General features: G+C 55.1%; 5 protein-coding genes and 1 long non-coding RNA gene across 32 annotated transcripts; all 6 read left to right on the top strand.

The window, feature by feature from the left end:
* Window positions 1–6,166: 6,166 nt before the first annotated feature.
* On the top strand, window positions 6,167–56,046 carry IKZF4 (IKAROS family zinc finger 4). 24 transcript variants are annotated; one of them, XM_030554763.1, is made up of 12 exons: window positions 9,630–9,673; window positions 10,393–10,437; window positions 12,089–12,178; window positions 17,150–17,273; window positions 22,326–22,370; window positions 28,310–28,453; window positions 30,339–30,443; window positions 36,219–36,479; window positions 36,694–36,861; window positions 47,438–47,587; window positions 49,659–49,790; window positions 50,430–56,046. In XM_030554763.1, the coding sequence occupies exons 6-12, from the start codon at window positions 28,360–28,362 to the stop codon at window positions 51,149–51,151; spliced, it is 1,632 nt and encodes a 543-aa protein (XP_030410623.1). In that variant the 5' UTR covers window positions 9,630–9,673; window positions 10,393–10,437; window positions 12,089–12,178; window positions 17,150–17,273; window positions 22,326–22,370; window positions 28,310–28,359; the 3' UTR covers window positions 51,152–56,046. The 24 variants fall into 24 exon arrangements, with proteins under 24 accessions (XP_030410628.1, XP_030410618.1, XP_030410611.1 ...); XM_030554758.1 differs by lacking the exons at window positions 12,089–12,178; window positions 17,150–17,273 and adding an exon at window positions 6,168–6,544 and having other exon boundaries at window positions 9,526–9,673; window positions 30,343–30,443; XM_030554751.1 differs by lacking the exons at window positions 12,089–12,178; window positions 17,150–17,273 and adding an exon at window positions 6,168–6,544 and having other exon boundaries at window positions 8,782–9,673; window positions 30,343–30,443.
* A 5,602-nt stretch (window positions 56,047–61,648) lies between these two features.
* RPS26 (ribosomal protein S26) lies at window positions 61,649–64,447 on the top strand. The gene is made up of 4 exons (XM_030554841.1): window positions 61,649–61,748; window positions 62,423–62,600; window positions 63,599–63,729; window positions 64,351–64,447. Exons 1-4 carry the CDS (start codon window positions 61,746–61,748, stop codon window positions 64,384–64,386), a joined length of 348 nt encoding a protein of 115 aa, XP_030410701.1. The 5' UTR covers window positions 61,649–61,745; the 3' UTR covers window positions 64,387–64,447.
* Window positions 64,448–67,662: 3,215 nt separating this feature from the next.
* Window positions 67,663–105,770, top strand: ERBB3 (erb-b2 receptor tyrosine kinase 3). The gene is made up of 28 exons (XM_030554727.1): window positions 67,663–67,758; window positions 81,866–82,017; window positions 84,193–84,379; window positions 86,903–87,028; window positions 88,265–88,330; window positions 88,717–88,835; window positions 89,500–89,641; window positions 90,126–90,239; window positions 90,619–90,739; window positions 91,570–91,643; window positions 91,866–91,956; window positions 92,551–92,750; window positions 93,411–93,543; window positions 93,637–93,727; window positions 93,927–94,081; window positions 94,676–94,729; window positions 95,269–95,410; window positions 95,882–96,001; window positions 96,210–96,308; window positions 96,694–96,879; window positions 97,556–97,711; window positions 98,059–98,134; window positions 98,321–98,467; window positions 98,984–99,081; window positions 99,881–100,030; window positions 100,372–100,440; window positions 100,773–101,040; window positions 101,461–105,770. The coding sequence occupies exons 1-28, from the start codon at window positions 67,677–67,679 to the stop codon at window positions 102,009–102,011; spliced, it is 3,969 nt and encodes a 1,322-aa protein (XP_030410587.1). The 5' UTR covers window positions 67,663–67,676; the 3' UTR covers window positions 102,012–105,770.
* A 774-nt stretch (window positions 105,771–106,544) lies between these two features.
* On the top strand, window positions 106,545–122,996 carry PA2G4 (proliferation-associated 2G4). Its single transcript, XM_030554801.1, has 13 exons — window positions 106,545–106,682; window positions 109,458–109,586; window positions 110,811–110,916; window positions 111,146–111,215; window positions 112,493–112,585; window positions 114,179–114,242; window positions 116,455–116,533; window positions 117,672–117,750; window positions 118,008–118,141; window positions 118,856–118,950; window positions 119,432–119,559; window positions 120,236–120,289; window positions 121,129–122,996. The coding sequence occupies exons 1-13, from the start codon at window positions 106,595–106,597 to the stop codon at window positions 121,192–121,194; spliced, it is 1,185 nt and encodes a 394-aa protein (XP_030410661.1). The 5' UTR covers window positions 106,545–106,594; the 3' UTR covers window positions 121,195–122,996.
* Window positions 122,997–126,708: 3,712 nt separating this feature from the next.
* On the top strand, window positions 126,709–129,308 carry LOC115647912. The gene is made up of 3 exons (XR_003999409.1): window positions 126,709–126,821; window positions 127,167–127,189; window positions 129,010–129,308. It is a non-coding gene; the product is annotated as an uncharacterized LOC115647912 (long non-coding RNA).
* A 1,390-nt stretch (window positions 129,309–130,698) lies between these two features.
* On the top strand, window positions 130,699–136,729 carry ZC3H10 (zinc finger CCCH-type containing 10). Of its 4 annotated transcripts, XM_030554803.1 has the most exons (3): window positions 130,715–130,763; window positions 133,252–133,329; window positions 133,937–136,729. In XM_030554803.1, exon 3 carries the CDS (start codon window positions 133,982–133,984, stop codon window positions 135,164–135,166), a length of 1,185 nt encoding a protein of 394 aa, XP_030410663.1. In that variant the 5' UTR covers window positions 130,715–130,763; window positions 133,252–133,329; window positions 133,937–133,981; the 3' UTR covers window positions 135,167–136,729. The 4 variants fall into 4 exon arrangements, with proteins under 4 accessions (XP_030410662.1, XP_030410663.1, XP_030410666.1 ...); XM_030554802.1 differs by lacking the exon at window positions 133,252–133,329 and having other exon boundaries at window positions 130,699–130,763; XM_030554806.1 differs by lacking the exons at window positions 130,715–130,763; window positions 133,252–133,329 and adding an exon at window positions 131,165–131,607.
* The last annotated feature ends 342 nt before the right edge of the window (window positions 136,730–137,071 follow it).

Below are 137,071 nucleotides of genomic sequence, written 5' to 3'. Positions count from 1 at the left end.
ATAACCGGGTCAAACAAGAACTGGATAAGTTCATGGAGGATGGGTTCATCAATGGCTATCGGGGATGCAACCCCAGGCTGTGGGTGTCCCTCGGCCTCTGACTGTCAGAAGCTGGGACTGGACGACAGGGGATGGATCACACACTAAGTGCCCTGTTCTGTTCATTCCCTGAGTCACCTGGCACTGGCCACAATTGGAAGACAGGAGACTGGGCTAGATGGACCATTGATGTGATCTAGTATGGCCGTTCTCATGTACACCTCCCAAGATGCACCATGGTCACCCCCTGCTTGAGTCGCGTGGTGCATCATGGGAGGTGTAGTCCATCTGGGGAGCTTGTCCCATAGAGGAGAATGGGGTACAAGGCACCCAGACTACCCCTCCCTTGGGGCACTGCAGCAGCTGAGGTGGGACATGGCTCAGTGGCGAAACGCGATGGCTTAGTGTTTCCAGGTTGAGATGTTTCAGAACTTTCCGTTCCACAATTTATTTATTTTTTATATATATATTTCAGCTTTTTGGTCTGATTCGGGATACAAACAACTTGTCAAAATCACAGAATTTGCATGGGCTCAGGTCTAATCAAAGCAGAAAGTGGGGATTCCCCCCCACCCCCTGGCCATCCCCAGAACCAGTTCTTCAGCTGTTGGTGCCGCTTGTCTCCCCAGTGCCCTCACTCCTGGCTCCCTTGCCCTGGCATGAGGCTGCAATGTCTTGCCAGCCTCCGGGGAACGTAGCCATCTTTAAATCCGGCTCCCTGGGAGATCGGACTTGCATGCTGGGCCCCTCAGCTTTCTCCACCTAAGTGCAGGTTTTGCAGCCAACTTTGCCAAGTGCAGGCTTGGCCGGCAACAGGCCAGAAAACTCCCAGCTCCCTCTAGCCTCCTCCCAGCCTTTCCAGCCCTGGCTAACCAACACAGGCAGACGCACGGCTATGCAGCCAGCCCCAGGCCATTCCCCTCGATTGGGGCTGGTGAAGTGCTTCTCACTCAGCCCTGTCACAGTCCTGCTGGGCACAGCTCTGCCTGGCGCCTGCCCCTGCCACGTTTTGCTCCCTGCGACGGTGTAAGGGCTTGTGAATTTGGGGCTGGGGGAATGAGACCCCAGGGGCTCTCTGTGGTGGGGTGCAGGGACGCCGCCTCGCGGATTACAGGATCCACGGGGACGGGAGCTTTGAAGGCTGGTTGTCATGTAGCATGAGAGCTGCAGGTGGTTTGGGCAGAGGGCTCCTTCCCCCCGGCATAGCTGAAGGAAGCTGCTGGTGCAGGAGAAGTTTAGGCTCTTCCCTCTCCTCCTGGAAGCCCGGGGAGCCCGTCACCCAGAGTCTGTCTCTAACTCACTGCTGATCTCTGAGCCGTGCCCAGACAACGCTGTGTTGGGCACGTTTCTCGGTGCGGGTTGAACCGGCTGCGTCCAGCCCCGCAGGCCTGGCTGTTACATATTGAGCAGCCGGCGCACGTGCATTTTAATAAACCTCCCTGGCTAGTGGGCTGAAGCCGCGGAGGGTCCGAGGAGCATCAGTCTGTGCACCTTGTATGATCCCCGTCAATATCGGACCCTGGGGCAGAACGGAGCTGGCACCGGTGCAGGCAGGGAAGGCAGAACAGAGCGCTGCCCGCTCTCCCCACTCCCTGCCTGCGCGCAGGGCCGGCTTTAGACCAATTCCCCCGAATCTGGCCCTGCGCCAAAGAGGGCCCCGCTCCCAGTGGCAGGGCCGCCAGAGGGGTAAGTGTCCGAGAATTCCGTCCCTGGCGAGAGGCTCCTTTTTAATTTTGAGTCACCCAGCGGCGCTCCGGGTCTTTGGCAGCACTTCAGCGGCGGGTCTTTCAGTGCCGTCGAAGACCCAGATTGAAACTGTTCAAATCGGGCCCCGCACTTGCTAAAGCCTGCCCTGCCTGCGCAGGGAGTCAGGTGGCTGTTCAGATTCCGGATTTCACATGTTTCCACGGCTGGGAAGGTCCAACCAGCGCGGCTAGTGGGCAGCCGATGCAGAGCAAGTCCAGGGCCCCGAGTCCCAGTGGGGGCGGGGTGGGAATACACAGCACTAGCTTGGCCCCCACAGGGGGAATAAGGGCACCATCGGGCCTGTGATGGGAAGAGATGGGCCCGTGTTGGCATGTAGCGGCCCTTGGGGAGGGCTGCGAACACAGGGCCGCTTGCAGACCCATTGTGTTGAAAGGCACCATCTCCCAGTGCTATGGGAAGGAAGGAATGGACCGAGTGATACTGCACCCTGGAGTGGGCGCTTCTGGGGGCTGCCGAGAAGCTCTGACACCCCCCTCCGCCCCTTTGGCTAACCCACCAAACCAGCCCTAAGCCGAGTGGGAAGGAGCCCCCCTGGGGTGTGCTCTAGGCTCGCCAGGAGCCCGCAGATGTGGGGTCAGGGTGGGCCAAAGGCGTGGTTGTGGGTTGGTTCCAGAACCTCACCCCTCCAGGATACGTCCACCTACCTGCTCTGGCCTGGTGCCCACCCACCCAGGAAGGGGAAGGACATAAGAACGGCCGTACCGGGTCAGACCAAAGGTCATCTAGCCCAGTATCTGTCTACCGACAGTGGCCAATGCCAGGTGCCCCAGAGGGAGTGAAGCTAACAGGCAATGATCAAGTGATCTCTCTTCTGCCATCCATCTCCATCCTCTGATGAACAGAGGCTAGGGGCACCATTCTTTACCCTTCCTGGCTAATAGCCATTGATGGACTTAGCCACCATGAATTTATCCAGTTCCCTTTTAAAACTGTTATAGTCCCATTGTTAATAGGACACAAGGGCACGCTTGGTGGATCTGGTTTAGAAGGGGTGAGGGGTAGCAGAAGCCCGAGTGCAGGGAGAGGGAGGGAGCGTGGCATTCCCATGCCCAGGGGCTTGTCCTCTCACAGGCAGAGCAGAGCGCCTTGGCTTGGGGCAGGATGGGGGCGAGGGGCTGACGGCTCAGTGGGACCCAGTGTGTGGGGGTCTGTGTGTCAGGCCGTGCCACCAGCTGGCATTGCCCGGGTTTGACTGACTGTGGGGGAATTCTCCCCTCAAGAGAGAGCATGTGATAGAGACTCTGGGAGGCAGCAGGGCCTAGTGGAGAGAGCCTGCCCCCGTGTTTATGCAGCACCTGGCACAGCGAGGTCCAGTCACACTCGAGGCATCTAGATTCCCCTATAACGCGAGTGGCAGGTGTAGTGGATCTGAGCCAACCTCCCTTGGAGTCAGCGGAACTACGTCCACAGGCTTTAGATCAGGCCCTTAAACGACCACCCTAGAAACTGGGCTGTTCGGCCTGGCCCTGAGCCAGTGACAGTGATTCGTGGCTAATGGATTAATTGGTATGTGGTGCGTGAGAGGGGGTTCACAAGACATTGAAATCAAAGGGCGGAGAGTGGGAGCTAGACCGGAGACCACTGCCTATTTGAATAATCAGGGGAGGCCGGGAGCCGTGGAAAGCTGCTCTGCAGCGGGAAGATGTGCCACCACTGCATCCTTTCCATGGGCCTGTTAATAAAAAAATGTTACCTTCCTTATCTAGCAGTTTTCAGCTGCTAGCGCTTTCTAGCCTCTCCACCCGCCATAGAAATGCAGCCACTGCTGGGGTGGAACGTGGCAGCTGTAGAACAGCCCGTGACAAGGCTGCAATGATTCCAGGTGGGGAAATGAAGAGGAACATCATACACCATTGAAACGACGAAAGGAAACAGACTATAATGATCCGGGCCAGGGCACTGAGGTGAATACAGACTGTGTCATGGGGTCTTTGTCATCTATCTCTGGTGCACCGATTTTGACCCAGATCTTCAAAGTGCCTCATTCCCATTGACATCAGCCAGCACTGCCCATCTGCCCTCATTGGATTGCAATGGGAATTAGGTGCCTGCCTGCCTGAGGATCCAGCCCTCAGTGAGCGCCAAGGGAAGACTGCCACCTACCCAGCCACCAACGCGCTTCAAGTGATGAAGGGCCCCAGGCTGCTTAGGGAGAAATGCAGATGAGCCTGGCTACCAAGGAATCAAGCCTGATCCCCGGGGTAACCGACAGAGCATCATTCACCCAGAACGCAGCCATCCCTGTGTAAACAGCAGGGGCCTTACAATAACATGATGTAGCCAAGAGAGGATCCCCTCACTTCATGGCACATACGGAAAAACTCCAGCTTTCCTGCAGCTTTCCTGCAGTGAGCCAACAAAGGTTTGAAGTCTGGATCAAAGGGAAATTTGAACGAGAGAGCAAACCGGGAAAGGAGACCAGCTTCGCCGCGGTTTGCTCTCTCGTTCCCGGAGCCACCCTGCAAACCGCAGGGAAGGAGAACCGCTTGCTCGGCGGTTCGGGGAACGAGAGAGCAAACCGGGAAAGGAGACCAGCTTCGCCGCGGTTTGCTCTCTCGTTCCCGGAGCCACCCTGCAAACCGCAGGGAAGGAGACCTGCTTGCTCGGGGTTCCGGGAACGAGAGAGCAAACCACGGCGAAGCTGGTCTCCTTCCCCGGCTTGCTCTCTCGTTCCCGGAACCCCGAGCAAGCAGGTCTCCTTCCCTGCGGTTTGCAGGGTGGCTCCGGGAACGCGAGAGCAAACCGCGGCGAAGCTGGTCTCCTTCCCCAGTTTGCTCTCACGTTCCCGGAACTCCCCTTGAAGCCGCCCAACAGCGCTGCAGTGTGGCCACATCTAACACCACTTGCAGCGCTGGTTGCTGTAAGTGTGGCCACTCTGCAGCGCTGGCCCTATACAGCTGTACTAATACAGCTGTAACAACCAGCGCTGCAAAATTTTAGATGTAGACACGGCTCTGAGGCTCTGCACCATTTGCATATTGGCTACAATGATTTAATTAGCTACTTTGGTCAAAAATTCCCAACTCTAAAGAGATTGGAATTAGCATCTGCAGGGAATTGATTGCGTCTTTCAGACAGTGCCTCAGGCTTCAAAGGGAATTTCAGATTGGGACTGACCAGAGAAGCAGAGAGAGGAAGCGGCACAGGGGTAGTTGTGGTTTGAGCTTCGGTCAGAGTAACTCTGTTCCGATGATGATTATTACGTATAACTTGTAGTACAGTAAAAGCCCCCGTCGTGGCCCTCCATATGTGAGGTGCTGTACACACACACACGACAAAAGACCTGATGGTCTATGCAGCGTAAGCAGGTCTAGCTCCCAACTGAAGCCTGAAATTGCACCAGCTTGTGTCAGGAGTGAATCTGGCCCATCATCCATATTTCTTGTCTCTATTTTCTGTAATGAAATGAATTCTGCTAAGTGCAGGTTAGTAATAACCCTACCCTCAGGATTGGATTTATGCAGCCAAATGATGAAAAGTGGCCACTGGTTTTGGGAACCCAACATGAGACTCCCCCCTCGGGCCTGATTTTCAGAGGTGCTGAGTGTCCACAGCTCCTGCTGACTTCAGGCAGCGTGGCTCTTTCAAAGGGTCAAAATAAAACCGACTGTGGTCCCCATCCTGCAGTGAACCCTGTGTGAAAGCAGAGCTCCTTGCTGGATTGGCAAGTCCTCCAGTTGGGTTGGGTCCTGCACTAAAGACAAGCAGCACCAAGGCCTAGGACAGGGGTGGAGCCCAGGGAGGCTGCGTGTTAACAGACAGGGATGCACCCACCCCACGTTCATTAGTAAGGAATGAGCTTAATCATCAGTCTGCTGGTGATTAAGGTGTAATTCCTTCATGCAAATGAAGCGGCTGGGAGATCGGGATGCCCTAATGAGTCATTCATGTTCCGTCATCCCCAGGCTATGCTGATTGGAGAACTGTTCGCCCTGCTCTGTAAGCGACGGGATCGATCCTGGGTCTGGGACTCGGGTGCGCTGATGCCGTTGAACACGTTACTGGGTAATCGCGGCTATTCCTGCCAAGCTGCTGCCCTGTGCTTCGCCGAGGGTTAGGGCGGAGTGATTATCAGCTGATTATCGATTATTGATCAGACGATTAGCGATCGATTTGATCAGCCGTCGCTTTGCAGATACTTTGGTAACCAAAATAAACACAGAAAGTTCGCGGAGGGGGAGGTAACTCCGGCCCGATCGGTGCCAATGGCGCGGATCGATCATTACTCATCGATTAGCCCCGCCCCGCCCCGCCCCAGCTGTAGCCCGCGGGGCCCGCCCTGCCCATCGATGCTCTCGACGCTGCGCTGCTCCCCCAATCGATGCTCTCGGCTGCTCCTGCGGCAACCTGGCTATCGATGCGCTTCGCCGCTGGCCGGGGCTGCCCCCAGGCTCGATGCTCTCGGCACTCGCCCGCTCCCCTGGCTCCCCTCGGAACGAGGCTCCGCGCCTGGCTCGCTCGATTCGTTCGGCGCTCGGCTGCTGCCAACGCCCCCCCCCCTCCCCCCGAACGATGCTCTCGGTTGCTCCCTGCCCGCTCGATGCGCTCGGCGCGCGGTTGCCCCCGCCTGTCTCCTGGCAGTGGGACCGGAAGTGGCTCGGGGAGGGGAGGGGGGCCCGGTCCCTCCTCAGGTGAAGCCGCTGCCGATGGAGCCGCCGCTGCGGAGCCGCTGAGCCCCCCAGTCCCCACCCCCCAGCGGCCGGGCCGGGGGGCCCCTCCCCGCAGCCCCTCCCCTCCGGTGAGAAGGGGGCGGGGCAGCTTGGCGGGGCCGGGGGAGGGGATAGAGAGGGGATGGGGGGGTGTCTGTGGGTTGGGGGCAGGGGCGGCTGCCCAGCAGGGGGGGGGATAAGGGAGGCGGGGGGGTACAGAGGCATCTCTGGGGGGGTGGCTGGGAGGAGAAGGCGGGGGGAGGGGATGGGGGGGTGTCTGTGAGAGGGGGTGGGTTGGGGGCAGGGGCGGCTGCCCAGCAGTGGGGGGGGTAAGGGAGGCGGGGGGGTACAGAGGCATGGGGGGGGTGGCTGGGAGGAGAAGGCCGGGGGGAGGAGATACAGGGGGTGTACCTGTGAGAGGGGGTGGGTTGGGGGCAGAGGCGGCTGCCCAGCAGTGGGGGGGATAAGGGAGGCAGGGGGGGTACAGAGGCATCTCTGGGGGGGGGTGGCTGGGAGGAGAAGGCCGGGGGGAGGGGATAGAGGAGGTGTCTGTAAGAGGGGGCAGGGGCGGCTGCCCAGCAGTGAGGAGGGGAATAAAGGAGGTGGGGGGGAGACCGGGGTAATGGGGTGCAGCTGGCTGAGGCTGGAGGGCTGATAGGGGACCTATTGGGAGTGGGGGGAGAACTGGGGAGTGTTTCCCTGTTGCTCAGCAGTCCCAGACTTCCTTTATGAAGCCCCTTTTCTTCATGCTGTACGGGGTGGGGCGCTGGTGTGAGAGGGGACAGACTGGGGCCATACCTGGGTCCTCCTATTTTCCCTTCTTGGTTCCTCTCCATATGCTGCCCTGCAGGCTTGGTAGCGTTGGGGAACTGGAGTGGGGGCAGGTACACACTTCCCTCCCCTCCACAGCCACCTGACTAAAGAATCCACAATAAATCCTCGCCTCCTAGGGTTTTCCGTGTAGTTACTTTTGGAAAAGAGAAAAGAAGCACTCACTGACACCGCCCCCGCCCCCCCCTTCTAGCCCGTTACCCTTCTCCCTTTACTTTGTCTGCTCCTAGCTCTCAAATGGTGCTGTAGTTTGTCATGGTATTCCTCTATAAGAAAACGTAAACTTAACCTGACTGTTTCGTTGGCACTCGGTGGTACCAGACACCCTGTGGGGGTGTGGGAGGAGTGAAGGGTTTCACGTTTTTAGAAATGCAACTAAAGTTTCTTATTTCTAGTCCTTCAGGGACAGTGAATCTTATTGGATTTCCATAAAATTGCTTTGCTTCTCTGCTTCAGTCCAGTGTCTTGTAGGGTGACTTGTCTGATCATCTTACATTCTTGGAGGAATTTCTTTTTGGTTGCCTTTCTGTAGCCCGGCAGATGCAGCTGTGTGCACGTTGTATTACTTACAGCTGGTGTGATGGTGCACATGCACATGGTGGCGGAGTTAAAGTTAAGGCTGCTGTTGGATAATACTTAGCACTTTTCATCTGAGAAGCATAAAACTGTCAGGTTGGTGTCTGGCTTAGATGATTTCCTTGCTCAGCTTTATCTCTGCACTAACAGTTCCATTTGATGGGGTATTTGGAAGATTTACTCATAATCTTGAACGTCTTTACCTGCGTCAGACCCCTCTGAAGGGGGGAAGTGTTGCGATCCTCATTTTACAGATGGGGAGCAGAGCCACAAGAGGCTAAGTGACTTGAGCAAGGTCATTCGAGAAGTCAGTGGTGGAGCAGGGAATTGAACACCCATGTCCCAGGCTCGCACCTGTGATTGTTTTATTTGTATTACCATAGTGCATAGGAGTCCTAGTCATGGACCAGGCACTGTTGTGCTTGGCGCTATACAGATCTAGCCAGTGGACCATCCTTCTTTATCACCTGATGTTTGGTACCGCAGGAGGAGGATGTATTGTGCAGAGTGCCATCTGCTGGATGGTACCCGACCACTGATGTATGTTGTTCGCCTCATAACTGAAACCGACTTAGTTTAGATTTTGCTTGGATCTTCCTTCCCACATGAGGAGTGTTGCCTCGCTACAGCACACAAAAACCCTCCACAAAAGCATTCCTCCGTGGGACAAGGCATTGTCCACAGGTGCCATTGAGAAATTTGGGGGCTCGGTATGACATGTTCACTAGGGCCCCACCCACTCCCATTTCACTTTATGCAGCGGTGACAGATGTTTTGGGGAGCAACCGTGAGCTCAGGCCCCAGTACAATTGCCCCTCATCAGCCCTGGTTGTCCATGTGCAGTTCCACAGAGGTTAGGCTTGGGTTCTCCAGCAGTTGCAGAGGAGGGCTGGATTAATTCTTTTCTATCCACATGCAGTACCTCAGCATAGGTAGGGGCCGTGGAGACTTAAGGAGGAAGGATCCAAATTTCCTAGCATGGCAGGGGGAAGGCGCATGAAGACTCTCAGCAGCAGCAGCCTTGCGGTGAGATGTTCTTGGACCACAAGCTGTTATGGGCAGCTTGAGGATAAGCGTAGCTGCCTCGGCTATGGACTCCTCTGTCTGGTTCTATGGCTCCTGGTGCTGAATCTGAACTCAAGTGAGCTTACCAGGCTCAGAAGTGGCCTGTCCTGGGACCTGCACGGTAGCAGAAATAATATTTCTTATCTGTGGTTCAGCTGCCCCCCCCCCCCCGAGGGAAGGATGGTCTTGTGACCAAAGCACAGAGCAGGAGTCCCATGCTATGTTCCTAGCCCTGCCACTGACTCAGTGTGTGCCCTTTGGCAAGTCATATAATGTCCCTGTGCCTCAGTTTCCCTATTAGTAAGTTTGGGGTAATATCTTGAGGAAGGCTAAGAAAATGTAACGCTTTAATCATAATATTTGTAAAGTGTCTCCAGGTCCTCAGATAAGCGGTGCTGTGTTAGTGCAGGAAGCAGTCCATTCCTCGTGCACTGAGGCTGCTCCCCTGAAACAGTAAGTTTGGCATACAGAAGAGCCAAAGACAGTGTTATCTAGACAAAGCTTTGGGGTGTGTTCGGACTAGCAGTCAAGGTGTGTTCTTACTACATGTTCAAGTCCTAACGACAAGGCAGTATGTAGTTTTCATGTGTGTTAGCAGGTTGAGGTACATGCTTGGAAACTTCCCTGGGATTTCACCTCGTGAGCTAGTGCATGGTACGATCACTCTCCTTTTTGCTTGATGAAGACCAGGGCACGGTCATTGCTGAGTTGTTGATCAAGGCTGCAGAGGTATCAGGAGGAGCAGGGTAAGTTTTGTTCTTCACTTAGAACTTATCTTGTGCATGTAGCGAGAGACCCAGCGCAGACGGGATAATGAGTTAGTCATGCCCCTCAGCTTGCAAAGGCTGACCTGGGAGACCTACTGAAAGTGTCACTCTTTAGAGTGGGAGGCAGTTTGACCTAGCAATTAACTTGATTCCCCAAAAGCTTTAATTCCTTTGGGGAATTTATACAGCAGCAGCTTGTACGCTGGTAACGGCTTATAGGATCGCAGATATCGGGTTTTGGTCTCCCATCCTATGAGATGGAGATGGGGTTACCTGAGGTCACCAAAGAAGGAAGAAGTAGAAAATGCTAATGGGGGTGGGGAGAGCGCGTGAGGATTATTTCTTCTGCTTGCAGTGGATCAGTTCAGCTGAAAGCTTGTGTGCGTCTGGCATCGGTACAGTTAATGTTAGTCAAGTACGTTGTGTTTCTATACTGCCTCATGTTGGATCTCAAAATATTGGTGTTCAAAAGTGCAGTACGCCTTGATTTGTAAAGGTCGCTGTCACTCGAGGGCGGTGGGTGGGAGTGGGACTGATGTTCCATTTGTCTGTGAATCCGTCTAGGCAAATGCTGAGGAGGTCGGGTTTTCCTTCATTCCCTTAGAAAGAAAAGAAGCTTCTTGCATTTCATGCTACCTCTTATAGTTTTCAGCATAACAGCCCATGATTATGGTTATTATTTATTCAAATTATGGTAGTGCCCAGAGAACTCAACAAGGATCCAGATGCTGTACAAAAACACGGTAAGAGACGGTCCTTCTTTTTATGCTTTCAGTTCAAACTTTGTTTTAAAAGTGTTTTTAATCTTAGTGGTTAAGAGCAGTAGTTGAACTTACTGTTTTATTACGCTTCCGTCAATGGCCTTTAAATAAAAAGTAGATTGCTGCATGGGAAATTTACACACAGGCCTCCTGTTAGCATTATTAGAAAGTTGCATCTCTGGGAGACTCTTTCCAATGATATAATCCTAAAAAAAAAAAAAAAGCACCTTTACTTCAGTCAAGTATAGTTCTTGTAACAGTTCATATTTTACATAAAGTCTTTCGGTTGGACCTAATTTTGGGTGTTGCCTGGAGGAAATGGATTTAGATCTCTAAAGTGGTTTATCATGTCCCTGGCAACCTCACACCCTGATTTTCAAGCATTATCTTTATAGAAAGGACAGAATTTTTACTTATATTTAGGCAGCCTTTGGAATAGGGGACTCTGGCATGGAAGTTATTTAAGAGCTGCTTGGTGTTAAGTGTGCTTATCCACTGATGTTCTTAGAGGGAAAAATATCCAACCTATCCTTATAACTTAGGATGCTGCTAAGTATAATAAAATGGTGGTGATGATGAGTTCACCAGAGCAGTAAAGGGGACCTGTTTATTAGGATAAGTCCCTACTGCAAAAGGATCTCACTAACCTGGGTGACTGGCCAATGAAATTCAATGCTAAGTGCAAAGTAATGCACTAGGGGGGTTGTGTGTGTGTGTGTAATTCCAACTATTCATACAAAATGATGGAATCTCAACTAGCTGTTACGCTCAGGGATGGCTCCAGGTGCCAGCATGCCAAGTGCGTGCTTGGGGCAGCAAGCCGCGGGGGGCGCTCTGCTGGTGCTGCGAGGGCAGCAGGCAGGCTGCCTGCCGTGCTTGGGGTGGCAAAATGCCTAGAGCTGCGTCTGATTATGCTCACAAAAGAGATCTTCGAGTCATCGTTGGTAGTTCCCTGAAAACATCTGGACTGTGGCTGCACATTGAGCAAAGAGCTTCCAATGTTGGGAACCACTAGGAACGGGATAGCTAATAAGACAGAAAATATCATAATGTCACTATTATAAATCCATGGTATGGCCACACCTGGAATACTGTGTGCAATTCTGGTTGCTTCATCTCAAAAAGATACATTAGAATTGGAAAAGGGGCAGAGAAGGGTATTGACAATGATTAAGGGTATAGGACAGCTTCCATCTGAGGAAAGATTAAAAAGGCTGGGGCTGTTTCTCTTAGAAAAGAGATGGCTAAAGGGAGGTATGACCAAGGTCTATAAAATCACAAATGCCATAGAAAAAGTGAATAAGGAAGTGTTATTTACCCCTTCACATCACATAAGGATGAGGGGTCACCTGATGAAATGAATAGGCAGCAGGTTTAAAACAAACAGAAGGAAGTTCTGCTTCACACATGCACAACCAAAGTGTGGAACTCATTGCCATAGGGTGTTGTGAGGGCCAAAAGTGTAAGTGGGTTAAAAAAAAAATTAGATAAGTTCCTGGAGGACAGGGCCGTCAATGGCTATTAGCCAAGAGAGCCAGGGACACATCCCCATGCTCCAGATATCCTTAAACCACTGACTACTAGAAGCTGGGACTGGAGGAGGGAGTGGATCACTCCCTCAAACTTCTGGCAGTGGCCACTTTTGGAAGACGAGACTCGGCTAGATGGACCATTGGTCTGACCCAGAATGGCCATTCTTACATAGTCATCTTCTCTTGAGTGGGTGAGTTAGATTTATTTCTATATCACGTTTCTTTCTCTCATTCCTAAAGCAGAAACTTGAACTGGCTGCAGCCTAACACTTTAATATTACATTAAATTTGCCCAGTAACACCTCATGCTTCAGAATAAGTACCCAAGAAAATTGGTGGTCCTTTCCCTCAGAAACAATGCCCAGGTAGACACTGCCTTTCGGTCTAGTGTTACACTGAATTTATTTTTCCAGTTACACTTCAGGTTGTTTTAATTCTTTAATGCTTTGTAATAGATCAGTAAACTCAACTGCAATGGGTAATGTTAACGGACAAAGACAACATCGTGATGCGCTAGCTCGCGGTTTTGATTTTGTCTGTTTACTTGCTAATTTGTCACAATAGCTCAGCTGCAAAGCGTGTTCTCCAGTTCTGCTCTGCCAGATAACTGCAGCTCGCCGCAGCAGTGCATGAGTACGCCATTTCGAGTTCTGAAAGCAGCTTCCTTGGCATTTAAAGCATTGGCAGTTTGATTAAAAACAACCTTTTTTAAAAAAAATTCTTTGCGCTGAACTTATTTTTGAAATGCTTCCAATGACCCAAATGTCAAAAAAAGCTGGTTCATCCGATGAAAGTCTGTCTGTAGCAAAGGTGGAAAAAAGTCCTCATGTTGGAAAATAAACTGCTGGTGATGGAAACAATGGGTTAGAAAAAGAAAATAACAGGGGCGTTTATGGCTCTTATTAATTCTTACCTTAGCAGAGATGCTAATTATGGCTGCGTCTGTCCTAGATCTGTTTCTTCACACATCCCGCGGTTGGAGTTCAACTGGTGGTGTATTGCTTGTATAAATAATAATAATACCCAGAACTTATGTAGGGGCTTCTCATCCATAAGTTTCAAAGTGCTTTACCAAGGAGGTCAGTATCATTATCTGTAGGATGGGGAAACTGAGGCACAGAGTTAGGGTGACTTGCCCAGTCGTGGAGCTGGGAATAGAACTCAGCTCTCCTGGGTACCAGTCCAGTGCTCTGTCCTCCCAGGCCATGCTGCCTCAGACCATAGTCCTCTTCTGGACTCTGTATGCGTTAGCACTCCCACCATTAGTACTTAGTTTGGAGCTGCAAAGGTGCGCAGACCTCTTGGGTAAGTTTATCCTCTGTCAATGACTGCATGGCTGACCAAGTCATTAGACGAATGAAGATGTTCTGAAGAGTTTGCTTTTCAACATTTGCTTTCCCTTGTTTGAATGATCCACATGTTGAACTGACACTGCAGTTAGCTTGTGAGGCCTCCCTGTATTCTTCCTGGACAACCCTGGGTTGGAAGGAGAAAGGTGTAGCCTATGTTGCAGTGGTATTTATTTCCATGGGCTTGTTTTCAGGATTGGGAATGTCTCTGGCTGTTCCTGATTAGCTTCCTATCTGGACTGAAAGTATTTCAATTATATCCCGTCACCCTAGTAAAATAAATTGTCTTCGGTTTTCAAAGCATTCTTCTACTTGGTAAAACCACCATAGAAAAGTCCAAGCAGAGAGAGGTTCTGCAAATCTTTAAAGTGATGCCGCTCATTAAGCACTCGCTTGTCTACTGATCATCGTTATCTCAATTCCTGGTATTTGGCTTTATATCTCAAAGTGCTGTGCAGACATTAGCTAATCCTAATAACATCACTGGTGAGATGAGTATCTTCACCTGTATTTTACAGATGGGGAAACTGAAACACAGGAGATGAAATGTACTTGCCTGTATCAGTGGTTGGGCTTGGAACTCTGAAGTTCTTGATTGCCAAACCTGATTGTTCAAACTGCTAGACTAGCCCATCTCTCTGGTGTCTTGTATTGTAGGAAGGCAGCAAGGATGTATTTCAAAGTTCTGACATTGCTTCCTTATGAAACCAAGTTCCTGAAGAAAGTTTAGTAATATAAAGCTGACTCACAAAGGCATAAAAAGTTTGTCATTTTTTATTGTATTTGATTTACTTATTGCTTCCTTGTGATGATAAAATGTAAAGGTTTTGCTTGGTTTTTAACCATCGGCAATATCAAGTCTTGTCTGTCTTGTTTTTGATGGAAGTTTCCTGGAGGACTAGAAAATTGTTGTGGGAACTTTCTCAGCACTCAGCTGAAGTACCAGTTGGAATCTTTCACACACAGCTTTTCTCCCAAGAGTGCATCAGATGTTGGAGTTAAATAGACACTTAGAAAAACAATGTTTGGAATAAGTCTAGCTGAAAAATAAACCTCAACCAATCTTCCTCTTCTTAATTGCTTAGCTTTCAGTTTTTATGGCTGATTCTTAATATAAAACATTTATTGGTGATGGAGAAAATAAACCAAATTCCTATTGCAAAAAGAAAGTAAAATTAGAACAAGAGCATTAACTCTGGCAAATCAAGTGTAAAAGTATAATTAGGGAGACCAAAAAGGAATCTGAAGAGCAGTTAGCAAAAGACACAAAAACTAATGGCAATTTTTTTTAAGTACATCAGAAGCAGGAAGCCGGCCAAACAGTCAGTGGGGTCACTGGATGATCGAGTTGCTAAAGGAGCATTCAAGGAAGACAAGGCCATTGTGGAGAAACTAAATGAATTCTTTGCATCTGTCTTCACTGCAGAGGATGTGAGGGAGATCCTCAGACCCGAGTCGTCATTTTTAGAATGACGGATCTGAGGACCTGTCCCAGATTGTTCCAAAACCTCCTCTACTGACAAGTCAAACTGATAAACAGTAATAGGTCACCAGGACCAAACTGAGTTCCTTGAGAACTCTTTGGTGAATTCCGATATGAAAGTACAGAACTACTGACTGTGGTATGTAACCTATAGCTTAAATTGGCCTCCGTACCAGAGGATTGGAAGACAGGTAATATAACACCAATATTTAAAAAAGGCTCCAGAGGCAATCCTGACAATTATATACCAGTAAGCCGATTTGTTGAGGAAGAGTCAGCATGGCTTTTGTGAAGGGAAATCATGCCTCACCAATCTATTAGAATTCTTGTAGGGGGTCAACAAACATGTTAATTGAGTGGGTATAGTGTACTTGGTCTTTCAGAAAGCTGTTCGTTGTCACGGTCCCTCACCAAAGGCTCCTAAACAAAGTGATCAGTTGTGGGATAAGAGGGAAGGTCCTCTCATGGATCAATAACTGGTTAAAAGATAGAAAACAAGGGATAGGAATAAATGATCAGTTTTCACAATGGAGAGAGGTAAATAATGGGGTTCCCCAAAGATCTGTACTAGAACCAGTGCTGGTCAACATATTCATAAATGATTTGGAAAAGGGGGTGAACAGTGAGGTGGCAAAGTTTGCAGACGGTACAAAACTACTCAAGATAGTTAAGTCTAAAGCTGGCTACAAAGGGATCTTCCAAAACTGGGTGACTAGGAAATTTGACGTTGATAAATGGAAAATAATGCACATTGGAAATCATAATCCCAAGTATACATACAAGATAATGGAGTCTTCATCAAAAAGTGAACAATGTGAGGATCAGGATAGATAATAAGACAGAAAAGATCATAACGCCGCTAAGTAAACCCATGGTACGCCCACCTCTTGAACACTGCCTGCAGTGCTGGCCGCTCCATCTCAAAAAAGGCTTGTTAGAATTGGAAAAAGTACAGAGAAGACAACAAAAGTGATAAAGGGTATGGAATAGCCTCTATCGGAGGAGATACTAAAAAGACTAGGACTGTTCAGCTTGGAAAAGAGATGACTATGGAGGAATATGATCGAGGTCTGTAAAAGCATGGTGTGGTAAAAGTGGATAAGGAAGTGTTAATCACCTCCTACACCTAACACAAAAACCAGGGATGACCTGCTGAAATGAATAGGCAGCAAGTTTAAAACAAATATAAAGAAGTACTACGTCACAGAATGCACAGTCAACCTGTGGAACTCCTTGCCAGGGGATGTTGTGAAGGCCAGAAGTGTGACTGGGTTCAAAAAAGAATTCGATAAGTTCATGGAGGAGAGGTCCATCGGTGGCTATTTCCCAAGATAGTTAGGGACGCAACCCCATGTTCTGGATGTCGCTATACCTCTGACTGCCAGAAGCTGGGACTGAGCAACAGGGGATGATGAATCACTCAATAAATTGCCCTGTTCTGTTAATTCTCTCTAACACATCTGGCAGCGGCCGCTGCCAGAAGACAGGATGCTGGGCTAGATGGACCATTGGTCTGACCAAGTATGGCACTTTTTATGTTCTTAATTCAGAAAACCTATTGGACAGTTATTAGCCACACGGATTTAAAAGCAGCTTGAAACCTCACTACTGCTGTGCAGTTTGGATTAATGGTAAAATAAAAATTAAATTTAAAATGTCCTTATTTGAAGTGGGCTTTGTCTAGGGACTGTTTGTAACAGGAGAGGAGAAATGCAGCTTTCTATTTGATGAATACAGTTTGGCTTGAAGGTGTTTTGATTTGTATGTTTCCTTTTTCACGAACAAAAAGTGTTCGGTGTTAATGTCTTCCCTCTTGTCTGTGAAGGAAAGTACGTAAGTTCTCAGACATGTTCCATCAGGTGCAGACCCTCCATGGGTTTGACGAAAAATCAGAATATTTTATCCAGTGTATGTTACAGGCTATTGTTTGAAAGTTTATTCTCTTGCTTTTTTTAAAGCATGGCCCTCCTGGCTCTCTTTGCATTACAGCTTTCTTTAATACTGTATTTCTTATCCCAGCTCTATCCCTGAACAAAGTTCAGTAACAGCTGAAGAGGGGGCAGAGAAATTCAGAGATTCTAGGCAGGAGAGAAAAGATGGATTGTAGCTGCAATTTGCAGTAGGATGAAGTCAGTTCTAACAGCAATTATTGTTTTGATGCCACCTTTTTAATTTGGGATCTTTCAGTATTAATAGGGCCATTTTAAGGTCACGTCCCACTCTGTAAATGATTGGAAGCTAAGTATACATCTTGACATATCATCTTAGCCCTCCACCTCCTGTGCAGAATGGGGGCCCTGATCTCACTCACGTATCACGTATTTCCCCAGCTCTTTCAGCATCATGAGTGGAGGCATGCTAACCCTAAAGGTCACTGAAAGAGTCTCAATCTAGACAAGGTCCGTCTCCTTGAAGGAGAGGATGAAGCGAGAACGTTTTAGCACCACCGACCCTGTGAGTATCTTGTTTTCTTTGCACCCTGAGTGGAGGGGAAAATAAATGTGCAGCACTCTGAAGCTGGCTGTGGCAAGTTTGCTTCTGAGTTGAAAAGCACAAGCTGTTGCTTTTGCCTTGATTAGTGGATTCACTGAAGCTGGACGTTTTCATCGCTCCTTGCAATCTGTTGCGTTGCTTTTGTCGGTTAATTGTTTTCATGCCGTTAAAATGTGAGGGTGTTCATTTGAACCGTTCCCTAGGGAGGCTCCTGTTTATCCCAGCTCACAGCTTGAATGGCATGAAGAGTCCAATTTGTGCATCTTAAACAGTGAATCATTGCGAGCACCAAAATAAACGTACGTTCTCTCCAGGGAGATGATACCCAGACAGATCATCTTGGAGTGTTGGGCTCTCATGAGGACCTGAAGAATTTTAATCATTGTGGCCACGCTTTCCATAAACCTGTTGTAGGATCTGGGGCTTTCTGCAGAAGGCAGGATTCTTCTCATCAGGGGTTAATATTCATTGTGATCCTACTCGTAATAATGCAGATGCCTCAGTATAATTTGGTTGGAATTTAGTGTTCTCGCTCTTGCAATTATGACATCAGGAATCTGAAAAGTGTTCCACGGCTGACGCTGGGATATTTTAAAATGCAGAGCACTATTTCACAGTACTTAGGGTATAAACAGAGTAATGGGATGAAATTAAGAGAAGAAAAATTTAGGCTGTCTTCCAGTGAGAATGATAGGACTGCAGAATTGAGTCCCAAGGGACTGATGGAACCCTCATGGTTTGAGATGCTTGGAATTAGACGGGAGTCTGGGGATGGATGGACGAGGTCTGACCTAACGACTTTTCTATCTCTAGAATTCTTTCATCATCCAAATGACTAAATGCACAGTGATACAGCCCTTTCCCCCTCCATAAGGCAGTCCAGTCCTAGCGTTTCTCAAAAGCCCCTCAGTGCGAAGGACATTTCCAATCTCACTGTGGTGCCGTTTGTAAATGTTGATTTTAATTGAGCTATTTCTGAGGTTTTTCCCCCTGAGTCTTGTCACTAGGGGAAAAGTCCTTATTTCAGAGAAGATGAGAACTTCAAGCAGTTCTAAAGCCACTCTGGTCTAAGTTCCTGATGCTCTAACATGATCGTGTCTGAAGGCTAGGAGGAGACGGTAGGGATTGGCCTGCTCTCTGCCGCAGTAGCAGTGTGAGATGGGATGGCTCAATGGGCAAAGTGTGAAATTTGACGTGTTTCATGTCCTTGTAGCTGCAGGGTCAGATCTCCAGGAGCATGGACTCTACCTTCTCCAAGGAGATAAACTATTTTGTGCATTTTGCTCAGGATCTTTCACACAATACCTTATAAACCAAGGAGGGTCACGTCTCTTCTGTGTGGGCACCAAAGATTCCATGGGACACTTTTCTTAAGATCTTCCTTTATAATCAAATTCCTTCCAGACCCAGCGCATGTCACCAAAATGTAAAATTTATGCTTTGAAGCAATCCGTTTCTTTAAACCAGGGATTGTTTTCAGTCACCTGGCATTGCTGACTTGGAGGTCTAGGGTCTGATCAGTGCAGATGTTGAGTGTGTTTGTTTGTAAAAACGTCTCAGAAAAAAATACCAACAAAACTGTTTGTTCAGCTGAGGGTCCTTAAGGCCAGTCATTGCTAGTGGGCTTAGATGAGTAGTGCCTTATTCACCAGATGTAGCCAGTCTTCCAAAGTAAAAATTCCTGCTGGCCGGCACCTGGCTTGGCCAACTGCTGTCTTCTCCCCTTTTAAAATACAGAGCTGGCGTCTGAGCCTCACTTCCTGGATGTTGGGCACAGACTTCTTGACTCGAATGGGGCTGCTGGTGTGAATAAGGAGTAATGGCTGTGGAACTGGGCTCTGGCTCGGCGACGCTCTTGGCATTACTAGCCGATTATTTAGCTTGTATGAAATTACTCGATCTCGGTCCTGTTCCTTGCCAGCCCCTGCACACAGTTGAAAATAAAAATTGAAATTGTTCTTCGTCGTGGCCAAGAGGCCAAGGATTGAATGGGACCCAGAACTCCCTCTAGGGTGGGGCTGAGGCATATTGGGGGCATACAGGGAAGCCTGCACTGCTTGTGTGTTCAGCTGATGATGATCTGGTGAGCACCAAGTCGGTGGAAAGGCAATGAACATACTGGCTGCAAGAGCAAGTCTGGTTCGGCTTGTCCTGAGTCTAGCATTACAGAGCCAAAGCAAACTCTGCTTTGTAATTAACAAGGGTCTTATGGCGATGGATGGGGCAGTGTTAGTTCAGGTTGGTGTCAGGAGAACGTGGTTTGAAAGGGACACCTGCTTTATTAAACAATAAAATAAATTGGGGAAACCTGAGAAATGGACCCACTTCTGACCAAATAATCCACTTTTAAACATCAATAAACACTCATCTTTCCAAAGATTTTAGGATAATCCCTTTGCATTTTCTTGTGGGTCTTTTTTAATTGAGTGTTTTCAATGGCTTCTGCAGAGTCCAGGGAAAGGGGCGGGAGAGTGAACTAACTAAAATGACTTGTATTAGCATGTTGTGTGCCCTTCATATGGAGCCAGGCGAATCTCCAAGTGTGTGTGCATAAAATTAAACAGCAAAATTATGGATTCAACAAAAATAAAACGGCAGGAGGCACAGTTACCGTATAACCTGGCCTTGAAATATATATTTCAACCTACATTATTTTCATCTCGTAAAGTTAATTGCCACTGTGGGTAGGAAGCGTTTCCAGTGTAATTCAGCCCTTGGAACTGGAACTGAATAACCAGCAAATCCAGCCTTTTGAGTAGCAGATAGCGCAAGGGCCCGTTGTCTATAGTTGTTTTAAAACTGGGAGGACAATAAAAAAAGGGAGACTTTCTCTCTGCTTTTTTTGGGGGGGGTGGCGGGGTCAGTTTATTTAGCGTGATTAACTGTGAAAATGTTAGAGTGATGCATCGGGACCGAGTCCTCTTGTTTATCTACGGAACAGGAGCAAGCAGCCTCACAAACTCCCCCACACTCCCACCATCAAGGTTTGTCTTCGTTCTGGAGATTCCATACCACCTTTAGGGCTGAGAGGACAGTTTCTGCTGCAATTACCAGCAGCAGAGCCCATTTTAGTATTTGTAATGGGGATACTTGTGTTACTGGAAACTGAGCGGAGGCCAACCAACTCACAGGACAAAGGCTGACAAATAGCTATCTGAGGGAAACCACCACTGCTGACCTAGCCTGGCTGTAAAAAGGTGACCCAGGAGCGAAAGGCTCCCTGTCGTCAAAGCCAGCTTGTTTTTAAGGATGCTTTTCAACTCAGTGGGGGTTGGCAAGACCTAAACTTTATTTATTTAAAAATGAGTAATTAGATCTGTTGGGTTAATAGAAAGTGATTAGTAACAAAACAAATATGTTCTGCTTTTCATCCAGGGATCTGAACATGCTTTACAAAGGAGGTCGGTAACCTTGTCCCTGCTTTGCAGATGAGAAACAGAGTGACCTGGCTAAGGTCCCCCAGGAGACCGGGGCAAAGTTGGGATTAAACCCCAGCTTTCATGAGTCCCAGTCAATTGCTCAAGTCACTAAGCCATCCTGTCTCCCTGGCTGCCCCATCCATCTCTGTACTGATCTCCTCTACGCTGTGCCCCGTTTGCTCATAAAATTGTAACATTAACACCATTTATTTGAGTTCGTTTGGCTTAAAAAAAATCCTCTCTAAAATGGGAATTCTCAGAAGGGGGGTAACTCGGATTATTTCTCTGACCTTTTTTTTTCTAAAAAAAAAACAGTTTGCACTGGCTTTAAGTAACATTTGATCATTAAAAAAGGGAGGAAAAAAGTTAATTCTATTGGTTTTTTGGCCTTTGTGTTCACGTTTTGCAAATGGCATTTATTTACCTTCTCAGGGAGACAATTCATCGCCGCAAAGGATCACTTTTAATTGTTCTCTGCAGCAAATTCTCCTCGTTTCTGAACCTACCAACTGCCAATTACAGCGTGAATTCTCAACAGCCAAACTTGTGCTTTTTGAGGGTGTCCTCATTTTGTTTTTTAAACAGCAAATGTAATTGACAAAAAGCCATTTGGATGTATACAAAGTTCATTATCTCTGCAGGGCACCAAGTAGCAAAATAGAAGGCAGATTTGCTTTTATTCTAGCGTGATCTTTGGAATGGTTGTTGCCAGACTGCTCAGCGGCACACAGGGTGCGAGTTTTTAATCTCATTGCCCAAAGAAGCATCCTTTTTCATTGATAAAATGAAGCTGAATGGTTCAGTTAAACACTTCTCCCACTCCAGACTTCAGGTACTTGCTACCACCCCATATATACCAGCACCAGTTTTCAGTAGAGAAGTCCCCTGTTGAAATGGGGCATTGCAGCAAAGAGTCTGGTTGATTAAATGAATTATATGTACAACTGCTATCATACCTCGCCACTTGGTTTCAAATTAATTACCAACGGCCTGTGGGCGCTCGTCCTTCTGGACCAGTGAAGTTTGAATCAAGCCCTGCCTTGTCAGATGCTCCAGGAGAATTGACAGCTGCTTTTCCCCCCGTCTTACAGCACTTCCAGTGTTACAAGTCTGACTTTTTTAAGAACTAATGTCCTTTAACAAACAGACTCCCGTGTAACTGCTGCAGACCTGTGATGGTCGAGGGCTGAAGGCAGGGGCTAGGATGAAAACACACTGTATTCGTTTTGTTTATTGGGAATCATTGCTTGTTAGTTGGATGCTGTGTACTGCAAACTGCCGACCCTGCCTTGCATTGACCACTGTATAATAGCTACAGCTTAAAACCAGGTTTTGCTTTCCAATAGAAGGTTGTTTCTCGGTGCCTAGAAAGTAGCTCTTTAGGGGGCAATACACATTAAGTTCCAAAGTGGGGATCAAATCAAAGTTTTAGCTTGTTCCACTGTATCAAGCTGGCATTTATAAATCAGGGCTGGGTAATTCATCCAGTGTCAGAGGTTGATGGGCCCTTCTACTAAAAGAGGTTGTGTCCGGAAAGAGATTCCAGCCCTGCATTTCCAGAGACTTGCTGACAGAGCTCTGCTTTCTCTTTCAGCAAAGATGGATATAGAAGACTACAATGGACGCTCCTACATATCTGGTATGTCACTTGTTTTGCTGTTGTCCGATATTTTGGATAGCTGGATTTCAAAGGCCATTTTCTGATGCTCAGTAGTTACCTGTCTGGGAGTCTAATGCTGGTGTGTTGCTTTGCTCCACAGTTCTCCCATAAGGCACATACTCTATGGTGGTGATATGGATTGTTTTCAGATTATCTAGTGTATCTTGCTAATACTAATACCTGAAAAGTACTAACACATTGTTGGCATCCACTGTCAATAAGGATAGTTTTAGAAACTGAGTTAGAATTTAGTTTGCCAAGATCGACCTAATGGTACCAGATTTTATACACTTGGTTAGTCATGTGTGATGGTCCAGTCTGTTCAGGGTGCAAATCCAGGCCAGTGAGGGGTTGTGTCACCACTTGCTATGCAACCCTGGGTGCCTCTCAAGGCCTTGATACTGTAGTTCTCAGCCTGGGACGCTCACAGTCAGCAGGAAACGTGCAAATCGCATCCTGAGTGTGTCTGCTTCGACAGCCATGGTTCAACAGCCTGAATATAGCCCCACTCTGGCTTCCGCCAGCCTGGGTTACAACCAGTGAGATGACCCCAACGCAGCCCCCATCCTGAGTTTCCCCCAAACCGTATGCCTTGACATATCCAGCCCTCTCCCAGCCAGCTCAGGGAAATAATAAGGTTGATTTGCTCCCATGAAGAGTCCCATCCCACCAGCTCATCACTTTAACTGGAGTTAATACTCGCCACCAGTTCAGCACAGCACTGGCTTGGTCTATAGTAAAAATAAACCATTTTATTAACAAAAGAGCATGAATGAAGTGAGTTCAAGGGAATAAAAGTAGAAAGGATTCCAAGTAACACACAACAAAACATGCTTCCAATGGCTAAGACTTCACTTACCAAGCTACTGTCTGGGATCAAAGTAAAATCCTTACCACGTGCTCCCAGCAAGATAACTCAAAATGGCTGATCATACCAAGGCCAGGACCTCGTCACAGAAGAGCAACAGGCTAGCTTCCCTTGTCTCCCCAAGTGAAAGAGATCTTAGGGGCCCCCTTCGCCTTCTCGCTAGTCCAGTTCGTACAGACTGCAACCCCCGAACCCTTGGGTTGAAGGATCCTAGAGACTGGTACACAGCTGCCTCCCCTAACTCCTTGTCTGGGAGAGAGCTGATCCTTCTCTTCTTCAGCCACACGTTTTAAAACATACTATTAATGAGTCTTCATGATTCCTTCTAGAGCATTAACACAGACATTTCCCAAGGACGTTAATCTCCAGCGTGTTCCAGGCATTCATAAATGACCTGATATTGTATTCAGTCAGTTGATTCAGTTGCATATGATTTGATACTTAGACTCTCCATCATCCAGATAAAATTTCTCTTCTCTGCTGGGGTGTAACCATACCGTCTCTCCTGCCCCCCAACCCCCTCCTGTGTGTTAGCTTGATAGCTTTGTCTGTAAATGCATTCTCATTGTCTTTCCAAGTACCTTGGAAGTAACTGCTCGGTAGAGAAACCGCATTCCTTTGTGTGGGGTGGGGTAACTCCTGTTTGACTGGCAAACATATTTTAAGAATTATACTTTCAGTTTCTGTCCATAACTTTGCACCAGTTTCTTGCACCTACATGACACATTGATATTAATAACCAGCAAGTTACGAGCTTTCGAATGACATTACATGGCACCTCAGATACAGATTATAACAATATGAGTTGGGGGATGCTGGGCTGGTCAGGCCAGCTACCACTCACTGCTAGATATCAGGAAGCTCCTTGCCCTCTGCCAGTGGGCAGTTCTGAATGTCATAATGTGCTCCTTGGTTTGGTGATCGTTAGTACCTCGGGTCCTCCAGACCACAGGTCAGATCTTGACCCTCGCTGCAAACAGAATGAAAAGTATCTTTCCAGTGACATCTGGCTTGATCTGCAATGCTAGATAGTTGAAGGAGTTTGATACCCTGCTTATGTTTATAGGATGGATATTTTATTCTCCATTCTTCTGCACATGAATCAATGCTAAACTTGCAAACATGTGACATTTAAGACCCCCATGGCGGCTCTGAAATATCTGCCCTGCCAAACACTGCACTATTGTTTGTTACAGAGCATTAAGATTAAGTCTGAAACTCAGGCGTGGTTTGGAGCCATGAAATGTTGTGCGGGGAGAGGGTGAGATGGGTGCGTGGGGTGTGTTTACCTCTTTGTTGTTGTTTGATTGTTACGATCTGTTGGTAACATGAAGTCCCTTTCATAGGGCGGCCAGTCAGCAAGTGTGAAAAATCGGGACAGAGGGTGAGGGGTAATAGGAGCCTATATAAGAAAAAGACCCCAAAATCAGGACTGTGCCTATAAAATTGGGACATCTGGTCACCCTACCCTTTTGGGTGTGGGTGGAGAGAGTGGGTCAGAATGATGGTGCCAGGCATTCAGTGACTTGTGAACATCTCCAGACGTGGGCTCAAGAGTCCCAGTGGGTGTCCGAGGCTAGAGGACTGCTGCTGGAAACCTGCTGCCTAGTCTTTGTAGGTGAGGCGTGCATGCTAGCTTGGCGGGGCCCTGCAGTTCTCTAGTGGATATGCATCCATATCGTCGTCTTTCAGTTTGAACTCCAGTCTCTGCTCAAGGAAAGCCTTGGGCTAGGATAAGGTTTGGGGTAGATTTATCAGTGACAAAGCCAGAATGGAGCACTGAGGTCGGCTGTCTGACCTCTTGCAGGGGCTTCCCTGCATTCAGATGGTAGGCTAAGGTGATGGGTGGATGGAGCTCATGGGCAGTGACCAAACGACCTGGACTCCCAGGGGTGAAGGTGGGAAGTGAAGTGCATTGCTAGAGTTTTGGGGCAGAGCCAGGCCTGTTAAACGGGGGTACTGCCACCAGCCAGCGCTGGGGTGCACTGATGGAGCTGGGCAAGGAAACTTGAACTGTGTCTGTTTGCATCAGACTCTGACTGACTGAATCCAACGAGCCTGAGTCGTTCGTTCGGTTTTTTGTTTTGTTCTGAAGAAAAGAAGCTTCCTCTGCTCCCTGGAGGGCGGGTGCTGGTGGCTGGATCGTTGGTTTCTGTCAGTGCTTTGCTGCTTGGGGTCTGGGTCATCATAAAGCCCTGGATTCTGGCCGCCGGGATGCCCCCTTGCTAAGTCGTGAAATGCTTCCATGAGGAGAGGCTAGTGGCTCGTCTGGAGCGAGCAAGGGTGGGCGCTTGCTGGAAGTGGCTGCTCTGCTTGGTTAGTTCATTTTCCCACTCGGCAGAGCTGCGTCTCCCTGCTTTGCAGCAGCCGAGTTTGACCATGCCTGGTGCACTCTGCTCAGGGAGTTGCATTGTCTGGCAAGCTGGTGCTTTCCTTTTCTTTGAGAATTTTCTGGTGAGCCTCACCCCTCCCCGCCGCCTTGGCAGCAGGGTGCTGTTTGCCCCTGAACTCCATGGAGATGCGAGAGTTCGGTAAGAATGCTTGAAATGAAAAGAGAGCAGCTCCCTTGATGTAATTTGAATCCTGCTTGAGCTTAGGATGCGGGAACTCCGAATTGCAAGCAGCTGCTGGCAGCTTGTCAAGGATATAGTAGCAAAGGGACTGATCAAGGAGGGAAGATGAGTTGGAGTCACACAATCAAATTTTCCTCTTCGCTGTGGGCTCGCAAAGCTGTCCAGGCCGGTGTTCGCTTTTTGTCAAGGATGCTCTCTGCACTCACCTTGTAGCCACCTGGTGCAAGAGGGACATGTGACCAGAAGGAATTCAGAAGCTGCTTTATGCTGGCCTGTCATCCCAGGCTGCAAAGGGATGTGGTCAAGGATGATCTGACACTAAACACACCAGGATATCTAGCAGGAAACCTTTCTCCGGGAAAACATGAACTATAGCCAGGGGATCGGGCTCCACCTTCCATTCTTACTGATGCTTTGATACCAGGTTGGTGGGGGCAAAAGTCAGGCCCAGTGGAAGCCAGTGGAGTTGTACCTACTTGCACCACATCTAAATTTGGCCCAGAGGGCAAGCCAACGACATGGTGAGTGGAGCATGGAGCGGTGGCTTCATCAGAAAGTGTCTTGACTTCTCTTGCTCAAAGTCAGACCCCAAACCTTGTATTCAGTCTGTCTTTTAAAGTGAATTTAATGCCAATGAAAAGTGCTTGCTGGATCGTGGTGGAGACCAAAGTTCTCGAACCCCAGAACGAGTATCTCATGCTCAGCTACAGCATAGACCAAGCCCTACCCTGAAGGCCCCCCTTTGGGGCGTGGGGGAATTCACTCTCCAGGGCCCATTCGATCCTTGACCTCACAGTTTAGATGGTCTGCAAGGGGGATCCGGGTGACGTTCTCAGCGGTTACCTCTCCGCTAGGAACCAGACCAAGAGCCACCCAATCATTTGATTCGGGTCTTGAGTAAGTTCAAAAAGAAAAAAATGCAGAACCAAAACTTGCTGCAAAACTCTCTTCCACAAAAACTGGCTCTGTAATTAAAGGGAATTTCCGGTTTTGTCAGATTTTCAGGCTTTTCTTGGAAAACTGAAAACCTGAAAATGTTTTTAAGAAAATGGGAACTTTTTCTGGGAAAATAAAGTACAGTTTTTGATCAGCTCTGGTAATGACTCAGTTACTACCAGTCACCGGGGCAGTAAACAACAAGTATGGCGCATCAGTTCCCTGAGACAGCAAGTACTCGGATTCTGGAAAGAGAACACTCTCTCCATGGTTTTTAAAAAGAAAGTAAGAGCCATTCTCTGTGATTAGAACTTTGCTGTTCTGTTACCATCAAACACATGTGCTCTCTGAGACTGGGATCTTTGCTGCCTACTAACACTGTCCGTTTGCCTCGTCTTTTGCCTGAGGTGATTGCTGGAAGCAGAGAAATGTGTGTGTGAGGCTGGGGCCATGGGAGCCAGGACTCCTGGGTTCTGTTCCCAAATTTGCCGCTTACTTGTATGTCAAATCACTCGTCTGGGTGAAGGTAGTTGCTTTTGGTCTCTCTTTGCCTCAGTTTCCCCATCTATGAAATGGAGATAATAGCATACAGAGGCTTAGTGAGGTTTAATTACTTTGGACAACAGGTGCTATAGATGAACACATTGTTATTTTATGTTGTGTGCAAGACTTGTGCCCACATTTAGTTAGTGAAGTGTGTTACCTTATGCTGCCTGAGGTCTTACAGCTGGAAGAGTTATTCGAGTCGAAAACTCTGAAGAGAGGATCAGAAGCCCTACACTAGTCCCTCTAAGAAGTAGGTCAAAGGAATGAGATAAAGCTGCAGTTCTTTTCTTTGTGTGTATTGAAAGGAAATCTGCTAGTTCCATTGTGAGTTCCTGGACCTCTCTGACGGGTGTGGGTGACTTATCCAGAGCAGTTCGCACAAACTCCCCGTCCGGGGCACTTGGCTGTCTCGGAGCTCCCCAGGACACAGGTCACTTGCCAGGGTCTGGGTTGCATTAAATATTTCCTCACCCATCTTCAATCCATGACTAAGATTTAAAGACACTCTCCTCCCCCAACCCATTACTACAGCTGGAGGGGCTGCCCCAATGTTCTGTCATTAACTGAATGCTGGGAGGGTGGCTACTGCTTGTTTGGCATAAGTGTCCGTAGGAAAACATGCTCCGCCACCCAACCGTTGTATTTCATGGTACTTTGCTCAGTAGCATCTCGTGTCTGTGGCAGATCTGTAGCTTTGCAGTGTGAGGTGTATTCCCCGCTCTTGTCTGGGTTTGGACAATGCTGTGTGTGTGCTGGGTGCCCTGCGGCCATTCCCCAAGGAAACAGGCCTCGGGGGTTAGCATCTAGCTGGCTTGTTAAAGGGATGGCCCAGCCTTGCCCTCTCACTGGCTGTGCTATTTTCAGACACGTGCGCCCACCCGCCGAGCAGCCGGGGGAGTGAGTGTGCGTCTCTGCAAAAGGGGATGCTGCAGCCCTGAATTCCTGCTAACTGTGCCGCTTGCCTGTAAAATGACGGCCGTTTCTCTCACTTCCAGGAATCTGTTCTTCCTGGAAGGTGAGTGGCTGAGTTCACCCTACCACTGCCATGCAGACATGCACACACAGCCTGTATTTCAGTGCTGTTTCCAAGGAGTTGGCTGTGAGAACACTCCAGGGTATCTTCAGCAAGGTAGAATCATGTAAGTGAAACGGGAGGGCTGGGGGAAGAACTCCGTGTCATTTCTGTGTCCCCTTGCGTTTGGTGTCGTCGGAGGTGGGGAGGAGAAAGGGGGTGCGGGTTCTTTAACATGCTGTGCAGGAGAAATATCTTTAGATGGAGATTAAGCGATTGCGGGCTGGGGGTTGGGGGGGCGGATAGGGAAACACTTGACCATTTGAAATGCTACCACCGGCTTCTGACCATGGAAGAATGAGAAAAAGGCAAATGCTGGCAGGGATGTGGGAACAGAGCATGGTTTATAATCAGAGGTGCTAAATGCCTTTAACAGAGATCAGGGTGCCCCTGCCCTCTCCCCACCCCAGTGCCTTTTCCGAGAGGCTTTCCAGCTGTCAAATATACACTCCATGCATCTAGTCCAACCGTAACGCCCAGCTCCTGCCGGCAGGGCCTGAGACAAAGCTGGGTCCAGCTCTTAGGGGATGTTCAGTCACCCTGACTGACCCCTGCAGCATCACTGGGTTTCTTAGTGTTGGGTTTGGTTGTCTGAAATTGTCTCGTTAATCTCTCCTAATTCAGAGCTAACGTCCGTCATCCGGGGTGTGTGGCTTCTGTTGGCGATGCATGTTGGCTTAGCATGACTCAAACTTGCCGGCAATGTCTAACTGAGCCAGTCAAAGCATGGGGGAGAGGATCCGGGGGATCTCAACCACTCCAGCCCAGGGGAACAGAAAGTCTCTCTTAAAATATTGCTCCGGGGTGGGCTGGAGGGGGCAGAACACTGCCTGAGGGGTCCCAACTCAGCGTGGTGGCTCCGTGCCGAGTGTGATTTGCAGCTCACCACATCATTTCAGGGCATTTATGGTAAATGACTCCCATTGCCAGCTTGGCCTCCTGATGCAGCATTCCCTCTGGCCGGCAAACAGCGGGGCGAGCTCGACGCTGTGTGTGTCAGGAGTCGGGTTTACCCAGATGCAGCTACTGAAAACAGTTTTACAATCTGCATTAAAAGTGCACAATGCTACAGCCTTCTTCATCCCAAAGCAGCTCGCCAACTCTGTTCGTGCCGCGCCACTGAGATGCAGCCACTTCTGGGGTTCAGGGCAGAAGCCAGCACGCAACAGCGGTGGGGAGGGGATGTTCACTTGTGCGCCCGCACACGTGTGCTGCCCCAAAGGTTCTTGCGTGTCTGTTTGCAGCAGGGGGGCTCTTGGCTGGTAAGGGTTTATCCAAGCAAGATGCTGTGCAGTGCATCATTAATCACAGGAGGGTGAAGAGCTGAATCTGCCCCGCTGGATTGAATTAACCCCTGGCCTCCTAGGGCTGATATTTTTTGACAGCCATCTTGTGGGAAATGTCCACCCCCAGATGGTGATTGCAAACCAGCGTGCATCACGTGCTGGCTCACGGTCCCCGTTGGGCTACAGAAAACAGACCTGCGTCTTGGGGGAGCTTCAGCCCATCCGACTGCTGCCATGTTGTTCTGGCAAAGGGGCTCCCTTGGGAGCCGTCCCAAACACTTGCATAGCCAGGGGCCCAATACACCTGGGATCCACCTTTCCACTGCGGCCCGGCAGTCGTCCTGGCACGTAGCTGTCTGGATCCTTTCAAGTGTGCTGGGCTTGTATGTCCACTAACCACTTCGCTGCAAAGTAACAGCCAGTTTGCATGGCATCTGGAATGGACCTAGGTCCGTGGTAAGGAAGGGTTTGTCTTGCTGTGAGCAGCACACTGTAATGTTTGTCTTCTGACACCCAATCTAGAGGTGTCTGCAGTCCAGCCAGAGCCTCTTTCCAGGGCTCCGCTGCTTTGGTAATGAGAGAGAGGTTTTCACTGACCGAAACCGATCTTAAAACTGGCAGGAGCAGCCACATCTCATCTGTGTTCCCTGCTTCTTATTCCCGAAGGTAGTGGGGATTCCTCTCTGGAGAAGGAGTTCAGCTCGGCGATCGTGGGACCCACGGTGAGCACCCCAAACAGCCAGCACTCCTCCCCGAGCCGCTCCCTGAGTGGTGAGTACCCCACCTTCCACACCAGATGCAGCTGGCTCTGCCGCATTAAGGCTGGGCTCTCTCTTAGGCCGACCAGGAAGTTTGGTGCAATGAGTTTCCTTTAGAATTTGACTCTCCAAACTGAAGAGGATAAATTCTGACTTCAGTTCTTGTGTTCATAGCTGCAGTGGGGTTACTTACCTAAGCTACCAGCCTCTCTGCCTTGAGATTTAAAGTCACGCGTGTAACCCTGCCGTGCTAAATTCCATATTCCCCAAATAAGCTTCATTTGTTCATTGGGCACAGAACCAAAACAGCTACGTGCTCCGGCCTCTGTTAACAGGAGAGGAGTTCGCTCGGGGCGGAGGGGTAAACCCCAAGGGCTACATAGGAATGAAGTGCTCGTTGCAACCACCAGGTCTGATGTATTGGAAATGGACCAGGGCCACCTCCCCGTTACCCCTTCAGTGGGAGTTGAGGCAGGTGTAGTTACTCCTGTGACTGGGCTCTCTGCGCTCGGACCCGGTGGAGAGTGGAGAACGTGCGTCTAGAGAAGTGTAGCAGCTGGGAGTGTGTTTTAGCAGGAGGGGGATTGTTCTTGTAGCTATGGTAGGTTTCTGAAAGCTGCTGGGCATGTTGAAACATACCTCTTCAGCACCAGACCAGCGTACGCTCCCCTCCCCAGACAAGCGGTTAAAAGAGCTAGCAATGTCTGAAACAAGATCTTGGCGCGAGAACATGACTCTGGATATGAGCAGCTCTGCCCTCGGGACGCTCTGCCCTCGGGACACTCTGACAGCTCGGGTGCATCCAGAGCTTTGCATAGGGCTCCCTCCTAGCCTGGCTTGCTGGGCAAGCATCAGATATCTGGAAGTCCAGGGGTATGCAGTGCCAGGTTGGTGAAGGGATGGGCAAAACAGAGGGCTAGGAGCAGCCGCTCTTAAGCACATGTTGGTAGGGTTGGCGAACATTAACTCTTAACTTCGGGCCTAGGAGATGGAACGAGCCTGCTGCATTGCACTGAAAATCGAAGGCGTATGCCATCTTAACACCAGCCATGACCGATGACTTGCAACCTCTGATCACCTGAGATTGCAGATGTCGTCAAGTCCGTCCAGTTCCTGTTGGTTTTTTTTTCTCCTTCTGCTCAAGATCTATCTTCAGCGCTCTCTGGAAATGTCATCTCCCTCCTCTGCGGATCTTTAACGTCATCGCATGGAGTCACATTGGTGTGGCCCATTAAAGGCTTATCTATGTCAAGCTGCTGCTTTCTTGGACTTTCTGTGACATGAGTGTGGCTAGGAAAAGTGTTGAGCCAGGCTGGGGTTGGAGGTAGCAGTGGGGTTTGGATGCACTTCCAAGTGAAAGTTTGTAAGGTGAAACATTTCAGCTCTGTCTCTGCGTTGTGACTGAAATCTTTCTCCACAGTCCAAAGGTGAATTAAGCTTCTTTTTAAAATACATTTCAGAGCCCACTTCGGTAAAATAGGCAGTTCTGATTTCAAAATTGCCCCCAAAATCCTTAGTCTACTCGCCCACCCTTCACTGTGGCAATTGCTGAGAAATTTAATGTGTCACTTGCATGTCAAAAATGGCATGGCCCTAGGACAAGTGGAACTTAGCAAGCCGTTTGTAGGCTTCAATTGTAAACATGCTATTTACATCACAAGCTTCCTAGGCAGTGGCCGAGTCTCCCTGCAGCTCGTACAGCTCTGAGCACCGTTGTCCCTTTAATAAAAATAGCATTAAAGCAAGAGAACTGAGAATTGATTCCTGCTCCGCTTGCAAGCCCTGAGTTCAGTTCTCCCCAAAATTGACCCCAAATTGAAACTGAACAGGTAATATCGTTCGCTGTGATCTCTCCTCTCTTCTGTAAGCACGGAATTTCCTTTCCATAAAAGAGAAATTGCCGTATAGATCATCCACTTTCACCAGGTGCTTCCAGCAGCCCACGTTAGACCCAAAGCAGTAAGGTTGCCTCAGGGCAAATTAGGCCTGGTCTGGTCCCCTTTCTCCTCTGTTATTTGGCATGTGGATCTTGTCCTGTAAAAATGGTTAGAAGGCCCCCCCTAAAGAATCAAATTTTAGGTCTCATGCAGGAAAACCCAGAGACGCACGCAACTTGGTCATAAGCAGAGGGAATCCATCCCATGGACAGACCTAAAGAGAGAGAGAACTCTCTTCCCCTTTAACAGGGATGCTGGTGATGGTATTGCTCCTGATCTGACTTGACTTCACAGCTGGTTCATCCAGCAAGCATTGTGCCCCAGAGGAGCGGGAATATTATATAACTTGCTCTGCCAGCCGAGAATCGCGCTCTGGCGAGACTGGACTCCACATTGGTTTTGAAAGGAGACTGGCAGAACACTAGTTGGCCTCCCTCTGCCCAGAAAGAAAATTACAGGCCCCAGGGGATGGAAAAAATCAAAGTGCAGCAAACAGCCGCATATCCGGGCAGCTGCTGCCAAGGGAGAGGAGCTTTTCACTTGGTGTTTGTGCACAGAGGTGTCCGTTCGTGCTGTGTCTCCAGGATGCGCCCAGTGGAATGTGATGTGGTTTGAACTTGGTGCTTTCCCCCAAGAAAGCGTTTCAGCCTCAGAGTCGATCCCAGCCAACGTCCAGCGGCAGGCTCGACCGGTGGCGTGCCAGGGAATCTTAGTGCCCAAGTCCGAGCAGAAGCTTTGTTCCTCTCTAAGAGATTTCTGGGAGGTCGTGTTGTCCGTTAGCTACAGCGGGGACTGGAAAGCCAGTTCCCAGCTCAGCCACTGACCTAAAGCAACCTCAAACGAGTCCCTTCCACTCTTCATTCCTCCATTTCCCGCACTGGGGCCTCCTTGAGCGCTTGGAGATCCTCGGATGAAAGGCACCAGAGACGCGCAAAGGGAATGTAGCATTCACCATCCTTCTCCGGGCAGTCCAGGCAGCTGCCTCGCTTGCACTGGGGCCACCTGCTCCCTGGGAAAGCAGTAGGGACCAGTCACTTTCAGAGTTTGGTTGGGATTCACTTCTCTCTGGTACATGGAAAGCGAGAGGGCTGAAGTGTGTCAGTGCTGAGCCTGTGGGCCCAGGAGGTCACCTGAGTGGAAGATGCCACGCTCGAGCCTAACAGCCATCTCGCCTGATGCACCGAGGGGCCGTGAAAACCTGCAGCATCCCAGCCAATGCACCTGCAGGAACGTGCCTGCCCTGCCCTAGAGTTGGCTCATTATTAAGGCTGTAATCCCGTTGACTGGTTGATATTCAAATCACTGTCCTCTCTTGTTGAATCACAGCCCTAAATCCATGCCGAGCTCTTCGAAGTGCGTTGCCCATGTTAACCGAACCCTCCAGGTGAGAGGTGAGAATTGTCCCCCTTGCACAAGGACGTGGCTTGCGTTGCTCCGTGGGGCGGTGTCCACATCAAACCTGGGATTAGCCCTCTGGAGTTCAGGATGACTAGTCCCACGTCCAGCCCTCACACCCGTCTCCAGAAGGCAACGCGGGCGCTGGGAGGAAATCCAAACATCAGGTCCCCTCTGTTCATAACTGAAGTTCAGGCCCATCAATTTCCTGGCATGCTGATAGGTCAGGGACAGCCACATCTATTCCATTATATGGACGAAATCGGACTCTGATATTTGAAAGGAGGCAATTAAAATTCTCTGTGGCTTAGTGGTGGTTTTCTCTCCCGCAGGGTGACCTGTTCTGTTCCCCGTCTCTCACCAGTCCACCCCAGCCCTCACAGGAGCACTAGGAGAACAGCTTGTAGGCCGGGGGTGGGCGGGTCTCCATTACAAAGAAGCTGCTCTTGCTGGCTAAAGAGCAGCATCAGGAATCCCCAGAGGGAAGTCCCCCTAGTTCTTGGCTGACGGGGATGGCTTAAAACAGCAGGACCTTGCTCTCCAGGTGAAATGTGCTTCCCATGAGGCTAACGCCACCCAGATGGAGATGCTGGGCCTTGTTAAGGGTGCGACTTGCGTTAATGGCCTGGGGTGCGCTCTCCTGTCTCCCCAGCCACTCTGAAAATGACCCTCCCCAGGGTGGCCTGGAAGCACCAAAGGTCTGGAGAGAGACTGCTCAGAAAAGGCTGAGGAAGGAGCAGGCTGGGGACAGGAAGACCCGGCCCTTCCTCTGCCCACGAGGCTCTACCTTGCTCTCACCAGAATAAGCAGGGAGCTATCGCTGGCCAGTTGTCTTCCGAAGGGCTGTTTGATCTGCGGCATTCCACAGATCATTAGAATAGCTGGGAATGTAGGTCACGGCTGGCGTCTCCGTTCTGCTTTCCAGTCTCAGCCTGCCATGCTGCAGAAGCGAAGGAAGGTAGCAACCAGGGGGCCGTATGACGCGTGCAAGGATGCGGCTTGTCACCTGGGGGGCTGGGAGCGCAGGTACACTGTGGGGTGTCAGTTAGAAACCCCCCACCCTCCAAACCGTGCTGTACGGGTTACCTTGGCAGCAACAAAGAGCTGCTGATCTGCGTGGCTGACTGTCCCCGTAAACCTCTGTGGCCAGTACCCTCCTCCTTGTTCCCCCAGTGAGGGGCAGGGGTGTACACTTCCAGAAGCGCTCTCCCTTTCCGTGGCCCCAGCCCTTCTCCCGCTTGCTTTGCTAGCCCCTGGCCAGCCGCTCTTTATAGAACTCTCCTCCATAAGGGCCCGAACCATGCATGTGTCTTTCCCCGGCTTACCACAAACCCCCTTTTTTCCAGAGGCTCTGGATTGTTCCAAGACCTTTTTAGTAACTCAGGGTCCTATTGCATAGCACAGGGGTTCTCAGACTTTTGTAGTGGGGACCCCTTTCACACAGCTAGCCTCTGAATGCGACCCCCCCCTTACACATTAAAAACATTTTTATATATATTTAACACCATTATAAATGCTGGAGGCAAAGCAGGGTTTGAGGTGGAGCCTGACAGCTCGTGACCCCCCATGTAATAACCTCACGACACCCAGTTTGAGAACCCCTGGCATAACATCTACCATTGTAGCTACCTAGCACTCCCGCCAGGTATGTCTGCATCCGTGTTCCCTTTCGGTGTTCATGTTACTGTCGTGTGGCTGCTCACACGCTTGTCGACTCTCAGGGAATTGCCACTTGGATTGCTGAGTTCCCTTGTGAGTGTGACGTCGGTGCAAAGCTCTCCATGAGGAACGCCTGTCCCGTGCTGGACACGTGCATTTCAAGGCCTGCTCTGACCGCTTGGCCGTCACTAGTGGGAAAGGGGAGCTCTCGGTGCGCTGCCTTGCTCGCTTTTCCTACCTTTACCGATGTGATGAGTTTAAAGCACAGAAGCCATCCCTTCGTTCTCACGCACACGTTCTGGGGTGATGTGATTTGCTGGCTCTGCCATGCGGCTGTTCCTCCGTCAGTGCTCAGACGTGGTGTCTTGCCCAGCGACTTCTTTCGAGAACCTGTCGTCTTCCGCTTCCTCTTGGATGCGATGGTCTCTTGGAGCTACTTGTCAACCCTGACTATTGAAAACAGAAGTTTCTTGTTCCATTTGGCAACGTCACTGTTGTCTCGATTGTTGTCTCGTGACTCTTGGCTCCTGTGAGGCGTCCATTTCTTTAATGTCCTGTGATGGGAGGTTGCCCAGTTTTCCAGTGGAAATGGGAGCAATCCAGAAGTATCATGAGGGGTGGTGTCCTTATGCACCCTTAACCAGTCGTGTTACTGACAAGCAAATCATTTAACTTTCTTCTCTGTTTTCTTTGCCGTGACACGCACCCAGTGCCCGTGATATTAGTTGTTTTAAACTGCCTGTTGTTTTTTTTCCATTGACTGTGTATTTATGTATTGTCCCTCCCATCCCCTGCAGCGAACTCTATCAAGGTGGAAATGTATAGTGATGAAGAAGCCAGCAGGCTGCTGTCGCAGGACGACCGCCTCCTTGAGAAAGAGGACAGCGTGATTGTGGAGGACTCCCTCTCTGAGCCCCTGGGGTACTGTGACGGCACGGGGCAGGAGCCTCACTCTCCAGGCGGCATCCGTCTCCCCAATGGCAAGCTGAAATGTGACATCTGCGGGATGGTGTGTATCGGCCCCAACGTGCTGATGGTGCACAAACGGAGCCACACGGGTGAGCGGCTGGTGCAGAGACACTAAGGACTGACTGGGCCGTGGGCACTTAACAGTGCTCCTGCATAGAGGGGCTGGGGGGGGCGGGACGGCTTCCCTGCCGGGCTGTCAGTCCCACACCCCTCAGCCAGCATGACATTTCAGGGCAAACGTTCAGAAGGGTTTTGTAACCCGTCCCACGGAGGTGGGGGGCTGACGAGCTGCTTGCGTTTCAGGAGAAAGGCCGTTCCACTGCAACCAATGTGGAGCTTCCTTCACGCAGAAGGGGAACCTCCTGCGGCACATCAAACTGCACTCTGGCGAGAAACCCTTCAAATGTCCCTTCTGCAACTACGCCTGCCGCCGGCGAGACGCGCTCACCGGCCACCTCCGCACGCACTCAGGTGGGTAGCTTGGGGGGCGGACTCCTGGGTTCCATCTAGCCTTGTCTGCTACCCCATCACCAGCGTATCTGAGCACCTCCCGGTGGCCAGTGTCTCTCTCTGCACCACCTCCTTGCTGCGAGGGAGGGAAGTGCAGCTGTCCTCGGTTCACGGAGGGGAATTGAGACCCAGAGAGAGTAATAGTAATAGCCTCACCCAAGGTCACACAGGGACTTGAACCCGTGTCCCAGGCTAGCACCTTAACTGCTTGCTCAGCCTTCATCACGTGTCGGCCTGTCCTCCCAACAGGCTCCATAGCTTTGAATGAGTCTCTTTGTGTGTCTGCCTCAGTCCGCTGAGTTTGGTGCAGTGGGACCCCCCGCTGGAGTCTTGCCAAGAGTTTGGGAACTTCCCCGAATGGACTGAAAACAAAGTGGTCCAAGATGGTGCTTGGCACTCTGGGGGCCGCACCGCCATATTGCAGAGGAGAGCCCCTGGGACTGCCTTCATGTTCCACTAGCATCCTCCCTCTGGTTCCAGCTGCAGGTGCACTGCTGGGCTGGCCCTGTCAGTGGAAACAAGCAGCTGGGGTTTTCTGTTGTTTTGACAGTGTCCTTTTCAATGTGGCATTTGAGACAGGGCTTTTCCCTTTGGTTCCGTGATGTAGCAGCTGGCCGAGGGCGTGGGGTGGGAGTGAAAGATACCAGCTCCCTCTGAGCTCCGCTCGTTTTCCCTTGACTTGTGTGCAGGAGTGTCTGTTCCGCCCTCCCCTCGGGGTTTTAAAGTTCACACAGGTGTTTGAAGCCATCTGTGACTTTCTCCTGTTTAACCTTTTCAGTGCCAAAGGGAAACAGGTGTCTCGTGTGCCGGCTTCCTTTTTCTTTTTTCTTTTCTTTTCTAAAGGGGGGTGAAAACCAACCTCTTCGGGGACTTTTCTGATCAGGGCCTTGCCCAGGGTCCTTTACTGAGCTGCCACAGAACTCTTTCCCCCGTCCGTGGCCTTGAGGGAGAGCCCTGATTATCTTAACAGCCCTGCACAAGGGGCCTCCTGTTGCAGCCCCCAGGCTTTCCTTTCACTGGGGCTGAAGGCTTTGTCTCCCCATCTTTTGGGAACCTGTCAGTTTCCATCAGTGCCTTGTCTGAAGATGCCAAAGGGACATCTGAAAAATGTGAGGCACCAGCCACCCCAGAGCAAGAACCCTGCCCAGGGACTGCTTGCCGATTACCCCGCAATTGGCGGCATTTTAGTGCTCTGTTGTTTGGTGGGTTGTACAGCAAGCTAGTGGGTTTGGACCTGTTGCATCTCTGGCTGTTTCTGCAGGGCAGGGAACAAACTCTGGTGTCTCTGTGTAAACCGTAACTTAGCAAAACTAAGTCGACTTGCTGGTGAAACGCTGGACTGAATGTGGCAGACATTCTATTGTAACGATTCTTCTCTGACCATCTTGACGCTGTTCCTGGTCGGTTTCACCCTATGGGATGAAGTGAGATTAGTGGCTTAGGGCTGCAGGGATAACGGGGAGCCAGTATCAAGATCCTTTCCCCCAGACCGTCCCTGTCAAAGAAAATTAATAATAATAATAAAATAAGTCAATGGCTGGGAGCAGAAACCTTAATGAGGCTGACTCCACAGGGAGCAAAGAGCCTGTCTGTTTTATCCAGGCTTATTTGGAGGTTGAGAAGAGCCAGGTAACAGCGACAGTTCTCTTCTCTGCGCTGAGACCACTGTATATTGCCAGGGCTGGCTGAGCTGCGGCCTGTTTGCCTTGAGGCCTTCAGTCTACAGCAATCAACATCAGCTGTTGCCTTCCCGTCCACCCCCAGCCTTTCCTGGTTGTTCATGGCGACAGCTAGTGATGATGGCTCCGTTCGATCTGTTAGAGAGCAGGCCGGAAGGTACCTGCCAAGCTCAGCACAAGCTGAGTTCCATCTTGTCTGGCACTGTTTGTTTCTGAACAGGGGAAGAGTTACAAAATGGGATTTAAAAATAGCAGAACAAAGTGTTTTGACACTTGCTCTGTATGTGTGTCACAGCACCAGCAGGTATCTCTGTTGTCCCTGCATTCATAGAGGGGTGGCTGCTAACAAGCAGCTTCAGAAAGGGTCAGTAAGTGCAGTTCTTTGGGGAGAGTAGGAGCACAGGATTTGCTATACAGGATCAGACCTGTGGTCCTAGTACCCTGTCGCCAGCAGTGGCCAAGGCCATTTGCTTCAGAGGAAGGTTCAGAGAATCCCCTAGTGGACAATTGCAGAATAATTTGCCCTTGAGGGAAGTTACTGCCTGACCCCCTGATGGCTAGTGGCTGACATATGCCCTGAAGCATGAGGGTTCCTGTTGTCTTATTCTCTCTGTTGTACCTGGAAGGTCTCATTGTCTGTATGAATGTTTTTGGTTTAGTCCTCTAAGCTCTTGGTCTTAGTGATACCTTGGGGCAGTGAGTTCCGTAGGTTGGTTTGTGCACTGTCTCACTCAGCCCCGTTTTGGGAGCTGGGTCTACATAAAGGTGAAATCACCAGCCTTAATCAGCTGCATCTTGTAGCATGTGGCTGTGAATTAGGCCTTGGCAAGGGATCCAGTAGTTGTCTCTGAGCTCTGCACTGCGAGCACCGAGGCTCTCGTCTCTTCTCCTTAAGGTGAACATGGTGCTTGCGAAAAGGAGCCATTTACCCTGGCTGTAACCTGGCAACATGCAGGCAGAAGCAGGGCAAAGGGTCCATCCCTGTTCTAGGCTGTGCCACCTGCTAAGCAAAGACCCGCCAAACATACCCAGTGATATGCTGGACAGATCAGCCATTCGAGTCGGGGAGGGTGGCTGCTACACGTCTCCCCTGAGGCTATCCATTGATTGTAGGGTTTTGTCCTACCACCTATGCACTTTCCACATCAGATTGGCAATAGCAGAGTCCCTCATGACATTCTTGGGATTCAAACCCAGGTCTCCTGAGGTGAAAATCCCATGCGTCAACCTTCCTGCACTTCAGAGGCCAGTTAGTGCAGTCATAGAGCTGCACTAATGTCCCTCCACCTTGTGGCACAGGAAGGGTTACCTTAGAGCCTTAGGTCTTCTTGTATCAGGCATGGAAATAGGACAGGAACTGGTCTAGTTTAGAATATCAAACATCATTCATCTTTATAACAACTAATTATTAAGAAAAAGTCTCATCGGTGTGTGGATTTTTCAGCCACAGAAAGGGAGCTGCCCTGCCTTGCTGGAAGGGAACTGGGGGCTGGTTTTCCTCTCCACCCCCTTAGCTAGAGGCATGTGTGTTTCATGCTGTCTCCCATGGGCATGCCCAGGCTGTAATCTCAGAAGATAAGCTGTCCAAAAGAGTGAAGTTTTAAAATCCAGATCAAAGGTGCCGCATCATTCTGAAATAGATCAGAAGTCGCATCCCACACACGAGACAGCTGTGATGAGACTCCTATCCCTGGAGACCACCTTCCGTTTTAGCGTTTGCTGCTCCTCGTGGCAGTCTGTGTTCACATGAGAGCCTTCCCCAGTTTACCGTAGAGCCTCTTCTGAAGAAACTTTTTTTTTCCCTCCTCAGGATTTGTAGAGACTTGACAGTCAAAATAACCCTCTTACTTCCTTGAAATCATTACACTATGTGTGCTTGCCATCAGCCGGGCATTAGATGCTTTGCAGACAATTGAACCAGACCTCGTCCCCGGCCAAAAGAGCATTCGGTCAGGTGACAGATGAAAGCGGGGGTGGCGGGAGGGAGGCTCTCGAAGACACAAATTATGCCCAGCAATCCTGTGAAGTAGGTAAGTGGTATTGCACCTGTTTTTCAGCTGGGTAGACTGAGGAAGAGAAATGAAGTGACTTGTCGCAAAGCCAATGAGTAGAACCCAGAAATCCAGTTCTCTAACCATTACACCATCCTGCCTCTTTGTCACAAATTCCTCCCATGTGACCATAGAGTGATACTTATTCTCTACTCGAGTGAAGGCTGGTCCCAGGAGAGCAAGCGGCTGCTGCAGGACAGAGCCGAGTTGCGTTAGCGAGAGTGTGTGCGGGAACTCTGCCTGGGAAATAACAGGTTGCTGCTCAGAGACCTGTACCAGCGGTGTCAGAAATGAATGCTGAAACCCGGACTCCTTTGCAAACAGGAGCTGGTCTGGGTCATGCGTGTTCTGCCATCTCTTTGTGAAGAACTGGGAGCGGTCTGCCCAGGGCACTCTGCAATACCGGCCAGGTCAGGGGAGAGAGAAAAGCTTTTGAGCTAAAGGCAGATTCCCCTGGAAGGGAAAATAATGGGGGGGCTTTTCATCCTGGAACTTCAAAACTCTGGCCTAGGAAACCCAACTCAGGACCCCAGCCTGGTTTTCAAAAGATTTTTCTGAAGTCAAAAATAAATGCAGATTAAAAACAGACCAACCAAGCCATTCAAGCAGCTATTTACATAAGAGCTGAAAGAGCTAGACTAATGAGGCAGTGGAACTTTTCATCAAGTCACTAACATCTCAGTAGCTAAAGATTTGGGAAATAATTCATATTTCTAACACAAAGCCGCCTGTCTGTGGTTGCAGACTACATTAGCCCATCTCCCTTGGGGCTGGGTTAAACAGAGTGTTGGTTGCTGTATGAAAATAATGCTGTTTAGTTGAGGAGGGAGGAAGGGGTTTATAGCTGCAATCAGCTCCTCCGAAGCAATTTGTAAGTAGGTGTTTTCAGGTTGAAATTAACACTGACTTGTTAGCTCCAGTAGCCTGGACTGAGGGTTGATCCAGCTCCGAAGCTGGGGAGATCATGGAGGAAGCCAAGTGTGGAGCTGACACTTGCTTTCTCGTTGTGTAGGGCATCAGCAAGTGGCCATCTGCTCCCGACATGCAGTGTCGACGAAGATCTTGGACTCAGTTGCCCCATTTTGTCTGGGACGGGGCCAGTCCAAACCCGTCCATCCTCTCCCTGTATAACCACAGCAATGGTGTAATCCTCGTGGGCTTCAGTGAAGATGCCCCAGTCTTTACCCCAAAGCTGAATTTGGTCCCTGGACTCCAAGCCAGGCCCATGTTGTGAAGTTGCCTTGATCAGTTCCTACTTGTAGCTGCCAGTGGCCTGTGCAAACTTACTCACTGTGGCTTTGCTGGGACAGAGGCTGTTCCTTGCAGTCTGGGTATTGAATTACCAGGTGCCCAAATGTTGTGGTGCCCAGGCTGTATTTGACATCTTCCCAGGAGCCTGACAGTTTCACATAATTTCCCTCTCTTAAAATCCAAAGCCAGACATTTCCTGCAGTGTCCTGAGTGTGACTCGTACCTTCTGCACTGGAAGAAATGCAGGGCTGGCAGGGACCAGGAGTGGTCAGCAAGTTCAGCCTCTGCGCTGTGGCAGGACCAGGTAAACCTAGCCAAGCCCCGCCAGGTGTTTGTCCAACCTGCTTTTAAAAGCTTCCTGTAATGGAAACCTATTCCAGAGTTTAACTCCCCTTAGCATTAGAAAGGTTTTCCTGATGTCTCCCTTGCTGCAGATTAAGCCCATTACTTGTCCTACCTTCAGTGAACATGCAGAACAGTCTCTCACCATCCTCTTTGTAACAGCCCTTCATGTATGGAAGACTCTTCTCAGGTCCCCTTTCAGTCGTCTTTTCTCCAGACTAAACCTGCCCAGGGTTTGTTTGTAACCTTTCCTCAGGGCAGGTTTTCAGAAGAGGTTTTTGTTGTCGTCCTCTCGACTCTTTCCAGTTTCTCAACATCTTTCCTAAAGTGCAGTGCCCAGAACTGGCCGCAGTTCTCCAGCTGGGACCTCACCAGCACTGAGCAGAGCGGGACATTTACTCCTGTTGAAACACCCCAGAACCACATTAGCCTCTTTTGCAAGTCCGTTGCCTTGTTGACTCATATTCACTTTGTGATCCACTAGAGCCCCCGGATCCTTCTCAGTGGTCCGACTGCCTAGCTAGTTATTTCCCCATTTGTAGTTTGTGCATTTGATTTTTCCTTCCAAAGTGAAGTACTTTGCACTTTATTGAGTTGCATCTTGTTGAATTGAGACCAATTCTCTGATCTGTCAAGGCCATTTTGAATTTTAAACCTGTCCTCCAAAATGCACGCAACCCTCCCAGTGTGGTGTCATCTACACAGTTTATAATTTTAGTTACAATTACATTACATTGTAGACTGCTTTGCAGTCTTCTACTCTGAGATTGTGAAGTGGATGTGTGTGGGTGGGCGGAGGTTGGGGTCCTGTGTTTTTAGCCAACTAATAGAATCATACTCTGATTCTGGCCCCATTTACTAGAATCTGAAACGCTTTGCCAGAGTTCTCCGAACCATTCAGAGGAAGTGCCTGAGTGGAATGAACGTGTCGCTTGTCTGCATCACAAAGGCAGTTAGAATGTAGTTGGCTTCCACAGCAATAAACTCCTGCAAGGGGGTCAGCTTTTCGGTTCTGTCTAGATTTTCGTTCTTGCCCATCCGGGCAGCTTGGAATTGACGTGGAACTAAAGGTGAGAGAGATTTAACTAGTAACCCACATCCTGGGGACCCGGCTGCCGTGTGGAGCATTTCATAAGGAGTGGGAAAGGGCCTGAGATGAACCCAGGTCTCTGGCTAGAATTCAACCTAGGATGTGGTTACAGGAGCTAGGATTATACAGGTTTGTTTATTCTGGCCTGTCAGCGCCACTATGGCTGCTACACTTTCAAGTCAGTTAGTTAGTCCCTGCACTGACCCCCAAGAAAACTATCTCGTGTGTTCCCACTCAGATTGAAATGAGCAAGCCTAGGATGTAGTAATTCTCTTAAGATCCCTTCCCCTGTTAGAGAACTGGTAGCACAACTCTGGTTTCTTGAGCCTGGGTGTGGTGTAGGAGCGAGAGCAGAGGACTGGCTGTCACCAGGTCTGCCACTGGCTCTCTGACCTCACTTTGTAGCTCTGGGCCTCGGTTTCCACCTTCTGTGAAGTGGGGGTAACGATACTGGCCCTGGTGCCAGAAGCTGGAGGCTTACCTAAGGTGTGTGAATAAGTATAAGTAGGGGCATTGCCAGCAGATCAAGGGACATGATTGTTCCCCTCTATTCGACATTGGTGAGGCCTCATCTGGAGTACTGTGTCCAGTTTTGGGCCCCACACTACAAGAAGGATGTGGACAAATTGGAAAGAGTCCAGTGGAGGGCAACAAAAATGATTAAGGGGCTGGAGCACACGAGTTATGAGGAAAGGCTGAGGGAACTGGGATTGTTTAGTCTTCAGAAGAGAATTGTGAGGGAGGATTCGATAGCTGCTTTCAACTACCTGAAGGGGGGTTCCAAAGAGGATGGATCTAGACTGTTCTCAGTGGTGGCAGATGACAGAACAAGGAGTAATGGTCTCAAGTTGCAGTGGGGGAGGTTTAGGTTGGATATTAGGAAACACTGTTTCACTAGGAGGGTGGTGAAGCACTGGAATGGGTTCCCTAGGGAGGTGCTGGAATCTCCTTCCTTAGAGGTTTTTAAGGTCAGGCTTGACAAAGCCCTGCCTGGGATGATTTAGTTGGGGTTGATCTTGCTTTGAGCAGGGGTTGGACTAGATCCCTCCTGAGGTCCCTTCCATCCCTGAGAGCTGATTCTATGCGAAGAACCCTTGAGGTCCTCCAGGGAAAGGAGCTTTATACATAGGAAGTGATTTTTATGAGAGTGCAAAACGTGAAGTGGTAAAGTTCCAGCTACGTGAGTGGATGAGGGGCAAACATTTTTTTCTTGAAAAATCAGAGTAGTTAAAGGTTAAACCACACGTCGCAAAGCAAATAACCGTTTTCTGTAACATGACTCAATAAGTCTGGTTCGGGCAGGTCTGAGCATGGCGGTTTCAGTGAGGGGAAAAACTCCACCGAAGCCTCAGACCCCAAGGTAGTGCATTCGTGACGCAGGTGCCACCGTATCTGATGAGCGACGGTTTCGTTCCACGCAGGCACTTCCTCTGAATGGTTCGTAGAACGCTGGCAAAGCCTTTGAGTCTTGCAGATGGAGCCGGTATCGGATATTACTCTGGTGATTGGCTAAAAACATAGGAATCCCCCCTCACCCCTACGCACACTTGACAATTTCAGAGAAGTAGACTGCAAAGCAGAATACTGCTCTAGCTCCAATCTGAAAGGGAACCCAGGAGTCCTGACTTGCAGTCTCTCACTGTACCCATCACACCACACTCTTCCCCATGGTGCATCTCGCTGTCGGCGGTAATGGCGTCTTCCAGTTCCTTAGCTGTGCAGTCTGCTCCCCCTCGTCTCGGGAACAGGCGTCCCTTTCCTGCAGAGCATTTGGCAAAGGTTAAAGTGGTTAGAGCAGGAGACCGGGGAGTCAGGACTCCCGAGTTGTGTCCCTAGCACTTCTGACTTGCTGCAGAACCTCAGGACTTTCGGGTTTTTGGCTATGATTTGGGGGAGGCAGCTTGTTGCTAGCATGCTTAGTGGAGTCTGGGCCAAAGTACTGCAGGCTGCTGTGGTGGTGCGCTTGGCCTCTCTGCTTCAGAGCACAGGGCTTGTCAGGCGTGTCGAGCATTGTGATGGTTCCCGCTTACCTAGAACTCGTGTAAAAGGCCTTGGAAGGGGTTCAGGGAAGCTCCACACTCCCTAGAACGTCTTTGTAGGAAAAGACCTGTCAGCCTGGCGAGTCCCGCTCTTTGCCAGGGCAGAACTGCTCCCTCCAGGGCAGTAGGTGGCCAAAATCCCCCATTGGAGGGACATAATAAATAGCCTCTGTCGACACTCCACCAGCAGTGCAGGATCTGGGCAGCTTCCAGATTACTCTGACATCGAACACTTACAATCTCTCGGCTGAGAGGAATGAGCAACTAGGGGCCCGTGCCCCACGCGGATGGGGTGAAAGATTTTGAGCATCGCTGCTAAGTGTGAATGAGTCGCAGAAGACGTATTACATTCACCTGCAGGATTTGCATCCACAGACTCCACATCTGGCCCATCTGCCCTTCTCCCATGATCTGTTCCGTTCTATTGAGCGTATGCCTGTCTGCCGAATGCCCCTTCCCCAACTGGAGCTCGCATGTCGTTTTCCACCATCACATGGATTGTTCTGCTTGGTTTATGTCCCCCTTTGTCCTGTCCGTGTCGATGCAGTTGGTCAGGGCAAGGACCGTCGCCTGCTCTGTACAATGCCTAGCAAAACGGTGCTCCTTGGCACCAGGATTCATCCTAATGCAGCAGATTGTATTAAACCAATGCAAAAGTGCTTCCCTGTCCTCAGCACTGACTGGAACAGATGGGGTCTCTAGGGCTGGTGTCTGCCCCTGCCGGGTGTAACGATTATATCTGCAAACCCATCTGCCTCTGGAGGTGCTCAGCTAAAAGTTTCATACTAATTCATCAGTGCAACCTGCCACATGCCCGGCTAGCATGGCCCAAAGCATTTCATGGCTCTGCTGTGTCTGTCGAAGCTGAGATAACCAGCAGCCATCAATGGGAAAACTAGCAGAGGTGAGAGTGCTGCTCCGGACCCATCCCTAAGCACAGTGCTTTCAGAGCCCACAGGCTCTCGGCAGCGAGCAGTCACCAGTCTAAACTGGCCGGCCGTTGTGTGCTGAGCTGCAGCGAGCACAGCGCGGGTGTGCTGAGAGGTGTCACAAAGCACTGGGGATTTCCAGCAGGGCTGCAGCAGCACTTTTAAATATTGCCCTGGCTTCTGCGAGCCCATTCTGCAGACCCGCCACACTTACACCAGAGGGGCAGGACAGTGCGGCTGGGCAACTGTGAGAGAGAGGACGGGTCAGAGGAGGCTGGGGTCCCGAATCAGCAGTCCACAAGCTCAGACCTTCCCCTCCCCTTTCAGAATCCAGAAGCGGCAACACCTTGTTGCTGTGCGAAGACTGCTGGGGAGGAGAGAAACCTTCAGCAAGGGGGGTGAGAGCCACTGCAGCGTATTCAGTGACCTAGTGTTTGGGATGAGGTGAAGGAGCCTGGTTAGATCAGGAGCCTGGGGGGCAGAACTCCTGGATTCCGATCCTGGCTCTGGAAAGGCCGTTGGCCCAATCATTAGAGCTAGCTGAGTGGCCTGGGTTCGAGTTCCCAACTCATCATAGATCGCTGCAGTCTTTAGCGATCTTACCTGTGTTGGCCCGCTGTTCCCTGGCCTGTAAAGAAGGGCTCAGGCTTGCCTGGCTCCTACGCTAGGCCAGGCATGCTGGCGTGTGCATTTATTCCAGACGAAACATCTCATCAGCTCTTGGCTCAAAACAGTCATTTTTAAACATGTCACATACGTGAGCTACTAACTGGTGCATTGTACAGATTAGTAAAGGTGTTTTATAAAAGTTGTTATGGGACTAAATTGTCAAGGAGGAGAAGGACTATGTGAAGGGTCCATGCGGGATGTGCAAGAAGTGCCTGACCGATTTGGTGCCCAGCTCACACGTGCTGTGGCCTCAAACGCCAGGAGGCGCTTTGATTAGGCAATGACACTGCACATCAATATCGGCTCCTTGGCAAATCCGCCTACTCTGTGTCTGCTTCGATCCCAGCTGTGTTACACCCTTAACCCCTCTAAGTTGCTGCACGCATGTGGCTGGCCTGGACTGAGCTGTGACGGCTCCCGGGTGATATCTGGGTTTCAGTGTAATATCTGTTTTGATGGCCAGGATCTGTGTTTTCATTTTTTCCAGTCTCCTCCCCCACAGTCGGCAAGCCCTACAAATGCAGCTACTGCGGCCGGAGCTACAAGCAGCAGAGCACGCTGGAGGAGCACAAGGAGCGCTGCCACAACTATCTGCAGAGTCTGAACGCTGAGCAGCAGTCGCTGGCCAGCCAGCAAGGTCAGTACGTTCCCCAAGTGAATAGCTACTCCCAGGCACCTGCTGGGACATCTGGTGCTTAGAGCCGGGGGGGAGAGTCAGGGCTTCAGGCTTCTCTTCCTGGCTCTGGAAGGTCATGTGGGCTAGCGGTTAGAGTAGAAAATGGGGAGTGTGGACTCTGGGAGTCTGTTCCCAGCTCCACCACTGACTCTAGATTATGTAACATTGGGACATGTCACTTCCCAGTTCTTCTTCCCCGCTGATGAAATGGGATAACGGCTCTTGGAAGTGGGAGGGTGTAATTAACAGAAGTTTGTTTTAAACCAAAATGTTCTGGAGACCCTGGGATAGAAGGTGCTAACTGTGCACAAAGTCTTCCCTCGTTCTGAATGTCCCCTTACCCAGAGCCTGTTGTTTGGAAAGCTGATCACTTGCAGCATAACCCTGTTCCTTTTTATAAATAATTCTGTTAGGAGAAAACGCCTTAGAGCATTTTCCATTAACAAACAAAACTTTACTGTGCAGAACCATACTCTAGCCTCCCTTTGCGATGGGCTGGATCCCTCAGTGATTCCCCTGCTCTGTTCCTTCCCTCTGAAGCATTGCCCACTGTTGGAGGACAGGACACTGGGCTCGACAGACCATTCCTCTCACCCCGTATGGCTGTTCCTAGGCTCTGTTACAGCTTATGCTTAGTAAGCAAAGGATTGAACCTTACAAAGCAGGGGTCTTGCGAACAAATGGATAACGTCCAACCTGATCAACACCAAACTAACTGTGCTCTGAAATCTAACAACCTCCAGCAGTGTGTAAAGCACCTCCAGCTCCCAAAATAGTACCTCCATGCTCAGGAGATCACCTTGGGCCAAAATGGAATCTCTGCATGTGTTCCTTTGCACGCCAGTCCCCAGCACGCCAACCTGCCCAGCAGGACTGGCCTGGCATTGTGGGCGTCTATCTCGCACGCTTTCTGTGCCTCTCCGTCAGCTCTGTAGAACTGAAACTTGTGCTCAGCTCGTAAGAGCTGGCTCGTTCCACCATCTGCACCTTGGTTCAAAGGAAAAATCAGCCCTAACGATCGTAAAGACCCACCCTGCTAGCAAAGCCTAACCTGACTGACACGCTGCCAAAGCAGAGCAGCCGGCTTACAGGGAAGCTTTCTTTTTGCAGAGCTCCAGGACCTGCTCCATGGCCCTCCCCAGCCAGGGCAGGATAATCCCCTGGAGAGAGGGCAGATCTCACTACACTGGATGTGAGCTAAAAGGCCAGTTGGTCTGAGATTCTTTCAGCCTCTTTGTAGTTCCAATTTTCCGCACCATCATTAGTGTTTCTAGGCTGTCTGAGACATAGGTGGTACCTTTACAATCCAAATTAGACCCAAGACCAAGTGTGAGTCAGATGCCACATTGGGACCTGACACTCTGGAGAGGCCAGCAGGGGAAGGCAAGTTGAGAAGCACCTCATGCAGCCTGCAGCCTCCGAGGGTTTGCTGCCCTGCTGTTGGAGCACCGTCCACGGAGACTCGGCTGGCAGTAGTAAGGTCTCTGGCTCTTTGCCCAGAAAGCTCTGCTTGAGAGTGGGCCTCCCTGCAGGGCAAGGGGGGAGTTGTAGAACCACGAGTCATGCCAGTCCCTGGTGTGTCGGGGAGGGCGACTGTCAGTAACGCTTTAACTGGCTGATCGCAGCCCTGAGGAGCAATGGCAAAAGCACCCTCGCCAGCAGCGGGGAGAGCAGCAGGTTGCCGGCGGGGGTGGAGACGCCTCTCCTGCCACAAAGCCCTTCTCTAGCACTGTGGCTGCAGGGGATACTTAAAGCACCGACCGAGCGCGGTTACGGTGCCGCACAGCCAAGGCCAAGCGGGGAGGGCTGCTCAGGCAAAGGAGCGTGTGGTGCCATTGGAGGACTGATCCGTGGAAGACGTGGGTAAACTTTTGGCTCCCAGGCTGAGCCAGGGACAACGGACCTTCCCCCAGTGGATAAAAGGAGAAGTGTGACCGTGTGCCTCCAGCTCGGGGAGTGGAAGCGATCTCCCCGGTCCTCTTCGCCCTCCTGCAGCGGGGATTGGCTAAGTGGGTTTCCCTTATCTTGGCAGGTGATGAGATGCGAGACCTGGAGATGGTGCCAGATTCTCTGCTTCACCCCTCGTCCGATCGGCCGACGTTCATCGACCGGCTGGCGAACAGCCTCACCAAACGGAAACGCTCCACACCTCAGAAATTTGTGGGTAAGGGGCTCCCCCTTGCTTCCTGGGAAGAGCAGAGGGAGAGGGAGAGGTGAGGGAGGAGTTGGCAGCAGTTCCTTGGCCCTACGTGTAGGAACTGACCGTCTCTGTGGGGCCCCCCTGAATGAGCTACAGCCCTGTACATACTAACGCCATTGATCTTACCCAGTGCCCCCAAAGCCCAGTACAGACAGAGATCTTTCACCTCCCCGAAATGCTGTCACCTCTGGGGTTCTGCACTGGGACCACAGCGGTGTTCAGAAGGGGGCAGCGTAGAACCTCGCCTCCATTCAGACCTGCTGGTGGCGTTGCGGAGGAGGGGGTATAATTTCGAGGGCTGACCAGGGACCTTCGCTGGGAAGTCGCCCTCAGCAGCACCGGACCATGCTGAGACACTGGGGTCAGTGTGCACGCACAGCAGGGCCCTGGTCCTACTGATAGAGGGGAGAGCACCCCCTGCTGAGCCACCCTCCCCTGCACGCACGGCTCCCCCGGCCCCATCCTGGGGTAGCAGCGCCACTGTTGGATGGTGCCGAGGCCCAGGCCTGTGAAAGGATCACGGGCTGAGCCGTGCAGACGAAGACCCTCTGTGGAGCATGTGGGGCTTGCCCCGGGTTCTGACCCCTTGCTGCTTGCCCCCAGGGGAGAAGCAGATGCGATTCAACCTCTCCGACCTCTCCTTCGAGGTGAACTCCAGTTTCGAGAAGGACGTGGAGCTAGTGGCCGCCCACCAGCCCATCGACCCCAGGTATGGCAGCTCTCTGTCGTTTGTGGGGTCCGAGCACCTGCGCCCCCTCCACCTCCCCTCCGCAAACTGCATCTCGGAGATCACACCTGTGATCAGCTCCGTCTACACCCAGATCCAGCCCGTCCCGGGCCGGCTGGAAATCCCGGGGAGCCGAGAAGCCACCGAAGGCCATGAGGACATTCCTGAGGGGGCGCAGATTGTGTACCGGGGGCGCGACCAGGGCGTGTCGCCCAGCAACGGCTGCCAGGATTCCACAGACACTGACAGCAACCACGAAGAGAGGACCTCGCAGCTGCCAGCGGGGAACTGCACCAGCAGCCGGCAGAGCCCAGCCTACGCCAAAGAGGACCCCAAGCTGCAGGAAGGCACCCCTGCTGCCCGAGCAACGCCCAGCTCAGCCAAAGACGTCCTGCGTGTGCTGAACGAGGAGGGGGAGCAGGTGAAAGCCTTCAAGTGCGAGCACTGCCGGATCCTCTTCCTGGACCACGTGATGTTCACCATCCACATGGGCTGCCACGGCTTCAGAGACCCTTTCGAGTGCAACATCTGTGGCTACCACAGCCAGGATCGGTACGAATTCTCCTCCCACATAGTGCGGGGCGAGCACAAAGTGTAGGCAAACTCAGTTCTCCCCCTTCGCCCTGACTGCCCTGTGACTCCTCCCCCTGGCTCTAGCTCCGCCCCCCGGTGGGCATGGACCATTTTTTCTTTTATACTCCTTTGCACTGACTTTGGCTACAAAATATTTAAAAAAAAAAATCAATAATTAAAAAAAAATCACGAGGGGAGCTCTTAACGATTTGCCTTTTTATAACCGGAGTTATTTAAATATTGTTAACGGATTTTTTAATTCTTTGTGCTTTTCCCTCCTGGTCCTCCCTTGGTTATTTATTAAGCTTTCTATTTCTTTAGAACTCTCTCCCTAAAGCTCTTTGAATTTTTGTCAGAGACTTGATCTACTTCTCTCTGTGCCGAGAGGAGCACGTAAACCTCAAGCACATGTTGACGTAACATGCACACGCGTGAACGCACGTCTTACGGTTTAAGCCTCTCACCCCCGCCCCTTCCTTCTGACTTGTTTTGGTTTCGGTCCTGAGCCACCTGTCAAGCTGCCGTAATCTCAGATTAGGTGCTAAAGAGAAGAGAACTCCCCTGGCCAGGAAGCCACGAGCTAGCCACAGGGGGTGTCCGTAGGGTGAATGCGCCCCAAGCTTTAATGGGAGGTGTCTCTGTGGCATGAAACTGCCTGGAGCGCAGACCAGTGCCCCCAGGAGTCCTCTGTCCGGAGGCGGCTGGTTGACAGCTTTGTGATGAAGTCTCCTGTAGCAGGCAGAGAGGCACAGAGCAGCCGGGGAGGATGAAGCTGTCGCAGTGCCACCTGTTGAAGGAAGGTGGAGCTGTGCAGGCCCTTTGCCAGGGCTCCAACGCTCATGGCTTTTAAGTACAAACTGCGTCTCGGTTCAGAGGTAGGAGGGTAAAGGCTTGGCGGGTCTGGGTGGGATCCAGCTGTGCCCGTGAAGACATTAAAGTACTTTAGCCGGGAGGACAGCAGGCATCTGGGATCCGCTAGCGTGTTGAGCTGAGGAGAACACTGGCTGAATTAGCTTCCATCTTGTCAGCATCTGGGGTCAGCTCTTGTAAGTGTGAGTAAGAAGCTGGCCTAGGCCTCGGTCCTGGATTAGGCACCTGTCACTGACTCCTGCTCCCCCAAAGCACTTCGCTTCCTTTAGCAAGGATAGCGGTGACCCCTCTGCCTGCTGAGCCCTGGAGACCTGGCCTTGATCCCACAAGGACCTTGGTAGTGTCACCTAGTGAACGGTCGCTGGGGACGGTATCCAGGGAAGGAAGTACGGTCATTAAACAGGCCAGCCCCTAGGAACGCTAATCCCATCCCTTCATTCCGTGCTGCCTGGTTGAAGAGTTTCTTCCTCTTCGGCAGCTTTGCCCAGGGGTCGCCACTGGGCAGTTTGCCGTCTGATTCCGTAGCTTCCCAGGGAGCACATGTCTGGCTGTTGTTTGCACAGAGGAATTGGGTCAGTTGCATAAGCCCTAAAGAGCTGCACTTTCAATGCGAAAGCTTGTTGTTGGGTTGGTTGGGGTCGCTTTGCCCCACAGGTAGTTGTGGTGCTGCGTGGCACAGCAGAGAGATGTGGAAGTTGTGTCTCTAGCACTTGTGCGTAAGCAGGTTGTGTCTTTAGAGTGATGTGTTAAATGTATGAGTCTAGGGGCGTGGGAGGGATTTGCTGCATCAGAGAAGTGGCTTCCATTGAGAGTTGAGTCTGCCCCAGCAGACTGCTAACTCCTGGCAGGTGCTCAAGCCCCCTGGGTGAGGGAATTGACCGGGATCTTGCTTTGTTACTGTATGGAAACATCCAAGAAATGGGGAAGGGTGACTGCTGGCTTCTGGGACTTGCAAAGCTAGCAGAATCTGTGGGGCTGTGGGTTCTGCTGCTGCTTCCTGGAAGCAGGAAATCATGTCAATGGAACCCCCCCAAAAATAATGAAGGGAGAGGTCCCCAGAATCCTAGAACTAGCCGTGATCCCCGGGAGAGGGATTTTAAAACAGTCCATTCAGTCTGTGGACAAAGTGCGGGAGGGCTGCACTGACGGGGGGTTGGTAGCCAATGGGCGGGCTTTCACCTGCTCCAGAGAGGAGGCAGAGAAGCAGGCAGCCTCCACCATTATTTTATTTTTATAGCAAAAAAAGCCCTGCCCATCGCCTGCAGCTGGGATCCTGAGGGTACTTGCACTTGGAAGGGGCGTGAGAGTTACACCAGGCCACTGGGTGCAAAAGGGGGGGTGCTGTCCCCTTCCCCCGTTAATTGGTCAGTAGCCCCAGTGTCAGTTAACCTCACTGCTCTGTCTTAGGAACGCTTAGGAAACAGATGAGTCGCAGGGTGGGGGGGGACCCCAGAGCCTGACTGTTCCAGTGGCCATAATGGGGGGGGCGTGAGGGGAGGGGTCCCTGCTTTATACCAAGGCCCATGATGCATAAAAATAATCACTCAACAGCAGCCCAACAAACTGCTCCCTTGAGGTTTAAACCAAAGCCTTGTTCTTTTTCTACTAAAACAAACAGAACCACCTCACAAGCGGCAACACTCGTTGCTCTTTATTTTCTTTTTGCTTTTCTGTTGACGGTGTTTGTGTATCCAGATGTGAAACGAAACCGCTGAGCCGTTTTTTTTCCGAAGCCCGTTGGCGGGACAAACCGGCTTGGACAGAAGGGCCAGGCAGTCTGCTGCGATGATCATGTGAAGAGGTTAGGAAAGTTCCCGAGCAGACATTCACCACCCCCCTTTCCAGTTTATAAATCTAAGCATTGTGGGGCAAACTCTCTTATTCCTGTCTGGTCTCTCCTCCAGAGCCAGTGGTTGTGAAATGTTTGACTGGCTCAGAAAGCAGTTTGTACCGTTCTCACCAAAATGGTTTGACCCCCAGCAGACAAGAAACCAGACCACAAAATCCTGGCATTCTGATTACCATCTTCCAGCTGAAGTGCCAAGTAAAGTCTGGTTTTATCAGTCATTTTGGAGAGGGACCAAAGTTAGATTGAGACTAAAATTTGCCCTAAAATTGAGCACTGACCTCCACCTTTGGACTGGGATTTTTCAAAAGGCACCCGACTCTCATTGACTTTCTCTGGGCGTTGGGCACTTCATTTCTTCAAACGTGTTTGAAAACCCCAATCCTTAAGCTTCTGAAATAAGTGGTCTGATTACTTTTTTTATTTTTTATTTTTTTGGAATTGGAGAGCACCCACAGCTGCTTCCGAAGGCCAGGAGATCTGTAGGTGCCAGCACCTTTGAACATAGAGCTACTTATTCGGGGGCTGACGTGTAGATTTAGGAGTCTGATGTCATCCTCATTTGAACATGTTGACCTCAGACTATACCTCTCAAAAGGTGGGATTCCTGAGCTGCAGATGAGGGTTTTAAACTCTAGTGGGTCTTGGAACTCAAGTGAGAAGCAAGATGTTAATCAGAATGACACGATTCTGTTACTTCAGAGCATTCGGTCCTAGGCCTAGTGATCTGAGAGATCTGACCTTTTCAAAGTCACTTTCAGCACTGGTCCAGGCTCGGGAGTTAATCCCTTTTCATAAACATGCTCAGAAATCATTTCTCTTCCCTTATGATCTGACTGCAGAAATCTCCACCTAGGTACGTCGTGAATACGAAAACCAGGCAGGACTGGCCTGGCCTTCAAGGCTTTCTGGGTGTGATGGATAGCAAGGTAGCAATAAAAGGCAAAATGGCTTGATTGAGTGTCATTTTTGAGATGTCTTCTCCAACAGAGCCCCAAGCTGTCGGTTCTCGCGCAGAAACGATGCACTTTTCCTGCCGCCTGTCTGCCACTGAGCGGGCAGAACGAGAAGGAAACAAACATCTTCTCTGAGCAGAGCTGGAAACAAAGCTGAGAGCGAGACGTGGGTCTCCTTTTCTTACTGTCACTTGGTAAATTCCGTCCTGGGACGCCGGTGCCCCGGTTGGCTGCCGTTTGGGGGATTTTTACAGCAGGGTTGTGGTCTGAAGAGCAGACTTGTAGAAGTGACATTATAGCTGCTGCGTGTGCTCTCTGATTCACTTCGAAAAATCCACCTTTTGACTTGCAAAGGCAACCTCTGTGCCACCAACCATCTCCCACTGAGTGTGGAAACCCAGCTAGCTTAGCTCTACCTCCAGCCTCTAAAGTCCACAGGTGGAGCAGCACTGCTGACCGCTAATGCCCCTGGCAGGACATAATCACCCTTCAGGTGCTCAGCTGGCTCCTGCGGGGCTCCCGGGAGTAAAAACTCCTTTGCCCAGATCAGATCCGCTCAGCTTCCCTGACAGCCGAGGAGCTACAGGAAAGCGTCAGTTTTATAGTCACTTTCTGACCACAACCGCTGCACTGACATTGTTGATTTGGTACGAAATTCAGCTAAGCTTGACCTGACTGTTATCCCCAGTAGACTGTGAATAAGTATGAAGAGCCCCACAACCCCCCCCCCCCCGCCTCCTGTTCCCCTTTTCAAAAGGTAAAACCAACATAATATTCAAGGGGGGGGGGTTTAAACAGGGGGAAAGGGAAGTGCTGAAATTTATAAACACCTTTTTTCTGCAGCTTTTTTCTTTTACCTGTAAAAAGAGTCTAAAACAAAGGTAGGAATTTTGTAAAACTCCAGGTCGCTTTACTTGTGTAAATATATATCTATTTTTAATCAGATGTATGAAGAACAAAAAATATGATGTGCAATACCCCAACCCTCTTCCAGCTCCGCCGCCGCCTCCTTCCTTTCTATCGAGTTTTCATTTGTATGTTGTTAATGGATTTGCTGTTGTCTGGGTTTTTTTCCCTTTTTTGTGAGGTTAGACTCGCTTTTCAACAACAAAACTCTCTCTTACCGCAAAAGCTTTTTGTATTTGTAATATATTGTAAGTAAATATTTGTGTAATGGAGATATACTACTGTAAGTTTTGTACTGTACTGGCTGAAAGTCTGTTATAAATAAACATGAGTAATTTAATGCCCCAGGCCTCTTCCTGCTCAAACGTCATGGCTTCTGGAGCATGATTTGCCCAAAGATGTCCCCATCCTCAGGAACACCTCACAAACACGGCGCAATCTATCCTCCGGACCCTCTGGGACAGAGGGAAGTGGTTTCCCCTGTCTGTAACATAGGGATCATGACTCTGGCTTGCCTAAGTCTGGCAGAGCTGGAAACTGAAGCCAGCTTTGCAGAGTCTTAGTTACAAGACTAAAGCTGGCTGGAGAATGATGATTCCAGTTTGCGAGAACTTTCAAGGATTGGAATTTTTTTCATTTTGTGTCTGAGCAAAACCAAAACCTTTCAAAAGCCTCCCCCCTCCCCCCCATGGAATTGTCTCGAAATACCCTTCTTTGGATCAAGACGTTTAGGTTTCTGATTCAGGGGTCTCTCTTTGGAAGCGACTGACAAGTCCACTCCGGATCTCAGAAGCCTTCCCATCAAAATGCTCCAGCTCTGGAAACGTTTCAGCTTCAAAGCAGTGTATTGCCATGAGAAGCTATTCCATGGACAATGTTCCAGCCAGCTCAGCTAAGGACTTGTCCGCTGGGAAACTGACTAGTAGGCGGAACTATTTGGGAATCATTATTCTGCTCCGGTTCTGTTGGTCAGTTCCCCTGCATGACAAACCCAAGGTTCAGACCCTTCCCAGGGAGAGCAGAGCAGAGAGTGCGTGCGCATACGCACAGCTGAACAGAATGGTTGCCAGGTTGAAAAGCAAAGAATCCTTTGTCGCTTCTCCCTTATTGTGCCTGGGTTATTGTTACCCCAGCCTTGCTGCTTGCCGGCCTAAGTGCTGCACCGTAATAGCTCACAGATGGGGAGCCGTCATGGCAAACAATTGGTGTGTCTGCCTTGAACGGCACTCGAGTAACCTTGCTCACAGCCCTATTTCTATGTTGTTGTTGATTTGAGGCTGCCAAGGAAAGATGTGGGCTGCGTCTGTTACAGCTACGATTAAAAGGGGAAGGGGTGAGGACCCTCTTTGGGGGAGGAAGGAATTGAAACAGCTGAACCTGAGAAATGCAACATGCTGGGGAAAGATGCCAGATTGATGGCCCTAGACGTAAGTCCCGAGAACAGGTACAGTCTGATTCACAGCGGCTGATTCTGTTATTTCGTTCCTGAAGAGAAAGGAGGTTTGTGGGAGAGAGCCCTAGAACTCGCCTACAAGCTCCTGGTATTGTAGGGTCTTGCAGAGTCTTAACTGGCACACAGTGTAAGTTAGAGTAGCCTTGGGGCTGCTCTAACTAGTGTTCTACTTCCCACTGATCCTTGTGGTCGCTGGGTGTCAGAGAATAGCTGTAACTGCATTCTCCAACCATGGAGGGGCCGCTCCAGAGCCTTGATGCCATCTCTGCAGAAGCTGGAGGGTCCTTTAGGGCAGGAGCATTTCTTGGGGTCTGTGGGGGGGGGCATTTCTGCCCATTTTAAGGCCCTTAGACACTGTCAGGGCAGCTTAAAGGAACTGGAGAGTAAATGAGAACGCTCATTTCTTTACCGCTTAGCCCAACCCCCACTTCCTGCGATTCCCCGTCACTCTCAGCCAGCCAGTAAAATGAAGGGTTTATTAGAAGACAGGACCCTAGTCCCAAGCAGGGCTTGTAGGTACAACCAGGACCCCTCAGCCAGGTCCCTCTGGGGGGCAAGGAGCTTAGACGCCAGACTTGGGGTTCCCTGCGTCTTCCCAGCCAGCCCCAAACTGAAACCAGAAACCCCTCTGGCAGGCTCTCTCCCTCTCCTTGTCCAGCTTCCCGGGCAAGGTGTTGCCCCACCCCCCTTCCTGACTCAGGTTACAGTCTCAGGTACCATCCCTCACCTAAAGTTACCCCTGCTCTCCCTCCCCCATGCAGACATTCCCAGGTCAATCCACCCCTCGCACCGACCCAGCCATGCAGGGCCATCTCTAGGCGCAGAGGGAAATTTGGTCACCACGGCCCCATCAATCTTCAGCCTCTCTAGGGTGATCAGAGAGCAAGTGTGAAAAATCGGGGCAGTGGGTGGGGTGGGTAATAGGAGCCTATATAAGAAAAAGACCCAAAAATCAGGACTGTCCCTATAAAATCGGGACATGTGGTTGCCAGCAGGGGGCCCAACGGCATGGGGTATATCTGTAATACAGACACCAGTTCACCGGGGCCTGGCTGTTCGGACTAGGACCTGCCACTCCTTTCAGCCTGGAGGTTTGCTGAGCCAGACTATTGTGGACTCCATCCTCTTCCCTCCCAACTCCATTCCACACCTGCAAAACAGGTCTGTGTTCCTGGAGTGGCTCTGAACGGAGGCCAGGCCAGGGTGCATCTCTGACCTCCGCTGAAAGCAGGGAGCTAGAATCGGAACAGGAGCCCCAGAGGGGAGGGAGGATCTGCGACATGAACATCTCTCCCTGATGGAGTCTCCTGGGATTCCAGCTGAGGTCCTGGGAATGTTGTTCTGCAGTGAAGCCGAGCCAGAGGCAGGTGGTAAGTGGAAAGGCCTCACCTCCCCAGAGCACGCTCCATCGAGATGGGTTCCCATGCTGGTAACACCTCCAGTTCCGTGTTCTAGACTCCAAACTCAGGCACCCCCCTCGACGTGAATGGAACGACAGTGACTTCCTCCCCACTTCTGAATTCGGCTCCATCTCTGGAAGATCTGTCTGGGTCAGACGCTGGCCTGGCTCTCGGGGGAGGTCCATACTGCTGGCAAAGGTCCCGGGTGCAGGGCTATGATAGTGCAGTGTCAATATTCAGGCTTAGGCTGTGAGACCCCACAACAGGGAAGGGTCTCGGCCTGGCTCCAGACCTAGCATGAATGTCTATGCCACTATATTTAGCCCTGGAGCCTGACCCCTGGGAGACCCGGTCAACTGATCTTTGAGACTCGGGGCGGTGGGTTTTTCGTTGCAGTGTAGATGGGCTCTGCTCCCTGCTCTGCGTGTGTGATCAGGGCAGGTTATTTCCCCTCTTGGTGCTTGTTTCTTCATTGCTACTTCCCAGGCCCCTTGAGGCTCTTCAGACCCTCAGCTGAAAATGCTGGTACCTAGGAAGTTAATTCTGCCCGATGGGAGTGCTTGTAGCTGCCATTGTTCCAGGTCCTGTACAAACACCGGGACCTCGAAAGAGACCGGATGGAGACAGCAGAAGCGACCTGTGGGGCCAAACAGCAGGTCAGTCGCAGAGCGTCAGAGCTCAGGTTTTCTGATTTCTGCTCCAGTGCCCTATTCACTAGCCAGCAGTACAGTGACGGTGTCGCACAGAGGGGCTAACGGCCGTGCCAGAGCTCTCCCTACTCAGTCTAATCACAGATATTTTTTTATCTAGCCATCGGCGTTGGTATCGCTGTAGGCACAGTGCTTGGTCATCTGTGTTATTGATATTACTGGAGGGCCTAGTGACACACCGAGCCCCTTTGCGCTAGGCACTGGACAAACAGAACGACAGCACGGGTCCCTGGGAGCTCTCTGGGCCAATCGAAGTGTAAGACGAGAGAGACCAGCTGCAGACGGGGGAACGCGAGGATGCAGTGAGACGGACTGGGCTGTGGTCTCAGCACGCTGCTTGGTACAGGTGCTGGAAAGTGTATTAAAGCTGCCGCCTTCCAGCACGGCTTGGAGTAGCCTGGTTTGACTCTGAGGGGGAATGCGACTCGGAGGGGGATTATTTTTTTAAAGGTTGCCCTCTGGGTAACTTCCAGGCTTTTGCGGACAGCCTGTGATGTCCGGTGAGCGCACAAGGGACTTCGCTCAGATGAGGCTCTGGGGCCTTTGGGATCTTTCTCATAGCAGCGGGAGGAAGCTTTGAGCTGCTGGGATGAGGGGGAGGGAAGGGGTGAGAGACGTTTATCCCCCTTTGCGCTACCACAGCTAGAAAGGTCAGAGCAGCCTTTCTGGGCAGATTAGGATCTCTGACCTTTTCGAGCAAGAGCCGCTGATGAGGGGCCAGACTTTGCACTGAGGTTTTTCAGTGTGAAACCCAAAGCCCATGAGTAACCTGTGAGCGGTTCTGCCAGGCAGCGATGGAAGGACAGCAACAGAGGGTTTGTGGGGAGGGGGGGTCCACTCAGTTGGGGCGTCTGTATGTCACGGAGTCTCCTCCCAGGGAGCCGTTCCACAGAGCAAACGCATGGAGCTTTCACTGTCTGCAACTGGGGCACATACCAGGGTCTGTTGTTCTGCATCACGGTAGCCGAGGTTTCACCGCGGTGGAGTTCAGTGAATGTGGGGGCCTGGGGCTGTCTCTTTTTCCTCCTGCTTTTGTGGCTACAATAAAATCATAACTTGAGGATTGAGGCATGAACTTGTTTTTTGTTTATGTATTTGAAGGCCCAGCCTAGTGCGGGAGTAGCTAAAACACTGGGGAGCCAGGAGTCCTGGGTTCCCTCCCTAGTTGCGGGGGGGGGGGGGCGCTAGGAGCCAGGACTCCTGGGTTCTGTCCTCAGCAGCAGGGCTGTGGGGACGGAGAGAGGACTAGCAGATGAGAGTGGGAGTGGGGTGGAAGGAGGAGATTGGGAGCTAGGACTCCTGGGTTCTCTCCCTGGTCTGGGAGGGGAGTGGGGTCTAAGCGGGGGGGCTGGGAGCCAGGACTCCTGGGTTCTCTCCCTGGTCTGGGAGGGGAGTGGGGTCTAAGCGGGGGGGGGGCTGGGAGCCAGGACTCCTGGGTTCTATCCCTGGCTCTGGGAGGGGAGTGGGGTCTAAGCGGGGGGGGCTGGGAGCCAGGACTCCAGGGTTCTATCCCTGGTCTGGGAGGGGAGTGGGGTCTAAGCGGGGAGGGGCTGGGAGCCAGGACTCCTGGGTTCTATCCCTGGCTCTGGGAGGGGAGTGGGGTCTAAGTGGGGGGGGGCTGGGAGCCAGGACTCCAGGGTTCTATCCCTGGTCTGGGAGGGGAGTGGGGTCTAAGCGGGGGGGGGGCTGGGAGCCAGGACTCCTGGGTTCTATCCCTGGCTCTGGGTGGGGAGTGGGGGCTGGTGGGTTAGAGCAGGGGGCTGGGAGCCAGGACTCCTGGGTTCTATCCCTGGCTCTGGGAGGGGAGGGGAGTGGGGTGGGGTCTAAGCGGCGGGGGGGGCTGGGAGCCAGGACTCCTGGGTTCTCTCCCTGGTCTGGGAGGGGAGTGGGGTCTAAGCGGGGGGGGCTGGGAGCCAGGACTCCTGGGTTCTATCCCTGGCTCTGGGTGGGGAGTGGGGGCTGGTGGGTTAGAGCAGGGGGGGCTGGGAGCCAGGACTCCTGGGTCCCCAGACCCACCCCACTCCCCGCCTTCCTCGGGCGGCTCAGAGCCTGGGCCATGCGGCGCCAGGGGGACTATATGTCCCAGCATGCAATGGGCCCGCCTGGTCAAAGGGGACTACAGGTCCCAGCATGCACCGCCCCCACGTGCCTGCGGGCGGCCCGGGCCTAGCCGCCTCCGCGGTGCATCCTGGATGTTTTCTTACTCTTGTACGTGACGTGTAATCCCTCCGCCAAGGCATAAAAATAGTCCCCTCCCGAGCGCCGAAGAGCCGGTCCCGGCTTCCTCCGCGGCCGCAGCGATCCGGCGGCCCTGCTCCGCAGGAGGAAGGGGGCGGAAGGGACGTGAGGCCGGACGGGGGGGTCTCGGCGCCTCCCCGGGCTCCCGCTCCCCCGGCGGAGGCACTTCCGGGACGGGCGGAGCACTATATAAGGGTTCGGCGCGTCGGCCGGATCCTCTTTCGACTCGTCTGTTCCAAGATGGTGAGCGGCGGCGGCGGCGGCGCGAGGCGGGGGGGTCACGGGGCGGGGGGGGGCGAGTTCCCAGCCCCCCTCGGCCGCGGGTCCCAGACCCATCGCAGCTCCGCGGGGGGGGGCTGGTGCGTAGCCCTGGCTCTGACCCCCCCCGGGAGCTGGGGGGGCGGGTTCAGCGTGTGGGGGGGGGGGCCTTGCTCCCGGGGGGGGCTTGTGCGTAGCCTTGGCTCTGACCCCCCCGGGAGCTGGGGGGGTGGGTACAGCTGGGGGGGCTCGCTCCCTGGGGGGGCTTGTGCGTAGCCCTGGCTCTGACCCCCCCCCCCGGGAGCTGGGGGGGGTGGGTACAGCGTGGAGGGGGCTCGCTCCCGGAGGGGGGCTTGTGTGTAGCCCTGGCTCTGACCCCCCCCGGGAGCGGGGGGGTGGGTACAGCGTGGGGGGGGCTCGCTCCCGGAGGGGGACTTGTGCGTAGCCCTGGCTCTGACCCCCCCCGGGAGCTGGGGGTGGGTGGGTTCAGCGTGGGGGGGCTTGCTCCGGGGGGGGCTTGTGCGTAGCCCTGGCTCTGACCCCCCCCCGGGAGCTGGGGGTGTGGGTACAGCGTGGGGGGGGCTCGCTCCCGGAGGGGGGCTTGTGCGTAGCCCTGGCTCTGACCCCCCCGAGTGCCTCTGACCCCCTTCCCCCCCCAGACCAAGAAGAGGCGGAACAACGGGCGCGCCAAGAAGGGCCGGGGGCACGTCCAGCCCATCCGCTGCACCAACTGCGCCCGCTGCGTCCCCAAGGACAAGGCCATCAAGAAGTTCGTCATCCGGAACATCGTGGAGGCTGCCGCGGTGCGGGACATCTCCGAAGCCAGCGTCTTCGATTGTGAGCCCCCGGGGGGTGGCGTGGCGCGGCGCTGGGGAGCGGGGCCAGCCCTGGCTGCAGCCCGTGTTACCCGGGACAGTCCAGGAGTTCAGGCCCCAGCTGGAGACCTGGGTCCACTTCCTCAGTTGGCTTATCTGTGCAATGGGGACAGTCGCAGCGCCTGCCTCCCAGCGGCGTTCAGGGATAAACACAGTCAAGGGGGGTGAGGTGCTCGCACGCTGCAGGGATGGAGGCCGGATGAGTACCCTAGGGATTGTACCTCTTAACTCAAACATAACATGGCAGTGAAGAGACGCCCAAACTTGTGTGATCTGCTCCCCAGCAGATGCTGGCATGTCTCCCGGCTGATGCTACGTGCTGAGCTGGCCGAGCACTAGTAGCCTATGAATGAGATGCTGCCTTGGTGAGGGTCCCAGAGCACTTTGCCTGTCTAGCTGGGTTAAGTGGTCTCATCCTCGTTATGCTGAGGGGGAGGCGGAGACAAGGCTGAACTCTTTGCCAAAAGCTGCAAGAAGGAGGGTGGTGAAGCTGGGTGTAGAATCCAGGTGTCCTGGCTGCTTACTCTAACCATTAGGCCACTCTGCAGCAAAATGGTGCCTGGGGTTTCAGGTGGGGCTTCTGGTCCCCTGACGGGCGCCCGTTGCGGTGAAAGTCCCAGGCCAGGCTCCATCAGGAGGTCCAGCATTCCTGCAGGGAAGCTGCGGGAATGTGACCTGTTTGTGCTCCAGGATGCACCTGGGGGGCATGAAATGAGCAGACTGTAGCTGCGTTACCTTGACTGAGGAGCTGAGCCCACCTTCCTGCATGTCCCCTCATGCAGTGCTCCAGCCTGGCTCTGAGCACGGCTTCCTGTGTGTAATCTCTGGCTCCGCGGTCGGCTCTCCGGCATCCTAGCCCGCAGCTTGGCTCTCGTGGGGCTGGGGCAACGCTAACCAATCCCTCTGGAGCGGAACTGGGGAAGCTGCGGCTTCAGGCTCCTGATTTACGTCTCTCCCCAGCGTACGTGCTGCCCAAGCTGTATGTGAAGCTGCATTACTGCGTGAGCTGTGCCATCCACAGCAAGGTGGTGAGGAACCGTTCCCGGGAGGCCCGGAAGGACCGTACCCCTCCGCCCAGGTTCAGGCCTGCGGTACGTATGGTGCAGAAAGCCCTCCAGCGGGCAGGCCAAGGGCATGCGCTTGGTTCTCACTGCATCCCTCTGTTCTCCCCCCCCAAATTCCCATCCCTCTGTGGCTCAGGGACTCCTGCCAACCCCCCGCAAACTCTTCTCTACCAGGGATGGTGGCACCTCCCAGGCCAGTGACTTGGTGTCCACCCCATTGCTCCACATGGCAGTGATCAGAGCTGCCCAGCGAGGCAGCCGAGCACAGCGAGCATGCTGCACCCGAAGCCTGTGGTTTCTGTGGAATAATCTCTTCAGAGAAGCCCCCTGTGCTCGGGACACTAGTGAATGTGTGGGGAGGGGAGCTGAGTGGGTGAGCTGGGACCAAGGGGCTTGGCCCATGTGGGTGACCGGGGTAGGTCGTTATCACATGTGACATGTCTTGGAGGGATATTAAACCACCTGTGTGTCTGCCCACGGCTGGGTTCTTCCACCTCCCTTTGGTTTGGCCTCAATCAGAGACCAGCTGGATCTCGGGTCCAATCCAGGCTGGCGGTCCCCTGAGCTGACAGGCCTTTCCCTACCTGGAGTCAGACCACTGAGCCACTGGCTGAATGTGTCCTAACATTCTCCTGTCTTCCCCTCTAGGGCGCTGCCCCGAGACCTCCTCCCAAGCCCATGTAAGGAGATGGGGCTGAAAAAGTGCATCTTGAGACATTGCCTCAATAAATGACTTTACATCTGGTCTGTGGGTGCGAGTCTGTGTGGGGACGGAGGGAAACTGCCCCGGATCCTTGCCCTCGCTGGGAGCCTGTGGGCAGGGCAGTGACTGACTCTGGAAACAAGTGGGTGAGGATTAGATGCCCTCTGGGGTGGCAGGGCTCCCTCGGCTGACTTGGGGGGCAGGACTTTGGCTTTATGGACAGATCCCAGTGCACAGGCTGGGGGGGGGGGGGTGCTGCCAGAAGATGCCATGGGAGGGGCTCTTGTTTGCCAGCAAAGCATCCCAGTAACTGGCTGTGGCTTCCCAAAGGGAGCTCAGGGGTCTCTGCTGGGGTTATGGCAGCTGGTTGACAGGACCCCACAGTGTAACTGGAATGTTTAGCATGGAAGCTGAAGGCCCATTGGTACCATGGGGAGGGGGAGGGAATATTTTGGACTGTGGGTGTTCCCTACTGTTGTGGTGCAACTTCCGGAGGGCGTCTGCTGCCAAGAGCTCCATCAGATCAACATCGGCCAAAAATGCAGGGAACAGAAAAACCCGGAAGCTGAACGTTTGAGTGAAGACGCCGATCCTGACCCTTAGCTGCTCACGGATGCAGTGCAGGGAGCGTCTCTCCTGCCCCCTCTCATTCCTCCCCGGGCTGTTCACGGGCAGCCAGCAGGGGTGGGATAGGCAGTTCCTCCAGCTTGGCACTTAGCGCCCTGCCTGGGGGGGCTCGCCTGTCTAGCCTGCGTCGCCTGGGATCACCCCTCGCTTCTCTGTGGGTGGCTCCATTGTGAGCTTGGCAGGGCCCTGAAGTGACACTAGGTTAGTGGGTGCGGTTGCACAGAACAGGTTTAAGGGGAGCAAAGCCGCCTGGCCCGGCCCCTGTTCTGCAATTCTCTGCTACCCCAGGCAGAAGGCTGAGGCGCTCCCTTAACTCTGTGCCCGTCTGGCAACCCTATCACTCCTACCTGCCTGGCCTCAGCCCTAGATCCAGGCTTCAGCCATGGGTGGAGCATTGGGTGTCTGGAGAACTTGCTGGGATACAGGTAGGACAGGAGCATACACACTCCTAGGGTCCAGTTCCCCCTTGTGGTGGGGACCCCTTTGCATCAGCCCTGGGGGTGAAGATCTTCCTTCTGCCCCCTGTTAGCGGGGGGGAATTCCCCTGGGGTGGGGGGGCAAGAAGGAACTGCAGGTTTGGATGAGATGATGTGAAATCCAGGTGAGCAGTGTCCTTAGCACCAGTCCCAAGAGAGGAATTTCCATAAGTGGCCATGGGGGGGCGCCCCAGGGCAGGAACAGGTGTAGGTGTCACCCTTCCAGTTCCTGCTCTGCCCTGTGGGGGCTGATTAAGAGCGAATGTGGGGCTGTTTCTGGCCAGTCCCATCTCCAAGAGGCTCCGGCAGCTGTGGGAAAGGTCCAGCCAAGGAGAGCAGCCCTGGAGGCCTGAAAAGGAGGAATAGAAAAGATTTGGGCCTGTTTCGTGCAGCCCCAACAGGAGATGGGAACAGAGAACAAGCAGAGAAGGGCTGTAAGGGTGCCTTTGTTTACCCTCGTAACCTGACAACACGCAGTGTGTGACTGGCCGGTGGAACTCTCTGCCACAAGAACTCACTGCGGTCAAGAGTTCAGCTGGTCCCAAAGACTGACTAAATGAGACTCTGATTAAAATAGGGTAAAAAATAATCTTGTTTGTCTCCAGTGTGCTTGGTGACACTGAAGATGGGCCCTGCGTGTGCACCCCTTTCCCCCCCCCCAAAAGCTCCCAGTGGGTGCTCCCAGCCCCCCCGGTGTCACGGCTGAGGCATGCTGGCAGCGGGAGGTGGGTTGCCAGAAGAACTAGAACTCTGCCAGGCTGCTGCGCTGGCTCCATTCCCACGGGGGGGAGGGCACATCAGGGGCTGCTGGTTATTGACAATTGTGGTGTGGTGGGCGCTCACCGGCCGTGCGTCAGCTCCCCCCCCCTCCATCTCTGAGCTCATTTCCTCCCACACCCCTCCCTGACTGTGCCCATTGTTCCTCTGCCCACCCCAAACCTATAGCGTGCCCCTCCTGGCCTGCGTGGCTCTGCCTTGCCATCTGCAGTGCCCAGGCCCTGAGAGGCTATGCTGGCTGCTGCTGTGCCAGGGACAGATGCGGAGCAGAGCCCAGGGGTGACGTGTGCCAATGGTGAGATCAGCGCAGGTGGGAAGCCAGGCCCTGGGAGGAGAGGAGATGCTGGCAAGGGGGGGCAGGGGAGAGGGGGACATGGCCTAGCAGCTGGGGGGTCTGAGTTCTAATCCTGACGCTGCCTTGCGGTGCCCATGGCCACCCTTGGTATCTCCCTCCCTGTGCCAAAGGGGCAGACGGTTATTTCCCAGCGTGGGGATTCAGTTCCTCTCTCTGCCATGATGGGGCCAGGCCCTCAGAGGTGTTCAGGGGATTTCAATTCCCTGGAGGAGCTGAGAGAGACAAGGCAGGCAAGGGAACCTCTCTGCTTGGACCAAGGTCCTTTGGGGAGAGGGACAAGCGTTGGCACCCAGCGGTTCTCCAGGGGGGAGAGCTGGCACCTCCCCCAGCCTGTCTCTGCTCGCCTGGGCCTGGAACTCCCACCACAGCCAGGTCCCGCTTACCCCACAACGCCAGGGCACCGGTGCCCCAGCCAGAGCTCTGGGGGCAGGGGGGCAGACTGACGGGACCATGTCTGGGCACTCCCTGGGGCAGGAGGGCAGACTGATGGGACGTGGGCTGGGGCATTGGAAGCTTCCTGGGGCAGAGACCCGGGGGCTGGGCAGGAGGGCAGAGTGTCTGGGTGCTCCCCGGGGCAGAGACCCGGGGCCCTGGCTCGTGTCTGGACGCTCCCTGGGGCAGAGACCCGCGGCCCTGCAGCGCCTGGCACACAGGACCCTGCCCGGGGGCTTAGCCGACCAGCGACCGGGCCAGTCCTGGGCTGGGGGCAAAGGGGGGCGCGCGGGGGTGGGGGCTCGGAGGCTCGGCCCCGCAGCACCAGCTTCGCCCCGAACCCAACCTCAGCTGGGCCGGCTCTGATTGGCTACCAGCCCAGCCAATGGGCGGCCGGCGCAGCTACTCCTGAATGAAGCGTGTTGGGCTGCGGAGTGACTCCGGGAGCGGCGGGTGCCCGACCCGGATCGCAGCGGCGGGGACACGGGAGCTGCGCGGCCGCCCGGATCCGCCAGCCTGGGGCCCCGCCCGGCCCGGCCCCAGCGGGGAGCAGGTGGCTGCGGCTCGCAGCCCGGCCCGAGCATGTCCTAGCGCGCCCTGCACGATGCGGAGCAGCCGGCGCCCGGGACCTTTCCTCTGCCTCCTCCTGCTGCTCTGCTGCCCGGAGCTCGCCGCCGCCCAGGCGGGTAAGTCAAGGCACGAGCGAGCCCGATCCGGAGCCCGTCGAGCGCCCAGCAGCGTATTAAGGGGGGCTGCACCCTTGGGTGTCACTGGCTCCGCTGGGGGGCTGAGGAGCCTCTGAACCTGCCCCCCGCCCCGGTCCAGCCGAGACTGGAACCTGGGTTGTTTGCACCGGCTGGAGCGCAGGGCGGAGGCAGGTGGGTCTTAAAGCCACAGGGCAGGGCGGGCCTCAGAGGTTCGGGGGGGGAGATGGAGCGCTCCCCCTTGGTAAACTGAGGTTCCTTAGCTCACTGCCCTCGAGCGCTGTGCAGAGGTCAGGGGCTGGAAGGTGCAGACTAGTGGGTCAGGGAGCCCCGGGGCTGGTGACCAGCCGGTTCCGGCCCCCAGAGTCACTAGCCACCTTTGCACAGTTCTAGCCAATGGCGGGTGCAAAATCAGCCTCTGCCCTGGCGAATTTCTTGGGGCTCAAAGTGATTCAGGTGCCTAATCCCATGGGAGTTAGGGGCGTAAATCACTGTGTGGCGCTGAGGCAGGTTCGGACTCTCCCCCCTTCTGCCTGTTTTCGGCTTCGGAAGAGAACTGGTGGCCTTTGGCTTGGGACGCCTCCCCCGGGGCCCCGGTAGTTTTCAGTGAATTGATCTGTTTGAACTGTGGCAGGGCAGCGGATGTGTCTGGGGACAAGCCAAGGCCCCGGTCCGACGGTCGCGTCCCCGCAGGCAGGGCCCTGTCTCAGGATCAGGGCCCAGAGGATCCCCCCCCCCACACTCCCCCTTGGTGGCCAAGGCTACAGCGCCCAGGGTTTGAGCAGGAGTTCACGGGAGATCGGCCTGGGCAGGACAGTGGACGCTGCGGGGTTTCCTGCCTCACAGTGTCGAGTGGGAATGTGCCGGGCAGGCGGTGGGAAAGGAGATCGCGAGGACAAGGCCGCGCGGGAGGCCAAGTGCAGGACTCTGGTATCTTGCTTTACAAGTTCTCGGTCTCTCTGCGGGGCCTCGTCTCCTGAGCACACTTGACTAACAGGCTTTGGCAAGTTAAGGAACTCGGAATTGCTGGTTCAGCGGCCGGCGTTTCCTGGAGCCGGGCCAGGCCCTCTGCGCCCTGGGCACCTGTTGTGTTTGTTTGTTGGGTGTGGGGCGGGAAAGCCGCCTCGCTTTGTCCACTGGTCTGAAAGTGCCCAGTCCTGGGGCTGGCCTAGGCTGAGCCTGGTGAAATCAGGGACAGAACCAACGGAGCCGTGACCAGGTCTCGGGCGCAGGAAAATGTGGGTTTGTTCCCAGCGGTGCAGAAAGCTGCTTGGAGCGTGAGGCCAAAAGGAACCATCCGTGCCGTTCAGCCGCTGAGCTCACAGCGCTTTGCAATCTTTAGTGTGGTGAGACACACATCAGCTCCCCGTCTTGCCAAACTCCTGGGTGTCACCCACACACCCCAGTGCTGAACCCAATGACTTCAAGCATTTCCGTCCTCATGAGACTAAACTATTGTACGCCTCGGCCAGAAAACAGGAGAAAGCCAGGGGCCACCAGTGCCTGAAACCCTGCTATGGAGGGGGATTGATTGGGTGGGCAAATCACTCCCCCGGTCTTGTGCCTCAGTTTCCCCACATGATGGGGAAGGAGCACCGATTCCTCTCTCGCAGGGCTGATTAGTTCATGTTTAAATGGCTCCAGATTCTCAGCTGGAGACACTAGGACGAAATATTTGTCGGATTATTCGAATTGTTCTCATCCGCCCTGCCTGCTAATGACCCCCGTGAGGTGCTGGCTTGGGCTCTGTCCTGGCTGCTTGGAAGCACTTTGGGGGAACATTAGCAGCACCTGCAGTTGGTTCCCAGGTTATCAAGGATGGAGGGAAAAGAAGCAGATAACTCAGGAATCCCTGCCCTGTGCCGTGCAGGCGGAAGTCAGGGCACTTGCTCCAAACGGTCCCTGTTTAAACTCTGCCAGCCTGGTTCTGCTCTCGCCTCGCCCAGAGCTGCTTTACCGTGCTCCTGTCCATGTACGCCGAGGCAGCAGGCGCCCCAGCCCCGCTCCGCGCCCACAGCAGATTTGCATGCCCAGCACTGGCTGAATTGTTCTGAACTGAATCACTTCTGCAGAAGCTCCCGTGACTGGTCTCACTGATCCCACAGGTCTCGGCGCAATCCGGGGGGTGGAGCAGTGCAAAGCAACCTGAAAACAACAGCGCACCCAAGGGATGTTATTGCAGGGGCTGGTCCACTCAGGCGGGGAAAGGGCAGCGTCGCCAGATTGGGGTGGGGTGGGGAGTGAAAGCAACACTTCCCTTCATGATGTAACCCCAGAGAGCTGGCTCTGTTTTCCTACGAGCGTGTGGCTGAGTCATCAGACAGCCAAGGTGTTTGCAATCAAGGTTCCTGGTTTCCACTGCCTGCTCTGGGTTGGACATGGGGCCTAGGACGCCTGGGTTCTACTCCCAGGTCTGGCTCTCTCTGTATGACTTTAGGCAAGTCACTACCTCTCTCTGCCTCAGTTTACCACATGCATAAGCAGGGGCTAATGCGTCAGTGGAAGGACCTGTGAGGCAATGTCCTCCGGGAGGGGATCTGAGATTGTAATGGGGAGCATTGCCTGTGCGAACCATCAGGGGCTGGGACCCAGGAGTCCCGGAGAAACTCTGGAAGATTGGACAGCTTTTTACAAGGGATTCTCCTGAGCACTCAGGGACAGGGTCAAGGTTATTTGTGTTTTCTGGATTTGCAGAGACCTTTGCTCTTGTTTTGTAACTGATCTGCTGTAGGTGCATTCCCGGGCAATCCTTCAGGCTGGGTTTTTCTTAGCTCCTTGAGGAATCCGGCCTTCCTTCCCTGTGGCGTGGTGCAACTCGTGCGTGTCTGTCACCCCCAAGTGTGAGTGCCGCTTGTGATAAGACGAGCGTGAGAATCCGATTCCTTGGCAGTTCTGACAAACAGAGGCTGCTGCTTCCTGGCCCTTGGGCTGGGCTGGTTTGTCATGTCCCGCTAGGATGGGATCTGATCTCTACTCACTGGGGCAGGGTTGAGCGGGGAGTCCAGACTGCCCTGTGGGGAGGACGGGACTGGATGCTTCAACAGAACTTCTCCATCTCGAACACTAGCGCTCAACCCTCTTGCTAGGATGTTTTTTCCATTCACAATGACTTCCTCCACGGCCACTGTGCCAGGAAACCAGCCCAAGGCCCTGGCTTTCCCTGCGGTCCCAAGTTCCTCCCTCTGACGCGCCTTCCCCACCTGCCGCATCCTTGCCGAGATGCTGGATCCTGATGCCAGGAGGCTGAGAGGCACCAGCTCCTCGCCAGCGTCACTCTCCTCCCAGCTCTGAGGAGGAAGCTGAGTTGGGGGGGGCACAAAGGCACTTGTGCTCCCAGGCACAGCTGGCTGCTCTAATTTTAGGCCTCGCAGCCTTGACCGTGACCCTTTAAAACCGCCATTGGTGCTCGGCTCCTGCCATGTGCTCTCGCAGCCGCTGGCTTCATTTGGGGGCTGAGGCAGGAGCTGGCAAAGTAGCAGCCGCGGCTGACATGAGGACGCGCGGTTCCCTAGAGCCACGTCCCATGGGAGCTGCTCCAAGCACATCGCGGATGGAATGTGGCACGACCCAGCTGGAAAAGGAGAGGAAGGATGGTTCATGGTTAAAGTGCCAGGCCAGGACTCTGGAGACTTGGAACATGGAACGGGTCAGACCAAGGGTCCATCTAGCCCACTGTCCTGGGTGCCGACAGCGGCCAGTGCCAGGGGCCCCAGAGGGGATGAACAGAAGAGGGAATCATCAAGTGATCCATCCCCTGTCACCCATTCCCAGCTTCTGGCGAACAGAGGCCAGGGACCCCATCGCTGCCCAGCCTGGCTAATAGCCATTGATGGTCCTGTCCTCTGTGAATTTATCTAGTTCTTTTTTAAACCCTGCTATAGTCTTGGTCTTCACAACATCCTCTGGCAGGGAGTTCCACAGGTTGACCGTGTGTTGTGTGAAGAAGAACTTCCTTTTGTTTGTCTTAAACCTGCTGCCTTTTAATTTCATTTGGTGGCCCCTAGTTCTGTTGTTACGAGAAGGAGTAAAGAACACGTCCTTATTCACTTTCTCCACACCAGGCAGGGTTTTATAGCCCTCGGTCATATCTCCCCATAGTCGGCACTTTTCCAGACTGAACAGTCCCAGTCTCATGCATCTCTCCTCACACGGCAGCCAGTCCAAACCCCTCGTCATTGTTGTTGCCTTTTTCTGAACCTTTTCCAATTCCAGTATAACTTTTCTGAGATGGGGCCACTACATCTGCACACAGTATTCAAGGGGTGGGCGTCCCATGGATTTATATAGAGGCAATGCGATATTTTCTGTCTTATTATCCATCCCTTTCCTAATGATTCCCAACGTTCTGTTTGCTTTTCTGAATGCAGCTGCCCATTGAGTGGATGTTCCCAGAGAACTATCCACAGTGACTCCGAGATCTCGTTCTTGAGTGGAACCCAGGAGTCCTGGTTCCCAGCCCCCAATTCTAACCACTAGATCCCACTCCCCTCCCAGAGCCAGGAATAGAACCCAGGAGTCCTGGTGCCCCAGTCAGCAGTCGTGCTGCCCCAGGGTGGGGGCTGAGCTGCCAACAGCCCCGGGCAGCCAGGCAGGGGGTCCCGACGCTGTGCCCTCTCCAATTCCACGGAGAACTGTATCCCCCCATCATTGTATACGTAGAGTTGGGATGATGTTTTCCAATGTGCGTCACTTCACATTTATCTACTTTGTTGCCTAGTTACCCAGTTTTGTGAGATCCTTTTGCAGCTCTTCGCAGTCTGCCTGGGACTTAACTCTCTTGAGTAGTTTTGTATCGTCTGCAAATTTTGCCACCTCACTGTTCACCCCTCTTTCCAGATCAATTAGGAATATGTTAAATAGGGCTGGGCCCAGTACAGACCCCTGGGGGACACCACTATTTACCTCTCTCCAGTCTGAAAACTGACCAGTTATTCCTACCCTACCCTTTGTTTCCTGTCTTTTAACCAGTTACCGATCCATGAGAGGACCTTCCCTCTTATCCCATGACAGCTGACTTGGTGAGGGACCTTGTCAAAGGCTTTCTGAAAATCTGACTATATCCACTGGATCCCCTTGTCCACATGCTTTTGACCCCCTCGGAGAATTCTAGTAGATTGGTGACGCGTGATTTCCCTTTACAGAAACCATGTTGACTCTCCCCCATTCCCAGCGGGCATGGTCTCCGTATGGACCCGGGACCTGTCCCTCCAGCTCTCTGCCCAATGTCTGTCCAGAGCCCAGCACCATGGGGCCGCTCTGACTGCCCAGGCGGTGTCTATGCAGTTACAGAGCAGCAGCCCCGGCTGATCGCATGGGGGGTGGATCTGCTGCAGGGCAGGGTCAATCTCTGTAGCACCGTGAGGTTAATACTTTTCAAGCTCTGCCATGAACCGTCCCAAGCTGTCGGTCTCCTGGTACCTGGCAAGTTCCCTGGCTTCCTTATGCCACCTTGAGTGTGTCCTATATGACTCAACCCCTCCAGCCTCCCCTTTTGGCGTAAAGGCAGAGTCCAAAAGTTCTCCTGGAGGGAAGTGAACACCCAGCCGTTGTTTTGAAGCCCAGCAAGGAAAACAGCAAGACAGGTGCCCAGAGAGGTGACTAATCACAGGGCAAACACCCTGGGTGTGTGAGGGTTCTCTTCCCCCAGATCCTCTCCAGGCTGATTTCAGAGGTGGCCAGGACCCAGCCTAGCTCTGTTCTGTAAATGTCCCATATGCACCGGGAAATTATTTCTAATTTATTATGGGTGTTAAGGTAGGGCCTGGGGGATCCAGCTGAGATTGGTGCCCCACCATGCCTGGCACTGCCAGACCCACAGCTTGAGATGGTCCCTGCCCCAAGGAGCTTCCAGTTGGCGTAGGCAAGGCAGGCAGGAGATAGTTTCACACATAGAGAAACTGAGGCAGGAGAGTGGTGGTGATGAGCCCAGGGACGAAGGAGGCGGGAGATGGAGTGGGGACCCTGTTCTGTGAGCCAGGGGCAGACCCTTAGTCAGGTCCAAAGGGGATTTGTCCAATCAGGATCAAGCCAGGATCTCGGATGTGTTCAGTGTGTCGGGCAGCGGTCTGCCAGCGCGGTGGGTGTGGCGGGGTGTGCGGGTGTCCGGGCCGAGCTCCCTCCCTCTCTCTCTCTTTCTTCCATGCCTTTATCTGGTTTTCGTTCAGCTTCTGCGGCTCCTGTGTGCGGCTCAGAGCCCAGGCCGGGAGCTCCCCCCATCCCCTCCCGCCGAGCACCCAGGCTTTATCTGGGGCCAGGACATGGTGTTTTCTCTCTGTAGCTCTTTTGTTCCTGGCTGGTAGCTGCTCCGACAAGCAAGAGTTTTTTCAAAAGCCCCTAATGGGCCGGAGGCTGGGAATGAAAAGCCAGCCCCACGCCCAGGCGGGGTGAGCGTATAATGGTGCCCCATTGTGTCGCCATGACAGCCGTGGAACTGGAGAGGGCACAGCGTCGGGACCCCCTGCCTGGCTGCCCGGGGCTGTCGGCAACTCAGCCCCCACCGTGGGGCAGCACGACTGCTGACTGGGGCACCAGGTCTCCTGGGTTCTATTCCTGGCTCTGAGAAGAGAGTGAGATCTAGTGGTTAGAATTGGGGGCTGGGAACCAGGACTCCTGGGTTCTATTTCCACCTCTGCTACTGCCTTTCTGCCAATCATGTCCCCCTGCTCTGCTTCAGTTTCCCCTCAGTGAAAATCTTTGTTGGCTGCCCCCTCCCTCCCATGGCTTCCTCCTGATCCCACCCCCCTCTACTCGTCAGCGGGGGCTCTGGTGGGGGCAGCAGCAGGAGCTGCCTGCCTGGCTCCAGGGCATCTGTACAACGTGGTGGTGAAAATGCCAGGGATTCACAGCCCCTCGTCTGTACCATCCCTTGGCTACAGCCGGGGGGGGGTGGGGGGTCATGGTGGTCCTTGTTCCAAGGAGCCCACCGCCCCCGTCAGACACAACTGCCCACGCCAGGATATTTCACCCACAAGGCTGTTTACTTCCTAGTACCCAGCCTCACTTCTTCCCTCCGCTTGCCCCGTTGCTCCCAGCGAGCCCCCTGCACCCCAGCTGGTCTGGGGCTCTCTGGGCACCAGCGTGGAATGCCGCAGACAGCGGCTGTGTTCCTGGGCAGCTCGCTGATAACACACGGCAGCTCAAGCTCTCCCATCCATCACCCACCACCCGGGGCACGTTGACAAGGCTTCTCTGCTCCTGCTGCTGGCTGGATTCGAAGGACCGTCTGCAGACAGAGCTCCGTCAGCGGGAGAGTGGGGGGGGGGGTCAGCCAGAACCGCTGGCACCTGGGGGGTCCCCGCCCCAGAACTCCTGCTGGCAGAGGACGTGCCAGGCTGGATTGGAACCCAGGTCTGCCCGGCCCCAGGCTCGATGCTGGGCAGCGCCAGGCCAGGGCAATTCAGATGAAGACTGAACATGCGACGACCCGAATGCTCCTGGTTTTGGGGAGTGGGGGGGATGGAATCAAAGGGGACGTTGCTGGAGCTCAGTGACCCCCAACGAGATGTTAGGTCCCTGCCACGTTGATTGTCACGTGTGTCCTGTAGGGCCTGGTGCTGCCCAGACAACAGGTATCAGTCTCCATCTCCTGCGCCGGGGGGACTTTGGGGGATGCTGCCCTCGGCTGCAGGCCCATTGGGTGCAAGGGGAGCCCTGGATCAGGCCCTGACTGCAGGCCCCACCCTGCATGAACCGATCTGCATGTTAATGGAAGGCATCAGCCCTGCCTCCACTGCCATCCTCCGCTCCCCACTGGGAACCTCCCCGGGCCATTCGCATGCCCATGTCCTGCCCCAGGTCCCTCGCCTGCTCTCTTTGCCCTGCCTGCTTCGCTCCCCAATGCCAGCCACAAGGGAGGCACCACGCAAGGGCCCCGGGTGCCCCTGCAGGCTTCCCACCCTGGAGTGCCCTGCGTGGAGCTGCACTGCCCGGCCCGGAAGCATGGACGGGGGACACTTTGCTTCCATTGACACTCTCCCCCCCCCAGCTTTAATCCCCTCTCAGCCAGTCGGGGCCCAAGACACCCCAGGGATGCGTTCAAGGGACTCCTCTGTCCTGCCCTAGGCTGCTCACCGGCCCTTTGCTTTTCCCTTCTTCCTGGTTTCTTGTCCTGCTGAGACCTGAGCAGGGAGATTGGTGCTTTTCCCGGTGGGCAGTTGTCCAGCAGCCAGGGGAGAAAGGGGCTTGGGAACTCAGATGCCTGGCTCCTTTCCACAGCTCTGGGAGGGGAGCAGGACCTGGGGGTTAGAGCAGAGGAGCTGAGAGTCAGGACACCTGGGTTCTTTTCCTGACTCTGGGACGAGGGTGGGGGGTTGGGGCTCTTCAGGCAATGGGATTTGTTTGTCCCCTGCCACGGGCGAATCAGGACTCCTGGGTTCTATTGGTAGCTCTGCCGCTGACCTGACTGCCCCCCCGTGCCTCAGTTTCCCCCTCAGCATAGTGGGGTGGCAACGGTCAGTAGGCTTAGGGCTGGAAGTTTCCGGAGTGTTCGAAAAGCAGCGGGATCCGCCGGGTGCTCGGGGATGCCCAGACACATGCACCTGCCGAGGATTTGGGGGCTCGGGGGGGAGCGGGGTTACTCCCCCATAGCGGGGCTGATAACTCTGCCTGGGGAGGCAGCTCAAGGAGCCTCTGGGGCTGCGCCTGGCTGGGTATGTGAGGAAGACTCTGTCCCTTTGTGTGTCCAGTTAATGATTTAAAAGCCCCTCTGTTCCCAGCCTCTCTGGGGCTAAGCCAAACTCCCTGGACCCTGATCTCTCTGCCACAGGCTGGAGCTGGATAGCCTGAAAACAGCTGCCAGAGCCCCTGATCAGGCTGTACTGGGCACCCGGCCTGGCAGGAGCATCTGAACTCGTGTCCAGTGGACTTTGGGTGGGTTTTCTCCACATCATCGAATAACAAACGTTCAGCTCGGTTCTCAGTCTCTGCTCTCAGGAGGGCAAAGGCTGAAATAGTGCGGGGGAAGGGTAGGGCTGCAGGTTGAGAGTGAGCAGAGCTGGAGGGAGCCCAGGGCTGGGGTCACAGGGGCTGCGGGTCAGGAGTGAGGGGCACCGGCAGAGCTGGGGAATGTGGGAGCCCAGAACTGGGCTAGCAGGGGCTGCGGGTCGGGAGTGAGGGGCACCAGCAGAGTTGGGGAACAGGGGAGCCCAGAACTGGGCTAGCAGGGGCTGTGGGTCGGGAGTGAGGGGCACTGGCAGAGCTGGAGAAGGGGGGAGCCCGGGGCTGGGCTAGCAGGGGCTGCGGGTTGGGAGTGAGGGGCACCAGCAGAGCTGGGGGGAAGCCCAGGGCTGGGAGAGCAGGGGGCTGTGGGTTGGGAGTGAGGGGCACCAGCAGAGTTGGGGAACAGGGGAGCCCAGGGCTGGGCTATCGGGGGCTGCGGGTCAGGAGTGAGGGGCACTGGCAGAGCTGGAGAAGGGGGGAGCCCGGGGCTGCGATCGCAGGGGGCTGCAGGTCAGGAGTGAGGGGCACCGGCAGAGCTGGAGAAGGGGGGAGCCCGGGGCTGCGATCGCAGGGGCTGCGGGTTGGGAGTGAGGGGCACCGGCAGAGCTGGGGAACGGGGGAGCCCAGGGCTGGGCTAGCAGAGGCTGCGGGTTGGGAGTGAGGGACACCGGCAGAGCTGGGGGAAGCTATTTTCCAGGGCCTAGTCACACAACACTGTGGTTCTGTGGATCGCTGGGGCCAGGCCGGCCAGGGTCGGCTCACTCAGCTGCTGGAGGTGGGGTGTGGTGCGTGGGGCAGATGAGTGATGGGGCCTCAGCATCTTTTACCCTTGGGCCGTTTGGGGCTGGTGGGGAGACGGTCCCGGGTGCTTGGAGCAGTATAAAGTGGAGACTGGCGGGGCGGGGGAGGGGGGAGTGGATTCCAGGGAACGGATGAAGTGAGGCCAAGCAGTCAATCTGCAGCAGAACTGGGGACAGAACCCAGGAGTCCTGGCTCTCACCTTCCGCGCTCTGACCATTAGACCCTACTGCCCTCCCAGAGCTGGGGACAGAACCCAGGAGTCCTGGCTCTCAGCTTCCCCACTCTGACCATTATACCCTACTGTCCTCCCAGAGCCGGGGACAGAACCCAGGAGTCCTGGCTCTCAGCTTCCCCGCTCTGACCATTAGACCCCACTGCCCTTCCAGAGCTGGGGACAGAAACCAGGAGCCCTGGCTCTCAGCTTCCCCACTCTGACCATTATACCCCACTGCCCTCCCAGAGCTGGAGACAGAACCCAGGAGTCCTGGCTCTCAGCTTCCCCGCTCTGACCATTAGACCCCACTGCCCTCCCAGAGCCGGGGACAGAACCCACGAGTCCTGGCTCCCCGCCCCCACCAGGCCATTTCTGTGTGATGGGGAGGGAGCATTTCTGGCATTCCCTGAATGGCCCTGGGTGGGGGGAGGGGTCCGGATCCCTCCATTCACTCTGCATCATGGGGGGGACGACACTGTGTGTCCCCCTTGCCTGCCCCTGGGGGTGGTGTGGGGCTGGGAGCGAGGTGCGGATTGGGGGGTGGCAGGGGAGGAAGGAAAGCCGGAGCAGGAGGGGACAGAGGCTTGATGGACCCTGAGGGGGGCAGGTAACGGCCCCTCTCACCCCACTGCCTGGCCGGGGAGCTGCAGCCTGTGCTAGACACAGGAGACCCCTTTAGTGGGGGGCAGTGGGGTGCCAAGGCCCTGGGGACTGAACCTGCAAGGCAGGGCCTGCCTGTCCCTGGGGGGTGTCTCTGTCTCGGGCTGGCAGCTCCCCGCGGGGTCCCCAGCTCTGGCTCGTAGCCGGGGCTCCCTCCCCATGGGCCAGGCCCGCGGGCCCCAGCCTGGAACGCAGCTGGGAAGCTTTTTTTAAACTCCCACCAGAATAGCTCCTGCGGCCGCGCCCAGCTGCCCGGGGTGGGGGGTTGCGGCTGCCTGTCAGTCACCACGGCCCATCCCCCGCTCCCATTGGGGGTGGGACACCCCCTCAGCCCCATCTCCGAGCTGGGGCCACCAGAACCGAGTTTAAGGCGCTTCCTTCCCCTGGGCCCCTCTGTGGGGGTGGGGGGGTGTTTGTCTGGCACCCCCCTGCCCACTGGCTGGAGGGGGCTTTTTGGGGAGACCAGCCTGGAGGGGAATCCGGGGAGCCCCTCAGGGTGGTAGAGCACAAAGAGTTAAAACACCAGCCATGCGGGGTGGGGGGCAGCTGGGGCTCTCGCCCTTCCTGACCCATCTGCCCCCAACTCCCACCCCACAGAGGTGAAAGGTCCCATCCCCTCTCCTACCGCCCCCAAGTCAGCCAGTCCCTCGCCCTGGGGCTGGATGGGAGCTGGTGCCCCCCAGAGGGGACCGGCACCTGCCCCATTCCCTGCCCCCCAAGCCAGCCAATCCCCCGCCCTGCGGCCAGATGGGAGCCAGCGCCCCCCAGAGGGGACAGGCCCCTGCCCCATTCCCCAAGCTGCTCATGCCTGTGCCAAGTTCCCCGCTTTCTGTGGCAGGGGGCGTATGGGGGCCAAGATGGGGAGTGAGGGGTTGTGCTGAGCCGCAGGCATCACAGAGGAATCTGCCCCACCCCTGTCTCCCCCATCCCCCGGGGGGGGGGTGTCCCGGTCTATCCACCTCTTCTGGTGCCAAACCTCTGTGCTGAAGCCTGACTCCTGGCGGCTGGGGTGGGGGCAGGGAAGGGGGGGCCCTTATCTCAGCCCAGAGACAAAGACCCTATTTAACACACACTGCCTGAGTCACGTCTGGCCCCTTGGTACCGGCCTTGGAAGGGGCCGTCTGGGCCAGCAGGAAGGACTGGAGGGGGGAGAGGCTGGACTGGCCAGGGAAGCCAGGAGCGTCCCCCGAATGACTCCCCCAGCCCTTTATCGGGCAGGAAGGGCCGGGTGCTGGCTGGCCGATGGGCCTGTATCCTGGCCTGGAGCCTCCTGTCTGGACCTGGGCTTTGGGGGGGAGGGAGATGGGGGGAACGGCTCCTTGCCTGAGCCTGGCTGCGGACGCCACAGGACCTGGGGGAGGGCTCCTGTAGCCCCCCCATCAATAGGCTGGCGGGCACTGCCCTGGCCTATTGGAATGGGGGGGTAAGCAGGGGTGTTGAATAGTGGGGGGCTGTAGGAGGGGGGCTTGGAGTGTAGGGGGGCATTTGCAAGGAATGGTATTTTGGGGAAGCAGTAGGTGGGGGCTGTCTGGAGGGTTCTAAGGTGGGGCTTAGGAGGCTGCTTGGGTATTTGGGGTGCTGGGGAGTTTTGGGGTGCTCTAGGGTGGGGTTGCTGGGAGGCAGCAGAAGCACAAAGGATCTGTTCCCATGTCCCAGCGGGGGGGGGGGGGTTATATCGACTCCCCCCCAGGTGCAGGGGCAGGAATCTCAGAGGGGTGGGGAGGAGCAGGGATCCCCCCTGGTGTAAACCAAAAGGGGGGCAGGGATGAGCCCCCCAGAGGCCCAGGGGGCTCTGGGAATCGGACGTCAGAGGACAGCCCCCCCAGGATTTGATGGGCTGGAGCCATTTGTGGTGGGCGGCGCTCCCCTCCCCACGAATAATCCCCCTATTGTAAGAACAAGCCTGGGGCCCTTCATCCCCCACCTCCCCCCTTTTCCCTCGGCCGCACAAAGGGCCCCTCGGAGCCTGGGGAGCAGATACGCCCCAAAGCTGCAAGGCGGCTGCATCCTGCGGGGCCGGGCACAATGAAGCCCCTGTGCGTCCCCCGCCCCCTCCCTGGAACTGGCAGGGCCACTCGGTCCCTGTCCCAAAGGGCCGATTCTTCTGCGCCGGGGGTGGGGGGGGGTGGCATCTGACCTTTGCAGGGTCTGTCAGAGATGATGGAAAGTTCAGCCGGGTGGGGGCAGGCTGAGGGGGTTGGGGGGCAGTGATGGGGGCGGGGTGGAGAGAGAAAGGGGGGCAGAAGATGGGGGCAGTGATGGGGCGGTGTGGAGAGAGAAAGGGGGGCAGGAGATGGGGAGGGCTGGGAATGGGGGGAGGGGAGGAGCAAGGAACGGGGGCAGGGGTTTGGATTGAACCCACAATCAAACGGAGGGAATGGTGGTGCCTGGGCTTTCCTTCGACCCTGCCCCCCCCCCAAGAGCTCTAACCACTAGCCCTGCTGCCCTGCCTGTGCTGGGAACAGAACCCGGTGCCCAGGCCTGTGCTGGCCGCGTGCTGGAGGCCATGGCTGGCCTCTGGGGCGTCTCTGACTCGGGCCGGGCGCCCCCAGTCAGGGCTGCTCGTGCTGCGTGACGCCGGCTGGCAGCGCCCAGTCCTCGGGACGTGCCGGGTGGGTTGTTTGCTCCCTTGCACAAGAGGCACCTCGGCCAGTTCGCCCCCCTCCCCCCCGGGCGTGGGGAAACCTCGCGGGATTTGGGAGGCGCCAGTCCTGCCCCTCCGCAGCCTGGCCCCAGGAGTGAGGGGCCGGGGGAGCCTGCGTCCAGCCCCACCGCACCGCGGGGGATGTCAGGCCCAGAGAGGCCAGGAGGTGCCCATGGACACGCTCCCTGTCTGTGGCCCACCTGGCAAATGAACCCAGGTGTCCTGGGTGCCAAGACTGATGCCCTCCCCATGTGGACGGTGGGTGGCAGAGGCCGGGGCAGATGGCCTGGCGCAGGGCCAGGGGTGCTGGAGCTGTGGCGGGAGGCAGCATATGGGCCTTGGCCCCATGGCGAGGCAGGATCGGGTCCTTCACCCGCCTGGCATCGGCTGCCCCCTGGCCACATCCCAAGCGCTGCCTCCCCCGGCGGGTGTCACAATGGAGCTATTATGGCAGCGGGAGGGGGAGTGGAGCGGCCGTCACTTGTTTACCTGCAGGAGGGTGGGGCGGGTCCCTCGGCTGGTTGGCGAGGGCCCAGGAAGGGCCTGGCCAGGAGTATCGGCTGGAAGGCAGCCAGGGAAGGAGGGTTGGGGGCCCCCAGCGAAATGGAGGGGGCTAAAGCAGCCCCCCCCCGGCTGCTTTCTGGCCTGGAGTGAGACTGAGCAGCCACGCCTGGTGCTGGGGAGAATATCCATTGCAACAGTGTTTCCCCGTCCTGGCAGGAGGGGCCGGGCGGGCGGGCGGGTTGTGAGAACCCCACCTGCCCGAGGGGCGCGGGGGGGAGTGTGCGATTAGCCCGTTAGTGGCTCTCATGCCCGCACGTTCCTCGTTGCAGTGTGTGCGGGGACCCTGAACGGGCTGAGCGTGACGGGCGATGCCCAGCACCAGTACCAGACGCTCTACAAGATGTACAACAACTGCGAGATTGTCATGGGCAACCTGGAGATTGTGCTGATCGACCACAAACAGAACCTGTCCTTCCTGCAGGTGAGGGGGGCCGTGCCGCCTGGCAGTGGGGGATTGGCCCGGCCCGGCGCGGGGGGTGCTGGGGATTAAAGGGCGCTGTGCTGGCTCCTCCCTCCCATCCCGTCCGCCTGTCGGGTGGGAAGCTTTACTCACCCAGCCTGGTTTCCCGTGCCAGCTGGTGACCTGCTCTGACGTGCCCGGCTGACAGCTCTGGGATCTGGGCGCTCAGGGGCCAGGGAGAGGCAGCATCAGGAGCAGAGCCGGGCTCCAGCCCTTCCCCTTGTGCTGGCCCCATGGCTTGGGGAGATCGATGTGCCTCAGGGGTCACTGCCTTGGCGAATCTGGCTCAGCACAGCTATGCTACAGCCCCCTGGCAGCACTGGCACCCAGGAGCTAGTCCTGCTGGTGGGAGCCGGGGATGAGGGAGGGTCAAACCCCAAACTGCCCTGGGAGAAATCAGGCCAGGTTGGGGCTGCCTGTGCACCACGGGATTGGGAGAATGCATGGGCAAATGCAAACTTCCAGACACGTGTGTGCAAGCACAAATACATGTGCAAATCCTCAGGGTCAGGCTGTCAGCCGGGGACGGGGATCACGCAGGCGTGAACTGAGGGACTTCCGAGGCCCTGGCCGTTTGACCGCTGCTGGGGGTGGGTGGGGCAGGTTCGGAGTGCAGAGACCCGGAGCTTCTGGGTCACCTGGCGGCCCTCAAACCTTCTCTTTTATTGACCCCCTCGCAACCCACAGAGCTGGGCCCCAGACCAGGTGAATTCTTGGAGGCTCTGGGCCTTGTCTGCTCTGGGGTGGGGGGAGTATAACCCCCCCCGTTGAAACGGATCTTTAATGGCCCACAGCTGCTGGTGCCGTGAGTATTCGGAAACCAATGTGCTTCATGCACAGTCGTTTCTGTGAGGGAGAATCACCCAAGCAGTTACGGTTACACAGCTCACGTCTTTTCCTATAAGCCGCAACTCCTTGAGCATAAACCCCCAGGAACTATGCTGGCCTTGCACTGTATCCCGAGTGGCAAACAGAGCTGGCCCAGCTACCAGTCCTACCTGGAGCCTTTTTTCCCTTTTCTTCCCCCTCTCAGGAACTTGGTCTGTCAAGAGTCCCCCGCCCGGAGCAGGGTCTAGGTCACCCAAGCCCCTTGGTTCTAGAATCTCACCAACGTCCCTCGAAGTGGAGCCTAGGTTGCCCCAGGTCTCTGTCTTAGATGCTAATTGGGGAACTAACTTAACGAATTTACTTTGCTTCACATTTGTACCTTTTTGTTCGTAAAGGAGTCACATGCTCCAGAAATGTGCCTTGTGGGCGTTTAGGGCTAGCTTCTTAATTCATGTTTTGGAGGGCGGCGGGGGGGGAGGCGCTGAGGAACAGACACAGGCCAAAGCTCAATCAGCGTTTACCCTCTCATCACTGACTCATTCCCGCTTTCAGCGGGATGCCACCCAGCGTGGTCACTGTGACACGTTAGCATGCGCCAACCCCACTGATGCCGTGATGTTCCCTTTTCTTTACTTTGTGAGCTGGTTCCCTGCTGGTCTCTTCCAAAGTTCGATGTTGAAACCGTATATGCCGATCGAGCCGTTATCACCCATTAATTCCAATGCAGTTTCAGCACTTCCAGTAATTTTTCACATCGTTGATCTAATGCTAAGAGAATCCTGCTCCCAGAATCCTCTCGCAAGTTCAGACCTACCAAGCCGTACCCACCTCATGCTTGCCACATTCACTCACATCAGTCACAGCAATTCAGAATCATTTGGCAGCGGCCCCGACACCCCCCAGGGGAGCCGAGGCTGTAAGCTGGCAGAGCCCAGAGTCTCGGAGCTGGCTGCAGGATGAAGGAGGCCGTGGCAGGCTGCACAGATGTGGCAGGAGGTGTGTCCCCGTTAAGGTGACCAGATGTCTTGCTTTTATAGGCTATTTGGGGCTCTCTCTTATATAGGTGTCTATCACTCCCCACCCCCGTCCCAATTTTTCCCACTTGCTGTCTGGTCACCCTAGGCCCCATGTGCGTGTGGGGGACTCTCCCTGCTCTGAATACCCAGAGGTCTCCAGCGCCCTGTCCATCCTGGCTTCCCGGGGCTGGGCAGGGGCCTGCTGCCTTTGGAAGGCCCTGGCCGTGCTGACGACGAGGGAGGGAGGTTTGGGCACGTTGGGGACTGACAGCGCTTTCTTCCGCGGCTCCAGACCATCCGGGAAGTGACAGGCTACGTCCTGATCGCCATGAACGTCTTCACGTACCTGCCTCTGGGGAACCTGCGCGTCATCCGGGGCACCCAGCTCTACGAGGACAAACACGCCCTCTTCGTGCTACTGAACTACCACACCAACGGCTCGTACGCCCTCCGCCAGGTGGGGTTCAACCAGCTCACGGGTGAGTCAGCCGGCCCCGGAGAGCCGGCCTGGGGCTCTCCCGCGTGACCCGAGTTGGGCGGTTCTCAGATAACGTTGCGCAAGCAGCGTCTGATGCCGGCGGAGAACCTTGTGGGGCTGCCCCTGCCCCTCTTGAGCTGCCCTCACTGCCACCCCAGGGCAGGGCAGGGACATGCTGGCAGGGGGCGGGGGCGCGTGTGGTGCTGGCTGCACCTACTCTCCGCATAAACACGGTGACCTCATCCTTGGCCACTGTTCACCTGCGCTCAGATTTGCGGGCGGAGGAGGGAATTCACTGCAGGCTCCAGGTGACACATCCTGCCCTGGCAATGCCCTGCAGAGCTTCCCCCCTGCTGGCCAAATGCAGCCACTTCTGGGGTGGCTGACAGGAGCTGCTCACAACAACGCCATGCAGCTGAGGGGAAAATAGCCTGGATCAGAGCAGTGGGCTACCTTGTCCAGCGTCCCCTTCTCCAGGCAGTAACCAGGACCAATTGCTCTGGAGGGAGATGCAAGCAGCCCTGGAGGCTGCAGGGGGGATGTCGGGTAGGTGAATGTATCCCCCGTGTTGGACTTTGGCCAGGATATGGGGGCTGATCCCCCGCTCTTACCCAAAGCACCAGGGGATCCCAAACGACCTGAGCGCTCAGGGCTTCCCCTCTGGGTCGGACCCACTCTCGGGGGAGCTCAGCGCTGGGCCAGTGCCCCGGAGGCCGAGGTGACGTGTTTATCTGCAGGACCAGCAGCTCACATGCACCAGCTCCTCTAGAGCCATGCTGCTGCCGCCCGTCACCCTGGTGTCTGGGCACCTTCCGCAAGTCCCTAGTGCCGTTCCTTGGTGTCTCCGGCACTTCTTTGATTTGGGGGGTCAAGGCTCTGCTTTGGGGGTGGAGACAGGGAGGAGCAGCATTCTTTTGGGGGGGGGCCCTTTCGCAGAGGGGTTCGCCAGCGGGGCATTCGGTCTCCTGGTGCCAATGTGGGGGCTGCGATGAGACCAGTCGGAAACTGGGGACCTCCAGGTGCTGCGCTCTGGGCCCTGCCCCCAGCCCCTGAGCTCCCCTGGCAAGGCCTCTGGGACCACGCCTCTGACCTGTGCCCCCCGGCTGGTTCATGGGGTGAAAGTCCAGGGGCCTACGGGCGCTTTATGGGCGCTCCTGGCCAATGGGACAGCGGGACGGGTAATCAGTCCCCTTATCGGCGCCAAGAAGCAGGTTTATGAGCATTTCCCGGCCGCTGCTGGGCCATAAGCAGGTGAACGGTTTGGGGCAGAGGCTCCTCCAAGGTCAAATGCGCCTTGGCTGTGGGAAGCAGCGTCTGGAGGGCGGGAGGGCCGGTGAATCGGCGCTAGGGGGTGCTGTTTAGCAAGGAGTGGGATCAGGAGGGGGGGCTGCCCCCTTGGAGTCATGGCTGAGCCCCACGGCCCAGGATGGGGCTAGGAGGTGCTGTGGGGCGGGGGGCTCATGAGGGGGCTAGCGGCTGTGCCTTTCAGATGAGATAGGACAGAGGTGTCCCCTGGCCAGTGTCTGAGTGCCAGCCTGCAGCCCCCTCCCCGGCTCCACGCCGAGCCCCCCATGCATCCGGCTATTCGCTGGGCTTCTCTTTGCTTTCTGTCCTGGGCTGCTGGGTAGTTAGACGTCATCCCACCGAGAGGTGGCTGCACTCCGGGGCAGGGCGGAGGCGGGGAGGGAATGAGCCTCCTCTGAGTTTTGCACCTTCTCCGAGCTACACAGCTCAGCCCTGGGTCCGCACACAGTCCTGACCCCTCTCGGACCCGGGGGCCGTGGGGGGTTGGTTCAGCCCCACACCTTGCGTGTACTTTGCAAAGCCCCCCTGGGTACTGGGGAGGGGAGAAGCTCAGCAGCCAGGCGCCCAGCCTCGCCCGTCCTGCCAGCCCGGGGGGGCTCCCAGGTGCCTGGGAGGGGCGTGGATGTTCGACTCTCTGGGGAGCCTGTCGGGGCCCCGTTCGCAGGCGCGTGCAGGCTGGGACGCGTCCCAACGGGTGGTTCCCGTCACCAGCGTCCCGGCCTGACCCACTGGCTGCGCCTGGCTCTTTGCATTCAGAGCGCTCCAGCCGCCCCACCCCAGACGGAGGCTTTTATCGGTGTCCTCAGCACCCCATGGCAAGCGACTGGCCTGCCCCACCCCGGCACTGTGGCTGCCATCCTGTCCCACGCCCCGACTCCGGCTGTCAAAACAACCCGGGCTGGGCGGAACCGGTGAGGAATTGCCTCCTGGAGCCAGAAACCCCCTCTTGCCTCTCCTGCGAGGTAACCCTCTGCTAACGGGGTGCACGGACCCTGGGGTGCGAGTGGGGCTCTGTGTTCCCGGCCCCAGACAATCCCCATTTCTGGCTCTGTCCCTCCACTGCCATGGGGGCATAAGCCCCCTTCCCTGCCCCCCCCATTCCGCCACCTGGCTTCTGGGCACGCCCTGAGTCCCGGCATGGGGCGGGAGCAGGGCCGCGGCTCGGCAGGGGGCACTGCCCCAGGGCACAGCCCGGTCCCAGCAGGTCCTTGCCTTGCAGAGATCCTGGCGGGCGGGGTTGACATCGAGAGGAACGAGCAGTTGTGCCACGTGGACACCATCGAGTGGAGGGACATCATCCGGGACCCGCTGATCGACCCGGTGGTTCAGCAGAATGGCAGGAAGTGTGAGTGTCTGGGAGGGGGCAGCCCCGGCCCCCGCTGCCTCTGTCCTGCCGGTGACAGCCCCGGGCCCTGGCTTCCCTTGCGCCAGGAATCTTAAGCCCCAGGATCTGGTCCCAAATCACCCTCAGTGTGCTCAGTCTCCTGCCGAGAGCCCCCCTCCCTACCTGGCTCCCCATCTCTCCTCTTGCCCCAGGGGCTGCCCTGGGGCAGGTTTGTCCTGGTTTCTGCCAGATGCAGGCCGGGGCAGGCGGGTCCCTTCATAAGCACAGATGTGGCCAATTAACAGGGGCTCAGGAGTGGTGGGGTCTATTCGCAACTCTCCTACTGACCCCCTGATGCCTCAGTTTCCCTTTCCACCCTGGGGGCAGCTCCCTTTGTGCAGCATCTGCCACAATGAGGCCACCTGCCAGAATCACACACTAACAGGGAGGCAGAATCGGGATCCTGCTCCACCCCTGGATGCATTCGGTTCCCCCATTGTGCGCCTCACCCAGCCTGTGTCCCCAGTGCTGCAGGGCGGGGCACCCAGCCACCACCACCCCCTTTGCAAATATTAGCCCTCACGGCCAGTGTCCAAAACTCCTTCCCAAGGCAAACAGGGCCTGGCAGGGCTCCCAGCTGCAGAGAAGAGCAGGGCCAGCCCGGCTTGCCAGAATGAAGGATCGAGGATGCTGCTCTACTCACTAGCTCCACTCCCCTCCCAGAGCCAGGAAGAGAACCCAGGACTCCTGGCTCCCAGCCCCCTGCTCTTAACCACTAGACACCACTCCCCTCCCAGAGCCAGGGGAGAACCCAGGATTCCTAGCTCCCAGCCCCCCCCCCGCTCTAACCACTAGACCCCGCTCCCCTCCCAGAGCCAGGGAGAGAACCCAGAATTCCTGGCTCCTAGCCCTCTGCCCTAACCAATAGACCCTGCTCCCCTCCCAGAGCTGGGGAAAGAACCCAGGAGTCCTGGCTCCTAGTTCCCCCCCGCCCTGCCCTTGCCTCGGGGGATGGAGCAGGTGGTGACTGTGGGGCAACCTGGTACTCGTTAGCAAGCTGAGTTTGGGGAGGTCTGAGACCTGGGCCGACTCTTCTGTCCTGTGCTGCAGCCCTGCCCGTGCAAGGGGCTGGCTTCAGCACCCCCCATGCCATCCGGCGCCCTGCTCTGCCCGCCTGGTCTGCCCTAGATGAGGGCACCGGAGCGAGATCCCATCCCCTCTGCCCGTCTCTGACGCTGGGCGTTTCTCTCCTCCCAGGTGCCCCCTGCCATGAGAGCTGCGACGGACACTGCTGGGGCCCGAACCCAGAGGACTGCCAGAAATGTGGGTACCTGCTCGGATCCTGCCAGGCATGGGGGCGGGCGGCTGGGAGAGCCAGGAGCCAAAGCGGGGGGTCTCTGTCTCACAAAGAGAGACCAGAAAGTGGCAGGCCCGGGGCTGGCTCCATGGGTCTAGTCAGGGGGCCGGACGGGGAGCGGTGGGCCGGGGAGGGGGTGTGGAGACCAGCCAGGGAGCAGGTATCCTGGGGTGGAGGGAGGTTGGTTTGAATCCCCCCGGGCTCAGCCTAGGGCTGGGTGGGCCTGGATCCGGCACCGTTCACCAGACAGCGGGGCTGGGGGCCAGCGCCTGAGCTGGCAGGGGGGCGGGAGGGGGCTGAGAGGGGCTCAGGCTACCGTCCCCCTCACCCATCTCCTCTGCTCCCCCCTCAGTGACCAAGACCATCTGCGCCCCGCAGTGCAACGGGCGCTGCTTCGGGCGCAACCCCAGCGAGTGCTGCCATGACGAGTGTGCGGGGGGCTGCACCGGCCCCCGCCAGACTGAGTGCTTTGTACGTCCCCTGCGGGGCGGGAGGGCTGGGGGGTGTCTGTACTGGGGGTGTCTGTCTGTGCTGGGGTGGGGGGCTGGGTGTCTGTACTGGGGGGTGTCTGTCTGTGCTGGGGTGGGGGGCTGGGTGTCTGTGCTGGGGGAGGAGGGATGGGTGTCTGTACTGGGGGGTGTCTGTGCTGGGGGAGTGGCCCTGGGTGTCTGGGCTGGGAGAGGGAGGCTATCTGTCTGTCTGTCTATACCAGGCCAAGGGGAGCGGGGTGGGGGGTGTCTGTGTGTCTGTCTATACTAGGCCAAGCGGAGCGGGGGTGGTGGTGTCTGTCTGTCTGTCTGTCTATACCAGGCCAAGGGGAGTGGGGTCGGGGGGGGGCGGAGTCTATCTCTCTGTCTATACCAGGCCAAGGGGAGTGGGGAGGGGGGTGTCTGTGTGTCTGTCTATACTAGGCCAAGGGGAGCGGGGGGTGTGTGTCTGTCTGTCTATACCAGGCCAAGGGGAGCGGTCAGGGGGGGTGTCTGTCTTTCTGTCTATACCAGGCCAAGGGGAGCGGTCGGGGGGGTGTCTGTCTGTCTATACCAGGACAAGGGGAGCGGGGGGGTGTGTGTCTGTATGTCTGTCCCCGTATGCTGGGCTGAGGTCCCTGACGCTGTGTCCCCTTCCCCCTCCCCAGGCCTGCCGTCACTTCAACGACAGTGGGGCCTGCGTCCCGCTGTGCCCGCAGCCGCTGATCTACAACAAACTCACCTTCCAGCTGGAGCCCAACCCCGACACCAAGTACCAGTACGGGGGCATCTGCGTGGCCAGCTGCCCACGTGAGCCAGGGCGGGGGGCTCCCACGGACGCCTAATCTCTCCCGGGGGGGGTCCCAGCCATCCAACTCCCCATAAGACCCATTGCCGGGGGGAGGGTAACTGGGCCTGGCCCTGTTGTGAGACACACCCCCACCCCCGTGCTCCTTGCATGCTCCGGTGCCCCTGCTCCATGTCCCACACTCACCCTTCTGGGGAGGGGAAGTCACTGGGGAATCGTCCTTCCCAGCACATACCCCCGCCCCCCACCAAGGGTGGCAAAGGGGCTTTGCAAAGAGCAGGGTTATTAGAGCTATGTGGGGAAACTGAGGCACAAAGCCAGGCGGGTGTGTGCGGCGTGCCTCAAGGGGAGACAACCAGCCTGGCAGAGCTGGGAATAGAACCCAGGAGTCCAGGTTTCCAGACACGCTCCCCCCACAACCACTAGTCACTCTGCCCCCCTCCCTCGCCCATTAGCTCTCTCCTCACCCGCTCCCCCGGCCTGCAGATAACTTTGTGGTGGATCAGAGCTCCTGTGTGCGGGCCTGTCCCAAGGACAAGATGGAGGTGGAGAAGAACGGCCTGAAGATGTGTGAGCCGTGCCCTGGACTCTGCCCTAAAGGTACGGAGGGGTGCGGGGGTGTCCAGCCTGGGGCTCAGGCTGATAGAACCCAGAAGTCCTGGATCCCAGCCCCTCTGCTCTACCCACTATCCCCCATTCCCCTCCCAGAACTGAGGAGAGAACCCAGGAGTCCTGGCTCCCAGACCCCCTGCTCTTACCACTGGACCCCACTCCCCTCCCAGAGCCAGGGGTAGAACCCAGGAGTCCTGGCTCCCAGCTCCCCCGGATCATAACCCCCAACAGAGGCCAGACAAACTTGTTTGCCCCTAGGGGGCTGGATGGCGCGTTGGGCAGCCCTGGGACATCCATGGTGCCCACCCCGAGGCGTGGGGTGCGGGCGTGTTGGTTGGCTCATTCCCTCTCCCCTCCTGCCACCCAGCCTGCGAGGGGACGGGCACCGGGAACAAATACCAGACTGTCGATTCGAGCAACATCGACACGTTCGTCAACTGCACCAAGATCCTGGGCAACCTGGACTTTCTCATCACTGGGCTGAATGGGTGAGTCCTGGCCCCTGTGCCCGCCATGGGGTGGGTGCGGCATCGCTGGAGCCGCTGGCGCTGCAGGGCGGGGGGATCTGGCCAGGTGGGCAGGGCAAAGAGCAAGCGGGATTTTTAACGGCCCCAGGAGGGCGGGGCTTCGGTTTCATGTCTCATGTGAGAGACGGCGCCCCCTACCCCCACGCTGGGGCAGTGGGGCAGCCCTGAGAGCCCCCTGCTGACCCCCCGCCCTGCAGCACAGCGCCCCCTAGCGCCCAGCCCTGAGAGCCAGGGGAAAGCACCCCCTGCTGACCCCCTGCCCTGCAGCACAGCGCCCCCTAGCGCCCAGCCCTGAGAGCCAGGGGAAAGCACCCCCTGCTGACCCCCTGCCCTGCAGCACAGCGCCCCCTGCTGACCCCCAACCCTGCAGCACAGTGCCCCCTGCTGACCCCCCTGCCCTGCAGCACAGCTCCCCCTAGCGCCCAGCCCAGAGAGCCAGGGGAGAGCAACCCCAGCTGACCCCCTGCCCTGCAGCACAGCGCCCCCTGCTGACCCCCAACCCTGCAGCACAGCGCCCCCTGCTGACCCCTGGCTCCCTGCAGCACAGCGCCCCCTGCTGACCCCCTGCCCTGCAGCACAGCGCCCCCTAGCGCCCAGCCCAGAGAGCCAGGGGAGAGCAACCCCAGCTGACCCCCTGCCCTGCAGCACAGCGCCCCCTGCTGACCCCTGGCTCCCTGCAGCACAGCGCCCCCTAGCGCCCAGCCCGGGGAAAGCGCCCCCAGCGGAGCTGGGCTCAGCCAGGCCAGCCGTTCTGATGGTGTCTGGGTCTCGTTCCCTCCCCCCACACGCAGGGACCCCTGGCACAACATCTCAGCCCTGGATCCGGAGAAGCTGAATGTCTTCCGGACGGTGCGGGAGATCACGGGTGAGGAGTGGGCAGGGGCTGGGGGAGGACCGGGGGGGCAGGGCCCAGCCCGGTGGCCTGCGGGGAAGCCCCAGGTGTGTCTATCGGCTCCGTGACCCTGGCAGCCAAGAGGGGGCTTCGTGGGGGGGAGGGTCCCGGGTGCCAAGGGAGGTGCCCGTGTTGGGGGGGGGTGGCTGGAGACGAAGGGGGGGCGTCCCTGACACTCCGGTTGCTCCCCCCCAGGTTATCTGAACATCCAGTCGTGGCCCAAGCACATGTACAACTTCAGTGTCTTCTCCAACCTCGTCACCATCGGGGGCCGGAGCCTGTACAAGTGAGAGACCCCCCCCAGCCCTGCCCCGCCCCGGGGGAGAGGCCCCCTGGCCCTGCCCCCTAGTCCTACTCTGCCCCGGGGGAGAGGCCCCCTGGCCCTGCCCCGCCCCAGGGGAGAGGCCCCCTGGCCCTGCCCCCTAGTCCTACTCTGCCCCGGGGGAGAGGCCCCCTGGCCCTGCCTTCCCAGCCCTGCCCTGCCTGGGGGGAGAGGCCCCCCGGCCCATAGATGATTGGGGGGCTTTCCCCCAGCCCCTTGCCCAGCGGTGCCGGGGTCCCTACAAGCAGGACTGTGGCTCAGGGCTGAGGGGAGAGGAGGAGCCTTTGGTTCAGGGGGTTCTGTTCAAATCCAGCCCCCCCGTGTTGGGGGCTAAGAGCCAGCCCCTGTCGGTGGCCCCCTGTGAAACGAGGCCCCGTTCATAGTGGGACGGGTGGATCCATCGCATGAGAGCAGCACCAGGGGTGCCAGGCCCCCTGCTCCACGCCACTGGGCACGGAACCCAGGAGTCCGGGCTCCCCCCAGCCCAGTGAAGCTGTGGGGTGGAGGGGTCCCCGAGGCCCGGGAGCGTGGGGCTGATGCAGGCCCGTCCGTCCCCAGCCGCGGCTTCTCCCTGCTGATCATGAAGAACCTGAACGTGACGTCGCTGGGGCTGTGCTCGCTGCGGGAGATCAGCGCCGGGAAGGTGTACATCACCGAGAACCGGCAGCTCTGCTACCTCCACACCGTCAACTGGGGGGCGCTGTCCCGCCGCAGGGCCGACCTGGAGATCAAGGACAACAAGCCCCAGGGCAAGTGCGGTGAGTGGGGGCAGGGCACGATCCTGGGTCGCAGCCAGGGAGGGGTCCAGTGTGTGAGAGAGAAGGGTTGGGCGCCAGGACTCCTGGGTTCTATCCCTGGCTCTGGGAGGGGGGTGGGGTCTAGTGGTTGGGGGGCTGGGAGCCAGGACTCCTGGGTTCCATCCCCCCAGCTCTGGGAGGGGAGTGGGGTCTAGTGGTTGCGGGGGGCTGGGAGCCAGGACTCCTGGGTTCCGTCCCCCCAGCTCTGGGAAGGGACTGGGGTCTAGTGGTTGCGGGGGGCTGGGAGCCAGGACTCCTAGGCTCTATCCCGGCTCTGGGAAGAGAGTGGGGTCTAGTGGTTGGGGGGGGCTGGGAGCCAGGACTCCTAGGCTCTATCCCGGCTCTGGGAAGAGAGTGGGGTCTAGTGGTTGGGGGGGGGGCTGGGAGCCAGGACTCCTGGGTTCCATCCCAACTCTGGGAGGGGAGTGGGGTCTAGTGGTTAGAGAATGATGGGGGCTGGGAGCCAGGACTCCTGGGTTCCGTCCCTGGCTCTGGGATGGGGAGAGTGGAAGAACATGGGGCAGTTGGAACAGGGGAGCGGTGGAGGCTGGGGGCGGAAAGGGGCACTGGCTGGGGGGGCTGGGCACTCACCCCCCGCGCTGACCCCTGGCTCCCCCGCAGTGCAAGAAGGAAAGGTGTGTGACCCACTCTGCTCCAGCGACGGCTGCTGGGGGCCCGGCCCTGACCAGTGCATCTCCTGCGGCAACTACAGCCGGGAGGGGACCTGCGTGGCCACCTGCAGCTTCTACCAGGGGTGAGCAGCAGCTGAGAGCCGGGGGGCTGGGGGACCAGAGAATGCGAGACCCTTGGGGGCAGCGTTAGTGACCCCCCCCACTTTGTTGTGCAGGGCGACCCGGGAATATGCCCGCGGGGGCGAGTGCTACCAGTGCCATCCGGAGTGCGAGAGGATAGAGGGCAACGTGACCTGCAACGGCTCGGTGTGGTGACCCCCCCCGGCCTTTCTCCTCTTGGGCACCGGGGCGGGGAATGAGGCCTGGGCCCTGTCCCCTCTAGGGGTCCCTGGCACCCATCTGGCCCCAGGGCAGGGGATGGGACATGGGCGCACCAGAGGGGGTTCTGGGTGCTGGCAGGGGAGGGATCCGTCCCAGCCCCCTCCTGACTGTGTGGCCCCCCCAGGGCGCGGACGCCTGTGTGAGATGTGCCCGGTACAAGGACGGGCCCCACTGTGTGGACAGCTGCCCCGAGGGCATCCTGGGCGAGCAGGGGCCCATCTACAAGTACCCGGACGCCCACCGCGAGTGCCGCCCCTGCCATGAGAACTGCACGCGGGGGTGAGAGCAGCAGCCCCCTGGGGCACAGATGGGGGGAGCGTTCCTGCAGCCCGGCCCCCCAGGGACCTCGCTGCATGGCGTCTGCAAGGCGGGAACGTGGGGAAAGGACCCTCCCTGTCTCCCCCCCAGCAGCAGCCGGTACCCCCCTGCCTGAGGCTTGGAGTGGGGGAGGAGCTGTGGCCAAGCCCCATGTTTGGCTCCTGAGCCAATTGAGGGGGCTCTGAGACCTGACGCCTGGGGAGGCGCAGCCCCTGGGTGACTGGCAGCGGTGTTTGTGCTGGTGGTGTCTTCCAAGAGCCGTGTCTGCATGATTCCCAGGGCCGGGGAGAGACCCCAGGAGTCCTGGCTCCCAGCCCCCTGCTCTAACCACCAGACCCCACTCCACACCTAGAACTGGAGAGAGATCCCAGGAGTCCTGGCTCCCAACCCCCCCTGCTCTAACCACCAGACCCCACTCCCTTCCCAGAGCTGGGAGAGAATCCAGGAGTCCTGCCCCCCTCTCTGACATCCTTCCCATAAGCCTGGTGCTCTCCGCGGCTCCCCTCTGTCAGTCTGTCCATCCGTGGGGTGATCGATGGGTTCTGTCTCCTGCAGATGCCTCGGGCCGCAGCTCCAGGACTGCGTCACAGAGCCCCTACCTATTGCCAGGTACCCGTCACAGGCGGCTGCTGCTCGCTGGGGCTCTGACCCCGGCCTGAGGGCCCTTCAGCTGCGAGGGTTGGAAGAGATTTGGAGTGGGGCTGGGCCCCTGCATGGATTGAGTTTGGCAGTTCTCGGCCCGGCCCCAGCAGGACATGTGCAGAGCCCCGATCCTCCTCCCCCGCCATGCCAGGCCCACCCCCTGGGCTCAGCTTCCGAATCACCTTCCAGCTGAGGGTTGTGACCCCAGTTGTCCCATGGCCTCCTCTCCCAGCGTGGTTCTTGCAGGCACCCAGCCCCCCCTCGGCCTGTGTGGGAACAACCCCACGACTGCTCCGGAGACCCGGGATCCCCGGGGCCTGCGTGGCAGAAGGGGGCGGCCCCCCAGCTGGCATGTGCTCCCCGACCCCCCCAACTCCGTCCCTTCCAAAGTCAAGAGCCCTCCTGTGCCTCCGCCAGGCCAGTCCCACAGACAGGATCGCGCCAGCTCCCCCGGGGTTCCTGCCAGCGCGGTGCCTGGGGCTGACCCCCCCCCGTCTATGTCCCAGGAAAAGCCCCACGGTCATAGCAGTGGTGGTTGTGGGCTGCCTCTTCGTCTCCTGCTCCTGCTTCCTGCTCAACCTCCTGTACTGGCGCGGCAAGAAGATCCAGAAGAAGCGGGCGATGCGCCGCTACCTGGAGAGGGGAGAGGTGAGACGCCCCCCCCGCCAGCCCCCACTGCCCCGGGAGCAGGGCTGCCCTGGGTGGGGGGACATGGGCAGGAAGGTTCTCGTGCCCGCAGGGCCCTCGGGTGATGGGGCAGAAAGGAGGGTTGTGCCAGGAGAGAAAAGGGCTCATCTGCTGGTGCCCCTCAAGTCCCTGCTGTCACGGCTCTGTTCCCCCCAGCTCTGCCGGTGCCCCTCACTCCTGACCCGCAGCCCCTGGTAGCCCAGCCCTGGGCTCCCCCCAGCCCTGCCGGTGCCCCTCACTCCTGACCCACAGCCCCTGCTATCCTGGCTCTGTCTCCCCAGCTCCGCACGGGGCCCTTCAGTCTTGACCTGTGACCTAAGTCAATGAGTAGAGGCACAAATCGCTAGCCGAGGTGGGGCCATCGAGGCAGCGGGGGGGTCTGGGAGGGGCAGCCCCCGGCTCCGGTTCCACCATCTCTTTTTCCCTTGGCAGAGCCTCGAGCCCCTGGACCCCAGCGAGAAAGCCAACAAGGTGCTGGCCCGGATCTTCAAGGAGACGGAGCTGAGAAAGCTGAAGGCCCTGGGCTCGGGCGTGTTTGGGACGGTGCACAAGGTGAGGGGGGAGCTGCAGCCTAGGTGGGAGGGAGGGGGGGCCCTGTCCTGGCAGGGGGAGGCTCAGTGGCACCCTCTGGCCCTCAGCAGCCACAGCTGTTGGGGGGGGGCGGCTCCTTGCTGCTGTGGGGGAGCCCCGAGTGGGGGCTGGGCTGGAGCAGCCCCTGGGATCCCAGCGCTGTTCACACTGGGGGTTCCCCTCCCGCCAGGGCGTCTGGATCCCGGATGGAGACTCCATCAAGATCCCCGTCAGCATCAAGGTGATAGAGGACCGGAGCGGCCGCCAGACCTTCCACGCTGTCACCGACGTGAGTGGGGCCCCCCCACAGCCAGCTTGGGGCCAGGCGATTGGCTCATCCAGCCCAGTGTCCCACCCCCCACAGTGGCACCACTGCCCATTGGCCTATCTGCTCTGATGTCCTATCAGCGACCAGTCTCAGTGCTTCAGAGAGAGGCTTAAAACGCCCATCATGCGCTTCCTTGTGCCCCCACCCCCAGGGCCTGTCTTGCCCACCCCAAACTCCCCCTGGCATCGGCGGAGGCTCTGAGGCTGCCAGCCCCGGGCGGTGTCACCCCATGTCTGTGTTCATTTCTCTGGGATCAAATCCCAGTGGTGGGGAGTTCCACAGGGGAGCTGGCTGCTGGGGGCGGAGCCAAGGCTGTAATAGGGCCTGTGTCCCTCTGGCCCTGCAGCACATGCTGGCCATTGGCAGCCTGGACCACGCCTACATCGTGCGGCTGCTGGGCATCTGCCCCGGGACGCAGCTGCAGCTGGTGACGCAGCTCCTGCCGCTGGGCTCGCTGCTCGACTACGTGCGCAAGAACAGGGATGCCATCGGGCCACAGCTGCTGCTCAACTGGTGCGTGCAGGTTGCCAAGGTGAGCTTCCCCCCGGCACTCGATGGCGTGGCCCTAGGGGTCCCCTCCCCACCGGCGTCAATCTGGGGCTGAGCTGGGAGCCAGCCCGGCTCGGGGAAGGCAGGGCCCAAGCAGAGCTGGGCTCCTTGGGAGATGTCCTTGGCTGCAGGCTCGTGGGTGGGGCTGGCCAGGCAGCACGAGCAGGGCCAGAGGCTGGGGGTAGCAGCTCCCTTGGATCCCACACTGGGCGGGGGACCCTTCCAGACACCTGCCCCCAAAGGGCTGCTGTCCTGAAGGGAGGGTGAATCTGCCCTGTTCGTCTCCACTGGGGCGTTAACCCTGAACCCTAATGGGGGCTGTTCTGAACATGTCGGTGCTATTAACTCTCTCTTCTAAATCAGTGGGGTGGTGGGAAGGGTCTGTGGCTGTGGGTGGAGCTTTGCAGTGGTGGGAGGAGCCTGAGGCCATGGGAGGAGCTATGCAGGTCACGGGGGGACTTTGAGGCGGGACCACGTTAGCAAGCGGCGCTCCTCTGGCTCTGCAGCTGTGGGTGGAGCTTTGGGGCCGTGGGTGGAGCCTGAGGCTGTGGGCGGAGCTAGGCCAGCCTGCTGCCCGTCACTGGTATGAAACCCAAGTGGGCCCCCCAAGACACACACACAAATGGGTCGGCCCCCGGCGCTCCGCCTCTCGCCCCCAGGGCATGTACTACTTGGAAGAGCATCGCATGGTCCATCGGAACCTGGCCGCCCGCAACATCCTGCTGAAGTCGCCCAACCAGGTGCAGGTGGCGGATTTCGGCATCGCCGACCTGCTCTACCCCGACGACAAGAAATACTTCTACAATGAGATCAAGGTGGGGCGCGGCCCCGGGACCCCCACGGTCGCCCCCACGCCGCTCTGGGGGCAGGTCCACTCCCCCGAGGCTCCCTCCCCTTCCTCCTGCCCTGGGGCTACCCTGGCCAGCGTGGGGCCGGTGTCAGAGGTCTGCAACCCCCCCAGCAGAGGGGGCGGATTTGGGGGGTGTCTGGGGGGGCCCTGCAGTCAGGGTCCGCTCTTCTTCCCAAGCGGAGCAGTGTGTGGGTTAGAGTAGCCCCAGGGCCCCATGGAATCCGGCCTCAGGGGTCTCCCCAGCCCTGGCAGAAGCAGCCCCCAGGTGCCCCCCGCCTGGGTAACGCTCCTTCCCCGCCTCTCATCCCGCAGACGCCGATTAAATGGATGGCGCTGGAGAGCATCCACTTTGGGAAGTACACGCACCAGAGCGACGTCTGGAGCTACGGTCAGTGCCCGCCGTGCCCCTGCCCTCACCTGCAGCCGGGAGCTGCCCCCCAAGCCTGTGCCCTGCCCTGCTCCCACAGCGCCCCCTGCAGGGTCCCATGTGCATGCCCCCAGTGCACAATTCCCCCCACCCACCTCCTCTTGCAGCCCCTCCTGCCCTGACCCCCCACCGCCCCGGTCCCTGCAGGCGTGACACTGTGGGAGATGATGACGTTCGGGGCAGAGCCCTACGCGGGGATCCGGCTCGCCGAGGTGCCCGACCTGCTGGAGAAGGGCGAGCGGCTCATGCAGCCCCAGATCTGCACCATCGACGTCTACATGGTGATGGTGAAATGTGAGTCTCTGCGTCTGTCTGTCTCCCTGCCGCCCCCTGGTTGCAGCACTGGGCCCTGCCCTGGGGGCAGTTTGCAGGGGAGATTGGCCCAGCCTGGTGGAGCAGAGCCCGTGGCTGTGGGCTTGGGAGTGGGGCGCAGGTCTGGCCTGGACTGTTGCCACTGAGACTCGTGGGAGGGGTGGAGGGACGTGCTCTGCTGCTCTCCCCCTGCAATTGGCACTGACCCTGATATGTCCCGGGTGCAGGGAGGGGCGTCTCCCTGTGGTCCCAAGGGAGAGCCGTGAGCTGGGAGTCAAGCGTGTTGGGGGGGAAGGGCTGAGGGCCCCACAACTGGGGCCAGAGCCCTGAGGAGGGGCCAGAAGGTGCCCCCCACCCCAATGCACTTTTCCAGCTGTCCTTCTCCCCTCCCTTCCGTCTGTCCTAACCCCTCAGTTGGGGCCCGTGTGGCTGGGGGGAGTCGGGGGGGGGCTGAGTGTCACTTCCCGCCGGATCTCACCCCCCCGTGTCCCCCGCCAGGCTGGATGATCGACGAGAACGTCCGTCCCACCTTCAAGGAACTGGCCAACGAGTTCACTCGCATGGCCCGCGACCCGCCCCGCTACCTGGTCATCAAGGTGAGTGCATGGCCCTGGGCCGTTCTAGGTGTGGGGGGCTGCCCTGGGCCCTCAGTGAATCCAGCCCCTAGCGTGACCCACCCACCCCCATGAGCCGCCTGGTCAATGGTGCATTATCCCTTTAAATCCCACCCCCCAGCATATGGGTCCCAGGTCCTGCCCCATCTGCCCCCTCCCCACTCCATGCCCGGCTGTCTGGGCTCCCTGCCTGTCACATGCACCCAGGGAGCCCCCCTGCCCCTTGCAGGGATCCTGTCGCTGGGCGTTCCCAGCCCCCGGCTCCCCACTCCTCGGCTTCGGGGGAGGGGCAAGACCTGCCCTAGACAAGGGTCTTGTCTGCCCCCCTCCCAGCCTCCTCTCCCCGGGAGATGTTAAGCAGGGGCAGCTCTAGACATTTTGCCGCCCCAGGTACGGCATCAAGCCGCAGGGGGCTCTCTGCCGGTCGACCCGCGACTTTGGTGGACCTCCTGCAGGCGTGCCTGCGGAGGGTCCGCTGGTCCTGCGGCTTCGGTGGAGCCGCGGGACCAGCGGACCCTCCGCAGGCACGCCTGCGGGAGGTCCACCGAAGCCGCAGGACCAGAGGACCCTCTGCAGGCACGCTGCCGAAGGCTGCCTGTCTGCCGCCCCCCCGGCGGCCGGTAGAGCGCCCCCCGCAGCATGCCACCCCAAGCATGCGCTTGGTGTGCTGGGGTCTGGAGCCGCCCCGGCGTTAAGGTCCCCTTGGCTGCTCAGCGTTAGGGGCTGGGCCCCGTTAACCCCTTGACAGCCCCTGACGCGGTGTCCCTCCCCCCCTGTGCAGAGGGAGAGTGGGCCACTGCCCCCCGCCGAGCCCCCCCTGAGCGACAAGGAGCTGGAGGACATGGAGACGCTGGAGCTGGAGGAGGAGCTTGGCCCCTTCAACACGGCCAGCAGCCTCTTCGCCTCCAGGCAGCGTGTGGACTACGCCCGGGTGAGAGATGGCCGCCTCCCCCTCGGCCTGTACCCCCCCCCCAACATCCTGGCCCTTCTGCGGGGAGGCTAAAACTTCTTCTTGTAAAGGATGGGAAGGGGGGACCCGCATAGCCATGCGGGACACCCCCTGCGGGGGAGGGGTTTCCTTCCTGACCCCGGCAGCGCTCGGCCTTGCAGCATGAGACCCGGTTCCATGGGTCGTCATTCAGTGCTGACCACCCCACCCAGCCTGCGCCTGGGGGTCCCGCAGACTCCTGTGCCCCATCTCCCTTGGTCCCGGTGCCAAGAACCCCCTGTCCTGGGCCGAGCAATCACCATCCTGCCCCTCTCCCTTTGCAGAGCCCGAACCTGAGCCCCCCAGCCGGGTACATCCCCATGAATCAGACCGGTCTCAGCGGCTGCCGCCAGGTACCCAGCACAGCGTATAGGGGGTGCGCCCCATGGACGGCCTCTGCCGGAGGGTCCTGCGGGGCCATTGGGCGGAAGTGAGGGGCACCACCGGGGCTGGAGGGGAGCAGGGCTGGGCTAGTAGGGCTGCGGGTCGGGAGTGAGGGGCACAGGTGGAGCTGGGTTGGGGAGAGCCCAGGACTGGGATAGCAGGGGGCTGTGGGTCAGGAGTGAGGGGCACTGGTGGAGCTGGCTGGGTCAGGGCTGGGGGTGAGCAGTGGAGCAGCTGGGCTAACACTACCCATGCCCAGCGACTCCTCTCCTGACCCCGTCTTTCTCCTCACATCTCCCAGGGCACCGGGCTGGGCTCCCGGCAGACCCTGCGGGTCCGACAGGAGTCAGTGGGCCGGACGGTGTCAGAGTCGTCGGAGGGCCGGGGCACGGCCTCGGAGTGCGAGCTGATGGAGGAGCTCTCCCTGCCGGGCAGCCTGTGCCAGGGCCTGCGCTCCCGGGGCGACAGCGCCTACCTCTCCCAGCGCGAGAGCTTCCCCCTGTCCGCGGGCACGGCCGACGGAGAGGATGACATCAACGGCTACGTCATGCCGGATAACCACGGCCGAGGTAACGGCAGCCCCGGGAGTCGGGGGGGTGGTCTGGGTCTATCCTGCCACGAAGGGACCCGCGGGGGTGGTCGTTATCTGGTCGTTACCTGGCCTGCTGGGCTAAGACCCAGCAAACTCGCTGCAGCTGAGGCCTTGAAACCCACGAGCCGGAGGTGGGAAATCTCTGGGTCCCGGTGCCCCTTCCCCTGAGCCACTCGGTCCCTCCTGCCTCACTGGGGACTCCGGAAGGAGGCTGCCATGGGGGAGGAGAGCCAGCTGCCTCTCCCATTGTGCCCGGGATGCTGTGCCCCGGGTGCCCCCCGCGCACGAGACAGGCGGGTGAGAGGCCACGAGGCAGATCAGACACACACCCCGTCTCCAGCTGCCACCCCCTGCCAGCTGCACCTAACCCCGGCTTGTCGTCGGCTTCCCCCTGCAGAGCGAGCGGGCAGCGCCGCCCGGTCAGTGCGGGACAGGCCCGTGGGCCTCGCCTCGGAGCCGGAGGAGGAGTACGAGTACATGAACAGACGCCCCCCGCAGCCCCGGCCGGCCTCTCTGGAGGAGCTGGGCTACGAGTACATGGACCTGGGCTCAGAGCGCAGCACCTCCCTGGGCAGCATGCTGAGCTCTCAGCTGCCCGTGGCCGGCTGGGAGGTGGCTGCGGCCGAGGAGGACTACGAATACATGAACAAGCAGCCCAAACTCAGCCAGTCCCTGAGCAGCGTGCTGAGCTCGCCGGGGCCCGGGCGGGACGACTACACCTGCATGAGCGCGGCCGTCCCCCGGGGCTCCCCCGAGGAGCAGGCCTACGAGGTGATGGAGGCCATCCTGGCGCCGGGGAGCGGGTGCCCGGGCTGCCAGAGCTCGCCGTGCCCCAAGAACGGCTTCATGAAAGCCCTGCGGAGCCTGGAAGCCTCAGACTGCGCCTTCGACAACCCCGACTACTGGCACAGCCGGCTCTTCGCCAAGGCGGACGCCCAGCGGACCTAGGGGGCATCAGGGGGGTGCTCAACCCGTCTGTCCCCGGGCGGGCAGGGCCATTGGACTCCAGCACCTGCCCGCCCCTCGCTGAACGAGCCCAGCCGGGGGACTGGGAGCAAACGTCCTTCCCCAGCCCCAGGGGGTATTTACAGGCTGGGCAGAAACGGCGAACGCTCCCTTAACGGGGCAGCAGGGACAGGGGCCTGCCCCTGTGTCTGTGCCCATTGGATGCTGGGATGCAGGCTGGTTCTGGCAGCTGGGGGGCAATGCACTGCCCCACTGTGAAATCAAACCCAGTTCCACCTCAGGATCACAGACATATGGACGCAGGACAGGTACCTACGTCTGGTGAGGTGGGCAGGGGAGTCGGGCTGCGTCCTCCTCTCCACCATCATGGGAAAAGCCTCCTGTACTGAGCTCCTAGCATAGAGCCTGGGGGCGTTTGGGGCCCAGCCATGGGTCAAGCATGTGGGGAGCAGCTGGAGCAGGGGCTGCCTCATTCCTCACCCCCTACCAAGCAAACATGGGGCGGGTCTCCTTACACCTGGGTATGAAGAATCCCAGAGCTGCTCCAGGCAGGGCCGTGGGGGGATGTGAACAGAAGAGGGGGTTGCTAGTTTTGGGTCTAGTGGGTAAAACGCTGGACCGGGAGCCAGAACTCCTGAGATCTATGTCCCAGACTCGCTGCTCTGGGCCTCAGTTTCCCCCTCTGGGCCATGTAGGGAGTTAGAGACCTTCTCTCTCCCGCCCCCCTGCAAACTGGGGGTGTCCCAATGACTGCTGCCCCCTCCCTTGCCGCTGCTGCGCTAGGCACAGCTTAGGAGCGGAGGCTGGAGCCGGGTGAAGAGTCGGTGGGTCGGGTTCTGTCCCGTTCAATCCAATATCCGCTGGGGTAAGAAGCCCGGGGGGGGAAATTGTTGGATCTCGATCCCCAGGGGTGATCAGAGCCCGCGCTTGGGGTGATCCCAGCCTCGAGCTCGAGAACAGCAAGGTCAGCAGGCTCCATCCCCGGACCTCCCCCTCGTCACGCCGTGGCAGCCGTCCCTGCTGAGAGGCGGGGAGCTAGCTACCGACGGGGTGAGGGGACGACACCCCAAGCCTGTGGCGATGAAATGAAGTTGATGTTTTTGCACTGAATCTTGTGGTGAGGTTCCCTACATGTGCGAAGCTGGAGCAGGCCGGCCTGGCCCACGGGCTGCCTCCCTGCCCAGGGCTGTGGCCCGCGCTCCCGTCTTTCCTCTCCTCCGTGTTTGTCACGGGCCCGCGCGGCCTGTGGGGGGTCGTGGCCAGCGTCTCTGGGCTGTGTCTGGTACGCCAAGGGCTGCTGAAGTGTTTCTCTCCTCTGCAGGAAGCGGAGCGTGTGTGCCCTCCTTGTCACCCCCCCAAATGAAGCAAGGGGGGGCTCTGAATTCGTCCCACTTGAGGCCTCGGGATGTCAGTGCTGTTTACCTGGGGGGACTCACAGCGGGTCTGAGCAGCCTTGGTTAAAGTGGCAAAGTCAATGAATCCTTGGCAGGGGAGAGTTGTCTAGGGGTTAGAGCAGGACCGTGAGAGTCCGGGTTCCGGGGTTCTGGTCCCACTCTAAGAGGGAACTGGGGTCCTTCCTTGCTCTGACGGCTGCACTGCTCCCAGCTCCAGGAGGAAGGGGGTGGCTAGCGGTTAGAACAGGCTGTCACCCTCTGCTCTCTGAGCTGTGGAAGGGGCATTTCCGCCCAGCCAGAGCCAGACCATATTACCATCCTGTGACTAAAGCAGGGACCTGCACGGGAGGGAGGAAGGGAGTGTGGGGCAGGTCTCTCCAGGCTCCTCCCCTCCCTCTTGCAGCCAGCTGAGTGGGGGGGCGCCAGCCCCATTGCCCTGAACTGGCTGTGGAGATCAGAGACCCTTCTGGGGTATCCAATGAGACCTCTTGTCTGCTAGAGCCGTGGGGAAGCACCCACTCGTGATCCCCCCCCCCCCACGCGGGGCCGGGTGCGTGACACATCTCAGTCCTAAAACACAGCCCTGCACGTCTGGGCTAAGGGATCCGCGCGGGCACCTTGTTAGCGAGGCTGGCACGGGGCCCCTGCCTGGCACACGTCTCAGAGCTGCCACTCTGCCCCCTGCCGGCAAGTGGCACTAACGTTCTCACGTGGGAAGGGTTTATTGTATTTCAGAATGAAAAGTAGAAACAAGCCTGAGGTCCCCCCACCCGCTGTGTGCTTCACCCAGGCTGCGCTGCTCCATCCCTGTTTGTTTGTTTGAAATGCAGGAGCCGATAGCCTGCTGGGCCCGGACTCCTGGGTTCTAGCATGACAAGGTGAGGGGTTTGCTGTGTTTTCTTCCCAGGCTCTCCAAAGGAGAGAGAACTAAGGAATCCACCAAGGGAGAGCTGAGCATGGGGGCTGCACCTCTGGGCCTGCACCTTCCTACTAAACTCAAAGGGGCTGATCCTGGTTTTGCTTCCAGCCGGACTAATTCTAGTGAAATCACTGGGTCCAAATCCTCTTTGGGTTGTTTACACCTGTGCAAAGGGCATGTAAACGTGGCAGCTCACACTGGCAGCATGCTGCAGCAATGCAAGTGAGGACACGAGATGCAGGGGAAGAGCAGGTGCAAACTGAGCCAATCCAATTTGCTAATTAGTCCTTTTAAAGAAACACATGCGATGCCTCCAGTAGCCTGGCCTGGATCTTCCAGAAGAGCCCCCGCCCCCCTTGTAATTTTCCTAAAGGCTAATGCACTGGAAAGCAGGGAGTACTTTTTTCCCCCTCTCCTGTCCTTGTTTGCATTGTCTTGCTGTGTGTCAGAACTGGTGGAATGAAGGTTAAAAGGAATCTGAGCTTTACAGTTTTACCTGTGGGACTCACAGCCGCAGGATGAAATCGCTTTAGTGTTTTGTGTTTTAAAGGAAAGAGACACTTACAGGAATAGAAACACCATTTGTGGTGACACCAGCTAGGATAAATGTCCCAAGGTTCACAGGGAATATGCAGCTCAGAAGGGAATTGACTATTATTGCATATTTAGGCTCTGGTCTTAGAAGGAGATGCAGAGAGTTGGACTCATGTAGCACCTGGGATGTATTTATTAATATAGGGGCCTGTCAACAAATTTGCTATGGCAGGAGCTAGGCAAACCAACTACATACAAACTGCAGTGTACTATAGCCCATGGCCATAGCGAATACAACATTGGTGAAGGAAGGAAATTGTACAGCACGTGTTGTGCTCTGCGACAGTGCAAACAAATATTCTAAAGTCAGGAGGTCTCTGGGAGCAGCTGTGCCAACCTCAAGTATTCAAAAACCACAAACTCAGCTATAAAATCCTGGTTGGTTTGTTTTTTTAAATGAGTTTGGTTTGGGTTTGTTTTTTTAATTTACCTTCTGGTTTCTGAGCCTTTAGGTCTGACAAGGTGTTGTATTTTCAAGCTTTTCTGTGCAGCCACGCAGACTAGAACCATACTTTATTTACTATGAAGCTTTAAGAAAACACCAAATGCAAAACTGTACACTGAGCACTGGCAGCGCAAAGGAAGGGCCTTTCTGGGCACATCTCACTGCCAGATCGGGGCCATGTGTGTTGTTACAGGTGGGTGGGGACTGGTGCCTTCCTCTGAAGCATTTGGCATCCGTCGCTCTCGGGCTAGGACGCCAGGTTTGGCTGGGCCCATGAACCCCAGCGCGGGAAGCCCTTGCTCACGCCGTCTCTCAGTTTTCTGTACTTCCCATCACTGAAGGAGTTTTAATGTATTTTTTTAAGACAAAATAAAAGTGACGCTGATGAACATGGTGCCCGAGTGTGTCCCTGCTGGATGGCTTTGGGAGGGGAGGGGGGCTGGCATGAGGAGTGGGTGGGGCAGGGCAGGGCAGGCAGACCCTGGAGATGCCTCTCCCCACATGCCCCATGCCAGGGGGCGCCTGGAAGAGGCAGTTTCTTCCCCCTCCCTTGGCTGCCATTGCTGCAGCTCCAGATCCTGCTGGAGGTATCTTGGGTTAGACCCCTCCCCACAGCATGCACCCACAGCCTCCCCAGGGGTGCCCCGTGCCTCCCCCACGTGGGGTGCCCCCTTTTCCCCCTCGGGGCACTCTCTTACTCCCCCTCCCCTGGGGGTACCCCTTCCCCTTAGGCTGAATGTGAATCTCTTTCCCCCCCCTTGTACCCCCTTTCTTCCCCTCCCTGAGGGTGCCCCTCCCACCCTTAGGGCCGCCCCTCCAGTTCCAACCCTCTTTAGCTAAGGGCCCCTCAGCCCGCTGGGACTTGTAGTCCAGGCCAACCGCAGCCTACAACTCCCAGCGTGCACTGCGACCAGCCGGGCCCCCCAATCTCGGAAAACGCGACTCTGCCCCTGTTCGCGCGAGAGCGCCCCGGCCGCGCTGCATGCCGGGAGCCGTGGTCCCCGACCCAGGGGGCGGGGCCCCTTCCGCTTCGCGCGACGCCTGCCGGGAGTCGTAGTCCGGCGGCCGAGCGGGCGGGGACTCGCTTCCCCAGCGTGCCCCGCGCGGAGCCCGCGCTCTCTCCGGCTCGCTCGCTCCGGCCGGGTCTCTCCTCAGGCGGCGGCGGCGGTTCCAGCGCGGGGCGAGGCCAGGCCGGGCCCGGGCGGCGCCCACCATGTCGGGCGAGGAGGAGGCGGCCGAGCTGACCATCGCCGAGGACCTGGTGGTGACCAAGTACAAGATGGGGGGGGACATCGCCAACCGTGAGTGCGGGGCCGGGCCGGGGGGTGGGGCCCCCGGGGTGCGCTGAGCCCCCCCCGGGGGAAAGGCAGCGCGGCTCCGGGTGTCCGGGGGGGCCCGCTGGCACAGCCCCCCTCCCCCACGTAAGGCCGCGGAGGGCCCAGTCCCCCCCCGCTCCTTGGGGCAGCCGGGCACGTGGCCAGGCCGCGCCCCCCCAGCTGGAGTGGGGGGGTTCCCAGCCCCCCTCGGGGGGGGGGGCGCGCGGCGCCGTGCCCGGGCGGGAAGTGCCGCCACATGGTCCCGCGGCGCCTCTGCCATGTGCGGCTCCCGCGGCCCGCCCGCCCCCTCCCTCCCTCCCGCGTGGGCCTTTGTTCGCGGGCCCCTGGCGGGCGGGGCAGCCCCGGTGCGGGACTTGGCCCAGGCCCCAGCGGGGCCGAGACCGCTCCGTGCCGCGGGGTCAGCCTCCCGCCCCGCTCCCTGCGCCGGGGGGGCGGCCCCTGGCTCCGGAGAGAAGTGACAGCTGCGGAGCAGTGCGGCCGGCGGGGCCCCTCTGCTCGGGCTCGGTGCGCTTTTCGGAGCGGTCACCTGGCAGCTGGTATCCTGCTGGGATGCTCCGCCGGGAGATCTAGTGCGAAGGGGAATACCTCCCTCCTGGGCCGTGTTTAACGGACAGCCGGCCCCAGCCTCCGCTCGCTGGTGTCTGGCCTTCCACGACCAAATCTCTGTGCAACTTCTCATGAGCGAGGCTACCCGAGTATTTGGATTTTAATGTCTAAACTGTATCGTTAAATCTATTCACCTGCCTTTGCGTTATTGCTGATTGTCTTCTCTATGTAGCTGTGACTTTTAAAAACCAGCTTTGTATTTGTGGGTAATCTAAGCACTATACCCAGATGTGCAGACGCTCTTTTCTCAACCTATGGATTACATAATTTTTTTTAACGTTAGCTGTAATAAAAAAAGTTAAATCTGTTCTAATCGGTTTAATGGCATGTAGGGGGCACTCCTCATGGGAAAGTAAAATGGTCACAGTATTTTTCTGTACGTCACAGGTAAAACATTCAAAATCCAGAATAGTTACAAGGTTTTACGTTTTCCTGATCTTTCTCTTGATTTCTTGACAACGTAGTACATGTATTTAATGATGTAAAGTGCTTTTAATTCATGGAATGAGGCACTGTATAACTACAAACTACAGTTAATAGATGTTCCTTGGCCAGTACTATTAAACTGTTTTTAACTTTCCCATTCCCTAATGGATATTGATCGCCATTTGTTTTGCTTCTGTGTGAATTTTAACACTTCATATTTTCATGCTGCCCCTTCTTCACAACATGATGGCACACAGAAAGACTGTTTTTGTGATGATTTTTAGATATACTTAAAAAACTCACTTCCAAATTCACAGTTTATGTATCGGGGGTAGCTGTGTTAGTCTGTATCCATAAAAACAAGGAGGAGTCCTGTGGCACATTAAAGACTAACAGATTTATTTGGGCATAAGCCTTTTGACTTAATTCCTTAACTAGGCTCTTTCCACCACATAGGAGAAATTGAGCAAAATATTTCTGAGCAAATGCCTTTTATCCAGGGATCTAAAAGCATTTCACAAAATTGTAAGTGTCACAGCTCCCAATAAGAATTGTCCCACTTTGTCAGAGGAGGGAGGGGGAATGAAGCCCAGAGGTGAAGTAATGGCATACAGCCAGAGGTAGATCTGGAAACGGAAGGAAAGTCCTGGCTCCCAGTGCCTGTACATACTGACTGTTGGCTAGTACACAAACCTGTTTGCTGGTCACCCTCAAATAATTCCAGAGACTTCCCTGGGGCTGTTCTTGTGAGTGAGGCAATCAATGTTTGTTCACAGATGTGACGCTGGAGTACTTCAGGAACAGCCCCATGCTTCAAATCTTTTCTCGCCATTTATAAAATAGAGAGAAATGTATTCTGTGATGGGATCTCAGCATCCCAATAAAGCCCTTTGAAGCGCTCGAAAAGCAAAACTATAATACCTCCATAACCAAATCCATGCAATGTTTTGTGACTAGGGAATATAACGTTTAGTAATCTCCGGTGCGGCACACTGTCTGTGAAGTAGTTGCGCTAGGAAGAATGAAAGGAAGCAAAGGGTTAGTTCTGAAATGCTTCTACGTGCAATTGCAGGAAGGTGGCTGCAAAGTGTAAGACTAATGTAGGTAGCCAAGCTGCACTTGTTCTGTGCTGTTGCCAGCTCTGATGCCAAGTGACCTGTCCTAATGAGAAACGATATAGAATAGTCCTTGAAACCCACAATAGCAGTCCTTGTTCCTTTGAGGTGTGACACACACAGTCTCCTGGGTCATTTTTGGACCTCTTTCTATAGCCCTGACTTCTGAAGGGAAGGAATGTGGGAGGACAGTGTTGCTTCTCCTTGACTCCTTTATTAAACAGACCTTGCTGTGTGTGTAGGTGGGAGTGGACAGGTGTTTGACATTTCAAGGGCATCTGCAGTTCAACACTTCATGTGAACTAGCACAGCGATGTGCGCACATGTTCTTGCAATCAGAGCAAGGTAGTGCTTGCTGGACTTCCTGAGTCAGTCCATAGATGCCAGTTGTAAAAAATAATAATAATAATAAAAAAATCAAAGTTGTGGTTCTTTGGTGTACTCTCTTGCAGTGAAAAGTTGAGCCACCAATTTTAATCCTTCCTGCAGCACTGTTATCTGTGAAGGGTCTCATATTTTTTTTTAAAGTTGTTGGCTGTTTTTAGTTAACGCATCCATTTCAAATTCAACGACACTGTGCGTTTGAACCCAGGGGTCCTGCGTGCAGTGGTTGAAGCAGCTAAATCTGGAGGGTCTGTTCTCAGCCTGTGTGAGAGAGGGGATGCCATGATCATGGAAGAGACTGGCAAAATCTTCAAGAAGGAGAAAGAAATGAAAAAAGGTAAAGTACAGTTTCAGGGGTTCCCTTTGCAATGCAGGGCTCTTTCCTTTTCTCTTTGTTTCCATCACACCATACAGTGAAACTACTGAAATGCGTAATGAAGATTGTTTCTGAAAGCTGAATTCCAGGCTTCATGCTTCTCACTCACCCCAAATGTTCTGCTAAGGAACAGGGTACAGCAGCTACTACACAGCACTGGGTAGTTTGAGGTTCACGTTTGGATTAGCCACGCCCATTCAGACAAACTAGATTTGTTTTGGAGACAAATGCCTTGTCTACCGTACTTGCTGTTCTGTAATTTTCACAAGATTTCCATGGCTACGTAAAGAGCCATGGTGAGCATCATGGTTCCTGGCCCTGGATATTTGAGGTCTCTTGAGAGAAAGATGATTGCTTTAAAGGCCGTTCTTCCACATTTGTCTGTCTAGGCTGGAGTTGGTCTGATGCTGGGAGACGCCGCAAATGCTTGTTCTATTTTTTGGCCAAAGGGCTGTGCCCAGAGCACAGAACAATGCTTAAAAAGTCAGCGTCAAACCCCAGCTGATCTATGTTGGTACTTTAGTGCTTTGGTTTTAAAAGCACTGTCCGCCATTCAGCAGTCCTCCGCTGTTCGCAGGTGCTCAGCTGAGGAGACGAACACCCTAGAGGCTTTGATTTTCCCCGAATAGGAGACAGCTAGTCATAGGCAGAGCTGAGATAAGAATTTTGAAATTCATGACTTCCTTTCATGTGCTCCGACCCTCAGACCATATTGCCTTGTGGTCTCAATTGATTTGCAGTCTCCTTACGTGTATGTCATAAGAGTTAATGACTCGTTTAGCTTTGCTTAAGTCTCACACGCTCCAAATGAGCGGAGTTCTGCTCTTAAGAAGAGCTCTCTCTTTGGGCACGGACAGGCCTGGCTTATCTTGAGTGAGCTGCCGAGGTCGCAGCATGAGGTAGTGCAGCTCTATATTTTTGTCCCACTTTATTCTCTGGTGCATCAGAGGAGACTAACAAACTAGACTCCTGGTTGTATCCTGCATGTATGAGCGGCAGGTTGAGGCTTTGAATCACGTGTGCATTTGGACCCATGTGCAGATGGTTTGTTGGCTGCTCTGTGTGATGGAACATAGGGTGCTGCCTGCATGGTGTCTTGCAGTACATGATGGCAGGGTCCGTATCGCCGAAGTGCACACAGGTCTCGCACAGGTGCGATCTCACCATTATTCCCTTTGGTCATAGGTATTGCCTTCCCGACGAGTATATCGGTCAATAACTGTGTCTGTCACTTCTCCCCCTTGAAGAGTGACCAGGACTATATCCTCAAAGATGGAGATTTGGTCAAGATGTAAGTGTCTGAGCTATGCTATTGTGAGTTAAAAGTTGGCTTCTGCTGTTTACTGCTGCTTGATCTGTTAATTGCGTTTACAAACTGGCTAACCCTAGGAAGTATTGGCCAGGCAAGTGATGCATTTGAAACATACCCTGTTCTGCTAATGTCTTTAGAGGTCATAAAGATGTTTCTTGAGCCACGAGGCCCTGCCTGCAACTAATCTTGTTTTTCCTCTTTGTGTTAGTGACCTGGGAGTCCATGTGGATGGCTTCATAGCGAATGTAGCGCACAGTTTTATCGTCGATGCAGCGAAGGTAGGCTTCTTGCCAATGGCTTGAGCGGAGAGCTCTCCCACGCTACTTTTACATCAGGCAAGGTTCAGCAAAAGCAGGATATAAAAGCCCACGCTTGAGTGCCCCTGGCTGCAGAGAGCACCTGACGTTGGCAGCAGAGCAGAAGTCTGTGCATCGATGATTTTGGAGAACATTAACAGAAACGGTGTTTAAAAAACAATTAATCATTATTCACCTTAGAAAAGTTCGGATGCTGAACTGTTTGAACGTTAAAGTAGATCAAACACAACACATGCGAAACAAATCAAATGTTAGATGAACTGCACTTATGGCTGCCCTGTGGTGAAAGTCTGAGAGGACAGTGTCCTGGGTGCATGGAACTGGCTGGTCAAACTGGACTTGCTGCACCCTGCTGGCTAATGTCGAGAATTGTGTTCCTGGTGCCACCACAGGAGGCTGCTGTGTTCACCTTTGCAGCTCTAAGCTCAGGTGATTTGTACAGCAAGTTAGGTGGCCTCAGGACCCAGTCCCCGCGACACACTTCTCCTGCCTGAACTTGCAGCACACTGGCTTGTAAGTGGCTGTGTTTAGTCGGGGGCAGTGTGACATGTACAGGCCTGGTGTGTGTTGGTGGAGGTGCTTGCAGGATGTGGGTGGTTGATGGCATAGACCATTGGTCGTGGTGTTGGGAAGTCACGTACGCAAACAGCATTCAGGGAATGCCACCTGGGGGAAAACATGTGTAAAATTTGAATAAACTTTTCGTGTAGGCAAAGTTTAAACTCATGTTTTTACCTGTAGCCCTTGGAGGAGGAGGTTAGTGAATCAGACAAGCTCCTGGGGGCAGCAGTTCTCTCATGAACATGTTGACTTGATATTAGGGCTAGATGTTAGGAAGCAGAGTTGAAAAAGAGCCCTTAGATCTCATCTTGTCCAGGCTCCTGGCTGCTAAAGGCCGATCTCCAGGGCTTTGTCCTGTGTAGTTCTGGGGGGTCAGACACATTACACAGCGCTCCTGCCTGTAGCTCTGGCATTTATATTTCAGTTCTTAAATGTATTTCAGCTGCAGCTGGCAGTATCTAGTCCCTCTTGACAGAGCGGAGAGGACTGAATAGGTTGGGGAGTTTGAACTCTCCTCTCCTCAGGGTCCCTTCCATGCTTAACAAAGTGGGAGGGAGGGAAGGGAAGGGCCTCCTGCCGTGTCGCGGGTGGGGTCAGGGTTGGGGCTCCCGCTAGCGCAGAATTCATCCTACAGAGCGGAGAAAAGGCATGTTTCAAAAACAGGCAACTTTTTCCAGGAAACCCCGGTGACGGGTCGTAAAGCTGATGTTGTCAAGGCGGCTCACCTCTGTGCAGAAGCTGCCCTGCGCCTGGTAAAACCCGGAAACCAGGTGAGAATGGTTCAGTGCTTCCCAGGTGTATCTAGAGAGTCAGGAATGCACACGCAGACCCTACCTTTGCCCTGTATGTATAGAAGTGGAAAGCTGTGACCTTCTCTGAAAGGGGTGGATCAACTGTGGGGAAACTACAGCCAGCTGGCCATAGACAGCTGAGCCACATTCTGGGGTGAGCAGGAGCTATGCGGAGAGTTGCTGTGGCTTTAACGCTTTAGGCAGGGTTAATTGGCCAGCAGCCTTTGAGCTCTACTTGGGAAGAAGCCATTGTTACACAGGGGCTTCGTGCTACTGCTTGTTGTCCCTGACTGAAAACAGCTGAGCACTCTGAGCCATTTTAAGGGTTACGAGTCACGTGGTCAGATACCCTCCAGGAAGGAGCAGGTGAACCTTGTTTCACTGGGTTGGTGCCTTGCTTTTCAGTTTGAGGCGTGGCGAACAAGAGAGCAAGTGTGAACCTGTCACACTTGCAGGCTTGTGTCTGTGACCTGCATCTTGGGTTTTGCAGATACTTCGGACGTGCACTGGTTTCACTCTCCAGCCAAGGAATAGACTAGCTTCTGCTAGTGTCTTTCACAGTGGTGCATCTTGGAATTTAGATCAAGGTGGTGGCCCAGTGACCGAGGTCAATTGGCATGTATGGCTGTGCCTTAAGTGCCGTAGAAAGTCAGCGTTTCTCCAGTGAGAAACTTAGTCAAAATGAGAAGCAATAAAATCCTAGAAGTTAAAGATGGCAGAGGTCCTAGGTCAGCTCTAACCCATCCATTCTCCTCAGTGCGCAGTCATCCTTGGCTTATTTATTATTTATTTATTTGTATTACCAAAGCGGGAAATGTAGCCTGGTATCCCGTTGTGCTTGGTGCTGTACAAATGGAATAAAAAAGTCCCTGCCCCAGAGGGCTTATCATTTAAATACAAGATTTATGGGGCTTGCTCCATTTTCCTTGGGAGCCTGTCACATTCTAATAAAGCTCGCTGTTCGGGGATGTTTCCTAATAATTGGCTTAAATTTATCTTTCTTGATTTCATGCCATTCCTCATAACCCTGTCCCTTGGGGCCCTAAAGCACACTTCTGTCCTTGGTGTTCACACTTCTCAAACACTGCTGACGTTCTCCTTTTGTCCGTATTACCAGCCCCCTTCCATATTGACTCACTAGGTGACCTGTGGCAAGTGAATTAATCTTGCTGGGTTTTAGCTCCTTGTTTGTAAATGGGGATAATGCTCCAGTCCCTTCTTCCATGCTTGGTTTCTCCTAGTAGTATCCGCACTGTAGATTAGGATCTGTCTCTTACAATGTGTGTGTACGGTGCCTAGCGCCGTGGGGACTTTGGACTACTGCTATAGCACAAAACACACCTTTTTTTTCTTCTGGATTTGTATTTTTGCTGTTACCTTGTCATTTCTGTGGGTATGAAATAACACACAATCTGCGATTCTTTCAGCTCGCTAAACGTTAGGGGATGTTGCAGGAGCCGCTCAGTTAGAGAATGCGCTGGGTTCATTGCAGAACACAGATGAAATCTCTGGTGTATCTGTGGCTTGAATTTTAAAATCTTGACTTGTTCTCCTGTCTTCTTACTCCCGCAGAACACACAAGTGACAGACGCCTGGAACAAAATAGCACACTCATTTAACTGCACACCTATCGAAGGTAAGGCCTTGCTCAGCTCAGCGCAAGTGACAGCCAGAGGAGAAGTAGAGGTGCACTAATCCTAGCCAGGGAGCCCCGGCCTATCGATTCAAAACCTTGGGAAGCATTTAATGGTTCTGAGCATGGCTCCGTGTCTGTCACGGATTAGGACTCTGGTGCACTCTCCCCCAAGCCTGCGGCAGGCTCCCTGAGAGACCTGGCTTAAATCATTTAACCTCAGAGTCTCCTGTGTGCCCATTGGTACAGGGCAGATGGTTAACTGTGTAGGTGAGGGAATGTTTATAAAATGCTTGGGGATCCTTTGCTGAACGATGCTATAAGGCAGTAAGTGTGAGCAGCTCCCGTCAATCGTTAACTGCTTGGCGTTTTCTCAGAATACTGTTCCGAACCGGCTAGTGGGAAGTTGCCTTTGGAAGCATCTTAGACAAATCAGACCATAATGTTTGAAAAGGTGCCTGGGAGCTGAGGTCACAGTTCTCAGTTAAGTTTAGCTTTGGAAGGGTTAGTTTCACTGTATGCCAACAATCAAACCAAAACAAAGTTGAAAGAAAGAAAGAAAGAAAGAAAGAAAGAAAGAAAAGGGGTGCTTGGCAACTTAGAGGGGTGCGCGCGCGCACACACACACACACACAGTGTCTTGGAGGGGTTCATGGACAGGGATAAAGGGGCCGCACCTGCGGGGGGCGGTGTCGCTAGCAGCCAAGGCTCTGGCCTGGCGTGGGGCCGGGGACATGGCTGGGGGTGTTACCGGAGCAGGAGTGGGGAGGGGCTGGGTAGTGTTCCCGCCCCCCCATGTCCCACACTTTTGGGACCTCTGACTTAGAGTTTGATTTAAGGACAGTTACTTTGTGTATTTGGACATGTGATGTTGACAAATTTGTGTTTTAGTGGTTAATAAGCTTTGGGGTTTTTTTACCATCATTAAATAATTGTTGTCTGACCTCCTGATAAACTCCTGCATTTAACATTTAAATGGATAAAAATGGAGAGTAAACGCTTAAATATAAACATGGAAATTATCTGTCAAAATTATAAACACAAATGTTTGGACAGGTTCTGTTATCCTGTTGGTTTGCTCAGGTAGTGATGTAGCTGTCAGTTACTTCAGCAACAAATCATGTCGCCACTAATCAGTTGAATCCCAGGACATACTGTAGCAGGCTTGTTCTCCCCGCTTGCTGCAGAGAGCTGCAGTTCCAGGACTGGGCTGTTTGTTACGTGGGATGTTGGGTAGGTCTCGCCAATGCTTTGCTCTGCGCTCTGGGAGAAAAACATCACCTCGGCTGCAGCGAGGAGGCGGCTGCTCACGCTGTCAAGGGAGTTTAAGCAGCCACTGTTTTGGAAACAGTCGGGTGCCTTAATTATCCAGTCACTGGCAACAGCAGCATAAGGATCCGGTTTATGAAAAAAATGGAGCTGTTTTCTGTCTCATTGGTGATCTCTGCCACCACTGGCTGCAGTCCTTCCAAAATGGAGACCTGTTAGTTCCCTTGCTGTGGCTGGTGACTTGAGAAGCAGATTAGGAATGGCCTTTTAGTTTTCCTTGATCAATCTGAATTGTAATATGTACTGCAAAGCAGACAGGGAGACTGAGTTAAGCCCAAAAGTATTTGCTGAATGCCCCATTAGCTAGACTGTGCAGGAGGGACATAAGTAATCTAAACACTGGCAAAAACATTTCTGCCTCCACGCGTCCCTGGAGACGCTCAAGAATGCGTCGTTCGGAGACATTGGATGCCGGTAATCCCCATGCAATTGCTGATTCTCCTGGTAACTGATGTCCCAGGCTACAGAGACTGAAAAGAAGAATGTTGGCTTGTTTAAAACACATGCTGCATGATTTTAGGGGGGGATTAGACCATGTCCTCCTGGAGTTACTGCTGAGCCAGTGTGGTCCAGTGGTTAGACTGTTGTGCTGGGAGTTGGAAGTTGTACAAAGGAATCGATCTGTGGCTGTGCTTTGGACCTAGGACATGCAATTACCCCTTTAAAGTGGGGACCTTTGCTTTGTCACAGAATAGATGTGTAACTCAGTGAATGAAGCTGTTTGAGATAAGGTGGTGGTAGAAAGGCAAACGGTCTCAAATTTTAGCTTTGCTGTTCTCCCTCTAGCAGAAAGCGTAAGGGCACCTTCTTGGAGCGTTAATAATGCAAGTCACTCGGTAGCTGGTTTGCAGCTCTGAGGTGCTAATGGATTCTCCTAACTTGGCAGGGATGCTGTCACACCAGCTGAAACAGCATGTGATTGATGGAGAGAAAACGATCATCCAAAACCCTACAGACCAGCAAAAGTAAGTCTGCTCTCCGGGATTGTCGCTTCTATCAGCAGCATTGCGAGGGGGTGTGAGACCAGACCTGTAGTGAGAATCCCCTCTCTTTTCTAGTCCTGGCCTGTGGTGCCTGGCTGGGTGGGTGGGATAGTGGGTGTTGCTTAGCCCAGAGTCTTCCATTTTTTCTTACATTAAGGTAATTTGTGATGCTCTGCATTGACTGAAGGTTGTTACCCCTAAATCTTTCACTGGCACCTGTGCAGTCAACTGGTCATTCTAGAAAGTGTCCCCAACACAAAGTCAGTCCTTGGTCTCTGCAACGGCCAGCAAACTCGCCAGCTATTCCCAGCTGTGACAGTGGATTGCTCTAATGGTGTGAACTAGATTGAACCCAATCAAATTAGTTCTCATAGGCTTCCATTTTCAGTCACATCTTGGACCCATTTCCTTCCCTTCGCTTCCACCAGCTCCTTCCTTGCCTTCAGGGATAGGTTCTGGTTGTTTAGACCCAACATTGAGGATTTGGGGTTTTTTAAAATCTACTACGTACGTTGGAAAGGCCATCTTTGTGTTTGGGGTTCATACAGTGCCTGGCACAATGGGCCCTGGTCCATGCCTGGGGCACCCAAGTGCTACCATACAAATAACAGAGAATAAATGTTACCAGAAAAGTTTCCATGACATTTGTTTAAAATATCTTCAGTTACAATCAATCTGTAAGCTGCAGTCTGGCCTCTTTAGCACTGAGTTAATGCAAGACGTACTGGAAGTGAAAATGACCCATCTTTGTTCTAGGCTGAGCGAAGTGCAGAGTAAACAGCATAAGTGATTAAAAATAAACTTGTTTCTTGAAGTCCCTTCTATCTTAATGATGGAAGATGGTGCTGGTGGCTGGGGCAGCGAAGAATTTCCTGCATAATGGTTGTCTAGCAGATCTCTAGAACCTCTGCAGAGCACTTCCATGGAGCCTTGCCTCTGTCTCCTGTGTGTTGGTTTGATTAAGCTTCCCTAATTGCTGTGTAAAGTGCCACACGTGCATTTGTGGTGCTCTGTGCCCCCGCCCCCCAGCTCTGTACAACAGTATTACTAGGGCAAAGGGGGATTTTTAACCTTGTAGAGATGTCTCACTTTGCTCACTCACCAAACCTCTCCCACCAAGGAAGGACCACGAAAAAGCTGAGTTTGAGGTCCATGAAGTTTACGCCATTGACGTGCTTGTCAGCACCGGGGAGGGGAAGGTGAGTGTCCTTCAGCATGGTGTTACTTTGTGCCATGGGGACTTCAGAATGGTCCCTTGATCTGAGCGTGGCCTGGGGAGCCAGGCTCCATCTCTGTATGCAGTCCCTTTACCTCCTTGGGTCTCCATTTCCCTGTGTGTAAAATGCAGCCCTCTCGGGGAGGGCTGGCAGTATTTGTGTGTGGGTACCGAAGCCCCAGCATGCACTCATTGCTATCGTCTGTGGCTTGTGTTTGAATCTGGTTTGTGTTCTCCTAGGCAAAGGATGCTGGCCAGAGAACTACCATTTACAAAAGGGACCCCTCCAAGCAGTACGGCTTGAAAATGAAAACCTCTCGTGCCTTTTTCAGCGAGGTGGAGAGGCGCTTTGACACTATGCCATTTACTCTCAGGTATTCTCTCTTCTTCCTTTCACAGCCTCCCCATCTGCCCAGAATAGGGGCCTTGCAAGAGCCCTCACCTGGTTATTGATAGCTGCTCTGTCTCAGAGGGTGCTGTTATGGCAGGGTTTGCTGCGGCTGGACAAGCCATAGGGAGGGGATGTGATAGACGTGGATGTTTCACCCTGGCCAGGAGATTAAGACCCCTGTGAGGATTTGAGACCCTCCTGCGCCTTTGTGGGGGGGTTGCAGCTGAAATACAAGGGGACCAGTCCTCTCGTATTCACAAAGAGTGGAGTTAAAGCTGTGTCAGGGCACAGGGGTAGTTCAAAGCCCCCTTTTTTGACTGATGTGCACTTTAGCAAAAGGAAATTATCTCCCAGGTTAATGCTCCATTTGTGCCTCAGAGCGGTGGGCTTTTTCTGGGATTCTGAACTAATGCCTTGCATTCACTTTGCTCCATTACCTTCCTGAGCTTTCATCTGCGCACCTGCTGCCAGCCATCCTGCACCAGCAACACACCGCAGCCAGGCTGGCCTTTCGTCGGGGAATGGCTGAGTAACGTCTCCAGTCAACCCCACCAGTGGGAAGTTAGGCAGCAGGGTTGGATCTGTAACTTGGCTCGAAGGGCTTCCCCCTCCTCTGCTGAAAAGGTCGTCGGTTGTGCGATCCTTAGAGCAGCGAGAGGCAGAAGCTCAGGTCCGTGGCGCTCTCTCTTTCTCGCAGGGCATTTGAGGATGAGAAGAAGGCTAGGATGGGGGTGGTGGAATGCGCCAAACATGAGCTGCTCCAGCCTTTCAATGTCCTCTATGAGAAGGAAGGTGAGTCCGGAGGGGTGGGGGGCTTGCAGGAGAGCACAGGGGCTGGTCCACCCCGGGGCTCTGCTCAGGCAGGTTCCCGCTGTAGCCATGTCCCTGGAGGGTGGTGCTGGGCAGACACCTGCTCCCAAGGAACCAGGAGATTTCTTTGCTAAGTAGCTCTTAGCCCCTTGGTTGCCAGGTCTTGTGTAAGAACAATCCCGGTGGTGAGATCTGCTGGTCCATGGGGGATAATCTCCCCGGGGTGGTGATGGACGCACCATCAGTTTGGTTCACTTAAAGATAAGCCAAGAGGACCTGCTTCAGGAACGATTCTGCCCTGAGCGGGGAGGGACGCCATTGAAACGCAGCAGATGCAGTTTACTGATTGTCCCAGGTGGCTGCGACGGCAGGAAAGCGAGGTGGACTTCGGGTTGTGCGCTGTTCCCCCGCCGTCAATGTGTAGGCCGGCGTGGTGGCCCTAACCGTGATTCCTGCTTTACAGGCGAGTTCGTCGCCCAGTTCAAATTCACAGTGCTTTTAATGCCTAACGGCCCCATGAGGATAACCTGTGGCCCCTTCGAGCCGGAGCGCTACCAATCTCACTTTGAGGTTCAGGATGCAGAACTGAAGGTCAGTCTGAGGAAACACATTTGCTTCCCTGGAGTGCATAGAAACGCATGAGTCACCCGTTTCTGGGCCACACAGGCCAGACGAGACCCAGCTCACGGCCTTATGGGGTGTGTGAGGCATGCGGTTCGATAGGAGACGGCAGGTTGGTCAGTCCCCTCGGAGTGGTGGGTTGGTCTCTATTCTCACTCAGCTGTTTGGATCTGTGGAACCCCCTGTAAGCAGGGCTGCTGAGAGGCCAAGCTCCGGTGGAGACAGTGCAGGTTTGAGGAGAAAGCTGAGCACCAGGCGGCGCCAGCTGGAGCTGTCTGGGGCGTGGTTCTGATGCGCTGCTCTGCTCTGCACGTGTGCGAAGGTGGCAGCAGCATTCAGAGTAGAGAGGAGTTGCAGTCCGGTTTCTCGGTGGTTGTGTCAGGAGCATGATCTCCGCAGGCTCCCGCCAAGTCTCCCGCCTCGGCCACAAATGGCACCTGTTTGGTCACGGGTGTGTCGTCCTTTCCTGCAGGGCCGTGGGGATTCAGAGGGGCTGCGCAAGGCGAGTGTCATTGCCCAGGACGTGCAGCAGTTCCTTTATAGCTGGCAAAGACTTGTTTCGCTACAGTGGCATTCCCCTTTACCCGCAGTCAGAGCAAAGAAAACATCTATGTTCCGGCTGCTCACCGTCTCTTCCTCTCCCTAGGCACTGCTACAGAGCTCCGCCAGCCGGAAGACCCAGAAGAAGAAGAAGAAGAAGGTAATTTAGTTGTCACTTCATAATGGCTGGATCACACACACGCACGGGTTAACTGCCTCTTGGGAGACCCCAAACTCTCCACTCAGGCCTTAGCAAAAAGGTATTTTGGCTCCTCTTCGCCTGGCAGAGCTCTTAAGGCTGTGGAAGAGGGAGATGGATTCTGTTCCAGCTCATGTGTTGTCAGTGGGATTATTCGCTCCATCCCAAATTCTGTTTGCTCACTAGCCGGGGGGTGACTACCGCCCCTTGTCTGGCGTGCAGTTGCACAGGTGTGACTGAAAGCAGAATTTTGGTCAGCAGAATCTTTACCACTGGCTGGCCAGAAAGAACCCAGCATGCCTCTCAGATCCCAGAGTGAGTTTGCAGCAGTGGCCTGTAGAGAGGCTGTTTTCTTGCTTGTAAACTCATCAGCCTTCATCTTGAGTCATTGAGGCCTAGTGATTTTTAGCCAGGTACCAAGGCCAAGCTGCACCCTGGGAGATGTCAGCAGGGAAAGGGGCTAGCTCAGCTGAGATTTGACTGGCTGGTATTGCTGATAAGGTGGGGAGCTTCACGAGACTTTTCTGGGTGACAGAAGAGAACTCTTCTTGCACCAACATCAGAGATCCTGGAAAGGGAAGAGATGCCCAGTACTCCCGACAGGAGATGAACTGTGTTTTGCGGGGGCGGGGAGGCTGGCCTTCGAAAGGGAAGGGTGGCCCTGACACAATGGCGTATTCCAGGGTGGGTGACTCCAGGGTGCTGTGGGTCTGTGTGTCTCTGAGTTCTCTCCAGAATGAATTAGCGATTCTCCCCTCTGAAGCAGAGTCACTTAACCCTGTTTGGGTTCGTTTCCGCAGGCATCTAAGAACGCAGAGAACGCTACCACGGGGGAAACAGCAGAAGAGAACGAAGCCGGCGACTGAACGGCTCCAGCTCCCCTCATGTAGCACCCGTCTCTCTCGCACGCTCCCCCCAAAAAATGAGAAACAAAAATCTAGTGCTGTCTGTCTCTTTACACCCCCAGTGACAGACAGCCTGGACTTCCCACTGACAACAGCCAGCTCCGATTGACTCTGCTCTGAGGGAGGATTCGCTCAGCAGCTTCAGACTGCTTTCAAACCAACCAACCAGCCAAAATAATAAAACCAGGAGTAAAAACTAGTCTATTCCCCACTCTTTCTAACCTTTGATACTACTCGTGCTTGTTCCAGAGGTGAGTGACTACCCATCCCGTCCCGTCCCGAGAGAGGGAGTGGAGACAGCTCTTCTTTCCTCCTCCCTTTCTTCACTTCTCCCTTTCAGGAATTTCTGATCCCTCTTGGTGGGGTGGGACCTTTGGTCACATCTGACAACCAACCGATTGAAGCCTGAGAAGCGCCATGTGCTTAGGGAGCAGGGATGCTTCCCAGCGCTCCCCCTGCCCACAAAGATGTTTATCTTCCACTTAAAACTGTTCCCTTGATGTGGAATTTTCCCCTTTTTTAGCCTGTATATTTAAAATTGGGAAAGTCATATTGAATTTTATTCCTCCCCCCGAGACCGTAGACCATTCTGCCTGTTGAGTTCTGGCTTGTGTTGGTTTGTGTCTAAGCTGTTTTTAATACACAGGTGTGATAAGCTTGTTTTTAATTGAGACTGTCATAACGTAAGGAAGGAAGCACTCAATTCGAGCCATTCTTCCCCACTAACTCCTTACAAAACTCCTCCTAAGGGCAAGAGGCGTCTGGAGCACCCACCAGCTTCAGCTCAGTACCTAGCCAGCGTTTTTACCTTCTCAGCATCGCAGGGCAGGTCAGCATTCTTCCCCTCCCATACACCAAAACAGCTGCCGCTGCTTATGTCACATACAGTCGGCTTTTTCAGAAGAATGCCCCTCTCCTCCCCACACGCCCTTCTGTGCCATAAAAGAATTTGGGAAATACTGCAGAAGTGAGCGGACCTGGGCTAGACTTCGCCCCAGGAATCTCTTTTCTATAGTGTGTCTTTTTTTAAAGCTGTCCGGCTGAATTGTACGGCTCTGAGTGGGGGATTTGTTATTCAGCCAGGTCTCTGTCTAAGCACTTACTGTAGCTGGCTTGGGCGGCCGCCTGCCTATTAACGATACCCTTTCTGACGAGCGCACCTGTGCTTTTCTGCAGGTCAAGTGCTTCCTTGGCAGTATTTGAGTTTGAAAATTTAAACGAGAAAAAAAGAACCTTGCAAATGCTACCAAAGTTTACGTCAATAAAAGGAAATAAATGAGAATTTTTTTTTCCATCTGTCTACAAACTGTCTGCTCCCATTTCTAAACTGTGTTCAGCTCTTGTAGGGGATTGGGTACTGTGGGCTGTATTCTGAAGGGATGCAGGGTAGCTGCCATCACACGCCTGTCGCAGGTTGGCTTAGCTTAGGCTGCTCCCAAAGGTTAACCATGAGCTTAAGGGAAAATAAAGCTGCCTTGTTTCTGAAGAGGAACATTTTAGCATTTATAAGCAATACACTGTCTATTGCCTTCGGTAACGGAAGGGCAGGGCTAATCTTTCTCCTTCACCGTTCTGATTTATAAACCACTATGACTTTGGGAGGTTTAGTTAATTTTCTATTTTTACTTTTAAATAACATTGGAAAAAGATGTACCTCTTGAGACAAGAAAAACCATTCTGGTTGTGAAAGGTTTGAAACAGAATCCCCAAGAAATATTCTGTAACTGATTTTTTTTCCAAATAAAATTGACTAGTGACACTGCTGTTTGGACAGAAGAATGGGTCTGCTGTTTTGGGGTCTGTGGTGCTGCGGGCGGCGGGAAAGGAGTGTGGGCTGTATTATTTCTGCAATCCATTTCACCCTACAAGGTTTTAAGGCATCTTGCACCCCATCCTGGGGTGCATCTTTAAATGCAGCCACCTCTGGGGTGGAGGCTGCTGGACAGTGCACAGCACACTCTGCCAAAGGCAGGGATCCTTGGCCCTTCAAATCCAAACCCCACTGTAGTGTTTTGGGTGTTGAAACTCCCCTTCCTTCCTTTGGAAGGGCGCAAAGGGCCTAGTTAACCTGCTGGGATTGGTCCCAGGGGGTTGGGGCATTTCAAATTCCAGCGCTAAAGTCATCAGGTCATTTTAGCACCATAGCTTCTGGTGAGGGTGTGCCAGCCTGGCTGTACCACAGACAAGAGGCAAAGGAATCTCTGAGGGCGTATTCAGAGCGTGGGATGTTTAGCATAAGAAACCGACCCTCTGGTGTGGTCTGATCCTAGTGCCCGAGCAGTTACTCAGTCGTCCTTTAAATTCTGGTGCAGCGAGTGCTCAGTGCCTTGGTCCCATTCCTGGTGTGAGGTTAAAGCATCCCCAGAAACGGGGGTGGAGAAAGCGAGCGGCCCTATGCTGGGGATTTTTACACTGCATATCCCGGAGGTCAGTCTGAATAGGGTCACTCGGATCTTCAGCTGCCTTGGAAGTCTGTTCCAAGCCCCAGCTGGCAGCAGCAGTTACTTGTTGACCTTAATGATGCTCCACGATCAGTGGGGTGAGTTGTGGCATAAATGCCTCGACACATCTGCAGGTTCTTACCTCCGCTACTGTCACCTTACTGCCGTGTGGCCCTCAGGGAGCCGATGTTGCCATGTCTCATGTAGTAGATTGGCCAGCCTGAGTTTGACGGGTTTGTGGGGTATATTTCTGGCTCTCCCTCGCTCTGACATGGGTCAGGCATGTCTGTTTCCCCATTCCTAAAATAGGTCTAATGCCACATCTCCATGGGTTGCTGGGTGGTTTGTAAAGGGCTTGGAGATTCACAAATGGAAGGACATCACGCTGTTTTCGATGCTGTCCTGTGAGCTGCGGTGTTTGAGGGCTAGCGGGGGGGAGTGGGGAGGGGAGAATAGTGTAGACAGGATTTGCTTTTTTTAAGTGCTCTGAGATGCAACAAAGTCAATGGTGCTTTTTGCCAGGCAAAGCGGTGAATTGGCAGGAGCTTGTTGACTTTCCGGCTGTCACAGCTACACTAGGTGTTGATACTGAAACTCTAAAAAGGTGAGGTCCAGCGTTGGCCTGTTGTGTTGTCGCCCACCGGCTTTATGGCAGGTACCTAGAAAGTCAGAGGAAGGCTGCTCCAAATGGCCTCTTGGGGCAGTCATGTAGGACAGGCTTAGAAAGTTTCTAGACTGACAAAAAACAATTGCATTGAGTGGTTTATTTTTCACTATAATCTCCCTGGACATCAATGCACTTGGTCCATTTTGGCTACACCCAGCTTGTCGGAGCCCTTGTCCAGAAACTTCTGGACTGCTGCTGACATCTCATTATTATCACTGAAATGCTTCCCACCAAGATCTTCCACGACGTGGAGAACAGGCAGAAGTCTGGGGGAGCTAAACTGGTGAATAGGCTGAGGGGAGCAGCTGAAAGCCACGGTTGGTCGCTGTGATCACTGCAACCTGGGACCAGAGAGAATGTCAGGGCCAGCTCCCATTTCACTCTATTGACACAGACAATACAGCCTACAAGGCGGGAGGGAGAGCCCAGTGCTTTGAGTCGTGGCCGGCTAAACCCAGGGTTGCGAGTTCAGTCCTTGAGGGGGCCATTTAGGGATCTGGGGCAAAAATCTGCCTGGGGATTGGTCCTGCTTTGAGCAGGGGGTTGGACTAGATACCTCCTGAGGTCCCTTCCAGCCCTAATAGTCTATGATTCTAAGTGTCCCCCTTCCTCCCTCCCTCTTGTCAGGTTAGTTTCTAATTCTCATGAACCAAGCTACGGCCTTGCATTCCTCTGCATCTCCCCTTCTGGCTGGGGTAGAGTGGGTGCATTCGCCTCTGCAAACGTAACCCTCGCTGTGTGTGGTGTCAGGGCCAGTCCACAGAGGATATGAGTCTGTGACAGCCCTAACTGCTCTGCTTGAGCAGCTCCCCTCTTCCTGCGGGTGGCCCTGGGGAGGTTGGCCAGTGTCATGCAGCCTGCTGTCCGCGGCACACTGGTGCAGCCTCCCCTTTGTCTGGCAGTGAGGCCAGGGTGCATCGGTCAGGTCACCATCTTGCCCAATGCTCCAGGACTTGAATTAGGGCCTGCAGGGCTAAATGCGGGAGCTGGGGGAGTGGGAGCTAGAGAACGGCCCTGTCGCTGAAGCTGTGATAATGCTGTGGAGTGGCAGAGAGGGGGCCTGTGCCCCACACGTGCACAGGGGTGCCCTTTGCTTGTGGCAGATGAAATGCAGTGATAAACGCAAAGTAATGCACATGGGAAAACATCATCCCAACTCTACGTATCAAATGATGGGGACTGAATGAGCTGTTACTGCTCAAGAAGATCTTGGAGTCACTGAAAACATCCACCCAATGTACAGTGGCAGTCAAAAAAATCAAACAGAAGTTGGGAATCATTAGGAAAGGGAAGAGATGAGACAGAAAATATAATTGTGAGAGGTTGGATCACAGAAACCCCCCTGGGAGCTGCCAACTGATGTGCCAAGACTACCTCTGCCCGTTTTCCCTGCCAGCTCGAGGCCCCCGCACCCTGTCTTGCTGAGCCAGACACAGGGTCTGACGTACTTGTCCCAAAGCTGCAGGTTTACCTGAAAGCAGCTCACAGGAGTGGAAAAGGTTCAGAAAAGGGAAACAAACATGACAAGGCGGATGGACCGGCTGCTATATGAGGAGAGATTAATAAAACAGACTTCTCAGCTTGGAAAAGAGACGACTCAGGGGAATATGACAGAGGACTCTACAGTCCTGCCTGGTGTGGAGAAAGGAAAATAAGGGAGGGTTATTTACTCATAACACAAGAACTAGGAGTCACCCAATGAAATGACTAGGCAGCAGGTTTAAAACAAACACAAGGCAGTGTTTCTTCACACAGCGCAGTCACCGGTGGGACTCCTCGCCAGAGGATCTTGTGAAGGCCAGGACTATAGCAGGGTTCAGAAAAGAACCAGAGACGTTCACAGAGGCCAGGAGTCCAGCGATGGCTCCCAGCCAGGCTGTTTGCCAGAAGCTGGGAATGGGTCACTGGATGTTAGGGTCACTCCCTCTGGGGCCCCTGGCACTTGGCCTGTCGTTGGTGTGATCTGTATGGCCGTACTCGTGTTAACACGCGCGGGTGCCCTTGCACGTGTTGGTCCCTCAGTGTCACACGCCCAACACTTGGGCACGTGCACTGTGTCGGGGGAAGTGACCCCTAGCCTGCAGCTGGGGGAGTTGGGTCTCCCCCCGCCCCCCCGGCCTGGGCCACCCCGGGAAGTTGCGGTCTCCACCCCGCCCCCTGTCTGGGCTCAGCTCGGAGGATTTGTATTCAAAATGGAGGCGGGGAGGGAGGGAGAAAACTACAACTCCCGTGCTGCCCCGGGGACGGGATAAACTACACCTCCCGTCATGCTCCGCGAAGAGGGGACACGCACGCAGGCGCCCTCAGTGACGCTCAGGCTCCGCCCACCCGCTTCCGGAACTGGCCTATAAAAGGGGGTCCAGCGGCGCGGGCCGCTCTTTCTCGGCTGTTGTCGCCGCCATTTTGCGTTAGGCCGGAGGCTGCTGCCGCCATCCGCCGCCATCCGCGGGCGCTGAGCCCGGGCCGCCATGAGAGCGAAGGTGGGTGGGGGGCGGGGCCGGGCAGGGGGTAACTCGCGGGGGGGCCCCCCGGGCGCTCCACGCGCGTGGGAGGCACCGGCCCGTGGGGTCCTGCGCCCACGCGGGGCAGCGAGCGGGTGCAGCCCCTGGGCCCGGCTTGGCTGGGGGAGGCGGGGTCGGGTCTGCTCGCCCTTGGCACCGCTCCCCGCAGTAAACCCCGTACAGATCGGGGGGGGGGTGGTGAGGGCCGCTGCCCTCGGGCCCCGCTTGGTCAGCGAGCAGCGTCCTGGGGCGTGGAGACGTGGGGGAGGCTCAGCCTGATGCGAAGACGCTGCTGACTCGAGTGTTTTTCCCTCTCTCCTCTAGTGGCGAAAGAAGCGTATGCGCAGGTACGTGAGCCTCTGTCCTGTCCTGCTGGGGCTGGGGGCTTGCCAGGCTTGCCCAGCGGGCCCTTATGCTAATGATGTAAATGGTTTGCATGAATCTACCTCTTGTGTGCTGGGCCCTGCAGGAGTGTAGTAATGGGCCTGGCGGAGATGGCTGATCAGACTTGGGGAGTGGGGAAAAACTTGAGTTGGGTGTAGTAATGTTAGCACTGCATCCCACATCCCTCAGGCTAACTGAGGATAGTTAGAATACCTCTATTTGTCATGTCTAGAGGCCTCAGCTGAAATTGGGAGCCCATTATGCTAGACCCTCTGAAAACTCAGACACTGGCCTTGCCCAAAGAGTTTGCAGGCTAAACTGACAAGACAAGCAGGAGGGAGTAGGGGGTAAAGTTCTGTTGTAGGATATGGGTTAAATTCCTGTTTCTACTGCACATGTGTTTGTATGATCTTGAGTAAGTGTTTTGTGCCTCCATTTCTCATCTCTAAAATGGTAATAAGTCTGCTGCAGGGCGGGGAGTAAAGAGAGAGGAACATGGATGCATGTGAAGTGCTTTCTGGTGTATGCTGTTCTAAACCTCTAACAGACTGCATCATTGTAAACACTGCTTTTCATAGATTCATAGACTCTAGGACTGGAAGGGACCTCGAGAGGTCATCAAGTTCAGTCCACTGCCCTCATGGCAGGACCAAATACTGTCTAGACCATCCCTGATAGACATTTATCTACCCTACTCTTAAATATCTCCAGAGATGGAGATTCCACAACCTCCCTAGGCAATTTATTCCAGCGTTTAACTACCCTACAGGAACTTTTTCCTAATGTTCAACCTAAATCTCCCTTTCTGCAGTTTAAGCCCATTGCTTCTTGCTCTATCCTTAGAGGCTAAGGTGAACAAGTTTTCGCCCTCCTCCTGATGACATCCTTTTAGATACCTGAAAACTGCTATCATGTCCCCTCTCAGTATTCTCTTTTCCAAACTAAATAAACCCAATTCTTTCAGCCTTCCTTCATAGGTCATGTTCTCAAGACCTTTAATCATTCTTGATGCTCTTCTCTGGACCCTCTCCAATTTCCTTGTGGGGGGGTGTAGATCTAAACCTATTTCACTTCCAGTAGATATTTCTTAGCTCGTCTGGCAGTGCTGTAAGTATAAGAGCAGCCAGGCCAGCTCAGAGCTAAAACTGCCGGTCTGCTCTGGCTTTGGTGTAACAAGCTGTTGTGTTAGGTATGGCAGGTAAGGATGATGGGCCAAATTTATTGCAGGAGTTAGTACATTGGGTTTACACAAGTCTTATTGTATGTGTTTAAAAGAAGCCATTAAAACACTGTAGCAAAGATGCAAAGTTCCTTTTCCAAAGCAAGTAAACATGCGTTTGTTACTGTATTTAGCAGCTTAGTTTTCTGCTCTGCTTTTAAATAAGGTCTGAAACTTGAGTTAAAACTCTGAAAAGGCAGGCAGGAATTGGCTTAAGTTTAGCCTCTCTACTGAAGTGCTGTCCTTGTTGGTCTTCTATTTCATTGTCCACAGAAATGTGGACAGGTTACTCAGTTTCTGGTAACTTCACTGTGGGGTTCTTTGCACTAGGACAAGGCAGCAGTTAGATGGTGGACATTGTGTTGTCATTCTCTTTAAAAACTGCATGTTGCATCTTTTTTCCAAAACTATTGACATGCTTGTTCTGACACAAAAGGGGTTTGGCCTGATGAATGACTCATTCAAAGTCCTTTTAACCAGGTTGGCTGCCTGCTGTGGAATATCTGATAGAATATCAGCATGGTAACAAAGCTTTATCTGATGGGGTAACATTGTCTTTCTCAGGCTGAAGCGCAAAAGGAGAAAGATGAGGCAGAGGTCTAAGTAGATGACTTCTCTGCTGCTACTGAGGCTGCAAAGCAGAGCAAAGAAACGTTGGAGCTTGGGATGCAGCTCTCCAGACACAACTACTTCCTGGTGTTGCAGGAGTGCTTTCCTACCAGTCTTCAAGAGTTTTCCATCTTAAGAATGAAGGTCTCATCCATATGGGTGGTAGCCCTGAGCTTTCACGTTCTGGACTGGTTCTGGTCTCTGTAGTTGAATGTAGCAGGTATATAATAAATAAAACCTGGTTTGGTTGGGAATTCATGTTTTTTCTTAATGTTACATTTTAAACTATTTTAAAACAATCTGTGTGATCTCTAGGCATGTATGTAACTTGACTTTTAAAGATACTTGACCTGCGTCATTCAGCCCTCTTCTGGCTGGCTTTCTGGGCCCTTTCCCAATACACGGTTGCCTGGCCTGGCTGAGAAGAAGAATCCACTGAATATAGAAATCTCTTTTTGCTGAAGACGTGACTGGGGAAAGTGCAAATGTCCAGGCCACAGTGCAACACTGCAGTGAGTTGTATGAATGTGATGCACAGTGCACATATACCCTGATACATTTTTATACAGTTGTAGCTTTCAGAATTAGCTGTGCTGAGTTCACACTGGTCTCTGAACAGTGACTTCCCCGTATAAAAGTGTTGGTTCTTGTCCTGATAGAATGTCTGACAAGTGGCAGAGCATTACATTTCTACATTGTCAGGCATACCCACAAGTTACATTCCCCCGATGAAGTGGGTGGCACAAGATGTATATAGTGTATTAAGACACTTTCTGGTGAGATGTGGATGGGGTAACGGCTTGCATTAAGGGTAATCCCTTTCCCAAAAGGCTACCTGCCCTTTGATTGGAGTTCGTTTCCTTGAACTTCCAATTTTATAGCACCCTTCCCTGAAGACTCAGTGCTTTATCCTCCTTTCCAGGGGTTAATGCTGTAATCAGGAATAGGCTGAAACTATAAACGCTGAAAACTGGATAATGGCTAACCCTCTGCCAACTCCTCCTTGCACAGCTAGCCGTGATGGCTGGCACAGCCCAGTGGCCCTCTTTATCTCTGGCTAGGCCAGGTAATTATTCTTGTCAGGTCCCGAAGAGTTTAGCCTATGCACAATGCCCAGATGTGTGATTGGAGTCTTGTGCAAGCTGCCCAGCTGTGGGGGGGGGGACTTTCCCAGGGGTGTGATTAAGATGCCCCCCCCCCCAGGGCACCTACAGGTGACCTCACATTGCTCAGGGTGACCCTAAGCGTGCGCAGGCCCAGCTATGCCATAGTAGGGAAAAGGGGGGAAGGAAGCTCCTGCCTCAAGCTGGTTTCCGGGGGGGAGGGGGGGGCAGGACCCGTGTCACTAGCACCCTGCTGTGCACGGGTCCCGCAGGCCCAGGTGCTGTGACCATGACAACCAGCGTGGGTGCCCTGGGGATGCTATTGGCTGGAGATGACATGGTGTTCGCTGTGATGTCATCCGTCGGTCATGCCCCGCCCACCGCCGTGTAATAGCGCGGGGTCTCCCACCCCCAGTTAAAGCTACCGGGGCGCTACCAGGGACAGCGGGGCCTTGTCGCTATGGTAACCCCGACGGGCCGCGCGCGCGGCATGCAGGGAGGCCTCCGCTTCCGGCCGGCGGCCGGAAGGGCCATAGAGTAGTTCCGCTGGAGGGCGGAAGGGGCCGCTCTTTGTGGCTGCTGGAGCAGGACGCGGCCGGAGAGCGGGTGAGCGAGAGGCCGCCCCGAGCAGGGGTTGGGGGGGACCCGGGTCCCACTAGCCCCCCAGCCGGCCCCGCCTCGGGCTCCCCCAGGGCCTAAGGGGTCCCCCGTCTCCGCTGAGCCCCCCCCGGCCTCTGGCCCAAGCCATGGGGGGGTCACTCCTGAGCCCCCCCTGCCCGGCCTCTGGCCCAAGCCATGGGGGGGGTCACTCCTGAGCCCCCCCTGCCCGGCCTCTGGCCTGGCCAGGGTCTGCCCCCCCCCCCGGCCTCTGGCCCAAGCCATGGGGGGGTCACTCCTGAGCCCCCCCTGCCCGGCCTCTGGCCTGGCCAGGGTCTGCCCCCCCCCCCCCGGCCTCTGGCCCAAGCCATGGGGGGGTCACTCCTGAGCCCCCCCCTGCCCGGCCTCTGGCCTGGCCAGGGTCTGCCCCCACCCGGCCTCTGGTCCAAGCCATGGGGGTGGGGGGGTCACTCCTGAGTCCCCCCCCGTCCTCTGGCCTGGCCAGGATCTGACCCCCCCCGGCCTCTGGCCCAAGCCATGGGGGGGTCACTCCTGAGTCCCCCCCTGCCCGGCCTCTGGCCTGGCCAGGGTCTGTCCCCCCCGGCCTCTGGCCCAAGCCATGGGGGTGGGGGGGTCACTCCTGAGTCCCCCCCCATCCTCTGGCCTGGCCAGGGTCTGACCCCCCCCACCCCAGGGGCTCATCCGCCTCAGGCCCCAGAAATCCACCTGCTCTGGCTCGGCCCGGGCGGGGCGGTCTGGGAGGCCAAATCCGGGCGAGTTGCGGCAGCTCGGCTCAGAGATCCGCCCTGGTCGGTGCCTTGGGACAGCAGGACTCCTGGGACTCGCTGTTCGGGTGGGTCACACAGCAGTGGTGGCTGTCTGCCACAGGAACTCTAGGTGGCGGCTTTACTCTGCCTAGGAAGATTTCAAACGCAGAGGCTTTCTCCGCCAGCTTCCGATCAAGTGAGCTCAGGTTCCCAAACAGGCACAGTTAGTAACAATCCTTTGCACGTCCTTCAGTTTTTCGTTAAGTAACTTTGTGACTAGGGTCATAGGATACGATAGCAGGGGACAGGACTCTGACCCAGGAGGTCCCTTCCACTCCTATGTTCCCATCGTTAGTCGAAAAGGCAGGGGGTTGATTAGCTTTCTCTTGCATGCCTTTGGATGAATGCATAAGCAGCTTTTGCTCTACTGCCTTGATTTACAAGATCAGCCAGGTAGAATGTTGTTTATTGTTTGTATTGTAGTAGCTCTGAGAGCCCTGATTCCAACCCCATTGCGCTAGCTGCTGTACATGCAACAGTGGCACTACCATAAAAATTTACTCTCTGCCTCTGGATGTAACCATGTGTGATGATAGACTTCCCCCACCCTTCAGATGTATACAATTCAGGATACAGACAAGAGCTCTCGCCTGCTGCTGTACCTCATGTGCTGTAAAGATACACACCTGGGTATCTGACGCTAAGCTGCGTGACAGGAAGGGGATTCCACATACCCTGCTGGGCGGGTGTGATTTAAAATAAAAGTAGCTGCCATCTTGATTTAAGAACATAAGAACACCGCACTGTGTCAGACCAAAGGTCCATCTAGCTCAGTATCCTGTCTGCCGACAGTGGCCAATGCCAAGTGCCCCAGAGGGAATGAACAGAGCAGGGAATCACCAAGTGATTCATCCCCTGTCGCCCATTCCCAGCTTCTGGCAAACAGTGGCCAGAGACACCATCCCTGCCCATCCTGGCTAATAGCCGTTGATGGACCTATTCTCCATGAATTTAGCTAGTTCTTTTTTTAACCGTTATAGTCTTGGTCCTTGCAACATCCTCTGGCAAGGAGTTCCACAGGTTGACTGTAGATTGTGTGAAAAAATACTTCCTTTTTTTTTTTTTTTTTAAACCTGCAGCCTATTCATTTCATTTAGTGACCGCTAGTTCTTGTGTTATGAGAAGGAGTAAAGAACACTTCCTTATTTACTTTCTCCACACCAGTCATGATTTTATAGCCCTCTGTCATATCTCCCCTTAGTCGTTTCTTTTCCAAGCTGAAAAGTCCCAGTCTTATTAATCTCTCCTCACACGGCAGCCGTTCCAAACTCCTCATCATTTTTGTTGCCCTTTTCTGGACCTTTTCCAATTCCAATAGATCTTTTTTGAGATGGGTCACCACATCTGCACACAGTATTCAAAGGATGGGCATACCATGGATTTATATAGAGGAAATACAATATTTTCTGTCTTATTGTCTATCCCTTTCCTAATGATTCCCAATGTTCTGTTCACTTTTTTGACTGCTGTTTCCAGAGAACTATCCACAGTGACTCCGAGATCTCGTTCTTGAATGGTAACAGCTAATTTAGACCCCATCATTTTGTATGTATAGTAATCCTGTCTAATGTGAGATAGAGAGCTGTGAAATTGGCCCCATCTGCCTTGGACTTGGCTAATAGAATATCGGTGATGGCTAGCTTGTTTTGATTATTTTTTAATTTAATTAGGACTTTGATCTCAGATCAAGTCAGCTCCTCTAGCTGTGATTCGGCCTGGGGTGACTTTGAAGATTTTGGATCTTACAGGTAAAGCTGAGCCTTTTTGAGCAGGCGGTCTCTGTTGAAGGGTCTGGTGGTGTCAAAAGACAATTGGATGTTAAATGCAGTTGGACCACTAGAGTTGTGGATGTTGGTTTGTAGCAGAAGGAGTCTGAGCCTCTTGGTTTCTGTGCAATGAGCTGGCTGGTTCTCAGTCCAGGCAAAGCTCGGAGTGTCGAGCTGGCTCATCTGCTGTAACCAGTATTACAAGATCTATGCAAAAAAAAGTTGATCGCTTCTCTCAAAGTTGAGGGGTTCTGATTTTTTGGGGGGCTGGGGCCTATAACCCAGGAACCCCTTGGTCAAATGGCTCCAAATTTGGATTGCTAACCCTACCCAGTATCCCCGTGAGGCACAGCACATTTCAAGACAGCCTGAGTAGCCACTCGCCTTTTGCAGCACCAAGAGTCCAACGTTATCCTAAAAGCTGGTCGTAACCTTAACCACAGCAGAGGCTGGCGCCCTGCTGTAATGCCCCAGGGCAGATATTTCCCTGCCAGCTACACCAGAACAGTTCCTCCCTTTAAGTGAGGATCTCCCACTTCCCCCCTCCCTGCCTTGTTTTCTCACTCCCACCTCCTCTCCTCTTTTGCAGTTGCCCGAGCTCGCGCCACCAGGAGGGGAGGGCGTATGTGGGAAAATGCCCGACCGTGACAACTACAACAATGGCAGTAGCAGTGACGAGGCGGGTGCCAACTCTGACGACATCTGCCGCGACTTCCTGCGCAACGTCTGCAAGCGAGGCAAGCGCTGCCGCTTCCGACACCCCGACATTAGCGAGGTCACCAACCTGGGCGTGCGCAAGAACGAATTCATCTTCTGCCATGACTTCCAGAACAAGGAGTGCGTGCGCCTCAACTGCCGCTTCATCCACGGCACCAAGGAGGACGAGGACTGTTACAAGAAGACGGGGGAGCTGCCCCCGCGCCTGCGCCAGAAGGTGGCGGCTGGGCTCGGCCTCTCCCCGGCGGACCTGCCAAACAGCAAGGAGGAGGTGCCGATATGCAGGGACTTCCTGAAGGGTGACTGCCAGCGGGGAGCCAAGTGCAAGTTCCAGCACTTGCAGCGGGAGTACGAGTATGACGCCCGGGTCATTGCGGCCCGGGACCCCGGCATCGCCACCACCGTACGCCGCTACGACCCCTACGATGTCATGTACGACCCCGACCGCTACGACGACCACGACCCGGTGCTGAAGCGGAGGCGGGTGGACGGGTTGCACTTCGAGACCTACGAGTACAGCTTCACCAGCCCACGCACGGTGGAGTACCGGCTCCTGGAGGAGGAGAACATCATGCTGCGCAAGCGCCTGGAGGACCTCAAGAAGCAGGTCAACAATCTGCTGGCGACCAACGAGGTGCTGCTGGAGCAGAATGCCCAGTTCCGAAACCAGGCCAAAGTCATGACTCTCAGCTCCACTGCCACGGCCACCGAGCAGACCCTGGCCCCAACCGTGGGCACTGTCACCAATTATAACCACAGCATTGCCCAGACTCACACCACGCTCAGCAGCCAGGCCCTCCAGCCACGGCCCGTCACCCAGCAGGATTTGGTGGCTCCGGCCGGAGCGCCGGCAGCGCCCCCCACCAATGCAGCGCCCCCCATGAACCCTGAAATCACCCCACTCTCTGCTGCTCTGGCTCAGACCATCGCACAGGGCATGGCTCCTCCGGTCTCCATGGCGCCCGTGGCGGTGTCGGTGGCGCCTGTGGCAGTTTCAATGGCACAGCCGCTTGGAGGTATCACCATGAGCCACGCTACCACGCCCATGGTGACATACCCCATTGCGTCGCAGAGCATGAGGATAACAGCCATGCCACACTAACCGCCCCCAAAGGGCCCCACATACCGCCATGGGTCCGTGCTGTTCGGAGCCACCCCTGGCAGGCAGAAGGGCTCCATCACTGGCAGGACTTGCTGCTTCCTTTGGGGAGACTGGAACCGAGAAGGGAGAGAATTGAACTGAAACCCTTGGAAACCTCTCTCCCCTTTCAGGGGATGGGCTTTCCACCCTGCAGGCGAGTGACTTGGATTTCCCTTAACCTCTAGCAACCACCCGTGGTCTTCCACAAGGCAGCAGAATTCAGGGATGAAGGGCTTTAATGCCCCATGATTCGAAGGGTACAGTAACCTCAGAGCCTTTGCCCGTCACTTGTATCTTTGCCCAAATACCTGCCCCTCTGTACCCACTGCGCTAACCCCTCCATAGCCCTGCGAGTTCAGGAACTCAGTATATTGCCTGGCTATGGCAGTATCGTTTCACTGACAGGACGCACCAGAATGGAGGCTGTAGGGAAATCACCCCCAGGGGTGGGAGCTTGGGTCCCCTGGCTCGCTGCTCTTTAGAGATACTCCCAGGCTTCCCTGGGCTCAGGCAGAATCAGGGAAGTGAGCCTCCCCCAGAGCTGGCAGAAAGGCTGGATCTGTCTGGCAGCCCTCTCCTAGGGGGAATGGCCCTGGAGCAGCTTTGCCTGGTGATGAAATGGTTAAATCAAATAGGATTTGGGTTCGTATGTAAACTGAGCCCTGGTGCTTTAAAAGGGGGCAGCACAACCTGGACTCTAGGAAACCGTCTCTACGGTGGCCTTCAGAGCATCCCTGTTCCAGTCACCCCGCCAGGGAGAGGGGGGCGCATTCCTAGGCCCATCTGGATCCCAAGGGGGGAAGTGTCACAATTCCAGCAGATGTTGTTGCTGTATTGCTCATAAACCCCGTTGCGGGGTGGGGCGCTAGTTAAACGTGATAGCGTCATGCCACTTCGCCTCGCAGCCCGCGGGGCAGGGGTCGCATTCTGCTTGAGGTCGTGGGTTGAAATAAACTCATCTCTGTTGCTTTATGAGTTGTCAGGGCTCCTCCGGTCACCTCCCGAGGCATAGCAGCTCGCTGAAAGGAGACCAGGGTTGGACAGCAACCCTGCCAGGTCCCTGAGCACACTCCAGAGTGCTCAGCACCTTGCAAGAGCAGACCTGCTCATCAGTTCCCTCTGGAGCTATTTGGCTGGCAAATGCCAGCAAATCCACCCGTGCCCTGAGCAACCCCGCATGCCCTTCGCCATCCACCAGCAACTTCTGTGCCTGAGCCTCCCCACCCCAAGACATCCATCTGCCTCTTATGGCCATTTTCTCTGTTCATCCCATTCACACATCCTCAAAGAGACCCCTCCCTCCCTCATATGCTGTATTTTTGTTTCTAAAACTGAAGCTCACCCAGGGATCTAGAGTAGCTTTTGCGTAGTCCTGTCTGGGTTTGAGAACTGAAAGAGGAGGAGAATGCTTTACAGCAGGAGCTCTTTCTAAGAGTGCTGAACTTTATAAGTCTAGTGTTTTAGTTCTGTGACTACAGTGTAAAGTTTTCAGTTATTAAAAGAAAATGTACAGCCCCCGAGGGATATACTCTGATGTTGACACTCGCTCTTTAAAAGCTCTGATTAGCCACTAGATGGACCATTTGCCTTTCATCTGAGCATATCCAAGCCCTTTACGGAGGGATGAGACGTCTATAAACCCCACTGTGATGTTGCTACGGGCTACGTAGGCACCACTGAAATGCAGCTACCTCTGGGGTGAAATGTAGCAGCTGTCTAAAGCAGCTGACAGCATTGCTCCAAGGGGGATGTGCCCTGGCATCTTTAGTAGCTGAAAGAAAGCAGGAGTTCTTCTGGGTTCCTTGCGGAGTCAGGAGAGCGCCCCCAGGCCCTTCTCGCAGCTTGCTTGGATGTCTCCCATCCCAG

The sequence above is a fragment of the Gopherus evgoodei genome, chromosome 3, assembly GCF_007399415.2.
Source record: "Gopherus evgoodei ecotype Sinaloan lineage chromosome 3, rGopEvg1_v1.p, whole genome shotgun sequence".
Taxonomy (NCBI): domain Eukaryota; kingdom Metazoa; phylum Chordata; order Testudines; family Testudinidae; genus Gopherus; species Gopherus evgoodei.
Note: the sequence above shows the minus strand (reverse complement) of the source record. Positions and strands in the feature narration are given on the sequence as shown.

Bases quoted from the DNA above. Each gene is read 5' to 3' on its own strand.
- PA2G4 (XM_030554801.1), top strand. From the start codon at position 106,595: ATGTCGGGCGAGGAGGAGGCGGCCGAGCTGACCATCGCCGAGGACCTG. The intron at 114,243-116,454 runs GTAAGGCCTTGC...CTAACTTGGCAG, and splicing joins TAACTGCACACCTATCGAAG to GGATGCTGTCACACCAGCTG. The intron at 119,560-120,235 runs GTCAGTCTGAGG...TCCTCTCCCTAG, and splicing joins TTCAGGATGCAGAACTGAAG to GCACTGCTACAGAGCTCCGC.
- ERBB3 (XM_030554727.1), top strand. From the start codon at position 67,677: ATGCGGAGCAGCCGGCGCCCGGGACCTTTCCTCTGCCTCCTCCTGCTG. The intron at 67,759-81,865 runs GTAAGTCAAGGC...TCCTCGTTGCAG, and splicing joins GCTCGCCGCCGCCCAGGCGG to TGTGTGCGGGGACCCTGAAC. The intron at 87,029-88,264 runs GTGAGTGTCTGG...CTCTCCTCCCAG, and splicing joins TCAGCAGAATGGCAGGAAGT to GTGCCCCCTGCCATGAGAGC.
- ZC3H10 (XM_030554802.1), top strand. From the start codon at position 133,982: ATGCCCGACCGTGACAACTACAACAATGGCAGTAGCAGTGACGAGGCG.
- IKZF4 (XM_030554758.1), top strand. From the start codon at position 9,579: ATGGTACGATCACTCTCCTTTTTGCTTGATGAAGACCAGGGCACGGTC. The intron at 30,444-36,218 runs GTGAGTACCCCA...CATCCCCTGCAG, and splicing joins CCCGAGCCGCTCCCTGAGTG to CGAACTCTATCAAGGTGGAA. The intron at 49,791-50,429 runs GTAAGGGGCTCC...GCTTGCCCCCAG, and splicing joins CACACCTCAGAAATTTGTGG to GGGAGAAGCAGATGCGATTC.
- RPS26 (XM_030554841.1), top strand. The intron at 62,601-63,598 runs GTGAGCCCCCGG...GTCTCTCCCCAG, and splicing joins CGAAGCCAGCGTCTTCGATT to CGTACGTGCTGCCCAAGCTG. The intron at 63,730-64,350 runs GTACGTATGGTG...CTTCCCCTCTAG, and splicing joins CGCCCAGGTTCAGGCCTGCG to GGCGCTGCCCCGAGACCTCC.